We start from the raw sequence: 130,335 nt of genomic DNA, 5'->3' as shown, positions 1-130,335 counted from the left end.
GTAAGACACAAAGACAATGTCCTGTGCGTACAATCAAGCTTTAAGTGGAAACCGAGTATCACCTGGGTTCCTCCAGGATGCACAGGGACGATTTTACACAAATGACTGGAGTCCTACCTGTCCAGCAAAGAATCAGTAACCCTCAAAGGGCTCCACTGGGGTTACTATGTGCTTGTCCTCCCTGGATGTAACTTGGGGTACAGCTATTTTGTGCTGCCAGCTAAAGAGATATTTCAGGGCCTGGCATGGTAAGGTAATGATTAAGGAGCTCACCTTGAATGCCCCGGGATCCCATATGGGTTCCGGATCTAATCCTGGCAGCTCCACTTCCCATCCAGCTCCCTACTTGTGGCCTGGGAAAACAGTTGAGGACGGCCCGAATAGCCTGACCCAAAGCCTTGGGACCCAGCACTCTCGTGGGAGACCCAGAAAGAAGTTCCTGGCTCCTGGCTTTGGATCGGTGCAGCACCGGCTACTTGGGGAGTGAATATTTGGACGGAAGATCTTCCTCTCTGACTCTCCTCCTCTCTGTACATTTGCCTTTCCAATAAAATAAATAAATCTTTAAAAAAGAGAGAGAGAGAGAGAGAGAGAGAGAGAGAGAGACATTTCAGCCATATTGAAATAGCAAGATCCATGCCTAAATAGAAGCAACCCCACACAAGAGTAAGGGGAATGACCATTTTTGAATGCCACTTACTGCACACTCGCTCCATTTTAGGTTAGACTCCTTGCAGACATTTTTATGCTCAACATTCCTCATACCTAGTGGGAGCTAGGACTCTCACTGCCAAAAGGGGGAATTCCTGTGTCATTTCTGCTGCACGTTCACATCGTCCACTCTCTGCTGACTCTATTCCTCTGTTATTCAAACGATACTGTGGGAGGAATGTGACACCAGAAAGTCGGAGTAGAGTATCTGATTGGCTCAGTTTGAGTCCAGCATCTCCATAACTGGTCATACAAACAGAGTTGCCGAGGGCCTGGCATGCTATGCTGGGGAGGGAAGGCTAGCAAGGGAGGAGAGCATTTAGGAAGCCATTGGAATTAGGAAAACAGCTCACACGTTTCCAACCCAGACAGGCCTTACCATCACCTTTTATAGGCAAAGAAATTTAGCCGTAAAAGGTTGATAGCATGCCCCAAAGTCTCCCTAGTGAAGTGGCAGAATCACAATCCAGTTCCTACAACAAAACTTTGAATTATTAACTCAGGCCTGGGTGTCTAACCCGTGCCCATCACTAACTAGCTAGGTCTAGTTCTGAGAAAGTCGTTTTTGATGAGCTGGTGGGGTAGCCTAGGGTCTAAATCCTTACCTTGCATGCGCCAGGATCCCATATGGGCACTGGTTCATGTCCTGGCTCCTTTGCTTCCCATCCAGCTCCCTGCTTGTGGCCTGGGAGAGCAGTTGAGGACAGCCCAAAGCCTTGGGACCCTGCCCCGCATGGGAGACCCAGAAGAAGCTCCTGGCTCTGGATCGACTCAGCTCTGGTAGCTGTGACCACTTGGGGTGTGAACAAGCGGATGGACGATCTTTCTGTCTCTCCTTTTTTCCAATAAAAATAATTTTTAATTTTTAAAAAAGATTACAAGATAAAAAAGGAGGCATGTTTTGCTCTGTCCCTACTTTAGTCTGCTATTTATTATAAACTGACTGGTGAAGGAACTCCAATGGCTGTACTCTGATTAGCTCAGCACAGCAGCTCTCACATGGAGGTCAAGGGGCTTAGCATGTGACAGATTTTAGCTGAAACAATTGTTAGGGAGGGAAGCTCAATAAAGTTAGAGTCTTCTATAATTTCTCTGCAAGATGGCAAAGAGCACCTTGTGTGGGAGGGGTTGTCTCCACCCAGCAGCCCCTGCTCCCAGTGACAGCCTTTGCAGGGTAGGGGCATGTTGTCAGCGAGTCTCAGGCTGTTCCCTGGACTAGCCCCAATGCTCCCCACTCTGCCCATGCTCTAGAACTAGAACGTGAGACCAGGGCTGAGGTCAGCAGCAGGGAATGCAGGATAAGATCAGAACCCTGTGAGAATGACATACATGTGTTCTCTCACCTACACCTCTTCATCCTTTGCCAGATCTGTACTGGCTGCGTGGCAGGTTAAAAATCTGAGCATGGGAACTGTGCCACAGGAGCTCTGATCTTGACTTCAACTTAGCAGCTGTATGGCTGAGGATGAGTGATTTAGTCCTGGCATCATGTTGCTGAGTGAAGTCTCCTTTGATGCCAATGCAGGGGCAGAAATGGACTGAGACTTAATACCCTTGTTCCTGCTAAGCTGTGGGCATCCTAAGTCAGGCACAGATATGTGGGGCTGGTGCTGAGGCATAGTGCGTACAGCTGCCTGCTAATGTGCCTGGGTAAGCAGTAGAAGATGGCCCAACTGCGTGGGCCTTTGCCCCCATGTGGGAGACGTGGCTCACCTGGGTGAAGCTCCTGGATCCTGGCTGTAGACCAACACAGCTCTGGTTGGTGTAGCCATTTGGGGAGTGAACCAGAAGATACAATCTCTCTCTCTCTCTTTTTTCTTTTTCTCCTAACTCTGCCTTTCAAATAATTAATAAAATCTTTTTTAAAAAGACAGTTATTGGAAGCTAAAACCTCGCTATACAGCTGGCCTTTCTGAATTACACTGACTCATGCTTGGCACTGAGGAATGAAGTATTTTCAAACAAGAGCTTCTAATAATGGAAAATAGCTTCTAATAATGAAGTTAACTGAAGAATGGTGGTCACTCGGAATGGGGTAGGGAGGGAGGAGACTGACATATTCTAAATATGTACAAGACTTTACCAACACACACACATACACACATACCCATCACAACTACCATCACCATCATCATCAGTGTCATCATCTCTGTATCTTTTAAAAATCAAGGGCATTTTCAGGGGATATCTCTATTTTACTCATAATACATACTTAGATCTATACAGCTTTTCAATTACCCAAATCGTGGGCTGGGTGTTTCACACAGTGTTTAGGATGCCTACATCCTGTGTTGGAGTCTCTGGGTTCAAGTCCATGGTATTCTCCAGATTCTAGCTTTCTGTTTGTATGCACGCTGGGAGGCAGCAGGTGACGGCTCAGTGGTTGGGTTCCTGCTGACCCCGAGGCACACACAGGCTGGGTTTCTAGCTCTTCATTTCAACCTCACCCAGTTCTGGTGGTTGCTGGAACCTGGAGAGGGGAGGAGTAAACTAACAGGACACTTCTCTTTTCATCTATCTATCTACTTTCTTCAAAAGTAGAAAACCATCCTAAAGCCTTCTAGTTCCGGATACTAAGCCCTTTCCTTTGTAGGACTCTGTCTTACCTTCTCCTTACACACTCATATTCATCAGATCTCAGACCTGAAGGTTCACACTTCAGGGCTCAGGGCTTGGCTTAGCAGTGGGCTGGGTGCCCACTTCTCTCCCACCTTTCTGAAGAACTGGTCAGACCACCTGAAATGCTCAGCCACTTCTGAGCAAACAAGCCCCTGCCCATGTCCCAGCGGAGACCCCACTGACTCTAACTTTTTAATTCCTCTTTTCAGTGTGAACAGGGCACTTAATCCTTGTCTTCTTATGGTTGTCAGAGATGTTGATCCAGTCTTTGTGCACAAATTTCCTTTTCCTTTTGCCAAAGCTGGACAGAGGAACACGCCTTTTACAAGAAAGGCTCTGTGGTTGCTTCATAGCTGAGTTCCATAAACAGCCAGTCACTCTCCACCCCATTGGCCACTGTCCGTGGCGTTTGAAAGCACCTCCCGGCTTGCTGTGCGGTTAGCTGTGGCTGCGCACCTGAGCAGACGCGAGGTACCCCACCGCCAGGTGAGGCCACTATCTCCCCTCCTTCCCTGCCTAGTCCTCCATTTTCTTTTCCTGATTGTAAGCTGCAAGTTCGTGAGCAAGTGATAGCGGGTGTTGCTGAAGCCGGTAAAGGCCCTAACACTGTGGGAGTCTGGCCTCTGAATTGGAGAGAAGCTGCAAGTTTGGGGTTTCTCCCACAGAGGAACAAACTTCTGAGTTAAGCGAGGGTTTATTTCCTAGTACAGGCAATCAGTGCAATGTGAATTCTTCTTAAAATTTAAAAAATCTATTTACTTTTTTATGTACTTGGAAGAGAGAGAATGAGATAAATCTTTCGTCCCCTGGATCAACCCATAGCATGGTTGAGCAGGCTGAAGCCAAAGGACCAAGAGGGAACCAGCTAATGGAGCCATCATCACTACTTCCTCTTAGGGTGAACATTAGTAGGAAGCTGGAGTCAGAAGCAGAGCTGATACCTAATCCCTCTCTGAATAAGAGCATAGGAGTGTAAGCTTCCAAAGCAGAGGTACTCACCCCTATGAATTCTAATTGGTCACATTGTTTTCGGCAAATCAGTCTGACCTTCTTTTGTCCACCCCTTTTGTATTGCACTGCCAACCACAGGTCTGGGATGAATTCTGACTTAGCCACTCATTGGCTTTGAAGTCAGGAGCAATTTACGGGTAATTCATAGGTCACTTAGATGTAAGGAGCCTCAACTTCTTCATTTGGGAATGATAAGAAGACACTCCATGTTCATCTGAAGAATGATCATTGAGTCAGTGATTAGGTTAGGAAAGTCTTGTCCAGAACACCCACACAAAAGTGACTGATTAACTGACTCAACATGGCACATCCCATATGACAGAATATGTTAAATAAACATTGACAGCAAAAGCGTTGGTGACAAAACTTAAGTTACAAAAAAGTGTTTACAAGATGGCTTTCTTGATTAAAACTTAGGTAACTCTCTCAAAAGGTTAATATGTTCTGGGCAGCTAAAACTTGTGTTTGTATATGACTGTACATTTTGTGTTCGTTTATGGCTTCTGATTCCTGTACACTGAGATGGGAGGACAAGGAAAGGTGCATGGAGGGTCTTTATTCAAGAAATGCTGGACACATGGCCCTTGACCCATTTTCCTTCCAGGAGGGCAGGAATTGGGGGAGAGCCCCCAGGAATGATGAGGATTTGTGTCCTGTTCCTGACCTGGGGCACAGCTCTGGACTAATTCCCCTAGTCATGGCTGGGGAAGTCAGGCAGGGCTGCTGATCTTACGTGTGTCAGATGTGGCACAGCAGACATGGCCACCACATCCTCTTGAGCTGTTTAGATACAGCTGATAGAGAAGATTCAAATTCTTAAGTTGTAGGTAGAGGACCCAGGAAGGAGGTAAGACAGAATGAATGGGGGCCTTCCTAAGGGGTCAAACCTGCATTTTGCTACTGCGATGAATTCTGTGCTTATAAAATGCCTACCATAGACCCTCAAAAGTTCATGGCTACAACTGTACAATGTGCTTGTGGTGTACATGACACAGTGGAACTGATGGTGTTTTAGGATGTTATTCCTGACTCCCCTGGGTGTCTAGCTGCGCCCTGGCTCCTGTCCATGGAAGCTACAGCAGCCCTGGTTCTGGGAATAGGGCCCAGGACTGCCTGAGTCAAAGGACCCAGGCTCAGCACTGACTTTCAGCTTGGACTGAGTTGAATTTGACAACAGGCTTTGTGGACAGAGAAAGCCCTTCCCAGATTGCCAAATGACCAAGTAGATCTGAGTCATGGTGCAGATGGGATGCAGGATGTGATGGGAATTTTCATCCAGTGCAAAGCGGACAGTCTGTCTGGGGACTTAGGAAGAGAGAATTTACTGGAACCATCATGCTCACTTGCTTACCATCGCTCTATAGCTTCTCTCCCTGTGCCAGCAGAATAGTCTCAGCAACAGAATCCTGTGACCTCAGAGATGTCCATCAGTAGCCATTAGGGAAATGCAAATCAGAGCCAGAGTGAGCCGTCATCTCACACCAGCTGGAATAGCTATTATCGGAAAGACAGAAACTAGCAAATGTCCTGGAGAAAATGATTAGACTCGGTTGGAAGAAATGCAAATTAGGTTAGCCGCTATAGGAGAACAGTGTGGGGGTTCCTCAAAACTAAAAATAGATCTAACATTTGAGGCCGCTCGCCCTCTTCTGAGTATCTGAAGGAAGTGAAATCAGCCTGTGGAAGAGCTGGTGGTGCTCCCACGTTCACTACGGCACTATTCACGTGGCTAAGACACGGAATCAACCCAGATGTCTATGACAGGTGAACGAATAATGGAAATGTAGTGAATATTATTCAATGCTTTAAAAAGAATGAAATCCTGATATTTGCAGCAAAATGAGTGAAACTCAGGATCACTGTATTAAGTGAAATGAACCACCATGGGCCTCAAGTTTAATGTCTTTTAAAAGAGATGATAGGATCAGTCAACTTTCTATGGGCATAATGGAAAAAGCTCTTAGCGTATAACTTTTGTAAGAATATGTTTAAGGTTGATACTCCCTGAAAAGAAATGCTCATTTGTGAGGAGTGGGTAATTGTAGAAGCAAAGCTCCAAAGGGATCAGGGCTATTATATAACACAACCCTTAAAATGCAGGTTTGGGGGAGCCAGACTGGCTGGATGTGAAAACAGCCCTGCCCCTTCGCACACGAATAGCCTTGGGCAAGTGACTTCTCAATGTGCTCATCTGTAGAATGGGGCTAACAAGGCTGTGTCTCTCGGGGTCACAGTAACAGTGGAGAAAAGATGAATTCTGTAAAGCACCTAGATTGGTGCCTGATATGCCAAAGTGCTGAAAATAAATTCCACAAAATTGCTTCCTCACGGCATCACAGCAACTGAAAACCATCAACGATCTAAACATTTGTCTGGTTAAATTTATGAAAATGAAAGATCATATGCTTAACCTTATAATCCCATGTCTTAGGAATCTGTTTTATAGAAAACGTGTTCATTGGCAGACAAAATATTAAAGTCATGTTCACAATAGCAGTCTATACAATAACAACAAAAAAAGCCAAGCAAATAAAATGGTGGCCAAAAGGTATTGATGACCTGAATTGCTGCAAATCTACTTGTTAGTAATTGCACAATCCAAAAAGGATGAGATACATTTAAGTGGACACAGAAAGGTAGCCACCACTAATGTTTGGTGGTAAAATCCAGAAAGGGGTGAGATGTGGGGGCCTCCAGGCCTTGTGGCTGCTGTCCAGGGTAGCTGTCTTCAGGGATAGGGCTTCCTTCCACCACACAGGAAGATGGGGCCACGTGGTTTCCATGTGAGTGGTGGCCCTCTGTGGCCTTCCTGCTTTGTCATAGGAGCCTCAGGCAGAAGACACTGCCAATCCCAGCTTCCAGCAGGTATAGGCCTGCCAGCATGAGCCAGAGGCATAGAAGGGAAAGGTGGACGTAGGGTCTGATTTCCAAAAGAAATTGCTACCTGTGAGTCTCTGTGGAAGTAGCAGCCATGATCACCCCTGAATCAGGACAATGACAATACCCCCAGGAAAAGCTGCCCCATCAGAGGTCCTCAGGAGCGCCCATCTCAGCTGCTCAGGGCCGGGCCCTGGGGCATGGCAGGGGAGGGGGAATCCCCACAGCTTCCCAGGGAGCAGGGGAAATCCCACAGAAAAGAACTTATTTGCTCCAGGGGAACTCTGTGGGAGAGCAGGAAACTTGAGGGCAAAAGGAAGTGGCCCTGCTTGTGCAGCTTGGCCATAAGCTCCAGGCTGTGTGGTCACTGCTGTCACACATGCACACCTGCTAGGCTGCATGTTCTTGAAGTTTTTGCAATTTGAGAAACTCAGTGGAGACAGATGCTGAAGCAGGCATCTGTCATTTTCTTTTTCTTTTTTTTTTTTAAAGATTTATTTTATTGTTATTACAAAGTCAGATACATAGAGAGGAGGAGAGATAGAGAGGAAGTGGAGCAGCCAGGATTAGAACCGGCGACCATATGGGATCCTGGCACGTTCAAGGTGAGGATCCTTAGCCACTAGGCCACGCCACCAGGCCCAGGCATCTGTCATTTTCAATGCCATTTTCTAAAGGGAGGCCGTGTGATGTGGCAGAAGAGTGCTGATTTTTAATGAAAGACTGGCTTCATGTTTTATGAATAGATTATATTAACTTACTGAGTCCCAATTTCCACTGTGGAATGAGAACACAATGATTCTGTGAAGCTGTGATGGGAAATGAAAGCACAGGTGCAAGACTTAGCCGTCGTGTCGCCTCTGACCAGGGGCCAGGTCTGGTTTCATAGGTCAACTACTGCACGAGTATGTTGGGGGATAGCACGAGGGGGGCAGCAATTCACCTGCAGCTTCATTCCTGCAGGCTGCTTTACAGCCTCCACCCAGGGAGGAACACTTCATCTGAATAGGATAATGGTGCTTCCTGTGCCAAGCTGAGCTCTTGTGGAGCTGTGCCCATTGATAGGCAATTTTTGTCTAATTCTCTAATTTAAACTACTAGCGGTCTCCTGCCAGCCTTCCACGACTTTCTGCATTTAGTGCAGGCTGCTTGGTCAGACATTCCCCACCCTTGCTGGATGTGAAGCTGGCTTCAAATCCCGCTGCTCCTGAGGACCAACTAGGGGACAACGGTTGCCATGGAGAGATATTGGGGCTCTGTTTACTCTGGGACTCATCCTTTAAGGTAAGGGGCCTTGAGCAGCCAGGGGTCTTCACAAGCTGTTTAATGAGATATCTTTCTCCTTAAAAATCTCAGTTGGCACTTGAATCAAATGAGATTCATTCTTCAGGGTTTGGATGATTCTGAGGATAAAGCCTTAATCCACCAGGAAGGCAGCACAGCCTTCTGCAGCTTCTGCTGATTCTGACTCACAAGCCAGTGACTCTCTGTTTGATGTCTGCCAACTGTCTTAGCTTCCCTGAGCCACAGTTTAAAATGGAGGGATAACAGTTCCTTCCTCCAGCTCTGGAATAAGTGCCTGCCCTAGAGCAAGCAGTGTGCAGGTATTTTTTCTAAGTTAATGAGCTAAAAATATGGTGTGGGTAGGTACCCACAGATGATGGATGGAAACTTTGGCTCTGTCTTACCAGGTGACTAAGGGGCAGCATCCAGCACCCCTTCCCCAACCTCTGGCAGGCAGCAGAGCCAGTCTCCAGCCACAAGGGAGGAGGGGAGGAAGGTCAGTACAGGACTTTGTCATGGAGCTGGGTGCCACACCTGCTCTGGTGGGGTCCAGCGCTGCAGCCCTGGGGAGTAGGGATAAGCCTGGGTGAGGCGCCCTCTAGTGCTGAAACAATGACGATTCGCCAATAGCTCACTGGCAGCAGAGACTAGGGGCTCCAGCAGTCCAGTGCTAAACAGAGTGTCTGCAAGCTCAGGCACTAAGTACTCATTTGGAATTCATGGAAGGAAGGCCATAGCCAGATTGTAAGAACAGGAAACAATTCCTCGTCTTTCAGTGTGGAGATGGTGTCATAAGTCACCAAGCCTCAAAGACTTTCAGGGAACCTTGAGCTCACAGGTAAACTCACAGCTCAACTTTTATGACCTCAAATTATCAGAGAAAGGGGTGAGGGTGAAGGAGGAGAGCCCAGTGTGATGGTTCAGTTGGCTATTCCTCCACCTTGCAAGTGCCGGGATCCCATATGGGCACCGGTTTGTGTCCTGGAAGCTACACTTCTCTTCTAGCTCCCTGCTTGTGGCCTGAGAAAGCAGTCGAGGCCGGCCCAAGGTCTTGGGACCTTGTACTCATGTGGGAGACCTGGAAGAGGCTCCTGGCTCCTGGCTTTGTAGCAGCTCAACTCCAGCTTTTGTGGCCACTTGGGGAGTAAACCAGCAGAGGGAAGATATTTCTCTATTTGTCTCTCCTTTTCTGTGTAAGTCTGATCTGCCTTTCCAATAAAAATAAAATAAGTCTTTTTTAAAAATGGAATTTCTTCAAATTAAAATCCCCTGTACAGAAAACAAAACAATCAACAGTGTGAAAAGATAACCAAGAGAGTAGGAGAAAATATTTGCCAACTACACATCTGGTAATGGGTTTATAACCAGAATATATGGGGAATTCAGCTCAGTAACATAGGAACACGTATTTCAAGGATAAAACGGGAAATAGATCTGAATAGATTTCTTTTTTTAAGAACCCTAACATGTGGGTAACAGATTTTGAAGTGAATACACATCAGCAACCATTAGAGAAATACAAACCAAAGTCACAAGAGGTACTACCTGACTCAGATAGAATGGCTCTTTTCGAAACCACAAGCTACCAAGAGCTGGTGGGATGTGGAAAGAATGAACCCTGGCACCCAACTGGGGGCAGGGTAGATTGGCACACTGTAGATGCACAGAGGTTCTTCAACCATTAAACAGAGAACTGCAACATGACTCACCGTTTTTGGTAGCAGGCATATAGATAAAGGAAATGCAACTAGCATTTCAAAGAAAAACCTGGCTCAAGTAAAGTGTTGGCAGCTGGCAGTCTGCCTGTGGCCAGAGCCCAGAAGCCCCTGGGTCTTGCCGAGATTGCTCCTTGGCCAACCTTGGATCAGGGATCCTGAGTGAGACCACAGTGTCAGCCTATTTGGCTCCGAGATGCCAAGTCCACCAGATGTCCATCGGGATAGTCAACAAGACACACAGTGACCTTAGTGCTGAAGTGCTGGGTCAACCAGTTGTCTTGATACAGAGGCTCACCTACAACCACTTTTATGTTTTCTAGAAGCTTAATTTAACGGGAGAGTCCAAAGGCCCCAAAGAGCCTGTGGATAACCAAAGGTGAAAATCACTTGCTGAGAAGCTTGAGTGGATGGTCCTGGGCTTTCACAAATAATGGCAATAATTGCTAGTATGATTCTTTAGATCATAAATATAAATTAGTATAATTATCAATATGTAAAAACAAATAATATAAATTTTAGAACCCTAAACCTAAGTTACTGACTGCTATAAATAAATTTATATAAGCAGTAAAATTACAAATAATTATAATCTTTTCTTTAAAGATTTACTTATTGGAAAGTCAGATATACAGAGGAGAGACAGAGAAGATCTTGTGTCCAGTGATTGACTCCCTAAGTAGCTACAACAGCCAGAGCTGTGCTGATCTGAAGCCAGGAGCCTGGAGCTTCTTCTGGGTCTCCCACACGGGTGCAGGGTCCCAAGGCTTTGGGCCGTCCTCGACTGCTCTCCCAGGCCACAAGCAGGGAGCTGGATGGGAAGTGGGCCACTGGGATTAGAACCAGTGCCCATATGGAATTCTGGCATATATGAGGCCAGGACTTTAGCTGCTAGGCTACTATGTTGGGCCCAAGAAATAATTATAATCTTATTATTATTCATGAAGGTTATTATTGCTATTTGTAGTTATTGTATTAAAAACAGCCAAAAGGAGCAAGCTGTTGGTGCTGTGGTTAAGAGCCCCTTGAGACACCTACATCTCATATTGAGAGCCTGGCCTTGAGTCTTGGCTTGGCTTCCCTCTGTAGCTTCCTGCGAATGTGCACCCAAGGAGAAAGCAGCTCAAGTACTCCTGTCCCTGCCACCCACAAGGAGAGCAAGATGGAGTTGCAGGCTCCTGGCTGCTGCCTGGCCCGATCCTAGCCGTGTAGGCATTCGGGGAGTGAGTCAGTGGATGAAAGATTTCTCTGCGTCTATTTTTCAAATAAGTCAATGAAAATGTAAAAACAAGACCGTGGAATCCAGAGGAAAGTAAGAAAGTGCTGGCTTTCCTGCCAACCCTTTAGCCCTCTGAGCTTCAGGCTGTATACTTCCCTGCAAAAGTTGCTTTCAATGAGATGCTGTACCTACGTGTGCCCAGTCCCACCTCTAGCCCTCACCTTCCACTCTGCCCCGCCATCCCTGCATGCCTGTCTGAACCTCTCCTCTGCACCCAGGCCCCACACACTGAGGTTCAGCTGGGTCATGACGTGGTGATGGAGGGCAGAGAACCTGTAAGCGAATCTCCTGCATAAACAGGGGAGAGCTGTGACACATAAAGGCCTCTTTGGTTTTGTTTGGTTCTTGGTCCTCTGGGCCCCTTTTCTCTCTTCTTGGACTCTTGGCAGTGAGCAGCCCTAGCTTCCTGAAGGATACAGCTCTGGCTTCTTCCACCCAGAAAAGAGGGCTTGAAAATTGCCTCTGAAAATCAAGGACCCATTTGGGATCAAGGAAACAAATGGAGGGAAATGTCGCTTTCCAGCTGACATCCTCCCACCACCACTGGTGTCAAGGCCTTCCAAGAGAGCCAAGAGGCCAGGGGAACCACCCACGTGAGCCAGAAGGTTCCATCTCCCTGCGTGCTCTGCACAGGATCCAGAGAGCAGTGACTCCCGCTTGCGGGAGCTCAGGAGCTTGCCATTGCAAAGAAACAAGTCGAATAACCAGAGGATAAGGAACATTATGCTGGCTGATTTTCTTTTCAAAAAGGTGCATGGGCTGAAGTGAAAGAAACTCATGGCCACCTGGCCAGGCCAGAGGGGGTCAGGGGAGCCCTGGAACTTCAGGATGTTCCATAGATGGTGCGTTCCTGTGTTCAGCTGCCTGCCATGTGGAAGGAGGGAAGAGGTCTACAGGATTTCCCCATTATACAAACTAGGGGAAGAGGCCAGGAGGGAGAGGAGAGAGGCCACGATGTTATACTCATTGTTCCTTCACACACAAAGGACTGTTGTCCTATCACGTGTTCCCTCAGCCTGGAAACCTAGGACCCAGCACAAGTGTGGCCATTCCTCCTGAGAGGGGAGGCCAGCTATGTACAAAGCAATCCTGTTTGCTTCCTCATGAGCTAATGCACACCACCCTTGGGTGTCCCCTGGAGCCCTGAGCAGTGGGTGTGAAGATGGTGAGAAATCGTGGGGAGAAGTCCCCATGTGTCTGTGTAGGAGGGAGGCGGCACTGCAGCCTGGAGCAGCAGAGCAGCAGCTGCATACGGAGCTGGACTAGAGGAAGGCCTTTTGGTCACACTGAGGCTTCCCTTCACACTGTCCCAGGAACATGGCAGCGGTGCTAGTTCTGCAGGAGCGTGACGAATAACGTCACTATGAGCTGTCACAGGCTGGCTGATCTGCTGCCCTTGGAGATTTTTCTGCCCACTCCCCAACCCCAAACTATAACTGATTTGAAGCGTGGAGACGTGGCCGAGACAGAGATATTGTGATCATCAGTTTTGTGTGTCAACCTGGCTAGGCTATAGTCCCGGATTATTCAAATGCTAGTCTAAATGTTACCAAGCAGGTGTTTTGGCTGAAGTCCACAGTCAGTGACTCTAAGAAGGACAGTCATCCCAGACAGTCTGGGTGGGATGGAATCAATCCATGGAGAAGGTTCCAGAGCAGAGCTGAGGCGTTCCTGATGGAGAAGAAAACCCAAAGGAGAACTCTGACCTACTCCTCCTGACAGCTCGCCATGTCGCCTTGGGCTAGTTCCTGTCTCCTTTAATATGAACTCTCATCCTCTGGTTCTGTTTATTGGGGTGAAGCCTTGCTGATCTGACTCAGAGGGGTTCTAGGGAGACAGTTATGTGCTGGAGGGCAGGGGCTCTTAGACTGGGAGTAGACATACTCAGATTACAACACCACTCTATTCCAGGCCGTGTCTCAACCTACATCCAAACCACCATGAAGGACACAGGTGTTAGCCCTTTCCCTAAACTGTTATCATGAGTCACCAAAGCTGACATCTCCAGGGAAACAGGGGTACAAGTTCAATGGTACCTTCAAGACTTGAGCGATTGAATGGGCCTATCGTGGAACATCAGACCACGAGAGGTGCGGCATGAGAAGCAATAGTGATGTTGTGCTAGAGACAAGCAGATAACTGAAGCTCAGCGGGTTATGTGGCAGAATCAGGTGGAAAGGTGGCAATGTGAGCAGAGGTCTTGAAGATCAAGTACTTCCCAATTGGAATTCCCTGACCTTTTGCCCGATGGCCTCCATAATAACCAGCAATTCTAAGGATTTCACACAATCCACCCTGGACATACTTGGACCCCAGCCAGTTGATAAGGTCACGGGAGAGATGGTGGTGCTTCCCAGACAACAGTGCTTAACCGGAACAGGGCTGCAGGTGCTGGTGTATACCCTCACCACTCAGCAGCCCAAGGAAGGAGCTGGTACTTTCCAGTTGGTGCCTTAATGAGGTAAACAAGTGGGGTGGGGCTTAACCTGCGTGTAACCCTCTGGGATTTTCATGGCTCCTCCACACATGGAGTTGAATTCCCCTACAGTCATTAGAAAGGTGCACCCTAGGAATGTGAGTGTTTCAGGCAAAGAGGTAACTTTACATTGCAGGAGTGGCAAGAATTCCAGCTCACCTAGACCTGATTCCCTGCCTATTCACATCAGGTCATCTTTGTTGGTGAAGGGAAGGAGCAAGGTAGAAATCTTGGTTAATAAAGATCATGTGACCCTAGGGTCAGGGTCATTTGTTTGACTGAAGCCCCCAAGGGTTGTATTTGGACAGAGTTCTCTCTGTTCTAGCGGAGGGATTGGACAATATGGCCAGGTGTCCTTCTGACACTTGTTTCCAGATCCTTCTCCTGAAACCTAAGCTAATCCTTCACCTCTTAATGCCTTTTATGAAGATCTGACTGGACTCCAACAACTCTGCCTCTGTTAGCAGTTCTGCTGTCCTCCATTTGATAACTTACAAGTCAACTCCTTGCCAAAGATGAACTCTTAAATTAAGGACTTGCACTGCCTTACAAAGGATACTTAAAGATGTTCTCTTGACAGAGAACAGGAATAGCATCCACCAAAAACAAAGGCAAATGTGAAGAACATCCCAATAAAATAACAACAGAAGACTAAACCAATGAACAACCTATTACTAAAATAACAGGACCAAACTACCACCCATTCATATTAACCCTGAATGTAAATGGCTTAAGCTCATCAATCTAACATCATAGATTAGTAGCATGGATTAAAAAAAAATCTATTTGTTGCCTACAGGAGACATATCTCACCAACAAAGATCAGTGGAAACTATGTGTCATGGATTGTGATTTTTTTTGTTAGTTTCATCTCTTCAAAACACTTCTGATTAAATTGTTCGATGACTCATAGATCATTCATACAGTAGCATCATTTTCTTCAACATGTTCTTGATTTTCTTTTTCATTGCTTCAGTTACACATTAGTCATTCAGTAGCATGTTACTTAATTTCACAGCATTTTTAATTTCTTCTTTTCTTCCTGCTGTTGATTCTGTTTTGTAGCTTTTCCTTTAACAGGATGTACAGTAACTGTGTAATGGAGATTATCATATCCAGTAGCATGTTATTTAACCTCACAGCATTGTAAATTTGTATTTTTCTCCCTGTTGTTGATTTTGTATTGATTTAAGGGGATGTATAGTAACTGTGTTATGGAGACTATTATACCCAGATGTGAGGATACAATGCAGCATGCGTCTCTACTTCCAGATCAAAGATGGACTCCCAATGAAACTGTTAACTATATCTTGACAATAGGAATGTTGGACTCTCTGTCATTGTCCGTGTCCACAATGATGGACATATGACTGTGTATGAAGATCTATACTATAACAATAATATCGGGGAAATCAGTGGGAGGGGGAGGGATATTAGGGAGGGGAAAGGGGAATCCCAGGTCCTATGGAGATGTATCATAAAATGATGATGATAATACTACTACTACTAATAATAATAAAAGTGGGAAAAAAAAAGATTCACTATCTTAATCCCTCAGGAGTCTGAGAATGGAGCTCTAGCAGCCTAACTCCTTGCTGTGCACAACCACTACCTTGGGGTCAGCTATTTACTTGCTGCAGGTGGGGCAAGTGGACCCTCTTCTGGAGAAGCACAATAACAAAGTTATCCAGATGTCTGCATGCCATGCCCACAGTAGCATCAGTCGTGCCCAGCAAAGCCCCCTAGGCACTTGTCGACCAAACAGGAGACTTGCATATTTGCAAACATGGTCACAGCTGTCACAGTGGCATTTCATTCTCTTACGACACAAATCATCTCCTGAACCCTGTTCATGACCAATCCCACAGCTTCCCCCCAGTACTCAGAGCAGGCTCCATGTCTTTTTTTTTTTTTTTTTTTGGTCATTGTTATTTGTTAAACCTGGAATAGTCACTGGGAGACAGGTAACACCTCTAACTGGAGATATCCCAATCTATCAGATCCCAGCTCCTTCAGACCCAACCCAATCTGATCAGAAGGTCAGGAAAGGCAGGGGGCCCAAGAAAGCAGGGACAGTTCACCAGCTCTGTTTCAGCACAGACCAGCCCCAGCTTTGAGCTGGTCTTCATGCTGCTGTCTGCTGTGTTGCACCCATGGAGCCGTCAGTATTCTCAGGGCCACCAGCAGGTAGAGCTAGAAGTCTACCCACAAGGAGTGTCCCCAGGGGATCAGGGCTTGTATGCTGTCCCACAGTTGCTTTCTCTCTAAACCAGCACTTCATTGCAGAATCAAATGTCAAAACTGAGACATCTGAGCCCTTTACATTTAAACCATCCTTGTTGCTTTGTTTCTATTTTAGAATCCAACTTCATAAAACAGGATGATGCTCTGAATGAAGGAAGTCAGCCTTATAGATAGAGAAGGGCTTGCAAAATGGATGAAACAAAATCAGGAAGTGGACTGATCATTCTGAAGTCACTTTCCTTGTAAGACGGGGACAGAGACAGAACAACAGGACAACTATTGTTGCTTCACAACTCAACCCTGGCTTTCCTGTTGCCCTGAGTAATGGTGACCTAAGGAAGAACTGTCCCTGTGCAATTTTGAATCCCAGAGTGAGAGCCAAAGTGGAGAAGCCAAGTGTAGGCTGCCAGGACCCATCTGGGGTATCCAGGGAGTCCATTTAGGAAAGTATCAAAGCGCTTCTGGGACAGAGGGGAGCGTGTCTCTGGAGCCACTTACCAGCCCTAGGGCTGAGGTCACTGGCATGCTGGGCATCCCTTGGCCATAGTAGGTAGGGAAGATCCAATGTTCAAAGATTGAAAGCTGGCTAAGGCCCTGGCAGTGAAGAGGGTAGGCTCTATCCTGGCAGCTGGTGGCCTCTGACCAACCCTGCTCAGCTCTGAGTGGTTCCTGGAGAGAACACTGCATGGATGAGCAGAGCAGCAAGCCACGTGGCAGGAAAATCCTGAAGGCCCTGTAGGGCCCGAGTGGGAGGCTGGTCTCGTCCTTACTCCAGTGACAACAGTTTTACAGAAAGAGACACAGTGACGGGGAGAGATGGGAATGAAGAGGAAGCCTGCTTTGTACTTGTCAGGCAGAAGAGGGGCAAGCAGACCTCCTGACCACCCCTGGGGGACTCAGGAGGAGAGAGGTTTAGAATGCAGAACAGTGGCAAAGAGTGAGGGACAGTCCCCAGGGGCTGGGACAGGTGAGCAGAATGCAGCCTGGGACTACACCGCAGCCACTGGTGAGAGCCACCAGAACAACTGTGGCTTTGTTGTTATCCTCAGCTTCCTCAGTTTGATTCCTTGCCCCCTTTCTCAGCTTGCTCGGCTCCTGGCATCCTAGGAGAAAATGCCTGTGTCTATGGGAGCATTATAGAAGGTTCTTGACTTGGAGGACAGGCAGGAGAACTGGAAGTTTGTACCCACCAGTGCAGGAGGAAAAGACTCCCTCTTAACTTGGGGCAGGGAAGTGGGGAACAGACAATGCCGGAGAGGAGGGAGCACCACCCTGGCTTCCAGAAATTGATCCCTAAAATCATGGTTCCCTTTTCTTATTCTGCTTCACCTCTTTTAGTTCCAGTCTTCATCCTGAAATCTGGAGAGCCCCAGCTGCAAAAAAATTGAGAAAGCAGAGGCCAACTTTGTGGGCCCAGGGTAGCGGGAGGAAGTCGTGTGACAAGAGAAAACAGTTTCAGTTGTGCAAAGGTGAAACCCCGCATTGCATCACCATAAGGACTCTACATGGGCTTTGGTATTCCCCAAGTGCAGCACTGGTTCATAAATGTGTCCAGGCCTTCGGCAGCTTTCCCCACAAGTGGGAGGTACCCACTTGGCCTCTCAGCTCTTGCAGTTTGGGATGCAGTGGGGCTCCATTGTGAGATTCTAGCCCTGCACCCTGTCCTGTTACCGATAGTGAAACCATAGGCAGGTCAGGGCTCTGCTGTCGGCTTTGGCTGAGAAATGAGAGAGAGGGACCACTTCCTGAGGGTCTCATCTCTGGCAAATCCCCAGCCCTCGCACTGAGCTGCTGACGGGGCACCTCCCCTGGCGACACCTGCCCCTGTGATTCCAGCTCCTTGCAGTGGGGCCACCTGTCCCTGCGCTTCTGCTTCAGGCAAGTTTGGCTCTAGAATGTTCCACTCCTTCTTGCATGATGTCTGAGTTAGTGATCTGTGAGTTTCGGTGGCTGTTGTGATGGATTACCACAAACTTGTCCTGAACACCCACAGTGGTGCCCTTACAGCTCTGGCGCACAGAGGTCTGACAACAGTCTCATGCATTTCCAGTTCCCACACCTGCATCCTTGCCTTCTTTGGCTTGTGGACTCCTAGCCTGGCCTCTGGCTTCGGTGGTCACATGGCTGCCTGCTCTTCTGTGACCTCATCTCTTTCTTCGCTCATCCACATGGCTGCATCCAGAGCACAGTGCTAGCCCAGGGTCACTGCCTTGTCTCAGGCCCCTGACATGATTATATCTACAAGGTCCTCTGCCCACTGCAGGCAGCACTCATGGGTGCCAAGAATTAGGATATAGACAATTTCTTTTTCATTGTAATCCATTTATTTCTTTTGTTTGAAGACACAGAGACAGAGGGAGGTCTTTCAACTGCTGGTTTCCTCTCACGTCTGCAGCAGCCAGGCTGACACCAAGTGTCCAGAATCCTAAGGAATCTCCTATGTGGGCAACAGAGCCCAAACCACTAGAGCCACCAGGGCTGCCTCCCAGGGTCCAGATCAGCAGGAACCGGGAAACAGGGGCAGAGTCATGATGCAGGTACTCTATAGGACATGTAAACTGCACCCTGACCACGCTCCAAATACCTGCCCAAGATGCGGACATCTTGGGGGCTGCTGTCCAGAGGCACAGTGTTCTTTAGTCTTTTCCCTGGCTTGGCAATAATCTCTTTCCTGTCCTCTCATCTCCTTTCTCCTCCCCTCCCAAGAGGATGGTTGTCCTTCTGCAAACCAACAACTCAACCTTCACTTTATCTTTTCTTCATGCTGTAGACTTCACTTCCTCTTCCTTTACTTTCTTTAGGTCCTGAAAATATTCTAGAACAGTGCCATGCCATAAAAAGCTTGCTGTGATGATGGACAATTCTGTCTGCGCTATCCCCTGGGGTAGCCACAAGCATGCCACATGTGGTTATTGAACACTGAAAATGTGACCAGTGAACCTGCTGAACTACATTTTGAATTTTACCTAACTATAAGTAGCCTCTGTGACTAGGGACTAGCACCTTAGATAGCTTAGCTTTCAGTAGATGAAGCCAGAAGCTCAGACCAGGTTGGTGCTTTGCTGCTGGCTCCTCCTCACACCTATTTTTCATATATATGTTGGAAAGGCACAGAGACAGAGTGAGAGCTGAGAGATCTTTCATCTGCTGGTTCTCTCCCTAAATGCCTACAGAAACTGTGTCTGGGCCAGGCTGGAGACAGGAGGGGGGACCCTATCCCAGGTTTCTCATGTGGGTGGCAGAGACTCAAGAACTTGAGCCACCAGCGCTGCCTCCCAGGGAATTAGTAGGAAGCTGGGCCAGAAGTAGAGCTGACAGTCTAACACAAGCAGTCGGCTACAAGTTGCAGGTGTTTCAAGTAGCATCTTAACCATTGTAGCTCATGCTACTTTTAAGAACTTATTTGAAAGTCAGAGACAGACACAGAGATCTTCCATCTACTAGGTCCAAACACCCACAACAGCAGGGACTGGGCCAGGCTGAAGCCAGAGTCAGGATCTCCATCCACCTGCCCCACCTCCTTCTCTCTGTTCCTGCAGAGTCTAAAAATGGCTCCCACAAGGGTCCTGGGGATGACGAAGGTGACTGAGGGCAGATCAAGGAAGGGAACTGGGTCTGTTGGGCGTAGAGAAGAGAGTCTCAACACCACCCTCGCCCAGAACTAAGAACATTTTCAGGATTTTCAAAGCGGTCTTCTCTATCCTGCTTACTCCATGGCCACCTCCAGGAGAGCACAGGGGCACTCCCAGGCAGTGGTTCTGGGCGGCTTCCTGCTGTGCCACATGTTAGCAAGCAGTCAGCTACCTTCTCATGTCTGGCCCTCCATTTCCCTAACCTGAAAGCATTGCACCAGGGGGCAGAAGGGTCCCTAGCTTTAGCAGGCTGTGCTTCGCCTGGGCATGTTTCACTATATGCCCGCCAAGCTCTCTCTGGCACACATAGAGCAAGTCCTGAGTGTCAGGCAGTTCAAGGCATGGCTGGGGGTTACTCTTGTAACCCTCCAGGACTAAGTGAGAGTGCATTCTCAGTCCTTATGGTCATCCTTCACACTGGCTTTAGGCTGCTGAGGGCTGAGTTACTCTAACCTGATCCTCATGACAACCCTGTGAAGATACAAGCGCAGCCCTTTGGACATTAAAACCTTTGTTGAAGTGTTAAGGGAGGTCACGTATGGAGAGCATTTAGCCTGAAGTACAAATTAAGGATGCAGTCACGGGGGCTGTCATTGTGACACAGTGGGTTAAGTTGCTGTTTATAACAGTGGCATCCTGTTAGCGGCAATTGGAGTCCTGGCTGCTTCACTTCTTATTCAGCTCCCTGCCAATGAACCCAGCAAAACAATGGAAGATGTTCCAAGTGCTTGGGTCCCTGTGGGAGGTTCTACCGAAGCTCCTGGCTTCTGGCTTTGGCCTGGTCCAGCCCTGGCCATTGTGGACACTGGATAGCTGATGTCTTTCCCTTTCTCTTTGCAGTTTTAATTAAAAAAAAAAAACTTAATCACTGCCCCTTTGCAAAAGTGTATTTATTTATTGGAAGTCAGAGAGAGAGATATCTTTTGTTAGGTTAGAGAGAGAGAGATCTTTTGTTAGGTTTTGAACGCACTTAAAGTTCTTATGTTGTTACGCGCAGCTAATTCCCATAGCCAAGTCCTCTATTCATGATGTTTACCCCAAGCCAAAATCCCAGACACAGCAAGGTGCTTAGTAGGTCCTTTATTTCAGCAGGGTAGGAATGGGAGCAGAGGTTGAAGGGGAGAAAACTGGAAGGGACACATCTCCTGCCATGGTGGCAGGATGGGAGCTGCCAGGGCAGGGGAAGGGATAAGATGGAGGGGGACAGGGAAGAGCTAGGTAGGAAGGGAAGGGAAGAGAGAGGGGGAACGAGAAGGGAGGAGCTGTGTGCTGGCGGCCCCCCTCTCAACTTGTGACTGAGATGATCTGAGCCACAGGTAGGTGAGTGAAGACCAGGAGGGGCCAGAGATTGGGGCGTGGGATTCTCAGGTAAGGCGCCAGGTTACATCTGATTGGTGGATAACTGGAATGGAATGGTGTGAATTTCCTGAGAAGGAAGGGAAGGGGAAGCAGGAAATGGCGTCGGGTCCAAGATGGCATGTTCGAATCACTCCTCACATCTTTCATCCACTAGTTCACTCCCCGGATAACTGCAATAGCCAGGGCTAAACCAAGCTGAAAACTAGGAGCCAAGAGTTTCATGCAGGTCTCCCACACACACATAGCAGGCACACAAGCACTTGGGCCACCTTCTGCTGCTTTTTTCAGGCCATTAGCAGGAAGCTGGATTGGAAACAGAACAGCCAATACTTGAACTTGCACCTATATAGGCAGCTTTATCTACTATACCGCAACACCCCCACCATTGCTCCTTCTTAATGTTTTGAGATATGCTTCTATGAATCAAACCAGACAATTCCCCTCTTCCCAGACCAAATTAAAATCACAAAGAAGCCAACTATATTGTTTGAGGTTTTATTGTGAGAATACACAGAATCTACTTATCCACAGATCCGCAACAGCAGAGAAAGTTTAGTGGTGGACCATCCCCATAGGGGACATATGTCCTTGGACAAAACAGGCATAAATAATAGATATAATAGTACAATGCATAATGCAGCTTAAATTAAGAAGAGGGTTGGGGATTCTTGAGAGACGTCATGCCTGTGGAGCAGGTGCGTTTCACAGAGAAGCATCCAGGCTCAGGCAAGCTTCCCTGAAGACTTCCTGTCCAGGGTGGCTAAGTTTAACTCATCTCCAACTGATCCACATATTCCTGGACCCAGGACTCACTGGGGTTGGCACAGACTTGCTTTCCCCTTTTTGTCTGGAATCTGCAGAAAAAAAGATTCTCACATGAGAGTCTGATGGGGTGCTAGAGGATACCTGCTTCTAGCCCTCGTCTAGTGATGGACATCTCCCTCTGCCTGGCCATGGTTCCTGTTGGGAGCGCCAAGGCATGACATGCCTCCTGGGTGGCTGCTAGGACCCAACTCCATAGAACATCCACCTGACCCCAGAGTTCACTTTTAACTGATGGGGTTGAATTATTATGGATGTATCTCCCCATTTTCTACTGTCCCCAGCAATGGCTCTCCCATATGTGGTTTAAGAAATTGGCCCATGGTATGTGACCAGCTGGACTCACTGGTTTTCTGAGTTCTGGATCACTTCTTTCCCAAGAAGCCCCTTCATCTCTTTCAGCTCCCACTCAGCCACACTCATGACTTGCAGGCTAACCTCATGGCCCACATCCTCTCTGCTGCCTGTGAGGACTTCAGCCTTGCCCTAAGCAGGCTCCCACTTCACAATCCTGTTCCCCCTGCCCTCGTCTTGTAGGCTAAACCAGGGGTTCATACTTACACTACAGCTGGCTGGGAGCACAGGCTGCTTGTCTCGAAGTAATCCATCACATATTGACGAGGGATCTGCTTCAGGGTGTAGGAGAAGCAGCAGGCAGTCGGGGGGTCTGAGCCCACTGTAGGGAAAGGCTGGAGTGAGATCCATGTTCTAGGATGGAGCTTCTAGTTCTAAGTCCTCCTGGAGCCACTAGAACCCCAACTATGACCCCCACATCCATTCCCACCCACCCTGAGTGGGAGTCTCATTCTGAATAAAGAACAAGAGTTCTAGATGACTGAACTGTGCTGAGACTCCAACACATCTCACTCTCTTCACATTTTAGGGGCAGCAGGCACAGAGAAGGTCATGGACTCTCTGAAATAAGTAGTAAGGATGGTCATGGCAAGAAACCACTTCCAGCCCATGCTGCTCCTCTTCTGGCTGCTCATTTTTAAGGAAGCAGGAACCTGAACATTGCCGAATGCCCATCAGATGCTACTACTCCCAATAGCAGTCTTCTGGGGACCCTCCCCAGCTCCACTGTTGGGCCAGCCCCTACAATCAAAGTGGACTCTGCCTACACTTGAACCCTGGAGAAGCAGCTGAAGGAGCAGACTTACTTGGTGCCGACAGAGCTGGAGGGCAGATGGCAGCCACCAGCAAGAGAAGAGAGAGGGTGATCATGCTGAACTTCATGGTCTGGCTGCAGGTGAGGCTTTCTCAAGGATGCCGGGTGCAGAAGCTGCAGAAGCTAGCTGTGTTCCGTGCTGCCCCTGGTCTGGGAGTCCCTCTTTATAGGTCTGGGACAGAGGTGTTAGCGGAGGAGGCGGAGCGGAATTTCCATGGTAGCGATGATGTCATGGTGCCAGTGAGGAAACTGGAACTAGCTGAGTGAAACACTTCTTCACCAGCAAGATGTCATCATGGAGGAAGAGGAGGGAGGTGGTGGGGAGACGCGGGCTGTACTTCAGGGGGAAGTGGTACACCAAAGGTAGCAGCCAGATTGCCAATAGGAGTGTATGCAGCCAGAGACGGAGGGTGACACGCTCACACCTTCTACAAGGATTTGTAGACAAGAAGTGGGTTGCTAAGTGGTTGGTCCTTCCATGTACTGCATGCTTAATGTCATTCTTTCCAGTTTGGCCTCAAGTCTGGCCCCTAGAAGGAGGGGGAACCAGGTCTGCCATGCCTTCTTCTAGGTTGAGTGGCAATAAGGCCTCGCAGTTCCTTTGTCCATTACCAGTCTAGCCTTGGACATACAGGGGGCCCTGCAGTGTGCCTCAGGTACATTTGAACTTCCTGTTGAACATTTATCATATTCCTGGTGTTGAACAAGCTGTCGTATACACTCGGTCTAATGCTTCCCTAACCCTGAGTGGGAGTATGGTGAGTCCTATCATAGAGATAAGACAGTGAGGGGTCCCAGAGCAGGTCTCTGGGGCTGCCAAGTTGCAGTGCCAACATCTGAACTGAGACCCAGCAGCTGCTGAAATCCATGCCCTTGCCCTGGTATGGTTTCCACAATCAACAGAGAGACCAAGAGAGCACAACGCAGAACACTGACCACAGAGATGCATTGCATTAGGACTCCCTTCAGGAGACGGATTGGGTTACTGTGTTCTAGAACAAGGCTGGAATGGAAAAGAATGAAAGATTTCAGGATCTTCACTTGGACCAGAAGAGAATAAGAGAAACAAATCAGTAGGAATGGGGAACACTGTGGTACAGTGGATTAAGCCACTACTTGGGACATCCACATCCCATACCAGAGTGCCTGGTTTAAGTCCCAGCAGCTCCACCTCCAAGCTAGCTTCCTGTTAACACACCTGGGAAGCAGCAGTGATGGTTCAAGTACTTGGATTCCTGCCACCCACATGGGAGACTTGGACTGAAGCTCCTGACTTCAAACTAGTCCAGCACCAGCTGCCAAGGGGATCTGGGGAGAAAACCAGTGGATGGAAGATTTTGCCCTCAGGGAAACATGATGCCTCTGTGTTCCCTGGAACCACACAAATGTCCTTTGATGCAGTGTGTTCCTTCAACCCAGTCTGCTAGTTATTGGTTGCCCAAGGGGATGGAAAAAGTCATCCCCAGCTGTGGGCAAACAGTTCCAAATCAAGTCTCAGCCCCTGTGTGCTGAGGCAGTGCTCTGACTCCACAGGCCGTGTGGGCTCTTTGATCAGTGGTGAGGTTATAAAGGGACGTGTTCTGGGGCATCAGGGAAATGATGGCAAATGGGAATGGGGGATTAGCCTGTAATGCAGGAGTCTTAATCTCAAAAGTCCTCAGAGAACAAGAAAGAATGCTAGAAAAACAGAACTGGATCTAGTCTCAGAATGCATCTCACATCTTTTGCACTACTTGTGGGGAAACTTAAGCACAGAGAAGAAGGGAGGCTCATTTACATTGGCAGTTAGAAACAGCCAATAGTCTGCCCTGCAACGGAAGCTTTGCTTTTGCCAGTGGTTAACTCTTAGTTTTGGAGGCCTAGTAGGCATGAAGGGGATATCTGATGTGAACTGTCTCTAAACTCCCAAAGACATAGAGACAGTCCATTTGAGCATTCTGACTGCTCCTGGGAGTGCTCAGATTCATGAGTGTCAGGGCTACCATTGAGTCTTGGGACCAACAGCTCCTTCCCCTTGGATGAGAAGGCCTGGATCAAGAAAAGTACTCCAGGATAAATATTAAAACTAGAAAGCCAGGATGAGTCATTTTGCCAACACAGTCAACTAAGCAGTTGCAAAGCCTGTGGTTTTGTCAATACGGCTTCCCAATGACTTGGGGGAAATGGGGGAGTGACTGGATGGGGGATGAGAGACAGAGTCTGCTGCGTGGAACTGGCTGAGGTGGCTCCTCACTGCCTGCAATACTCCCAACCCTTAGCAAGGCAGCCCCATGCTGCTCAAGGCAGAAATGAGCCTTAGTCACTGGTCAGTGCCAACCCTTGGGATGTCAAGGGTAGACAGCAGTAAATTTAGGGAGTGTTGAATCCCAGAGCAAAGGTAAGCTCTCACCAGGATCTGGCAAGTTCAGAGCCTCTCAGTATTCCTTGTGAAGCATCTTCTTTCCACCTGAGCCTTTATTGCTGTCTCCAGTAGCCCACAGAGAGCCGCCCAGGATGAAGAGAAAAGCATTCGGCAGGGGTAGGGGTTGGCACAGTGGTTCAGTAGACACTTGGGATACCCACCCTGCACATCAGAGTGCCCAGGCTCAAACCCTGGCTCTGCTTTTGATCCAGCTTCCCAGGGGACAGCAGGTGACAGCTCAAGTCCTTGCGTCTCTGTCACCATCATGGAAGGCCTGTACTAAGTTCTAGTCTCCTAAATTTGACCTGGCCCAGCCCAACTGTTGCAGGTACCTGTGCTGTGAACTAGCAGATGGAGGCTCTAGGTCCCTTCCTTCCCTTCCCCCAACCCATTTCAAGTAAACAATTCAGAGAGAACCCAGTAAAGCCTCACTGAGACCCCCTGAGTGACAGGCACCATGTCCAATGCTGAGAGTACATGATAGTGGTAGTGAAGCATCCAGAAAATCTTGCATAAAATGTGAGGAGCTGAATTTAAAAAGAAATCTGTTAGTTTTTTTTCTTTATAGAAAACATACATGGTTCCAGAACTGAATTTTAAAAATACAGGAAATCATGACAAGAAAAAAAATTACCCACTCTTTTATATCTAATTTCATATTCTACTGTTGGTATTTAATATTATCTCTTGAACTAGTGTACTTACCATGTTAACTTTATTGGCATAAAGCCTCAAGTATTATTCAAATATACCATTAATAAATACATATTTTATCACATGGATATATCAAAATATGTATTTTACATTCAGCTATTTACTTCAGTCCATTTGGGTTTCCAGGTCAGCTGAAACTTCAAGGCTGATTAGTGAGGCAAACAAGCAAAGTGGAAGTGAAGGCACTTGGACCTACACTAAATTAAAGGGTGGCTGGCACTGTGGCAGCACTGGTGCCCCAGATTAAAGCAACAGCTTGAGTTCTACCTGTTCCATGTTGGATCCAGCTTCGTGCTAATGATCCTGGGAAAGCAACACAATATAGCCCTAAGTCCTTGGTCCCTATAACCCACATAGGAGACCTGGTGGAGTGGAGTTCCTGGCTGCTGGTTTTCTCCTAGCCTAGCCCTGAGACATTGCAGAATCTCAGGAGTAAATGAGCAGATGGAAATTTTCTCTTTTGCTGTTACTCAGACTTTCAAATAAATAAACTATATCTTTTTTAAAAAGGAATGACAAGGAAGGAAATGCATAGGCTTACCCTGACTTAAACATCATTCAATGTGTACACAGATTGAATCATTCAAGACTCTCCTGTGAATATACACAATTTTGTGTCTATTTTAAAAATAATTTAAGAAATAGAAAGACAAAGAAACTTTAAAGAAAATGGTAATACTGATAAATAGATGCTAGCCCCTAACATAACAGGAGCCAGGGATATTCTGAGCCCTTGGCAGATGTGAATGTATTTCATTCTTATCTCCTTTGACAAACAAGGAAACCGAAGCCCAGAGAGGGAGGGAACCTACTGAAGAACACACAGCTGCTACACACAGATTTGGAAAGGAAACCAAGGAAAAATGGCTGCAGTGGATATGAAAACAGAAAAGAGAAATGTGTCTTACTATAAACATATGTGACAGGCTTGACATGCAGGCTTCTGCCAGCATGCATTTTGTGTGTCCCTCAATGACAGAATCCACGGATTTCCTTTCTGTAATAAATGAAGGGAATGTGACAGTGGCTTTCTGTATCTGTTGTAAATACTAAACCTTGCAGCTGTCACCGGCTGTGACCACACTTGAGTATTTGCTCTGCCTTGAGGTTTACAAAACGGGAATTATGCTTTGCTCAGTCCACACTTTATTCATTCAAAGCAGGAAAGAGGCTTACATGTTTAAGGAACTACAAGAGGCTCTGAGGGGCTCAGTCTTGGTTTCCAGAAAGTCAAAATGCAGCAAACCCTGAGGCCTAAGAGGTCACCAGGATCAGGTCATGGCAAAGAGGCTTCTAGCTCATGCAACAAGGCAGTGGTTTGAAGAATGCTGAACCACAACTCTTGTGAGCTTCTGCAGAACTACACTGGCTGCTACACGGCAGGGTAGATGGAGAGAGGCCAGACAGAAGGAAAGCACAGCGGCCAGAGGTTCACAGAGGTCATGGTGAGCCGCACTGGGGGCCCAGCCTCGGGTAGCAGCAATGGGAATGATCAGAGCCTTGCTGCACTTGGCTTTTAATGTGCACTGGAGTTGCTGAATAAGGAGGTATAGATGAAGAATGGAGACAGTGGTGACATGCAGGCATCTGAATTGCAGCTCCATGGGAAGGGCCCTCTTCACTGGGCAGAGAACACACAAATAGAACAAGGTGTCAGAGAAAGGATCAACCCCAATACCAGATGTTCCTCTCAATCCACTGCATACAGACATGGCCAATGCAGACTCAGGAGAACCTGAGATAGAAAAGATGGGGCAGGCTGCAGACAGAAGGCCTGTACCCAAAAGATCTCATCCCTGCAGGAAATGTCAGCCTTTGGCTCCTGCCACCATGGAAAAGCCAGGGCCCTGCCTGCTGCCACCTGGCTCTCACCTGAGAAAAGGATGCTAAGCCTAGGTCAGATGTAGGTGCCACTTCACTGAGAACCCTTCCGTGGGACCTCTCTTGCCAAAGGACAGAGGTGAGGCTGACCCTAGGGAGCAGAGCCCAAGTGTTAGAAACTGGAAGGGAAACCAATGTCGTGGGGCCAGAGCCTGGGAGGTCAGAAGCATGAGAGTAGGTGGCAGCGGTAAGCAGAGCAGTCCAGGGCGGTGGTGGAGGGAAGATGACCCTTAGCCAGGCTTCCCTGCTCCCGTGGCCAGGATCCTGTGCTAAATTGAGGCAGGGCTTCTGAGAGGTCACAAAAAGCTAAAACACATATCTAGTCCTCCATGTTGCAGGAGCCAGGACACTGACTGCTGGTCAATTTCTGTTACTATTACTGTTGACACCTTGGGTGGTCACTTCAAAATCAGGACCTAGACACCAGAGCCTTTCTGGCTTCCCCTTCCCATTGGTATTCTAACTCCATGGTGAGACTTGAGGCACATGATACATAGTTAGTCATATCAGCAATGCATTCATTCACTAAGTGTAAGGTATTTTTTCAAGCCTCACCATCCATCAGGCATTGTAGTTCCTGCTGGAGCTATACTGTAAATAACACAGACTGTAAAATGCAAAACTGAGAAATTCCATTTGAGTGACCCCAGACAAGTGATTCCCCTGAGAACATGAATTTACCACCCAACGCATTTCCAAGACGCTTGCAACTCAACCATTCCAAGGCTCCCTTATGTTATCTGTTCAGTATGTCAAACTCAAGCAGCTCATTTTCCAATTCAAGTATAAACATGCGGCAGAGGACTGTTTCCTGGTTTGGAGACTGATACCAAAATTCTTACAAATATATAAACACAAAGATAGAGTTATATATTCCACAAGTTACCTCTATTAGAACAAACACGATTATAAGAACATAAAGACTATGTTAAGAGATTTCAACATGTGCTAGGACTTTGGTTTCATTCAACCCACAGGATGTGGTCTGAGTTTGGCTTGAAAATCAACAGGATATGGTCACATCTTTAAAGAGAAATTTGACACAGATAATTAAATTACATAGATAGCCAAACACACTGGGCAAGCCCTATTTTCATGTGGTCCATTGGCAGAACAGTGGCTGAATCAGCAGTTTCCATTTCCTTGTTTCATTCTCCCCTGCTCATAGAAACCAACTCTCAAAAATGGAATCACGAGTGTGAAGGGGGTTCCCCAAGAAGTAAGGACATCAAATTTGGTATCAATTGAGGGTGGGGAGACAGTAAAGTGGGAGGCAGTGAAAAGGAGGCATTGTCTACAACACAGAGTATTCAACAAAACAAAGAATAGAGATGCCCTTATTTGGAATCCCAGACCTGTCTTTGCTTGCCTCCTTCAGGGCCAGCATCAGCCATCATAAGGGTAACATGGAAGCCCACCCCATAGGGTTGAGAAGAATCAACTTCTCTTCAGGCTCCTTGGAGGGACAGAATTTCAATAGTGTCTTATTTAGTCACATTTCATGTCTTCCATGCTCTCTAGTAGCTAACACAACCAACTGCAGGTTTGGCTTTAATCTAGCATCACCATCCAAGTGGACACCCTCAAGGCTCCATGGCTCCACAGACTCCTCCCTCCTTACTTGAACTCCACAGTTTCCCTCTTGTGACTGCATCCACTAGACTGCCATCCTTCCCTGCACCAGCCATGTACGTTTAAGCTCTATGCAGTTTGCAAGACTCAGTCAAAGCCCTATTATTCCCTGAGGTCTTCCTCAAGCCTCTGGGGCAAGGTTTCCCTCCTTGGTGTTCTGAGCTTTATCATTTTTTCCATAGGAGTGTCCATGGAGTGCTGGGGTGACTTGTTCCACACTTGCTCTACCAACAAAGGGCATATGGGGCACTGAGGCTACTAAATCTGCTTCTCATTATACAATGTAGTGGATGCTTATTAATGATGAAATCACAAAATAACAAAAACAGAAAACACTTTAAAAAAAAAATCTGTCTGGAGACCAATGTTGTGGTATAGTCAGTAAAGCCAGTGCCTGGGGAGGGCAGGGATTGCATTCCATATGGGTATCTGTTCGAGTTCCGGTTGCTCCACTTCCTATCCAGCTCCCTGCTAATATGCCCAGGAAAGCAACAGAAGATGGCCAGGCTTCTGGTGTCACATGCCTGGCTGTACACTGGCCGGCTGCAACCTGCTCTGGGGACAGTGCCAGAGAGAAAGAAATACTCCATGATGGGAAGAAGGATTCAACATTGAGTGATGACCTGCCTGCTGGTCCCATCTGGAGTGCCACAATATGAGCTGTAGACAATTCCCTGCTTCCTAATAAAACTTGCTAGTGAATCCAAAACTAGACCTCAAGGTGGTCAGGAAAAGCAGCTGCTATGTGGGTCACATACCAAGAGGAGGGAGAGCCTTACTGGGAGCAAGTGGTGGATGAAGAGGGCATATCTTCCCTGCTGCAACCAAAAGGACCCACCTTGCCCCCAGTCATCCAGGCGTCCTCCCAATACTGCCCACATTCCTACCTCCTGAATGCCCCTACACCTTTCTGCTGCTGTTGCTGCTACTGCTGCTATTGTTATTGTGGGAGCCTGATCTTCCTGCTGCCAACTACTTCTCATCGCTCACAGTTAATAAACTGAGCAATTAAAAAGATGTCCAAGTTCTTGTTCCCCTGCATCCATGTGGGAGACCTGGAAGAAGCTCCTGGCTTCAGATTGGCCCAGTTCTAGCCATTGTAGCCATTTGAGAAGTGAACCAGCAAATTAAAGATCATTCTCTGTCTTTCTCTTTTTCTCCTTCTCTCTGAAACCCTGCCTTGCAAATAAATAAATTAAAAGCAAACAAACAAAAAAACTCTGTCTGACATCACTGAAAAGATATACTGCAATGAATATAAAAAGAAGAGCTCCAAGTCTGGCAATATTGCCTTCACTATTATATAGAATCGCTAGAATTATTCAGAGAAATTTGACACTTGGGTCAGCATTGTGACATAGATTATAAAGCTACCACTGTTGGGTGCTGATTCAGTTTCCAGCTGTTCCACTTCCAATCCAGCTTACTGCTAATGTGCCTACGAAAGAAGTGGAAAATGATGCAGAGGATGAAATTTCCCTGCCTTTTAAATAAATAAATAAATCTTTAATGGTCTAAGTAGAAAGAGAAAAAGCATGGGGAAGAATAAAACAAGGAAATTAAGCACCCATAAGCCTGTCCCACAAATATAAGCACCATGACGTCCTTAGGGCATTTATTCCCAATGCTTTTTTTTTTCTTTTTCATGCCTAGGGTTGGATTATAAAGCATATTTGGTATAAATAGAATCATTTACTGCACAACAGTTTCTGTCAATGATGAAATGGATGATGGTCCCACTGACTTCATCGTTTGGTGACACGGGAGTTCTTTCAGCTTGTGTCAGCACATGCCAGGATGTGAGCACAAATGACCAATTTGCCTAACAACACTTTTTTTTTAGAGCATGTTCCTGTCCTTCAGCAATGCATGAGCAGGTATAGTCATCTCATACAATCTGTATACTTGATCTTGTTGGTTACTGTCTAGTTATGAGTGTGTTCATGCCACTTCATTTATTTGAAGGATATTAATAAGCAACAAACCAGTGTATATAATCTAATTGGCTTCACAAGCCCTGAGAGAGGACAGTCTGGGTCCCCAAATCTCAGTTCTAAATGCAGCTGAGTCAGAAAGCTTTATGTTGGAAGACGCCTCCCTATTTGGGTTGTTTCTGCTGAATTTTTTCCTAGAAATGCTTTATCTAAGAATATCTGTAAGTTCTTGACAGATCAACGCCTACATCTAAAGTTTCTCTAAGTGTTTAACCTAGTGTCCTGGTCACTCTGTGACTGCTTGATGAATGGACAGATGACTGACTGTGACCTCAGCTTCCTCCCAGTCAGGACTTCTTCCCTCGGGTCCTCGCATCAGAACAGGAGAGTCTGTGGTTACAACGGCTGAGGAAACCCAGATTTCTGTTCTGGGGAAAGCAATGAGAATGCCAGAGTTAGTCCATTCATGGCTCAATTCTTCTGAGAAGCGGCCAGCTACGAATAGCCCTGAGTTGGCAAATAACCCTCTCCTGCTTGCAGGAAAACTGTTTCCCCCAAGAAGCCAGGGCAAGTCACGAGCTGAGAGCTGAGACTCACAGCTCAGAAATGCTATTCTTGGATATCCTGAACCTTTGTGGGCACCAGAGACCCTGAGTTGTGCAACTTTGTGGCATGACAACATCGCAATGCTCAAGAATTTCCCCGACACCCCCAGATTCCATTTCCCCATCTGCCAGGCCTGCCTATAAAGAGAAGAGGGAATGGCTTCAGATGCCAGAAGGACACGGGCAGCCACAAGCACCTCATCCCCTCCGCATTCTGCCGACCCCTGAGCACACCTTGTTGTACCTCATTGTCTGCCGAGCACCATGAAGATCCCCATGGCTGCCCTCGCTGTGATCCTGTGTGCCATGGCTCTCAGCACCCAGGTCTTCACTCTACCACGTGAGTCCGTTTACTGGTGGTGTCTCTGGCCACCAGCAGATCACATCTGTCTTTTGTGGTCTCCTAGAGAAAGAAAACTATTACAAGGGGCCACAAACTGTTGTGGTCTTTGTCTTCAAGACCTTTTCTTAGCTTGCCTTGTCCCCAGGTTTGCAGGTCTGGGTGGGATGAAATGGGTCACAGCCCTCAGCTCAGACAGAAAACGGAATGTGCAAGCAACAGAATCCTGATCTGGCTACATCCTGGTGGGGTTATTCATTCATCAGCCAGCCCTAGGCAGAGGGGTCCCAGCAGTTGTACCCTCTGGCTATCTTGAGTGAGAAGATTTAGGCTTGTATTCTTAAACCCAACTTCAGACAAGTAAATAGATTGCTATAAGGCTCAGAGGGAGAATACAGGCAAACATGAAGATAAAGACATAGGTAAAAATGCCTGCTGGTGGCCTAGGCTCCCAGCCCCCTCTCCCTTATATGGATCAGAGGTCAGCAGGCCTTTTCTTGTGACTCAGCCTCTCTGTCCCTTCCTCCACAGTGGGTGCCGACACCCCAAGCTCCTGCTGCTTCTCCTACGTCTCCCACCCGATCAACTACAAGTTCATAACTGACTACTTTGAAACGAACAGCCAGTGCTCCAAGCCAGGTGTCATGTAAGTGTCAATTCTGCCCAGCTCTAAGGAGGAGGGGAAGCTGGGCTGGGCAGAGAAGCACCACAGGGCAATCACGGAAAGGCCAAGCCTGGTGGTATGGCCTCACAGGGCATGAGGGTGCAAAATGAGGGTGAGGAAGTCACAATGAAGGGGCAGGACAGAGGAGGGAGCAGAAGACACCGTCTAGACTAGAAATAATAAAGGATTCCAGAGAAGCTGGGACAGAGGGTTGGGCGCCCAGCACCCCCTGCACCCCCTGCTAGATCCCTCAGTGTGACATCCTCGCTCTCTCTCCACAGCTTCCTAACCAAGAAAGGCCGGCAGGTGTGTGCTGACCCCAACGAGGCTTGGGTCCAGAAATACATGGCTGACCTGAAGCAGAAAGCCTGAGAGGCTAGAAGCTGCAGGGAGTCCTGTGACCCTGGAGTGGCCTAGGTCTCACAAATGGCCCTGCAACCTCCACAGCTACCTCTCTTACATGCTGGTGGTTACCAAACAGCCACACTCAGGGAACCCCTCCTAATTTAAATATTAATGTATTTATACTATTTAATGTTATAATTTATTTTTCTTGTCACACTGCTTGCGACTGCCAGCTCCATGTGATCCCAGGATCTTTGGGGTCTGTGCTTCCTCCCCTTTGCTCACACTGTGATTGGTGACAGTTGAACAGCCACCAGACTGGCCAGTAGGTGGTCAACCCTCTGGATCTCCACTGTGTTCAGCCCAGTAATGCAATAAAGTTGCTCTTTTGAAAAGTAAACTTGTGTCGAGTTTGTTCTTGTTTTGCTAGCAAATCAGAATTACTGATTAAGAAGAATAACAGGTGGGGTTGGTGCCATGGTGTAATAGGTTAATCCTCCAGTATGGACACTGGTTTGAGTCTTGCAGCTCCACTTCTGATCTAGCTCCCTGCTAATGTGCCTGAGAAAGTAATGAAAGATTGCTCAAGTCCTTGGGACCCTGAACCCCATGTGGGAGACCCAGAAGAAGCGCCAGGCTCCTGGGTTTGGATTGGCTCAGCCCTAGCTATTGCAGCCCATTTTGGAGTGAACCAGTAGAAGGAAGATCTTTCTGTCTCTCTTTTTCTGTAACTCTTCCTTTCAAATAAAAATAAATAAACTTCAAAATAAAGAGAGAATAGCAGGCAGAAAAAAAATAAATAAAAGGAAGACAGAGACAAATTGGGAGCGATGGGGGAAAGGGTGACCACAGAGTCACTCCACTTTACACTGGAGGCGTAGTTGCGGAACATGGAAACCATGAATATTTCATGAGTCAAATTGTCAGGCACCTGCTCTGGGGAAATTTACCACTTGAATGGATACCATTTGGCAGAGTGCTCTGTGGTGCTCATTTACAATAAATCAAGCATTCTTAATAACAAGTGCTAACATCTTTTAGGCTTATAGGCTGAGTACGTTTTTATGCATTGTCTAATTAATCCTGTATGCAATAGTGTAGAAATGTGAACTAGGACTCAGCAAGTAAAACAAAAGGATTCTACAGCATGAAAGCAAGACTAGACTTGTTTCAACTGTAGATGCTGCTTTTAACTACTACCAAGTTCTTTCCCCAAACTTCATTCATCTATAACCAAATCACATGCAATGGCAGATTAGGCTACTCATGTCAGGATCTCTAAAATGGATCTAGAAATTGATTTGGATGTTTGCTTCCTTGTTTGTTTAAAGGCCAGAGGGAGATATAGCATGTCTCTCTCTCTCTCTCTCTCTCTCTCTCTCTCTCTCTCTCTCTCTCTTTCACACACATACACACACACACACCTCTTCCATTCACTGGTTCACTCTCCAAATGCACACCACAGTCAGGGCTGGTCCAGGCCAAATTCAGAAGCCTGGAACCCAACACAGGTCTCCCAAGAGGGTGACAAAGAGCTGAACTTAGCAGGAGGCTGAACTTGGGAGCAGAGCTGGGCTAACTAGAACTCAGGCACTCTGATAGGGGATGCAGGCATCCTAACTATTAGGTTAATCACTACTCCTAAAGCCCACCCTGGTATTGATATTTTTACCACTATCAGATGTTTGACATGCATGTTCATGGCTGAAATTCACTAAATTAATCAATAGGATTCTCCACTGTTGTCTGTATGTGGTAGCAGGCATATTGCACATTATTTCTCTAGAATCCAGGCTCCACAAAATAAATGGTGATTATAAGAGAAGGAAAATAAAAACAGTCTTTATGTAGAGCAGGGACTCTGTCCATAGGCTTACTGGGAAAGACTCAGTTGGTTATACGTTGACAGCCCGAGGTTTAGATAGAATAAATGCACACAACACTAGGGTACTTTTGCAGAGGGGTAGATGACAAGGATATATTTCACATTTGCTCCTCCAATTCTCTTTCTCTGTCCTTAGAACAGCAGCCACACAACAGATAATGTGGGACTGACCTTGTCCCCACAACTGGATGAGTCTAAATTAAAATAAGCCAATTGGTATCTTAGGCTGTTATTTAAAAAAATATTTTATTATTATTTTTTTGATTTGGGAAAAACAGGGGGGTAGGACAGAGAGAGAATTTATCTCACTCGTCTACTGGTTACTCCCCAAGTGTCCACTGAAGCCAAGAATCTAGAACTCTATCTAAGTCTCTCACATGGGTGGCTGGTGCTCAAGTTTCTGCTGTTTTCCAGCACACACATTCACAGGAAGCTGAATTGAAAGCGGAGGTGTCAAGACTCCAACCATTCATCCTGGTATGGGATGCAGGTGTCTCAAGTGGCAATTTAACTACTGTGCCAAACACAGTTTGCACTACCGGATTTTTAAAAACTGATCATTATAGCATGAGCATTTCTCATCATTATATTGTTTATGAAGGCAGCCTAATAGCCAATCAAGTGAAAATAACATAACTGTCCTGATCATTTCCATATTGTAAATGACTTAATTTAGGCTTAATTTTATATTGCTGTAAAAACATGCTGGAGACTGAATATGCTTATGCATAAACCTTTCTTTGATTTTTGGATTTCTTTACTTGTAAAGCAGAATCCCAAACATGGAATTTCTCCATCAAGGGCTAACAACACTCCCCTATGCACATTGGCACCCATATCAAACACATCTTCACATCCTTTACTAAGTGTATAATGTGGCTTGTGTGTCCTCATCAACACAAAGGTTCTGTTGGGAGGTGTTATTAAGAAGACAGAGCTGTGGTAGTTGTGGGTAGGGTAGTTAGGATTAGATGTGATCTGGGTGTGGCCCTTATTGCCGAACACCAGTGACTTTGTAAGGACAGGGAGAGTGACCAGAACACACAGCTTCCCTTTCTTGGCCCTGAACTATCCCAGAGTCTGCCAGGAAGGAGACCGGCATCAGTTATGGCTTTTCAACTGCTGAACAAAAAAATCAGGAGCCAAAGTAACTTTCTTTCCTTTCTACTCAAATTGTAGCCTTGTGTCATTACCAACAGCAAAGGCACCAAGACAGCTGCATCCTGGGGCCCTTGAATGAGATGTTTCAAATCTCTTCTGGAGTCCAGGTCTCCTTCACACAGCTCTGTCCACCTGTGTGTGTTCTAAGGTGGGTTGCTCTGTTCAAGTCTTGCAGCATCACTGCATAGGCACATTTGTGTGGTGGAGACAACCGTGAATGGCATAGAAATTCCTGCTCTGTCAGGGGAAACTATGACTACAGAGTTCTAATAAGATGAACCCAGCTCAGTGTGGTTCTGGGATGACACCACTACCTCACCTCCTCTCACTGTGGAAACCACAGTGCACAGCCCCAAATCAAGAGAGCCCTTGAACTTACAAACATCCTGATGCCTGCGGTTACCCAAGAGACCCCTGTCCTGCAACAAATCAGCAAGATGCTACAGTGCTTAAGATTTTCCTCTTCCACCATCCCAAATGTCCACCTCTCTGTGGCACAAGAGTTATCTACTAAGGGAAAGGGAGCTAACTCCAACCCCAGAAGGAAGCAGGCAACAGCAAGTGCCCAAGCCTGGTCTCTTGTCATCCCAACTCTTGCACCCTCTCTGCTCTCTGTGAGGACCCCAAGTTCCTGGGCCTCCAGCTGCCTGCTGCCATGGTTCCCCCAACTCTCTTGCCTGTACTAGAGGTGATGGGAAGAGATGCCCAGGTGATACAGAAAATTCCCCAGGAGGTTTCCCAGATGCTCAAGGAAGACTTCTGGACCCCATGTTCACTGCAGCACTCTCACAGCAACCACGAATCAGAAACAATCTAAGCATTTATCACTCAATGATGGGCTTTTGCTTCTAAAAGAGTTTTTGGTTTCTAGTCTTTGTCCTATTTGAGAAAAGTGACAAGTGAATAAGTTTCCAATGATAGGCAGATTCCAGTCACAGCTGCTTCTGGGTGGTCAGCAGAGTAATAAACTAACCTTATTTCCACCTCCCAGGTGATTTACAGAGATGGTCTCTTGCTCAAGAATCTCTTCTGGGACTGTTTTAAGTTTACCCAATAACACTGGAACAGGAGGCAGACTGTTCAAGGAGTGCCAATTCCTGCAGAGGGAAATAGAGACCAAAGCTAAGATTAACACAGAAAATACAGAGCAGAAAATCTGGTGCTATGAGAACTCCCTATCTCCTTCCTGTTCCGACCCTCTATCTGACTCCCGGATGGTGCTACCTCTAATTACTGTTGGGCATGAGAGCTGGCTCACTTATCCCAGTGAAAAGTGACTTCTGCTCATGCTGCCCCCTCCCTCAGGGCTGTCCCCAGGCATCTGCTGCTTTTCCTATTGCCCCCAGCAGTGCATGGCAACATAATAGATCACTTTTATAAAACCATTAGCCAATTACAGGGAAGGGCTGGTGCTCCTGCCCACACTGGGGAGAAGTAAGCTGTGTAGGGACAGAGCTGGCAGGACTCAAAGCAGGCAGCAACCTGCAAGGGTACCAGCAGGTGGATAGGGAGCTCAGAGCCCGGAGATTGTATCTGGTGGCAGGACACATGAGTGACTTCCAGCCTGGGGGCTGCAGGCAGCCAGGGAGCAGCTGCCCCAGGCAGAGGACAGAGAGGAGGTCATAGGGTATACTCCCCTAGACCAGTCTATAGATCTGATCATCAGCACCGTAAGATGTAGAAGTGGGAGTAGTGTGAGACCAAGTATATGGCTGACTCCTTACTTTTTGTAAGTCTGTCTTTCCACTGCTTCTAAAGCCAGCAGGTCTGTGCCAATCCCTCCATGTTCTGGTGCCAAACACATCACTGAATCCCTGAATGACCCTAAAGCATCAAGAAATTGATTATATCTGTGGGTAGATTAAGGAGCAGAGCCCCCAGGAAGGTTCATGCTTCCCTGTGCCATGGTCTAGGTGCAAGAATCACATTCCAATACTCTTCTTAACATGAATTTGCATTGACTTAGAATGCTTGATTTTTGGAACACAGACTGTGTGTTCTTGACCACTTGCTGGAAGGGATCCCACCACAAGTTACACCCGCTGCCCTAAGCCTCTCCCATCACACAGTGGTTGACACCTACTCAGTGTGAATGGTTCTGCTAAGCCTTTGCTAGGTGATGTTGTTTCAAAACCGCCCAACCAGAAAATATTTATAGAATGTTATTTATCATTTCTGTGCTCAGCTGTATGAAACAGTGAGAAAGCTTTTTTTTCTAAAGTAAGCCAGTCTTAAAATTTTGGTGATTCTCTTGTCTTTATTTTGTAACAAGCTTAGAACTCTGGTTGGAAAAATGATGGGGTGGGGGGTTAGGGGAAGAATAGGAAAATCTGAAGAGGGCAAGTCAACAGGAAGGAGATGACAATAATGCCTGTGGCTACATACTCCTGAGAGCTGAAGGCGGTATTTCATACAACCGTGATGCCCTCAAAAACACTGGGCACCTAGTGTAAGCGTATCTGTACTAGCTAAACTCATTCTGTATACATATTTCCTCCTAAGGAATTAGTCCTTGCCTTAGAAACCATAATAATTCCAACAGGAGCTTAAGTACGACAAAGATCCCCATTTGATGGAGGAGGTCACGCCCCCAGCCATGCAACTAACTGTATGTAACTGAGATGCAACCCAGTGCCTGGGCTTCTTGAGCACCCCAAAACCACCTGCGCAGTTGTTTAAAATGCTCACAATAGAATTTACTAAATTTGGATCCAGGATTTAACATTTTTTTTTATAGATCTACCAGGTGATATACATGCACCTAAAGATTAAAAACTACTTTATCAATAAGGGTTTAATCACTTTTTAATTTAAAATATTTATTTACCTTATTAATGGGAAAGGCAGAGTGACACAGATGGGAGACAAACATCTTCTACGTGCTGGTTCACTGCAATAGCTAGGGATGGGTTAAGTGGAAGCAAAGTGCCAGGAGCTCCATCCAGGCTTTCCACTTGAGCAGCAGGTGCCCAAGAATGTTGGTATCACCTGCTGGTTCTCACTCACATTAGCAGGAAGCTGGATTGGAAGTGGAGTAGCTGTGCCTTGACTGACACTCTGATATGGAACATGAGCATGCCAAGTGGCAGTTTACAATCTGCTGTACCATAAAGCCAGCATAACCATTTCTTTAAAAGATTTATTTATATATTTTAAAGGTATAGAGAGAGGAGAGAGAGAGGGAGAGAGAGGAGCAAGAGACAGCTCTTCCATCTACTGGTACACTTCTTAAACGGCCACAGCAGCTGGGAGCTTGGCCAGGCTGAAGCCAGGAGCCTGAAGCTCCAATCAGGACTCCCAAATGCAGAGGATTGGGCCATCCTCTGCTTCCCAGGCACATTAACAAGGAACTGTACCAAAAGTGGAGCATCCTGGACTTTCACTCATATCTCCATGGGATACTGGCACTGCAGGTGGTAACTTAAACCACCGTACCACAGCAACAGCCCTATAACTGTTGTCTTTAAATGAGATGTTTATGATAATAGATATATTTATCTACATATTATCTCTACAGAATCCATGCTCCACTAAATTAATAGCAATTTGGGGAACAAAAAGACAATCAGGCAGTCTATGCAACAAAACTTCTGTTGTGGTGGCCAAATAACTTATCAGATTGATTACCCAAATCAGGAGTAGCAAGCTGTGTTCCTCAGAACTTAGCCAACACACTGCCTATTTTTGTCAATAAAGCTTAATTAAAAACACAATCCAGCCCTTTCATTGCCATGTTGTCCATGTCCTTGTCTTCCACTGTGTAGAAGTGAATGACGACAACAGAACTTATGTGCCTCACAAAGCCAAACATATTTGCTGTCTCATCCTTCACAGGAAAAGACTACTGATCCCTGACCCATGTTAAACTTTTAAGCGTAAAAAAGCTAGGCTGAGCCAGGATTCTGTTGTAGAATACAAGATGGAGAAATGAACATACTTGTAAGAAATAAATGTACTAATTCTTTGATAAGCTCTATTTGTTTTAAGCAATCTATATTTTTAGTATCAAAAAGTAGAATTTTGGTAGTTGGAGTTTTTGAAAGCAGAGCCATAGTTTCTAGCAAACTTGTATATTTACACATTCTTCAATCTACTTACAGGAAACTATTTTGAGAAAACAATATCTAAAGACTTACAAGTACAGGCACACGGCTACTCTTGGCAGCTCTGTTTACAAATAAATAAATAAATAAATAAAAATAAATTCTTTAAGAGAACATTTTAGGGCCCAGAACAATGGTTCAATCGGCTAAGTGCCAGGATCCCATATGGACACAGTTCGTGTCCTGGCTGCTCCACTTCCCATCCAGCTCCCTGCCTGTGGCCTGGGGAAGCAGCAGAGGACGGCCCAAAGCCTTGGGACCCTGCACCCGTGTGGGAGACCCAGAAGAGGCTTCTTCCTGATTCCTGGCTTTGGAATAGCTCCACTCTGGCTATTGCAGCCATTTAGAGAGTGAACCAGTGGTGGAAGATCATTCTTGCTATCTCTCCTTCTCACTGTAGATCCACCTTTCTGACAAAAATAAATGAATTCCAAAAAAAAAAAAAGATTTCGAACATCACAGTATAGCCATCTAATAAATATGAAATGACTGTAAAGAATCAAGCAGATGTAGATATACTGAGACAAAGGTTTGTAAGTTACTAATGTAAAGGTACCTAAAGTGTACGTTACATACATGTATCTTAGCCACTCAAATATCTGTAGGATCACATATTATGAAAGTGCATGTAATAATATTTTGCTTTGGTAAAAGAGGTATCTATTTATATAAACACAGGAATGCAATTTGATGTACCCCAACCTATTAAGCACACTTTCTTGTGGCAAACAGGAATTTTAAAAAAAGATTTATTTATTTGTATTGAAAACTCAGATTTACAGAGAACAGGAGAGACAGAAAGATCTGCCATTTGCTGGTTCACTCCAAGTGGCTGCAATAGCTCAAGCTGAGCAGATTCGTAGCAAGGACAGCTCCTCTGGGTCTCTCAGGCATGGGTGCAGGGTCCCAAAGCTTTGGGCCATCCTCCACTGCCCTCCCAGGCCACAAGCAGGGAGTTGGATGGGAAGTAAGGCAGCTGGGAAGCGAACAGGCGCCCACATAGGATCTCGGCACAAGCAAGGCAAGGACTGTAGCCACTAGGCTATTGCACCAGGCCCCGCAAATAGGAATTTTAAATCATGCAGGTCTCCGTTTTAGATGTTCTACTCTGTCCATTGACTTTCATGTGAGTATCTGGCATTTCAATTCAAAAGATATTAAGAGTTGAAGGCTTACTCCAAATCTGTCTCCATGTTGGTTTTGTTTGTTCTCTTATCCTCCCACAACCCACTTGCAATTACAAAATGTGCTCCTCCACATAGTTTGAAATTACTTATTCAAGACCTGGATCCCTTCATGAGTAGGATGGACCTCATTCAAGTGCTCTAGATTTCAGTCTGGCTCAGAGAACCTTAGGAATGTGTATGGCTGTCCTGTGACCCACTGTGTCAAGAGCTTAAGGCAGAAAGCCCCCAAGGGGCATGATTCTCTCCTTTGCACCATCCAGCCACCCCCACATACATCTGAACACAGAGCTGCCCCATGCACCATTGTATACACCTCCCCATTCTGAGGTATTCCCTCCCTTCCTAACACTGTGAGAAAACCCTTGTGACAAGACAGGCGAATCGTCAGATATCCCTAGCCCAACTAAGAGCCAGAATCTCATTCTTTTTCTTCCACGAACCCCCGACATCTGATGACTTACACACGATTGGCTAGCAATATTTAAAATGCTTCCAGTAGACCTAGGGTTTAGCTCTTGAGCAGTGCACGACTGCTAGATGTGTTAGATGAATACTAAACACTAAACTGACCTCAAACAGAAAGCAGGGGAAGGCCAAAGCAAAGGCATCTGAGTACAAGCCTGTCTGCCTGCCTGGGTTGGGTCTCTTTCATTGGTAAACCGTTGGTAAGTGGCAGAGATGGTGGTGCTCACTGAATAGTCTGTATGTTGCCTTATTTTGTGGTTTTGTTGGGTTCGTGCAACTAATTCTGGCTAACAGACTGTAAGCAAATGTGAAACAAACCGGAACAGTTGAAAGCATTATATCTTCTCTGTCTTCTTTCTTATTCCAGCGACTGTAGCTATGAGACGGGGAATAGTCTTAATTTCAATTCCCTCCCACCCCCACCCCAGGGACCAGTTCTCCTGGAAGTGTCACTAACAGTAGCAACATCAACATACTCTGAGAGCTCACTAACACAGCAGATGCCCGAGTCCCACCCAGAACCATAGACTCAACTCCTGGGTGGGGCTCAGAAAGCTTCACTTAAGCCCACAGAAGATTTTGATGTGATAAATGTGGCACCAGATTTTATGCAAGTGGAAAGAATTTGCTAATCCATTCAGGGTTTGTTATGTGGGTCTAATCCTCATTTATTCTGATCTTGATAAACAGAAAATGCTTAACTTTCCTCCTATCATTGGTTCCACTTTAAGGTCTTGGGTAGAGCCATCACTTTCTGATGGCATTCAGTTATTACAATCTTCAGTTCCAATCTCAGATTTGATAAGACTTATCCCCTACTTAGAATGAGTTCAGGAGAGATGGAGTGCACCAAGGTTTTAGTTTGGTTCTGAGACCTCTCCTTCTTTTTAAATTAACTGATCAGTTTAACTTATTTGAAAGTCAGGAAGAGGGAATGGGGTGGAAGAAGCAGAGCAGAGAAGGAGAGAGAGGGAGGGAGGGGAAGAGTGATGGAGAGAGAGAAGGCATGGGAGGAAGGGCGAGCTCTTGCAGGACCTGGCTCCATTGCACAGTGCCTGCTCTGAGCCCTGCCCCCACTCCTGATTCCAGTTTCCTGCTAATGAGCACCCTGGAAAGGCAGGGTGAATCAGAAAGTTGAGTCCCTGCCACCTGCACCGAGTTCCCCATTCCTGTTTTCACACTGGCTCAGCGCTGGATGTTACAGGCATGTAAGGAGTAAATCATCAAATAGAAGATCTCTGTTTATCTTCCAAATAAGATCCTAACAACCATAATCACTGCGGTTCAATCAGTGTACACTGCTTCCTCCCCAAAGAGGGACATGGAATCTTCCCAGCTTTGTGGAGTGACCCTGGGAAGAAGGCTCAGTCTCGGCTCCCTCCCCCAGCTTTCCAGGGGAAAGCTCAGCCGCACTCACTCTGTCTTTACTACCTCCCGTTTTCTCTTTTTCGCTTTGGCTCAGGTGAAACACATGCACCGTGCAAACAGCCATCTGACCAGAACGTAAGTAATCATGCTGGTGAGTACTCCAACTTTCATAGGTCACCATGGTGAGACTGCTTTATGGGACTTCAGAAGGAACTGAAAGGGATGACCTCTCCCCCACAAAGATGGACACCGTCAGACTGGCCACACTCCTTCCTATTTCTAGGTCTAGAATGTCCTAGAAGGATGATTCGGTCTTAGCTTTTGGAGACTTGGTTTAGAATATGCAGTCCTAATGGCAATTTAGCTTCACATTTGGGAAGTAGCCTTTGTATGCCAAGAAAGCATATCCCAATCCAAATCCTTTTATACCCAATAAAGTAATCTAGGAAAATATAGATGGAAAAAAAGCCTGTTTTCATCCTGTTAAGTGTAGTAGCATTTTGAAGAAGGAAAATCTCTAAGATACTTGCACTTACAAGTATCTTCTTATCACTCTACATTGAACCTGCAGTTCAGAGTAGAAATATGTAGTGTGATACAAGCCAGAGAAAAGCCATTAGGCTCTTCACACTTAAGGACAGAAAAAAGTTAGACACACTATTTGGCCTTCAGATTTTTCCTTTTGTCCTTAAGCAATCCTTTGAAGAAACGTCCCCTCTGACAGTTTGTGGTTTTGTTTATTTTTAAAGATTTATTTTTATTATTATTTTTTTATTGGAAAGGCAGATATACAGAGAGGAGAAACAGAGAGGAAGATCTTCCGTCCAATGATTCACTCCCCAAGTGAGCGCAACGGCCGATGCTATGCCTATCTGAAGCCAGAAGCCTCTTCCGGGTCTCCCATGCGGGTGCAGGGTCCCAAAGCTTTGGGCCGTCTCAACTGCTTTCCCAGGCCACAGGCAGGGAGCTGGAAGGGAAGCGGGGTTGCCGGGATAGAACCGGCGCCCATATGGGATCCCGGGGAGTGCAAGGCAAGGACCTTAACCACTGCGCCATCGCGCCGGGCCCCAGTTTGTGGTTTTGAAACCAGGCATTTCTTGTTGAAGACATTAATTCAAATCAATTAATGACTTCTTTTCCCTACTCTCAAAAGTGGGTTTAAGGCAGGGCTTGGCCAATTGCTCAGTAAAGATTCAAGTAGCACCTGTTGTAGGTTTGTGGGTGAGTCTGCCACAATTTATCCCTCGGCCACTGTGGGTAAAAAGAGCCATCAACTAACTAAATACAGCTTGCCTTTGTTCCAGTAAAACTTTTTTTTTAATGGATACTGAAGTTGGAATTTCATGCAGTTTTCTTCTTTTCAATCATTCCAACATGTATACACTTAGTAGTTTAAAGGCCTCACAAAAACAGGCAGGTCACTTTTGGTGCACAGGCTGTTTGCTGACTTCTGAGGTAAGGGTTTGGTTCCTAAGCTAAGCTGTTCCAGCAACAGTGAACCCCAGGCTCCTGGCTTATTCTCTTCTCAATCCAATATTTCTTTACAAGTTCTCGGCCTACAAATCCTATCATGAAACTTTCAAACTGCTGGTACTTTAGGTCCACTGGATCAAGTCTTGTCTGAAGCTGATGCTACTTCATGAAGTGTCAGTAACATGAGTTAACAAGTTCCTGTTATGGTTTAGACCAGACTGAGTCAGTTTTTCTGATCCTATGACTAAAATACTCCTAATACAAATTGTAGTGTTACAATTGACCCCAAAAGTAGAATTTGCAGGGGGCAGGAGCTGAGGCCATGAGACATCACTGGTTAGTAAAATGCTGGTTGCCATCATGATCTGTTAAATATTCTGAAGATTTCCTACCAAGGTTTCACAAAAAAAAAAAAAATGAAATCAGGATATTGCTGAGTTATCGTCAAGCGTCAGTCAGTAAGGCCCTTCAAGAAAGGCGAACTACTGCAGAAGTGACTCATCTGATAGCAAAAGAGGGAAACAAAGGTCCATGAGGGCCACTTCCTGCCTGCAAGTCACAGTCCAGTCACGTGGAGTGTGCAGGAGATGGAAGGCAGAGTCCTCCAGTTCACACTCACGGGAGTACAACCACAAATAAGGAAGTGACCAGGCAGGGCACTCAGGTGCTTCAAAAGCCTCCTGACCACTGTCCTCAGACCCCTTCTTTTCCATGTCTGGTTGCTAAAATTAAGGCTTTACTCAGGGGTCTCCAGAGAGAGAACCAATAGCCTCTTGCTCTCTCTAACTTGTGGGTTCTATCTCTCACACATGCACAGAGTTAGCAAGGGAATTCACTTACCCAATTATGGAGGCCAAGAAGCTACAGGATCTGCCATCTGCAAACTAAAGACCCAGTAAAGTTCAAAATCCTGTAAACCGGAGGGGCTGGTGGTGTCAGCCTTATTGTAAGTCCAGAATGGAAGTGAGGTGGAGAGTGGGTGGGGGACAGTCCAGGTCCCACATGAATCCCCAGGCTTGAGCACCGGAACACCGATGTTGCACGACAGGAGACGGCCGTCCCTGCTCACACTCAGAGCTTGCCCTTCCTCTGCCTGTTTGGCCAATCAAGTGCTCCATGAGTGCGACCATGTCCACCTGTGCCTCAAGGGCAGCTCTTGACTCAATCTTCTGACCCAAAGGGTAGCCTCTTCCAGAAACACTGCAAAGCCACACACAGGAATCATGTTTTGTTACTCTCCGTTCGTGCCTTCACCCGATCAAGTGATGCAGAAATTAACTACTGCACTTCAGCAACCATGTTCTGTATGAGAGGGCAGCTGGGACACATCAGGGGCAGTGAGCCTCACGGGGATATCCAGTGTATTAACATCATTTTCCAGCAGAGGGCAATGTGGAAGTGTGTGTGGTACAAGGGATTATTATTATTAGAGCTCCCCACACTGTGTTGTAGAGAAATCCAGAACTCAGTCGACAGAATGTGTGCTTCGGATTAACCAGTGAAGTTTACAAAAAACAACTAGGTGGGAAGCCTTTGAAGATCCTAACTCCCAAAGCTGGCCCCAAACACCTGCCAGTGGTTGGGATCAATGCTTGACACCACATTCGCATCACCTGGGGCTTTTTACAACTATTGGTGCCCACTAAGTTGTTTTACAACAACTTAGACCGCACCTAAGGCAAATTAAATTTTCAACTTGGTGGAGGGGGAAGTGGGAAGAGTGTGATGGTTCAGTGGTTAAATCCTCACTTTGCAAGCATTGTCAGAATCTCAGTATGGGCACTGTTGGTGTCCTGGCTGCTCCACTTCCCATCCAGCTCCCTGCTTGTGGCCTGGGAAGGTAGTAGAGGACGGCCCAAAGTCTTGGGACCCTGCACCACTGTGGGAGACCTGGAAGAAGCTCCTGGGTTCAGATCAGCTAAGCTCTGGTCTATATGGCCATTTGGGGAGGGAACCAACAAATGGAAGATCTTTCTCTCTGTCTCTCCTTCTCTCCATAAATCTGATATTCATTTCCAATAAAAATAAGTAAATCTTCGAAAAATTTTAAATTTGTAACTTGGGGGGAGGGGCAGCATTGTGGCATGTAAGCTTAGCTTCTACCTGTGGTGCTGGCATCCCATATAGGCACCAGTTCATGTCCTCGCTGCTCTACTTGCCATCCAACTCCTTACTTATGGCCTGGGAAATCAGTGGAGGCTGGCTCAATTCCTTAGGCCCTTTCCCCCACATGGGAAACCTGGAAGAAGCTCTTGGCTCCTGCCATGGGCATTGGTCCCAGTCTTGACTGTTCTGCTTCTGATCCAGCTCCCTGCTAATGGTCTGGGAAAGCAGCAGAAGATGGCCATAGTGCTTGTGGCCTTGCTTCAATGTAGGATCTTCTGGCTCCTGGCTTCAGGCCAGCTCAACCCCAGCAATTGTGGCCATCTGTGGAGTGAACCATGAGATGGAAGACCTCCCCCTTTATCTCTCCTTCTCTCTGTAACTCTTCTCTTTCAAATAGGCATACCTAGCCTAGTGGCTAAAGTCCTTGCCTTGCATGCACCAGGATTCCATATGGGCATTGGGTTCTGTACCAGCTGTCCCACCTCCCCTCCAGCTCCCTTCCTGTGGCCTGGGAAAGCAGTAGAGGATGGTCCAAAGTTGGACCCTGCAGTTGCATGGGAGATAGGGAAGAAGTTCCTGGCTCCTCAGCTCAGCTCTTGCCATTGTGGCCGCTTGGAGAGTGAACCAGCGGACAGAAGATCTTTCTCTCTGTATCTCCTTCTCTCTGTAATCTGACTTTACTAAATAAATAAATAAATAAATCTTCGAGGGAGAACCCTGGCACTGAAGTTATAAAACTTCCTCCACATGATTCTGATGTAAGTTTGATGTTGAAAAGCTCAGCTCACTGGATGCTCCATCCCTGACAGCAAATAAACACCTCCGTAAGAGACACTCGTGGTAAGCAAAGCTTCCAGATGCAACATGGGATACCCAAGGATATCAGGTTTCAGATAGCCAATGAGTAATTTGTTGTATAAGTATGTTCCAAATACTGCATGGGATATACTCACCCTACAAATTTACTCTGTGTTTATTCAGTAACTCAACTCCTAAGCCTCACCTTAAAGATGGCCATGGAGAACATTTTCCCTAAAACAGAGTGGAGAATGACAGAGGATCTACCTGAGTAAAGCTCTTAGCCACCTGCCACACAGGGAGTCCTTATTAGAAGGTGGATGGCGTCTGCTAGGGTGTCACTAGGTTGGCACAGCATAGCTGAAAACATAAGTTTAATTGGGTACCCTGAACGCATGTGATGTCCAACCTGGGAGTGTACATCCCTTATAAAAAGGGGCTTATCACCCATCGCAGACAGCCCTTGGAAAGCCCTCAACAGCCACAAGCCATCCATTCTGAGGAAGATTTCACTGAAGAACTCCCTCCAACTTGTGCACAAAAGTCGGCATCATCGTGGCATTCACTTAACCAGAACAATTTCCCAGACAGTACTGTGTGGTTTCTACCTCTGTTCAGATTTCCCTACCTTCCTTTTACTCTCCCTATCCATCTATGATTCTGATTACTAAGGAACACAAAATTAACAGACACATCACAAATGAAATGCTGGTTTGTCTTTTGTACACATACCTTTAATAATTAGACTTGGAGCTGGACAAAAGCATCCAGTAAGCATTTGTCTTTGATGTCCCTGGGACAGTTCCTGCGAAGAGTGAACATAGTGAAAGCAAGAAGAGTTGGAGGGAGGGAGAAGCCAGAGGATGTCATGGGACGCCACAGAACACTTGTCCTGCATACCACCATTCAGCAATGGCCAGGAGTGAAAACACTAAATACAGCACAGAAACTGAAACTTCAGGACAGCCCCAGGGTATGGTTGGGCCTGAGGGGACAGGATCCAGCCTGCTAGCAGCTCTGGCCATTCAGGCATTCATCTCCAGTTCTGTGATGTACTCCTGGACCCAGGTCTCACTGGGGTCAGCACAGACCTGGCGGCCTCTCTTGGTCTGGAAGCTGTGGAGGAGGATAGAAAGATCACACACAGAGGAAGCCAGCAGCGTAGACCCACAGCCCTGCTGTTCTTTTCCACTCCAGCTGGTTCAGGGCCAAGGGCTACATGCTCCTTGCATTTCTTCTTGATCTTGGGGCCCACAGACGTTCCCTGGGTGTCTGGGGGAGGAGTCCCTCAAAAAGCCCTGAGAGACTCTCTACAGGCTCCAAACCACGTCAGGAAGCACTACCAGCACCCCTTCCCTTCTGCCCCCAGAGACTTGTACCCTGGCAAACCTCAGAGAGCTGACTTCCCTGAAAGGGCCTCCTTTCACAATGTCCAGCCTCCTCCCCAGGGGTGACCAGGGAACTGGCCCTTACATGATGCCAGGCTTGGAGCACTGGCTGCTAGTCTCATAGTAGTCATTCACAAGCTTGCGTGGAATCTGCCGGGAGACGTACAGGAAGCAGCAGGCAGTCGGGGTGTTGGCACCACCTAGGAGAGGCAAGACAGAAAGGTTCCCGGTCACTGTCGGGAAGAGAAGCCAGTCCTGCAGTTCCGGCTACCCACTGTCGAGGGTCAGGAAGAACTAGAACAGCACAGGAGAGCTCGCAGTGGGGACAGGGCGGGGACGGTGACAAAAGGCCCGGGAGTAAGCTGGCCTCTTCTTTTCCTCACACCGCTCGCAGTGGGGACAGGGCGGGGACGGTGACAAAAGGCCCGGGAGTAAGCTGGCCTCTTCTTTTCCTCACACCTTGCTGTTTTTGTAAGTTATTCTTTTGTTTATTTGGGTTTGGGGGTCTCTAGGTCTCTCTTTTTTTAATTGTTATTAACATTGTATTATGTGATACAGTTTTATAGGCACTGGGGATTCCCCCCACCCCTCCCCCCATAGTGGATTCCTCCACCTTGCTGCATAACCACAGTTCAAGTTCAGTTGAGATTCCTTCATTGCAAGCATATACCCTCTAGGTCTCTCTATAGGGAATTCAGTTTTCTCAATAGACCACTTCTTACTCTCTCTCCCCTTGGAGACTTCATGAGAGACAAGGTCATACCACTGACAATTGTTTGGACCAAGATCCTACCTCTTGTCCAAATCCCAGCTGAGTCTCCATTTTCTCATCCCTAAAATGGGACTGAACTCCACTCTGCCCTTAGCCCCGTCTCCTAGAAGGCAAGAATAAAGTGGCCAGTGCCCCTCAGAACTTCTCATGGAGGAGTCCCTGAGAGCCTTCTGGAGCTCTCTCCTTGGAGGGTCTCAGGCACCTGGTTAAGGTACTCCTACCCAAGGCCAGAGAGTGGGGACGCATGAACGAGAAGCACTCACGATAGGCAGGGCAGGTCTGGGAGCAGAGGGTCCCCATGAGGAACAGGACAGCAAGGACAGCTGTGGAGATCTCCATGAAGCTGGATAGGTGGGTATGTGCTCTGGCTATGGCCGAGGGAGAGCTGCTGCCTCCTCCTGGGGTCTGCCCCGTCTCTTCTCTTTATAGACAGCCTTGGGCATCAGGGGTTGGGGGGAGGAAGGTGGGGGCAGGTTACCATCATGGTGTTGGTGTCCTGCCATACACTGTACACACAGCAGAGCTTTGGGTTGCCAGAAGGGTCCAGCCACTCGCCAGGACGGCTTAATATGTCACTTGGTTTCCCCAGCGAGAGAAGGTGAGATGGTGGTGTGAGCCAAAGCCTTCTAACGAGAATTGATCAGCAGATAGGTTTCTCACCCATGGACTGGTTATCTGGTACCCTGTCCAGCTGTCCCAGTGGCCTCACTGTGCCCTAGTGGCAATGCTAAAGTCTTGAGAAACATAGATTGTACCCTACTCTATGCCAGTCACTGGGTGAGCTGCTAATTGAGGAGCCGATATGAATGCCAAGCCTGAATTGGGTGTCACTCTTTGATCACTTTCTGACCTTTACAGACACCTCAAATAAGTAAGTAAACAAACAAGCAAACACATCTAAAAGCCAAGAAAATAAAGGCATTTAAAAAGGAAGTCCTAAGGTCAGTGCAGTATTGTTGCAGGTAAAGCCATCTCCTGTGGTAGCGGCATATCATGAGTTCTTTCCAGTCCTGGCTGTTCTACTTCCCATCCAGCTCCCTACTAGTGGTCTGGGAAAGGAGCAGAAAATGGTCCAAGTGTTTGGGCCCCTGCACCCACATGGGATACCTAGAAGACCCAGAAGAAGTTCCTGGTTCCTGGTTCATGGCTTTGGCCCAGCCTAGCCCCAGTTTAAAAAAAAAAGAAAGAAAAGAAAAAAAGGCTTCCAACAATAAAAAGAAATCCATCCTGGGACATTTCTTGCTTCCTTGTTGTAAAGGCGGGTATTTTCAGGTGTTTTATTGTTGTTGTTGTTGTTGTTTGGCAACTCAACAATGCCATCAAGGACACACCTTGGGGTCTGCATTTGGACAGGAGTTAAGACACCCCCTGGGGATGTCTGCATTCCATATCACTGTGCCTGAGTGACAGTTCTGGCTCTGTTTCCAATTCCGGCTTCCTGCTAATGTGCATCTTTGAAGTAACAGGTGATTGTCCAAGTACTGGCATGCTTGCCTCCCATGTAGAAGACTCAGATTGAATTCTAGGCTCCTAACTTTGGCCTGGCCCAACCTCGATGGTTGCAGGCATTTGGAAATGAACCAGTGGGTTCTCTGCCTTCCAAATAACAAGACTGTTAAAAGGACACAGAACTTCTCTTTCCCCATGGCTCTGTCGGGCCTCTTTGGGGCTTTATCACTCCACAGTCACATGTTGGTACTATCCAAGGGTCCCCATCTTTACCATCTTGTCCACAAGCAATGGAAGGATCTCATAGGAAGAGAAAAAAAAAAAACCCAACATTGCTAGTGATATAATTTGATTTCTTTTTATGCACTGTAAGAAGTGAACTAACAACTACCCTCAAAAGTTGTACATGATGATAGTAAAAATGTATTGCATGCAGAAAACAGTAGAACTGATTCAGTATCTGGCAGCTTGGTAGACAATGGAGACCCAGCTGGGACTGTGACAAGAGACAGAATCTGGGAGCAGCTGGCACCCAGAGGTAGGCAGCAGGGCAAATGAGGGAGACAGTTTTTCTGTAGCACTTACTCCTCTTTAGCAGTTTCATGACTCTTGAAGTATAACTGGAGCAAATGTTTTTGTTTAAAGGCAAAAACTCCATTAGCCAAACCTTTAACTATTGCCTTGCTTTCTTTTGAGGGCAGTCTTTTCCTGGGCTTGTTTCAGCGCTGCTTCCTACAATCTATAGTCTATAACCCAGTGTTGAACCTAGCAGTGATGCTGTATTGTAGGATCTGTGACTATTTGATAAGTCACAGATTCTTATCATTTCTGTGACCGTTGCTTCCTCTATTCCATTCTGTCCATTTGGGTTTGAATCAAACAGGCTAGTTAAGATTCTGGGCGTTTGGCATGGCACATAAGATGTTGGCTAAGATGCCATGTCTGATATCAGATCACATGCCTTGGGGGAGCTGACCACTCTAACTCCAGCTTCCTGCTAGTGTAGACCCTGGGAAGTACCACAGACAGCTCAAGAAATTGCGCTGTCAACCACATGATTTGAATTCCTGGCTTCTGGCTTCTATCTCAATTAGCGGTCACTGTGGGGCATGTGGAGAGTAAACCAGCAGAAGGAAACACTCTCTACCTCTCAAGTAAGTAAGTAAATGAAATTTTAAAAAGTTCAGAGGAATCATCATTTATGTTACATTTGTCCAGTCAAGACAACTGTGGAGAATATTATACATGTATATGCCTCATAGGTGAAAATGCAAATTACATCATCACTACTGGAACTGTTCTTGGTAGAAAGTACCAGCTGAGCTTGGTCACTTGGTAACCATTCCTGATATTTACGTCATTGGTTAACCATTTATTAGAAGCATGCTCATCTTTGTGATGTCATGGTTCTTTTCACCTAGGGTGTAATCTAAGTGTGACTTGTGCTGCCCACATTGCTGTGACATTACCATAAAGGTCACCCTATGTGGTCACAGCAATGGTGAGATCTGCTCCTTGGAGGGGAGAGGGGAATTGCTAATCTGTGGGTTTCTCAATCCACTTATGGCTCTAACACTAATTTCTCACCTCCACTTGCTGTCAAAAACATTTTCTACTAGCTCCATCAAGTGAGCAACTGTGTTGTTTTTGTATACCCAAAAACCCTGTGGGGCCGATGGTACCCAGAGTCAGGGTATGGTACCATGCACTTGACATCTTCCCTTTTGGGTCATAACCAGTTTCCAGCTCCTCAGATCTAGGTTTGCCTCGGCTTGGACCCCAGGAGCATGCAGGCAGCAGTGAGTCCTCACCTGCCTTGGCTTTGCCCACTCTTCTCTGCCGGTTTAATACCACACAGGTCTCTACAATTGTCCTCGCACCAGCTCCTATCCAAGGCCCTCAGCTCCCGAGTCTTGCTTGCTCACAAGACTCTCTCAACCCCGTCCTTTCTTCATAGCAGAAGTAGACTCATCCTTCCAGAAACTAGTAACTTGTATGCTACCAATAATGTAGACTCCAGATCACAGCTCTTCATCAAATTAGCAACTCAATCCTCAACTTCTCCAGTAACTACAGGCGAGCCTGAACTCTCTCACAGGACACTGCCAGACCTAAAATAACTTTCTTGGGCTTCTGTAATTTCTGTTTCCATGACTCAGAGCCAACTGTGAAAAAGGAAGGGAGATTTTTCAGATCCTAAAAAGAGGTCAGCAAGAGTGAGCTCCCTTTTGGGCCTGATGAGGTAGCCTAGCGGCTAAAGTCCTTGTCTTGCATGCACTAAGATCCTATTCTAATCCCGGCAGCCCCGCTTCCCATCCAGCTCCCTGCCTGTAGCCTGGGAAAACGGCCGAGAATGGCCCAAATCCTTGGGACCCTGCATCCACATGGGAGACCTGAAAGAGACTCTGGGTTCCTGGCTTTGGATTGGCTCAGCTCTGGCCACTGTGGCTGCTTGGGGAGTGAATCAGCGGACGGATTCCTCTCCGTCTCTCCTCCTCTCTGTATATCTGACTTTACAATAAAAATAAATAAATATATCTATATTTTAAAGAGTGAGCTCCTAGGACCAATCTCACCAGTACCCATTCTCCCCTGCCTTCCAGCTTGCCTTTGCCCTTTTTGTTCTCATCTGCACCATGATCATAGTCCTCTGCTTCTAAACAGAAAGTGAGTCTGTCATCCATTTTTTTTTTAATGATTGCTCCTTGGCCATAAGTCAGACTACATTTTCCTGAGATCTGTTCAGGGAACCCTCATGTAAAATTACAGACCTTCAGCTGCGGCTTCAGAATGACACATTTGTTTTCCTCAGTGGGGACCAAAAGAAGGCCATTGACCTAGCCTAAAGGACAGACACTGACAGAAGTTTTGACTTATTTTCATATGAGTTTATTGCAATCTAATTTACTAGATGATCAGCATAAGGCAGAGTCTAGGCCTGCTTAGTTCCATTGGTGCTGGTAGGTGGTGAAATTGCCTTGGTGGCCTCCAAGAGTTCAACCAACAGGTGACTTAGAAGGGTTGTCCATACTTCTCTTAACTCTCTTATGATTTAAGACATTAGGTAAACTTTCTCCAAAGAGAGTGAGGGGAAGAAAACAGATTATCGAGGGTACCTGATTCTTTTATAATTCCTCTTTGGAGAGATTAAAACCAGAGACTATGGAAATTAATGAGGAAGAGAATTGCAAACAATCAAATCAACTCCTAGTTACGCTGTTTCTCTTCATTGTTTCTGTGACTCAAATTTACCTGTTGTAAGAAATTTCAGATATGGTGCATTAACCCATGCACCTGCTGCTTACCCCACATGTACTGGAAGATACTCCATGAATCTGTGGTTGCCTACAGTAAGGCCAGCAACAAGTGATCCATGGACAGTGCCATGTAGCAGTCCTCCTGCCCTCCTAGGGGAGACATAGGTGAATGTGGGGACTGCCAGTAAGAGGCCTCACCAAGTACATCAGCTGGCAGATAAGGAGTCATCATGGGGCCTATCCTCTGTGTGAAGCACAAAGGGAGGTTGCTAGACTATTTCCTAACATGGGCTGGGGTCTGCAAGGAGCCAGGGAAATCCTGTGTAGAACTGGCAGGAAGTAAGATGAAAATGAGAAGCAGAAAAGAGGTGGCAATGGGAATTCCATAAATCATTCAGGGAAGCCCTGGGAACCTCTACGATTTAGGGTGTGATTCTTAAGTAAAATGAAGAGCCACTGGTCATCAAAAACATTCTTACGGGGTAGGTGTTGTGGCTTAGCAACTTAAACCTCCACTTGTGATGTCTGCATCCCATGTTGGAGTGTCTGGGATCAAGTCCTGCCTCCATTTCTAATCTAGACAGTAGATGATGACCCAAGTACTTGAGTCTCTTCCATCCATGTGGAGACCAAGATGAAATTCCTGGATTTTTGCAGCACCAGCATCCATATGGGTGCCAGTTCATGTCCTGGCTGTTCCATTTTCCATTCAGCTCCCTGCTTATTGGTCTGGGAATGCAGCAGAAGATGGCCCAAGTTCTAGGCCCCTGCACTCACGTGGGAGACCTGGAGGTAGCTGCTGTCTTCAGATCAGCTTAGTTCCAACCATTGTAGTCATTTAAGGAGTGAACCAGCAAATGGAAGGTCTCTGTTTCTCCTTCTCTCTGTAAATCTGTGTTTCCAATAAAAATAAATACATCTAAAAAAGTAGAAAAAATTGTATTGATATAGAGGTACCAGGCAGGGGCTAGACAGGAATGGGTAATCTGGAATTTCTGCCAGCCCTGCTTTATAATTCATTCCCCATTACCTATCAATACAATTGCCCAATTTTCCAGACACACCTGTATCTCCTTCATGTTAAAGAGGAGATGCCATGATGGCCATATGGGAGTTAAACTCCATGTGGAGGTGCCATGAAAATCCCAGGAAACCTCACAGAAGCTAAACTTCACCTAGGCTCCACCCCTATTTCATAAAAGAGGTTGGGGATGTGGGAGGGGCCGGAGCCTTCCCCTTGCTCTTAATCATAATTAAAGAACTCTTTCTGATCCCTTCATTTTCCCTGTCCTAGGCAGCTCTGTATCTCACTCATGACAGGGATCTCTTGGTGGGGTGGCCTATAACATTCACATGTCTCTAGCTAAAAAATCTTACCCTCATTTGGGTACTGTACTGAAATTTTATCTCTGTGGAAGCAGAAATCTAGAATAAAGATTAGGATACATAGATCCCCTACCAATATGAAGCCCTCTTATCCCTAACCTCCTTCCCAGTCAACCATACAGTGACTGAGTCATGTTCAAGCTGACAGTGAATGACCATGACCATGTTCCTTCCTCTAGTAGACAGACACTGACCAGATGTGGGCCCCCTACTCTGTTAAAAATGTCAGCATAGGAAAGATTTCTTTTGATGTTGTTAAGTAAGCCTTGAACTTCTGGCTACTGTTTTGCTTTAATCTTCCTGAAAAATCAACTTCTTGGGCTGGGAGGAAGAAGGAATAACAAAGGGAATCCAGGTGGGAGACAAAAGCAAGAGAGGAAGAAGAGGATGCCATTCCAGTGGCACAGGCTTTACGCCAGCAACAACAGGAAAAAAGTAAATTAACAAAAAAACACAGCCTGATAGGCACCACGGAAATCACCACCTCACCATACATCAAATTCGTCATTCTATTGTACATGTTCATATATTTTCAAAAAATTACAGTTCCTTAAGAACAAAGACTGACCAGTCTTTGGAACATGACTATGTGGCATATATTCTGGTTATCATCATTTCGCACATGTGGAAACAGTTTCAAAGGGTTAAAAAACTTGCCCCAGGTCAGACAGCTGGTTATGTTGGGATCAAAACTACAAGAGAGGATGGCCTAAAGCTTTGGAACCCTGTATCCACATGGGAAGTCAGGAAGAAGCTCGTGGCTCCTGGCTTTGGATTAGCTTAGCTTCAGCCATTACGACTATTTGGAGAGTAAGCCAGAGGATGCAAGATTTTTCATTCGTCTCTCCTTTTCTTTTCAAGCCTGCCTTTCCAATAAAAATAAATAAAATCAGAAAAGCAAAAGTTACTAGGTTGGGACATTGAGTTAACAAACCCCCCCCCCCAAAATGGCTTCAAACTCATTTTTAGAAATACTATATGCAGTATTTTCTTTTTAAAAATGATTTGTTTTACTTGAAAGACAGAATTGAATATACGGTCATTTCTCTTTTTCAGTGGTAATGATTGCATTTCACCTTATTTATAGCAACTAGGTCCAAGGCTCCAACATACATGATCATTGCCTTTCTCAAGAATGACTGTGGAAGTTGATAAATGCCTGTGGCCAGGTTGCACTTGTCAAAATTGCCTGCCAATATGGATGCACCTCTAATAAAATCTTCATTATCTGGGGTTCCAAATCCATGTGCAACATCATGTCTGCTTAATCTATGACCAGGTAGAAACTATTCATTTGTAAATCTTTTCATTTTCAGGAGTTACAAAATGATATCTATACATCTTATATTTAGGGATCTTGTCTCCACTTACCATATATACAAACACTTCTAAGATTGTTGTATGAATATTTAGAACATGAATCTTATGCCCGAAGAGTTAATTCTCTAATGGGTATAATTTTTACATGCCAGCTACATTCTTTTTCCCTCTACCAACTGGTTGACAGTCTAGATAAATAAACCTAGGCATGACAGTGTTTTCCTGGTTCCATTCCAGGCTATTCCTATCGCATATGCTCCTGTAGAACTATTGGCTGTGTCTGCTACTAAGTTGGTTGGTATTGGCTTTTTAAAAAGATCTACTTATACTTATTTTCAAAGTCAGAGTTACGGAGAGAGGGAGGGAGAAAAAGAAGAGGGGTGAGGAAGAGAGAGAAAGAAATTTTTCATTTGCCAATTCACTCCCCAGATGGCCACAATGACCAGTGCTGGTTCAGGTTGAAGTCAAGAGCCAGAAGTTTCGTTTGAGTCTCCCTCGTGAATGGCGGGGGCCCAAATACTTGGACTACTATCTTCTACTGCTATTCCTAAGCCATAGGAGGAAGATGAGTCAGCCAGGACACAAATCCTTGCCCATATGTGATGCCAGCATCACAAGCAGTGGCTTTACCTGCCACTAAATCACATCAGCTCCTTGTGTTAATTTTTTAAACTCAGACTTCTAAATATTTCACATGGTTTCAGGTAAGTTTGAAAAGTATCTTCAGGTAAACAGGTAAGATCAGGTATAGGATGTTCTCACTTTCTTTCAGGTCATCACATATCACATTAAAATTTGCTTCTTCCAGTTGTCTACTTCATCTAGACTCAATAAAAAGTTTTTCTTAACTGGAGGTAAATAAACTCTGTGACTTAGATTGTGAACTTGGTCACACTTCTGTCGTGGGAGAGAAGTTTCATGCCTTTACAATACTTATTAGGAAACTGTTCACTGGCATATTAGAAAGGAAGCGGTCCCTGCAAGTCAGTATGGGTGGAGCTAGGGTCATTCAAAGTTGGAACAATCCCACTTCCTTCTCTGGGTAGCAATGGATGTCTGGGGGAAGGGTGGGATGCAAAGAGCTGGAGTCAGAGGGCCTGAACTTCAGCATTAACAAAAGAAGTACAGGCTCAGCTCAGCCAGGGAAACAGCAACATAAGGAAGTGAAGACACAACCTACTGTGGGCAATACCATTGTGGTATGTGCCAATGTGAAGCAAACCCTTTGCCACAAAAAGGAAAACTTGATCCCTTATCTTCCCCAAGTCTCCTGCCACCTCACGTTTCTCTTTTGAATGGGGTAAATAAGGCCAGTCCAACAAGCCGGGTGCTCTGGGAGGACAATGCATGTTGCTCTGTGAAGTATGGCAGGGCATCTCTGCTGGATCACTCACCTGGCCCCTGATCCTGCCAGGGGATGACTTTTATAACTTGGGTGTCAACATCCAGGACCCATAGAAGAGCATCTGTTTTCATATGACTCATCACCTAAAATCAAGTGAAAAAACATCAAAAGAGGAAGTTATGAAGTTGTCTCCAAAGGCAATGATGAGAGGACTCTCTGTGTTAGTGCACCTGGTGAGCTCCTGCGAAGCCACTCCCAAGGGACACCCTGATCACAGCCCTTGGCTCTGTCCCCAGCCAATGCAGTCCAAGGCTCTAGGAGGTCAGACAGACCCAGGTTGGGGAGAATGGGAGACACTGTCTCTGTTAGCACTGCCCTTGTGCTTTCAGTTGTAGTTTGAAGATAAAATGGGAATATGATCAGAGTGACCCAGAACAAGCTACTTGCCATCAATATCCTAAAGATCCCACATGTATAAAAAATGTATCTATACATATACATTTTTTTAAGAAAGAAGAACAAAATTATCATGTTTCCTGATTTCACAACTTACTACAAAGCTACAGTAATCTAGACGTGTGGTAAGGGCATAGGCTAAGAACACTGCTTAATAAGGCAGACTTCAAAGTCTAGAAACAAATGGCTCATTGATTTTCAACAAGGGTGCCAATACAATTTAACAGGGAATAACAGAATAGCCATATGCAAAAGAATGAAGTTAAACCCATCTTTATACTACACAGAAGATTAACTTATTGAAGAATTGAAACAACACATTCAATGACTAATAGGATAGCTGAAGTAAATATATAGAGACAAATTTGATCAATATCCACAGGCAATAGTCAACCATATCCCACTAGAAAAGATTCACTTGCATCTCTAAAGCTAAGAATTATTTGCCCTAGCAAATAAGATGCCCACATCGCATATCAGAGCATCTGGGTCTGACACCCTGCTCTAGCTCGTGACTTCAGCTTCCCACTAAAGCAGACCCTGGGAGGCAGCGACGATGGATCAAATAAAAATAGGATTCCTGTCATCCTTGTGGGGGAATGGATTGAGTCTCTGGCTCTTGGCTTTGGCCTTGGCACAGAAGTAGGTTATTGGGGTTGAGGGAGGTGTTTGGGAAGTGAACTAGCTGACAGGAGTGCTCTGTCTCTATCCCCTCTTTCAAAACTATATATATATATAATATACACACACAATTATGTACTTATTCTTTGCATTGCAGTAAGCGTTCTACAATCCTCCTGGTCCTAAATTAATTCAAAGACAGTAAAAGGTATCAGCTCCTATAGCATCAGATAATCCAAAAACTATCCTAGGGAGGGTATCTCCACTGCTTCTATTTGGGAGGATTTATTTTAAAGTTTTTCACATTTTTTCTCAAATTTTTCTTGGAGGGCTTTTCCCCTTCCTTTATCCTCAGCTTATTTTCACTCTGCAGATTCTAGTTTCAATGAAAATTTCGCATTTCCTTCCTGGCTTTTCCTTTATCACATTTCCTTCTTCTTTTCCTCACATATCACAGTCTGTGACCTGAGATTTATGTGTGTGGTTGTTTCTTTTCCTTCTTTCTTCTTTTTTTTAAACAATTATTTATTCTTACTTTAAAAGGCAGAGAGAGAGACAGAGAGAGAGAGAGAAAGAGAGATCTTCCTTCTGCTGGTTCACTCCCCAAATGGCCATGATGGCCATAGCTGGGCTAGTTTGAAACTGGGAGCCAGGAGCTTCCTCTGGGTCTCCTACATGGGTGCAGAGTCCCAAGGATTTGGGCTCTCCTCTGCTGCTTTCCCAAGCCATAAATTGGGAGCTGGATCATGCCGGAGTTTGGAACTCGCGCAGTGTGCGTGGAGTAGGCGTAAGAGAAAATAAACGGACCACTACAATTTCAGCATCATGATGGACAAATGCAAGAAAGCTGTCCCCTTTATTTGTACAGAAACCCTCACAAGCTCTGGCACATGGTCAAGTGGATGTATCCAATAATAATTCTGCTGTTTGTTTCACCTGAAAACTCAATAGAAGTTCCTACTGCAATTCTTATTCTACAGCTCAATCTTGAATCAGTTAAGGGATGAAATGTATCACAAAGAAAAGGAGAACCTAAAGATCAAGGAAAGAATGAAACCCTAAACATAGGTCCCTTGATTAGCATTAGGTTGATGGGGACACCCAAGACAGCATGAGTAATAAAAGGCCCTTTTGCAAGATATTATTATTGACATTAACCTCCAAGCTCACATTGATAGTAAAAAGCCAACTCTTCAGCAGCAAACAATGCCTGAATGGATTGCAGAATTCTTCTGCAGGGTGGTCCGGTGTCCATGCAAAGGAAGGTGGAGCTGCATTCAGGTGGCTGTAGAGACATTCACTGGGCCCTGCCATGCAGCGGGAAATTCCTTGCAGTCCTGCCTGCAATGGAACAATACTCTTCACACCTTCAGGGACACTCAACAGCTACATAAAATGTAGTTACCTAGCACCAATTAATGATAAATTCATAGAGTGCTACCCCAGCACCTATTTATCAAGGTTATCTGTGGGTCATAGGTTTGAGGGGGGAAAAGAGGTTTTTAGTTTGGGCTTCACTGTACATTTTGTCTGATGTCTTTACTCAGAGAGTACTAGGAGGTTAAAATTGAAGAGAAATCGAATTATATTTGGAAAAGCATTGCAATTGGAATATGCATGCCACAGTAAATCATGGACACATTCAAAGAGGCTGAGTCAAGGCAATCGTGAGGAGAGTTGGGGTTGGCATGGGAGTGTAGCAGGCTAATTCTCCACCTGTGGAGCCAGCATCCATTATGAGCACTGGTTCAAATCCCAGCTGTTCCACTTCTTATCCAGCTCCCTGCTAATGGTCTGGGAAAGCATCAGAAGATGGCCAGGGATCTTGGGCTCCTGCATACATATGGGAGGCATGCAAGAGGCTCCTGACTCCCAGCTTCAGAATAATCAAGCTCTATACATTGTGACCATTTGGGTTGTAAACCAGCAGATGGAAGATCTCTCGACGTCTCCCCCCTGCTTTTTTTTTTTAATTATTTGCTTTTTTGGACAATCTTTACATAATTAGGGTAAAAAGGTTCAAGCGCTACAGGAAGATGGGCAAGACAATTAGTTCCGTATTGTTTCCTTAATATATCTGATATAAAAGGGGATTTTAAGGGAGACGGCCCACCCAGTCTCCCACCCACCCCAGATTCCTGATGTGGGGCATGCTCTGAGGGTCTTCCTCAAGTGGTTTTGATATTTCAACAGTTCTGAAATGCTGCCAGTCTTGGCACTCCAAGCACAATGAGGTCATTGAAGAATCCACTGATTGACATAGTCCATCATAGAGTCTCCATTTGCCCAGTTTTTCACTGTCAACATATAGCTGAGTGGTTGATCGACTACTTCTGTCCTCTGTCTTTTCATGGTTAGGGTTCTGAGTCTGAAAGCTCGACTGGGGGGATCCCCAAAGAAACTTTGTCTGAGGTGTTCCCAGACCAGATTCTTGCATGTACTAGCAAGCACAGAGCCCGGCACAGCCCATTGCCCCAATCAGCTGCTGGTTGCAATTGCTGGGTTGGTTCTGTTTCCATCCGTGTCTTCCACTGGAACCAACAGGTGCCACAGTCCAGCCTGGTTCTGCCCAGCACATACTTGGCCCTCCTTTCCCTGTCTTTCTAGCTCTGACTTTCAAGTAAAATACATAATGTTTTTTTAAAGGAGGTGGGAAGGGTTACCCAAGAGATCTTGCAAAATATTTGGTCACAATGATAAATAACAAGGTGACATCAGCCTGAATTGAACTGATAGTTGCTGGGCAAATGTTCTTATAGAAATGTTTTAACATAATATTATGTAGAGGCCTTTGCAATGTTGTGGTTCTGGCAGGGGTATTTTGCAGCAGTTACTGCAAGGTAATCATATATGTAAGACCCCTTCTTTCATAACATAATATCCTACATTAATTTTGCTAGGATTGAGATAAGTGATTCCATTTTCATTCTTTTTTTTTAAAGATTTATTTATTGGAAAGTCAGATATTCAGAGAGGAGGAGAGACAGAGAGGAAGATCTTCCGTCTGATGACACACTCCCCAAGTGAGCGCAACGGCCGATGCTATGCCGATCCGAAGCCAGGAGCCAGGAACTTCTTCCAGATCTCCCACACAGGTGCAGGGTCCCTTTGGGCCATCCTCGACTGCTTTCCCAGGCCACAAGCAGGGAGCTGAATGGGAAGTGGAGCTACTGGGATTAGAACGGGCGTCCATATGGGATCCCGGGGCATTCAAGGTGAGGACTTTAGCCGCTAGGCCATGCCGCTGGGCCCTTGATTTTCATTCTTACAACATTCACATATGAAAAATTTAATAGCTGATTCATAAGAGATTATATACTTTTCTGAAAGATTGGACTTGATGTGTTTATTGTTGATAGTTTAAGAAAGGGGAAATTCTATTTCCCTAATATTTTGATGGATTTTTTCTTTGTGGGAAATTATAGGCCAAATGATTTATTGTCAATTCCTGGAGCTAAAATTAGTTTTAAAAAGCAAAGAATGGGCCCGGTGCCGTGGCCTAGTGGCTAAGGTCTTTGCCTTGAACGCGCCGGGATCCCATATGGTCATCGTTCTAATCCCGGCCAACCTGCTTTCCATCCAGCTCCCTGCTTGTGGCCTGGGAAAGCAGTCAAGGACAGCCCAATGCTTTGGGACCCTGCACCCATATGGGAGACCCAGAAAGAATTTCCTGGATCCTGGCTTTGGATCGGCACAGCACTGGCCGTTGCGCTCACTTGGGGAGTGAATCATCAGATGGAAGATCTTCCTCTCTGTATATGTGACTTTATAATGAAAATAAAATAAGTCTTTAAAAAAAACTTGTTTAAAAAAAGCAAAGAAAATGGTGCACAAACAGAAGTTATATTTTGTTATAGTACGGAACTGAGAACATTCCAAATGTCCTTCAATACATGAAAGCTTCAGTGGACTTTGGTCCATCTATATCATAGCATGCCAGCTGGCCCTAACAGAGAACAAAGCATCAATACACATTACCTGCATGGGTCTCACGGGCTTTATGTGGAGTGAATAAAAGTCAATAGCAGAGGTTACATACCACGGGATTCCTTCCTTTAAATAGTCTTGCAGTCTTGGGAAAAGGTATGTATCCTAACTAAGGTAGCTAGTGAAAAAAATCGGTGCATGTGATAACCTATAGAATAATGTACCAGGAAATAATGGCATGCGTGTGACGACTGGTAAAGTCCCAACAAGGTCTATACAGATCATCACACTGTACAGGGGTCAGGTTCCTGGTGCGATGACTGCACTGAAGGTTTGTAAGGTGGTATCATTGCAAGAAGGTGGCACGGGAACTTTCTCTGCTCTGTTGGCAATTTCTACATGAAGTTAAAATGTTTTGAAATGAAAAGACAAAAACAGAAGTTCATATCCTGAAAAAAGTTACTAATCTCATCATTGCTGTAAATGAGACTTCATAATGACTTTCCAAACCAGTGAGTGGGGTCACCAAATTGCACTTCAGTATTGGACAATTCCAAAATGCTCCCTAAAGGGAGACACGAGGGTGCCAAAGACAGGACAGGGAAGCAAAATGATCTGAGAAAACAGCACCCCCCAAAACCATCAGGAGTAGGAGAGGCAAGCCCGAAGGCGGCTCCTCTTTGAGAACACAAGGCAAAAGGCACTCTAGGAAGGACAACTGGGAGCTTGGTGTGTGGAAATAAGACTCTTAAAGTGCAGTGGTATCGTTTAATTTCACATGTGATGTTGACCAGTTGGTTAATCATGCTACACCTTGGTTGCCAGAAATGAAGACAATATTGAGCACCTATCTCATAGGTTTGTTGTGTGAATCAATTTAGTACATATCTTTAAGCTTGGTCCAGAACAGCCAGTGTGGCCTGGAAGGTCAGAGGGGACGGTCAGTGCCAGATTCCTGAGAGCCTCATAGGTCAAAGCTTGTCAGTAGACAGGCCTAATCTGGGAGTTTAGAAAGGGCACCCTGGTTTCAGGATGGGGAGCTATTTGGAGAAAGCAAGGAGACTACAACAGTCCCGGCAGAAGAATGAGCTGAGGTGGTAGCCATGAAAGTGGAGAGCAGGCAGACCATGAATACATTCTTTAGAAAAAACCAACTTATCAATGGATGCAAGAGTGCTGAGGGATGGAAGGGCCACTCATTGGTCATCTGTCCCTCATGGCCTGGTATGGCAGAGACTCAGGCACACTTTGTGGATTTTTGTCCCTAGCTGAAGTCAGACTGGGGCAGAGGCTGTGCGGTCCCTAACTCCTGGCCACTTGGTGGTCACTGACTTCCTTCTAGCATACTTGAGGCATTCCTTTTCCATAAGAGTCCTCTTCCCCCATATCCTGCCTAGTAGCCAAAGGGAAAGTACAGATCATAGAAGTTGACCTGTCCCTCCCTTCTGGCCCCAGATCCCTAGGCTTGGCTTTAAGTCTATGGCTTTGGGGAAAGCAGAAGCACTAATTCAACCATGTACCTTCCTAGCAGGAGACGTTTATTACTCTCTACCCAGTTGTCACAGGACCAGAGATGACCAATTCCTGGGCAGGACAGGGTGGGCTCAGTGAGTCAAGGACTCCACTCTGTTCCTCTTTGGACCTACAGAGGTTCAAACACAGAAGGCATGTTGGCAAATACTAAGACAAAAGAAGGAGAAAGAAAAGGTCAGTTGGGGCTGATGCAGTGGCATAGGAAGCTAATCCTCCACTTGCTAGTGATGGGATCCCATAAAGGTGCCAGTTTGTGTGCTAGCTGCTCCACTTCCCAACCAACTCCTGCTGGTAGCCTGGGAAAGTAGTGGAGGACAGCTCAAAGCCTTAGGATCCTGGAAGAAGTTCCCAGCTCCTGGCTTCAGATTAATTCAGCTCTGGCCATTGTGGCCATTTGGGGAATGAACCAGTGGAAAGATCTCTCTCTTCCTCTCTCTGTTTCTCCTTCACACTCTGTAAAATCTGTCTTTCAAATAAAAATAAATAAATCTTTAAAAAAAAAGATCAGTTGGAAATCAAAAGGTCTTGAGGTTCACTGCTGTTATAGGTGATGCTAACACCTGCAGTGAAATGAGCCCAAAGAAGGGTCTCAGGGGCATTGAAAGGGGCTTCTCTGTCCCCTGCAGAACCAGGAACAAACCCTCAAGGAGGCCTCCATAGGGACCACCCCTGAGCTTCAGAAAAACATCCCACTCTACTCGGGGGAGTGGGGGGAAAGGCATGTGATGTACACAGATAAGAGCATTCTGTGTGCATGTCACTGATATGCTGAGCCAGCACAGCTCAGACAGCAAATCAGTATTAAGTCTGGGGCTCCTGCTTGATGTGTTTATAATTATGAGGGCTGATCTTCCTCTGCTCCTGCTATAACTTCAGTTGAGAGTGGAACTTACCAAATATTGTGATTCGCAGTTGTTCTCAGGCAATTCCAGCCAGTTCCTGCCATGTGTTAGGACTTCCTGCCTCACAACCTTGACACAAATCCTTTGCCCTCCTGGTATTTCCCTTTTTCTCATGTATCATCTTAGTGAACACTGCTTATTGCATGCTTACTTGAAAAACAGCTTTCTGCAAGAGGCATTGCCTTTTACAGTGTATAAATACATTTTTTTAAGTTACATGATTAACTCATGTTTGTCAACAAGAAGAAAAGGCACATAATCTTTTTGGCTCCCTGTGTGCTATTCTTGGTGCTGAGCAGAATGACTGGCACATGCTAGATACTTGGTCATTTGTATTAGACAGATGGGTGAGTAGATGGACAGACAGATGGATATTCTAACAGGAAGCTCCCTTTGATTTTTCCTTTTTTTTTTTCATTTATTTGACAAGCAGAGAGAGTGAGAAAGAGAGAGAGTGAGACATCTTTGTTCTGTGGCTTCACTCCCCAAACGCCTACAACAGGTGGGGCAGAGCCAGGTCAAAGTTTGGAGCCTGGAACTCAGTCTGGGTCTCCCATTTGGAAAGCAAGGACCCAAAGGTTTGAACCATCACCTACTGCCTTCCAGGATGTGCATCATCAAGGAGCTGGAGAAGCAGCAGGTAGCTACCAGTGGAACTGGATGACAGGCACAATGATACAGAATGTAGTATCCCAAGTGGCCTCTTTACTGCTGTACTAAACACCTCACCCCAGTGTTTCTTTTCACTTTGGGTCCCAATTTGGCTTGCCATGGCACTGCTGTAATTCTGAGTTTAGTTTATGTTTGCATTGTGGATTTCTGATAGTAATTTGGATTTTTTTTTCTTAAAATATTTCGTTGAAATAGTATTCATCTTGACTACTAAGTGTTTTGGTACTCCCTTAAATCATATTTTGTTCTGAAGGGCAGGATGGCAGAGGAAGAAAAGGCACAAAGAAAGATCTTCCCTATAGGTGGCCACAGCAGCCAGGACTGGGCCGGCCTAGAGCCAGGGACCAGGAACCCTATCCAGATCTCCCACATGGGTGGCAGGGGCTCAAGTATAAAGGGCCATCTTCTGCTGCCTTCCCAGGAATAACAGCAGGAAGCTAAATAACAACAGAACAGGGAATCAGCACTTTGATACAGAATGTGGGTGCTGTTTCAAGTGGCAGCTTAACCTGCTGCAAGCCCCATCCCCTTGGAGTTTTGTACCCAAGGGCAGTGTCTCACTTAATGCACCCTGGTCCCATCCTGCACACAGTAAGCAAGTAGTAAGTCCTAACTCTTACTAAGGTAGGTACTATCATATTGAGAACAAACCAGGAAAATGAGCAAAATACAGAGGACAATCAGAGGGTTAGTGTCAGGTGATCTCAGGTGGCCTCAGGTGTGGTCAGTAATGAGCAGGACCTGGACAGGAGCAGGAGGGCTGGGTACTTTCCATGGAAGAAGCATACTTCAGAACACCTGTCAGGTTTTCAAACTGGGAGGTTGGGTGCCTTTTGGACTAGGCTGAGGTTGCAGGGAGAAGAGGGGAAGTGGGTCCAAAGGGCAGAGAAGGTCAAGTCTAAGGAAGAAATTATGGTGGCTCCCTGAAAGACTTGGAGCCCACTCAGGCAGGACTTCCTGGGACCCTGGGGGAGACTTGCCCCAAGGCAGAAATTTCTAGAATTTCATCAGGAAGGCTGGAATCTGAATGAAGGTTCAACTCCCAATCCCCTGCCTTTTATCACTCAGCTTCAGGTCCAAAGGGCAGATAACCATGCCACCCTCACAGAGCCTGTGTTCATGACTGCACTTTGTCCCAGAATAGGACCTCATGGAAAATCCAAACTGGGAATCCTTGGTTTCAAAGCTACTAAGAATTTCAGCATGACGCCCACAGCAGAGCATGAAACCCAGAGTGGGACCCTGTGGGACTCCCCTGTGTGACTCATGCTTAGGCCACTAGCCCTGGCTGGAGCTCAGAGCACAGTAACCGTATTGCCCCTGGGGCATTCTAGCTTGGGGAGCAGCAATAGCAGAGAACAGGACAGTGCCACCACCCCCATCCAGGCCCTGCTCTGAATTAACCCAGCCCCTTTCTCTGAGATCTACTCCATAAGTGGAAAGCCATTTTCTTCCCAAGCCATGACCAGCTCTCAGCCTTCTGGATCTAGGCCCCTGGGTAGCTGTGGCATCAGCCTTGGTGGGAAGACAGGTGTTGCATGAAAGCTGTGCTGGACATGCCAGGAACCTGAGGGCCCTGGGGCCTCTGACCGTCGGCATCTTAGCACCACAGGAGTGGACAGCAGCCCAAGCAGGGAGCAAGGGAGAGTCCAGGAGTGAGGAAAATCCTTTGCTCCCAGTCTCTCAGAACAGAAATCTCTCACCAAATCAAAACCTATTCACTGGTTCATATGTCTCACAAGCCCGGCATAGGCTAGTTCAGAGGAAATGAGCCCCAGGGCAAGCAACTGACTCTGCTGTGAGTTTTATGTGTCCTGCAGCTGCTCTTTCCTTCCTTGTGATCTCCAAAATCCTGGGAAGGCCACAACTATCTGCCTAGGGTGTGAGTGCACCTGTGGCAAAGGAGCAGACACCTGCCTGGCAGTCGCCCCACCTGCATGAGTGGAACAGTTTCTCTAGAGGAGGGGGGTTTTGCAGGAGAAGGGGAAGTCGCCATGGGTTGTCTTTCAAACAAAAAATAAAATCTTTAAAAAATATATAACAGAACACCAGGTGGTTCAAGTCTCATTGTACCTATTATTTCTATTATTGCAGCTATATTTGACAAGGATGTCCCTCCTTCTTTCTTTGCATTTCAAATCAGTATAGAGTCTTCCTCCAATTTCTGAGGCCAAAATCAAATGCTATTCTCTGAATTTATCCTTGAACCCTAGCACAGCTGGCTTAACCCAACAGACCCAAGTGCTTAACACAATCCAAAAGGATTTATCTGTCCTCCTCTGAAAGCTGCATGATAACTGCATTCCTGAGTATTTATTCCAGAGAAATGAAGACTTCTTTACATATGAAAAACGGGACCAAAGATGCTGGCATTGTGGCATAGCAGGTTAAACTACCTCTGCAACACCAGCACCCTAAATGGGCCTCAGTTCTAGTCCCAACTGCTCTTTCAATTCAGCTCCATGCTGAGGTATCTGGGAAAACAGCAGAGGATGGCCAAAGTTCTTGGTCCCCTGTCACCCATGGCCTAGCCCAGCCCTGGTCTTGGTAGCCATTCGTGGAGTAAGCCAATGGATGAAAAGTCTCCCTGTAATTTTGCCTTTCAAATAAATTAATTTACTTTTTTAAAAAACCAGTCCTCTATTTCCACCCTAACTAGAATATAGCATACTAACATTTATGCTGTTCTTATGTAACAAGTACTCGTTGATTTTAAAGCAACAAGCCAGGGCAGATGCTTGGTGCACTAGTTACATCATCACCAGGGATGCCTACATCCCACATCAGAGTACCTGGTTCAAGTACTGACTCCCTCTCCTCTGATCCAGTTTGCTGCTAATGCAAACCCTTGGGAGGTAGTAAATGGTGGTTCATGCACATGGGTCCCTGTGATCCATGTAGGAGATCCAGATTCAGTTCTAACCTTCTGGCTTTGGCCTGGCCCAATTAAAAAATGTCTGAGCATTTGGGGCATAAACTATTGGACAGAACTCTCTCTCCCTTCTTCTTCCTTCCCTTCTCTTTTTCCCTTTCCTTTATCCTTTCTTTTTCTATTCCTCTTTCTCTGCCTTTCAAGTAAAAAAGGAAACTAGATTTCTGACTTAAAAAAAAAATCACCAAACCTCTTTTTACTTGGAGAAATACTACTTTGCTCTCAGGAAATTTGCATAGATGATGATTCCATCCTTGTGACCCAGAGCTGTCAGTTTACATTTGTTTGCATGACAAATCACCCCAAAGTGCAATGGCCCCACACAACAATCATCTATTATTCTTCAAAAACTGAGTAAGTCTAAGAGTGGAGAGAATGGTCTGTGTGACCTTCCAACTGAAATATCTGGAAACCCGTCTCTCTCTATGTAGTTTCTCTGCCTTCAGGAGACCTGAGAGGGGCATGCCTGGCAGTACCCACTTGGTACTCATTGGCAAGAGGGGGCCAGTCCTTTTGTACCAGTCTCAGGATGAAAAGGGACTTCCCAAGAGGATGCATGCTGGGTAGAACAAGCTACTGTGTTAGCTTTGTCAACAATATATATTCAATTAAGTATTTAAACCAAGGCCTAATTTCAAATAGGCAGGTTGAGTTAGGAGAAATGCATGAGTTCCTTCAGTCTGGACAAACATTCAATAAAAATCTGAAATCTTTCTTTGACTTGGAACTGCACAGGACACAGGTAGTGCAAGAATGATCAGAAGACATCTGAGGAACCTTATCCATATCAACCCCAGAGCAGCTTCCACTGCATGGCACAACATAGACTTCAGCTGGGGCCTTTTTAAAAAAAAAAAAATTATTGATTTGAAAGACAGAGTTACAAAGAGAGGGAGTGTCAGAGATTGTCCATCTGCTGGTTCACTCCCCCAAATGGCCACAGTGGCTAGAGTTAGACCAGGCCAAAGGCAGGAGGCTGGAATTCCATCTAGATCACCTATACTAGTGGCAGGGGCCCAAGCACTTGGGCTGTCTTTCGTTCCTTTCCTAGACACATCAACAGGTAACTGGATGGGATCAAAGGGAATAGAACAGGTGCTCATATGGGATATTAGAGTTGGAGCCTGCTGTGCTACAGTATTGGATCCAGCTATGCCTCTTTAAAGGGCTATTGCTTGGATTGGTTTTGTTTCTCTAAGGAAGGTCTGGCCCAGCCTATAGATATCAGTATAAGCAAGAAGATTCTGCTTTGTTATTCTCCCTCATTATTTCAAAAGAAAATTTTTCTCATGCAATAGTCAACCATCTAAGATCATGCATGAGAAAAAGACACAGAAAATTATTTTCAATTAGAGATATTTATGGCAGAAGCAAGCTGAAGATGATACAACTCAGGGACGCCCCACTCTCATTAGCCACACTGTCTCTAGTCACCCAGAAAGAGACCAAAAGGAGACCCATGTCAGGTATGCCAATATTTTAAACCTAGAAACAAAGCTTGAAAACACATTTAGAAGCACAATGAGATGTACAAATAGCAACCATGTATAACTAGTGCATATCTGAGTGCAAGTCTGTTTTGTGAGTTTCACTGCACAGATGGAACAGGAAAAGGAAATGAGAAAAGGAGCAGTGAATGGTAGAGCAGCCCTTTTTACTGCAAGAATGTGTTATGCTCACACTATCAGAGAGGAAAGATTTCAGCAAGTTAACTGACTTGCTTTGCCTAGATGCTGGACACTTCTGCTGCTCAGATGCTCCTTGGAGCCCAAAGGAGTGTGTGTGTCCCAGGGTGGTGGTGGCAACACCAGAGAGCTTCCCCAGGACGTGGACTCAGGTGTGTCTCATGTGAAGGAGATGAGGCCAGAGAGGTGGAGACACAACTTCCACAAGGCACACACAGTGTTCTTCCCAAGAGTGAATGACAGGGCTGTGAACCATGCAGGCCAGCTCTGGGTGCCAACTTCCAAGAGACACAGGCACCTGTGCGCTCCTGATAAATCCATCTCATGTATATCTGGGATGTGAAGAGTCCTCTAAAGCAATGCGCCCAAGGGCAGGATTCTCCAACTGCTTGATCTTAAAGTGGTATCAGTTGTGGTGCTTTGAAAACCAGAGAGCATCAAGTTCCGAGGCTTTATGACCAGTCAGGGACATGAACATACAGTTGAGGTAGAGGTCAGGCCACCCTAAACACTTGCAGTAAATGCCTCATGAGGAGTGGTGAGAAGGTGTTGACAAGTTCCTGGAATGTGCAAAGTGCTCTGCAAACACTAGCTGGTGTGGGGTAGGAGGGCAGCCCTGTGAAGGCACAAAGCCCTCCCTTGGTTATGCTGAGCTAAGTGACCTGATCACTAAGTGTCACCATGGAATCTTGTCAGTTCAGGGAAGGAAGAGTGCACAAAAAAGACTCAGGAAGTAGCCAATTGTTTCCTATTTGGGAGAGGTCAAGAAATGCCAGTATGTTGTGAAATCAGACATTCGCTTCTTCATGTTTCATTTTGCTTAACAGATATTATCCAATAAGTCAGTCAGACACCTCTGTACCCCACTTTCATGCTACTAGCATCCCCATCTCCTGCTGTGCTGCTGTGGCAACCAGATGTGCCCAGGCTCTGTCCAGCTTCACACAGGTACAACCTGCTTGAGTGGCAGCACATGCAACTGAGAAGTAGAGGAGAGCTCTTCATCAAATGAGCTTGGAAGCCAATGCAGGGTAGACACTGCAAGAGAGGGACATAAGCACATGGCAGGATGACTGTGGGTGGATACCAGCCACCTCAGCCCCCACAGCATTGTGTTCAGAGGGCAAAGAAGGACGCTCTGGGGTGGCTTCCAACCAGGGCCATTAAGTGTCCAGTCTTGGAACATGGAACCCACCAACTTCCCCAAGTAGAAAAGGCAGCCACAGGGAGACCAGTTGATGACCTGAGATTCCCAGCATTGGAAAAAATCCAACCTTAGCAGAAACACTACTACTCCACATGCATGCTGCCTTTGCCATCCCATCATCCAAGGACTTAGAGAATATGTCCTCAGATAATGTGCTATTTTCACATGTCTCCCAAGTCTCCAAGGGTTCAGTTATAGGGCAAACAAGGAGATCCACTGGTCCTATCATGCATTGTATCACTCAGAAGCAGTCAGACCAAAACAACACAGGAGTGCTAACGACTTAGCTGAGTGGTCAACAGATATATGCTGGGAATTGAGCTTCAAGAGGCAATCCCTGTTCTGAACCCAAAGCCAACCACAATGCCAGGTCTTTGGTAACTAGTACAGGTGTAACTGGGGAATGAATGCAGTAATAGCCCCACACTGCAGGATTCTCCATGATCTCTGTGTGGTACCCATCCCTGCAACAGGGTTACAGGTCTTGATTGCCAGGAAGGGGAGGAGCATTGCAGATGCATAGTACAGGTTTCACCAAGTCAGGAAGAACCAGAGCCACCATTTGGAAGGAGGGATTAAGCATGATAAATGAACACACATTGAAGAAGGAAAGTGAGGCAAGACTGTCATCATATGCCACATCTCTTCCTGTGGCCCCACCACTTACGTCAGCCAGTGTTTTAGCTGTTAGTCTTCTGAGGCTCATATGAAGGCTCAGGCAAGAGTCTTGCCTTAGGCCCATACTTCATGACCCTGTGTTGAGGATTCTCCAAGACACCTGTAAGAACACATTTACGGGCTGGTGCAGTGGCTCAGCATGATAATCCTCCACTCTGTGGCACTGGCATCCCTTTTGGGTACTAGTTTATGTTACAGCTGCTCCACTTCCCATCCAATCCCCCTGCTTATGGCCTGGGAAAGCAGAAGAAGATGGCTCAAGTGCTTGAGACCTTGCACCCACGAGGGAGACCTGGAAGAAGCTGCTGGCTCCTGGCTTTGGATTAGTTTAGTTGTCGCCATTTGGAGAGTGAATCAATGGATAGAAGATCTCTGTCTCTGTAAAATGTGCCTTTCAAATAAAAATACCCCCTCCCAAAGAACATTTTTAACACACACACATGAGCAATGCAGAAGCTTGTTGAGCAATAAGAGGTTGTTCCTGTTAGTCACTGCCCAAAGCTCAGGGACACCAAACCACATCTGTGTCACACTCACCAAAGCTATGGGTCAGCAGTTCCTGGGGGCAACACAGGGATAACCTGTATCTGCTCCAGCATGCCTGGACCCCAGCTAGGAAGACAGACAATATCACATGAGTCCGATGACTGGAAGCATCTAGACCAGTGCTGTCCAAGAGAAGTACAATGCAAGGCATATGGGTAGTTTTGAATCCACATTTGTTACGTTTAAAAAGTAAAAAGAGGAGCCGGTATTGTGATACAGTAGATAAAACCACTGCTCAGGCCTTGCACACCCACATGGGGGACCCGGATAAAAGTCCTGGCTCCTGGCTTCAGCCTGGCTTAGCCCGGGACTTGGTGGTCATCTGGGGAGTGAATCAGCAGATGAAAAATCTATCTCTTCCTGTCTTTCCCTGTCTCTCTGTGGCTCTGAATTTCAACTAAATAATTTTTTAAGGAAAAATACACAGGTTAAATTTTTTTAACATTTAATTCTATGTACTCAAACTATGATCATTTCAGTATGTGATCAACATAAATTAAAATATTTTACACTGGGAGGGCAGGTACTAGAGCTTTGAAATCTAGCATGTAGTTTCTACTTTCTGTACATCTGAATTCATTTTTTTAAATATTTATATTTCTAGAGCCGGTCCTGTGGCATGGTAGGTTAAGCTTCCACTTGTAGTACTAGCATCCCAACAGGCACCAATTTAAGTCCTGGCTGCTCTACCTCCATGCTGGTGTTTTGGGGAAAGCAGTGGAGGATTGCCCAAGTTCTTGGTCACCTTCACCATGTAGGAGACCCAGAAGAAGCTCATGGCTTTGGACCAGCCTAGCTCTGGCCATTGTGGCCATGTGGGGAAGGAGCTAGTGGATAGACAATGTCTCTCTATCTCTCCTTCTCTCTGTAAAATCCATCTTTTAAATAATAAATATATTTATCTATTTTAAATTTTATATATATATATATGTATGTATGTATTTGAAGACAGAATTACAGAAAGAGAAAGGGAGATAGAGATCTTCCATCTACTGGCTCCCTCCCCAAATTGCCACAACAGCCAGGTAAAACCTGAAGCATAAAATTCCTTCCAGATCTCACACTTGGGTAGCAGAAGCCCAAGCACTTGGATCATCATTTGCTGCTTTCCCAGGTATATTGATGAGAAGCTGGATGGAAAGTGGAGCACCTGGGACTAGAATTGGCACTCAGATATGAGATGGCAACATCATGCATGGTGGCTTAATTTGTTGCTCCGCAAATTGGCCCCAGCACATCTGAATTTAGACTAGCCTTTTGAAAGCACTCAGGAGCTACACATGGCCAATAGTTGTTGCCTTACTGGACAATGCCAAATCCAAGACAGAGAAAGCTATACTCACTTGGAACTGTCTACCAGAATACGTGCATGTGGTTTGGGCTTCCTCACAGCATGGCAGCCTCCAGGCAGCCAGCCTTCTTACATGCAAGGTCAGGTCCAGTGGTCAAAATTGAATCCACAGTTTCTCACAATCTGGCTGCAGAGATCTCATGGCCTATTCTGTCAGCTGGATCAAGCAGAAGTCACAGTTTCAAGGGAAGAACACTAATACTCTTTTGCCCAATGAGAAGCATGCCAAATAATTTGTGGCCATATTTTTAAAGTACCGCGGAGATGGTAGCCAGGAAAAAAAATGTTTCCTCTTTATCCTCCCAAGATGTATTTCAAAACATTCTTCCAGAAAAAAAAAAAAAAGCAGAATCAAACCTCAAGTTTCCTAACCGGTTTTGTCCTTCACTCTGGCTCACTAGGATCCGTGTCAAGCTAACTAGCAGCACCCAGTAGTTTTCATGTTCTGACTCAAATGGAACCTGAATGAAAATAAGATCCTTCTTGGGTCTGGTGTGATAGCATAGTGGTTAAAGTCCTCTCCTTGAATGCACCAAGATTCCATTGGGTGCCCGTTCTAATCCTGGCAGCCCCGCTTCCCATTCAACTTCCTGCCTGTGGCCTGGGAATGCAGTCAAGGACAGGCCAAAGCTTTGGGACTCTGCACCCACGTGGGAGACCTGAGAGAGGCTCTGGGCTCCTGGCTTCAGATTGACTCAGCTCCAGCCCTTGTGGCTGCTTAGGGAATGAACCATTGGATGGAAGCTCTTCCCCCCGTCTCTCCTCCTCTCTGCATATCTGCCTTTCCAATAAAATTTTTTAAAAAAAGAAAGAAAATAAGACCCTTCCAAATTCAAACCTCTAGAAAAACAATAGTGAACAGACACAGAAATCCCCATGCTCATGAAACTGATGTTCTGGTAGGAGAGGTATACAGCAAATGGCTAAGAGATAATATATGAAATGCAGCAAATAATGTTAAGCACATAGGACAAAAATAAAGACAAGATATTTGGGCAGGGAGAGTTGATAACTTTAGATAGAATGTCCAGGGAAAGGCTCACTGGGCACTTGAATCCAGGCCCAAGGAGGTAAGGAGGTAAGGCCTGTAGACACCTAGAAGAAGAAACTCAGGCTGAGGGCCCAGAAGGGCATAGACCAGAGTAAAGTGGGAGTCACAGGATGGAGAAGGAGTCCCTGGGATCCGGATTCCTTAGATCCCTGAAGCTGAGTCCAAGGGCTGGGCTTGGCTCCGAGCAGATGGGGCAGGCTAGAACACTGCTTGGATGCTCCCAGTATTAGTTCTTCCCCTTCCTGGCCCTTTACATCTCTTTCCCAGCTGTTCCTGGGTTGTGTCCATTATAATGACCAGTTAGGTAGCTAGTAAACTCTTTCCCATATTCTGTCAGCCATTCCAGCCAATGATCAAACCCAATGGGAGAGGGGTGTAGGATTGTGATACACAGCCAAGTCAACTTGAAGTCACAGTTAGTTGGAGACCCACCACCTATGATCGGCAGCTGCTGCAGACAGAGGCCAGCTGTTTTGTGGGACTGAGCATCTCCATGATGGGTTCTGCACCGACTTCAGGTAATATTGGTTATGAAGCTGTGAGAGTGGTAAGAGGTGAAGGAGTCTACAGAAACCTAGAAACTTGAAGGGAGTTCATTGCTGAAGAAAAGGACCCCTGAGATTCAGAAGAACAGTGAGTCTCCCAGAGGTGGCATCCTTCTTAACACACCCCTGCTGTGCTCAGCAGGGCAGTACAGGAAGCCCACAGGGATGGTCCAAAGCCGTGTTCAACCTCAACTTCCTGTTGCTTTCTCTACTTTCTTCCCTCTTTTAGAAATAGAGCGCTGACTACCACATGGCCCCAAAAGAACATTCTAACTTCTGCTCTGTGACTTCCTGATCCTCTTCTTATAAACGCAATGGCAGGGCTGGGGACCTGGGGAGTCAGGGATCAGGGTGACCAGCAGTCCTCAGACCAGCTCTCCCTGCCCATTGGAGGATGAAGCTCTCCATGACTGCCCTCTCCCTCCTAATCCTTGCGACTGCCCTTGGAGCACAGGCCCGGGTCATTCATGGTAAGTCCGTGAGGCTTCTATCCCATGAGGTTCCTGGCAGCACATAGAGGAGGAGACGCACAGGGACAGCAACCCAGCACCTGTGCTCCAACCTACCAGACCAGAAAACTTACTTAAAAGCAAGGTAAGGGTAGGTGCCTTTGTTTGAAGACTTTTGATCCTTGGGAAAATTGGATACAGATGATTGGTCCCCATTTGGGGACAACTAGTTCCCTGTTCATGGTCAAAAAATTTTACTTAGCAGGCACTAGCCTATTAATTGCCAGATCAAAATAAATATAGCAAAACTGTAATTGTGTAGAAAAAAGCTCATAGAACTGTGTGAGGTTAGAACTGTTACAATTTACTACAAAACTATCATTAGGGGGAGAAGTGAGATCACCTGGCAATGACTCAACAGAACTCATTTAAACATGCTGTTTGTTTTTCGAAGATTTATCTATTTCACTAAAATGTAGAGGAACAGAGAGATCTTCTATCCACTGGTTCACTCCCCAGATGGCAGCAATAGCCAGGGTGAGGCCAAGCCTAAGCCAGGTCTATGATGTGAGAGGCAGAAACGCATGCACTTGAGTGACTAACATCACAGGCAGAGGTTCAACTACATCGTGATGCTTGCCTGGTCATTCCATTCATTATCTAGCAAATGTGTATCTCCTACTATTTTAAGAGCCTTATAGATTATTTTAGATGCAATTTTGTAGGATATGAGTACTTTTATCTAGGTTTGTGCATATTATCAATTTCCTTTTACAAATGCAAAAAAAAAGCTGCATAGATACTTTAGATCACTTACTTAACATCACACAGCTAACATGTAGTAGAAGTAGGATGTGAGCCAGGTAGAAAGTTATTGATGAGGGGCTGTGTCACAGCACAGGGAGTCCTGATGGGTTTCCACTTCAGATCCAGATCCCTGTCAATGCACGTGGGAGGGCATGGGAAGATGGCCCAAGTGTGTTGGCCCTGCTGCACACATGGGACAGCAGGATAGAGTTCCAAGCTCCTGGTTTCAAACTGACACAGCACTGGCTACTATAGTCATTTGGGGAACTGAACCAGTGGATGGAAGTTCTCTTCCCCTCACTCTCTCTTGCTCTGTCTTTAAGAAATAAGCCTTTTTTAAGAATTAAAATGGCATTTTTAAAAAGAGAAAGTAGTTATACAAAGAGAGGGCCATTTCAGATATATGCATATATATTTGCAAATTCCACTTGTATAACATCAAGCACACCCTTATTAAAGGGTTGCCAGGAGGCTCATTAAGGGTAATTCACATGTAATTATGCAAGAAGTTACACATCAGAAATGAATCAGCAATAATGGAAATCAATGATGAGAGGAAGTTGGCATCTGAACTCTTCATTGCCACAATCCAACTTATGCTTCAATATAAAAATGTCAATTTAAAAGCTATCCCAATATGTAGTCAGTTGTGGAAATAGCTATTTTTAAAACGAAAGTGCAAGGGAAAGGGAAAGAGGGAGAGAAAAAAGGAGGGAAGGATTGAAGGAAGGAAACAGAGGGAGGGAGGAAAGAAAGGCAAGCAAACTGAAAGTTACACTTGCCTAATTAACAGTTAATCAATTCATATTAAGCATTAATATTAATTTGAAATTCTGTTATACCTTATGCAAAACCTCTGAGGCTAGTGTAGAATTTTTCAGGTTTTAAAAAGTTGATATGACATAATCCAGCAATTCACTGCTTAGTTATAGCTAAGAATTAAAATTGAACCACAGTGGCTCATTGGTGACATTTAGATGTTACTTAGGATAGGCGCATCACCTACCAAGTGCCTGGATTCAAGTCCTGGCTCCACTTCCAATTGCAGCATCCTCTTGATGTGTACTGTGACAGGCAGCAGGTGATAAATCAGCCCTTGGGTTCCTATGCATTTGGAGACCTGGATTAAGTTCAACACTCTTGCCTTTGGTCTAGCCATCCCAGCTGTTAGAGGCAATTTGGAAACAGATTAAATAAAACATATTGTTTCAAAAAAGAATTGAAAGTCAGTATATGAGAAGATTTTTGTGCAACCATGTTCACAGCAGCAAGATTCATGAAAGCCAAAAGGTGAAGCAACTCAAATGTTCCAACGGATGGACAGACAAGCATCACATGGGGCACACATTCAATAACTCATACTCAGCCTAAGAGGAAGGACATCCTGACACTTGCTACAATACAGATGAACACCAAAGATATTACGCTAAGTAGAATAAGCCAATCACAAATGGACAAAACTGTATGATCCCATTCAATTGACGGAATTGGAGTAGCCAATTCAAGGTCAGAGCTAACAAGGTGTTGAGACCAGCTGTGAGGAGGAGGACAGATAGTTAGTGTTTAATACATGCAGAGTTTCAATTCTGCAAGGTGAACAAAAGTTCCACAAATGTACATTAGTAATACTTGTACAAACTTATGAATGTATTGAATGATCCTGAACTGTCAATACGTAAGAGATTAAAAGAGAGAATTCTATGTTATATATTTTTTTCTATAACATGTAAACATAATGTTTCAACAAAGGTCATATGTACCTGGATGTTACTCATCCTTTTCAGGTCGTGGAAGCATATTTCAGTCCAACTCAGCAATATTCCTACAGCAAACATATGCAAAGTTTCACAGGACCTGAAATAAAGAAAGACAGAAACAGCCTCAGTTCTCTCTGGGTGACACTATCCTGATGACACTGTGTGGTCAAAAACCTTTATTTTCATACGTCTGTGAATAACAACATGTGTAGAGACACTGTAGATTGCATCACGTGCTGTAGATGGCCCAATGGCACATCAGTGTTAGATCTGCAGTCTGTTTTTGGAGAATTTCAGGGTCGACACATGCTTTCATCTCACAAACATTCCTAAAGTCCCTGAAGACTCTCAGATGCCTAGCAGGACAAAAAGGTATGAGTACAGACATTGAACCCAGAGGGGACTTAGGGTTCCTTTGCAGGGACTCTCGGCCTCAGGCTGGGGGTGAGTATAGACTGAGACACTGCTGTCTCCTAGCAAGTTCTCCCCAAACCCTGTCTCTTTCTTCCAGATGCAGAGACAAGAGAGCTCGCTATGGAAGTGCTTTGGCCTGACAGGAACAGAATCCTCAGTAAGTGATGGAAGTGGGTGGGTACAGATTTGCGCTCTGGTTCCATCCACCTTATGTATAGGAGAGGAACCATGAGATAGCAGACCACCTCTAGGGAAGAACTTGAGGGGCCATGGGCACATTTTCTCCAGGTGCCTACTAACTCACTGGGGCTGGCCCGAGAGCTTCCCCAAGTTTGTCTCTGCAGCCTACACGCTTCTGTGATGCCTTTCCCATTCCAGAAAATACCCTAGTTCTTGAGCTTGGAAGAAAATAAAAACAGGAAATAACAGAAAGTGCAGGCCCAGGAGGAAATATTCCTCCTCCTAAAATCTAACCCAAGAAATGGACAGGCCTCTTGAGAAACAGACTTGGCCACCGAGTGACACTTTATCCACCCATAGGCTTTCACCGTCCGACTGAATGTTGCTTCTCCTACATCACACGAAGCATCCGGTGCTCCAACATGATTGATTACTTTGAAACCAGCAGTCAGTGCTCCTGGTCAGCTGTCATGTAAGTGCCACATTCTCCCGCCATGGCTGGGCAACTGGGAGCCTGCAGGGAGCACCTGGTGGGTTAGTGTCAACACAAGTCTCACCATAAGCACCCCGACAGGTGCTCCTTTTGGCTGCACTCATTCCAGTCTGTAATCTTTCCCTCCTTTCCACAGCTTTCGCACCAAGAGGGGACAACAAGTCTGTGCTGATCCCAGAAACAAGAAAGTTCAGGAATGCATGATAAACCTGAAACCGGACTGGGTGAACAAGAACTTGGAAACTATTGCACTTGCTAGAGCCTAGGCTCCAACACTCTCATGCCCTCAGGGTTCCAGAATAAACTCTTTAAAAATATATTCTTCTGTTAAGTCTTAAAATAACACATCTAATAAAGAGAATCATTTACTTGAATTCCAAGAGGAAAAAGAAACTACAGGGATTACTGAACACTGGATGCATGTTGTTTTCAAACAAGACTTCATAGCAATATCTTTTTTTAAAAAAAAAAAACCATTTATTTATTTTTATTGTAACAGATATACAGAGAGAGCAGGAGAGAAAGAGAGGAAGATCTTCCATCCAGTGATTCACTCTCCCAGTGAGTACAACAGCCGTTGCTATGCGGATCTGAAGCCAGGGGCCAAAAACTTCCTCTGGGTCACCAATGCGGGTGCAGGAACCCAAGGCTTTGGACCGTCCTCAACTGCTTTCCTAGGCCACAAGCAGGGAGCTGGATGGGAAGCGGGGCCACCAGGATTAGAACCAACGTTCATATGGGATCCCAGAGCATTCAAGGTGAGGACATAAGCCACTAGGCCACGGCGCTGGACCCCACAGCAATATCTTAAAAGCTAAAGTCATGACTCATTCAGATCAGGGGGGAAATACATCAAATATGTATTGAACCTATCAGGGATGAGGCTACTCAGATAATCATTGGGAGAATGGAGGCTGATGGAATTCACTGGGGAAGACACTCAGTAATGAGTTGGCCAAAGCAGAAGGCAGATACATAACCTGTGTACAGGGAAAGATGAAACTTGGAACCTTTAAATCAGTTAGCTAATGGTTAGAAATCACTTACCTCAGTGCTAGACAAAAGTTTGCAAGTTCACTTGTAGTTTCTGAAACCTGAGGTCTGAACCCTACCCGCTAGCACTTTGATCAGAAGGCAACTTGGAACCCCGCAACGACATTCCTGTGTGCCATTGGAAGTGTGCTGTCAGCCTTTCACCTATTTCCAAGGTCTAGGTGTTTTTCTTCCTAGATGTAAATGCTGAAGAGATTTCTCCTCTAAAATACATCAAGTAAACCAATTCAAAATGGGGTTAATATCAAATTTGCACACATCTTCATTAAAGCTGACACATATATATTTGCCATTAGTACATCTTGGTCAAACAACAACCCAGATTTCTAAACTACAGGATACTTTTGATTTAGAAATGAAGTTTAAAACCTATGCTTACTTTGGTGTGATCTGCCTAAGAAACAAAGAGAACTTGACAACCAAAGAAACTTTCTAACAACAAATTATACTCAGGAAACAAACAAAAAGAACTCTTGAGATAATTTTTTAAAAATCCACAGTTATAACATCCCCAAAGAGATTAAGCACAAATCCACACTGTCACATTCATTAAAATAGCTAATTTGGGGAGTTTTGAAAGAAGCTTAGAAAATACAGTGCTTTTTTCTTTTAAGGTTTAATTATTTACTTGAATGGCAGAGCCAGAGAATCAGAGAGAGAGACAAAGAGGGAGGAAGGAAAGGAGGAAAGAGAGAAAGTGGGCTCTTCCATCTAATAGGTCACTTCCCAAATGGCCACGCTAGCTGGGGCCGGGGCTGTGGGCTGTGCCCTAAGCTACCTCCAGGTCTCCTATGTGGTTGCAGGGCAGAACACTGGGACCTTCTGCACAGCTTTCCCAAATTATTAGCAGGAAACTGGATTGGAAGTGGAACAACTGGGCTTCTATCACGTTCCCACATGAGTTGTCAGCATTGCAGGTAGTACCAACCCTAAAAACAGTGTTTTTAACCACCATTTGCTCCAAGAACATATGTCATTTTGGTCTACTGAATATTTGACTAACAATAACCTCACTCAGAATCTTCTTTCCAAATTTTGGATTATTGCAAAAGTTAAAAAATTTTCTCGGCAGTATTCATTTCAGTGTTATCACTCTGCATCTGCACTTGCACATTCACACCACCTATAGTGTCGTATCCACCGCATCTTTAGACATTCTTCGAACATGATTGAAAGTTTACTAAGAGGGTGGATGTCATGGTAGGTGCTTTTTTAAACACACACACATCAAAACCTTGTCATGATTTAGTGATGGTGGTTGGTCCAGGGAGACATCAGGTAAACAACCATTGAAAACAGAATATGCTAGAGGTCCGTTAAGATGCCCACATCCCTCCTTGAATTCAGTCTCTGTTGTAGCTTGCAATTCTAGTTTCCTCCTATCACATACCTCAGGAGAGGCAGTGATGGCTCAAAAAGTTGAATCCCTGCCACTCCACATTGAAGATCTCTGGATTGAGATTCTGGCTGCCAGCTTCAGCCTGGCCCTGCCCCAGTTATTCCTGGGATTTGGAGACTGAACCGGTGGACAGCAGACCTTTGTCACCTTTGTCTCTGATATGATTAAAATGCAATTGCTAGAGAAAGAGAATCTGATGGATGCTATAGTAAATTGAAGGGATCTACCCACTAAGAATTAGTATTGCAGTCCTGAAAAACATATTCACTCTAAGAAATAAAAAGTCTAATAAGTGCTTTTTGAACTGTTGAATTAATAAGTAATAAATTATCATCACAATGGAAATTGGAGGATCCATGACTGCAAGAAGAACCCCACTCTGAAGGGCCTTCTAGAAACACAGACTTTGCAGCTAACCCTAACCGAGGAGACACCACTGGGAGATTCAGTGTGAGGGATCTCACAGCCAAGTTTACATGTTAGAGTCTCCCCTCTGGGGGACACCCCTGATTCTAGATTTGAGGTACATCAGGGCCCAGAACGGAATGTGTAGGTACTGATATGACCACTGATTGGAAAGATAGCCCATGTTCACCAGCGATGTGTCCTCATGGTGGGCTAGACTGATTGTTACCGGCTCATTCCCATCAGTTGAGATTCATAACATAAAGATGCAAATGGTCAAGTACCGTGTCCACTACAGCCCAGTGCTGAGCCACAGCCCCCATCCCAAGGTCTGAATCAGGGGTTCAGTGCATCTCTAGAGGGAAGACTCTTCTCATCTATGAGACATGCTTTCTCTGCCCATTTCTTTTTTTTTTTCAATGATTTCATTTCGTTTTGTGACAGTTTCATAGGCTCCGGGATTCCCCTAACCCTTCCCCTAGTCCCTCCCCCCATGGTGGATTCCTCCACCTTGTTGCAATATTACAGCTCAAATCCAGTCAAGATTCTTTCATTGCAGGCATGTGCCAAGCATAGAGTCCAGCCTCTTATTGTCCAGACACATTCAACAGTTTCTTGGGGAGACCATCTCTGATCTGAAGGCAAAGCTGGCAGGATATTATCCCAACCATTTAAAGCCCCAACACAACATCAACAACAATTTACAACATTATGGAGTTAACTGACATGATACTGAGTAACCAATATGTTAAAAAATACAGATTCTTAACCACACCCTGTGACTACTTGATTGTACTTGATTGACATTTCAGTTTTAGTTTATATATAATTGACTTCTATCCACCTTAAAATGGATATAGGGTACTACTATTCAGCTGCCTCATGTATATTTTCATTTTAGTATTTAGCAGTTTACAGTGTTGAAGCATAATTTTTACTGAACTTGGCAGATTTTAGGATAGTCCAAACTGGCTTATAACTCTAACAAGGCATATGTCAACAGCTGAGGTGCAGAAGAGTTTTAGGAAGGGTATGCAGAGAAATCTTCAATGTCTCTGCTCATTTCCACTCAAACCCTAGGAAATCCCACGTAATCTCTACTCCCTAATTCCTGCTGCGTTCTCTTCTTCTTCCCCTTTTTTTTTCTTTTAGAGAAACAACATTAATTATTAGATGACTATTAGATAGCAAAGAACAGCATATGTGACCTTTGTGCTGTGACTTCCTGCTTGCTCTCTTCTTATAAATACCTGGGGATTCAGGTAGCAGCAGTGAGGCCCGCAGCCCTTCTGCCCACTGGGAGGATGACACTCTCCATGACTGCCCTCTCCTTCCTCATTCTGGCTGCTAACCTTGGAGTCCAGGCCAGCAGCCCATTTGGTAAGTCCTGCCAGAATTCTTACTGGTGGCCAAGCGGGTGGTGACGTGGGATCAGGGGAGGATATGTTACTCTCTAGGGACAGTACCTCAAGATGGTTATGGAACTTATTCTAGATCAGCAGTGGAGTGTGGACTGCCTCTGTCTTTGCTCCTTGGGAAAAATGCAACACAAATTATGGTTCAGCTGCAGGTTCAGCTGCAGCTGGTGGTGAAGCCAGCATTCCGTATATGTGCCAGTTGGAGCCCTAGCTGCTCCAATGCCTATACAGTTCCCTGATAATGCACCTTGGAAAACAACAAGGATGGTTCAAATATTACGACCCCTGTCACCCACTACGGACACAGGATGGAATTCCAGACTAGTATCTTCAGCCTGGCCCAGACCCCTCTATTGTGGCCATTTGGGGAACAAACCAGTAGACCAGGGTTTTTCCATTCTCTCTTTATAACTCTGCCTTTGAAAAAAGTAAGCAAATATTTTTAAAAATTCCCAAGTGTCTTACTAGATGTTATTCAAGGAATGATCTAAAAATGCTGTTCCCTATTAAAGAGCTTAATGTAGTCCCCTTACTAAACCTATGAGGTTATAAAAGCTTTATAATTCAAAACTGTCTTGCTTTAAAAAATAGTAATAGTTAGACATAGCCTCACATCTCTGACAGAGCTTGCAAAGCATATAAAAATCCACTTAAGCAATATTTCTAGAGCAAATATACAAATATTTAAAGAAATTGAATAAATGTTAAAAATGGCTTCACTTCTCTCAGGGTGACACTGTGCTGATGACACTGTGTTGACAACACCGCGATTCCAGGGTCCTGTGAATCCCCACACTGTCATTTGCTCTAGACATCCCAGTAACATGTCCATATGAGATCTGAGATCCATGGCTAAAATTCAGAGCCAACACAATACATCCATCTCACAAACAGCTTCCAAAGGATTCTGAAAGCCCTCAGATAACTAGCAGGATGAAAGGGCATGAGAGCAGGTGTGGGACCCAGATGGAACTCAGGCCTCAGGCTTGGGGTGAGCACAAACTGGGACATTGCTGACTCCCACCAAGGTCTCTTCCCACTCTGTCCTTCTTTCAGGATCAGAGAATAAACCAAGTATCCAGACAGCTTCACTTCAGTCTGCTAAATATTGCTGCTACACCTACACCCCACGAACCATCCGCTGCGCCAACATGATAGATGGCTTTGAAACCAGCAGTCAGTGCTCCTTAGCAGCTGTCATGTAAGTGCTAAGCTCACCCACCCCATGCTGGGGATAGGCAGCCTGCAGGGTCTTGGGAGAGCACATGACAAGTGGTTGGGGTGTCCAGACAAGGCCCACCCCTGATACCCTGCGCCTGCTATTCTTAAAGGCAACAGCAGAACATCCAGAATGAGAAGCTCACAACAGAGAGAGGGGTCAGAAAAACGAGGGGGGGGCGGGGAATCAGGCAGAAGACAGTCCACAGAACCTCAGTGAGTCACCAGCGAGTCTCAGGGCTGAGGGAGGGTCTCAGAGAGGGAAAGCAGAGCAGGTTGGGTTGTGCTGGGTGGGGACTCAGAGGGGCAGGGAGGATGGGGCTCCTCTTCACATGAGATGCACACACCCCAGTCTCCAATCTTCTCCTGCTTTTCTCAGCTTCCACACTAAGGGGGGACAGGTGGTCTGCACCAACCCTGCACACAGTGAAGTTCAAGAATGTATGGCAGAGCTGAAGAGCCGAAACAACAACGTGTCCTATCTGGATAAACTGCCATCTTCAGGGCTGGCACTCAGAGGGGAAATGCTTCCAGATCCACCTGACAAAGTGCCTGGAAAAGCAGCAGATGATATCCCAAGTCCTTGGGCCTCTAAATCTCAGAGGCAGATTCAGAAGAATCCTCTGGTGTCTGGCTTCAGACTGGCCCAGCCCTGACAGTTGCAGCCACTTGGGGAGTGAACAAGTGGGTAGAAGATCTCTTTTCCTTCTTCCTGCTCTCTGGAACTTTGACTTTCAATAAGTAAATCATTTTTAAAATAAGTAAATACATAATGTTAAAAGGTCACCTGTGGCACAAGACACTATCCAAGGACTTTAAACAGAGATATTTCCTTAAGCTGAGATGGGAGTTCCCATCACCCCAGCTCCAACTCTCTCGCTCTAAACCTTCTCCTATCAGTTTCATGGCCTGAATTTAGTTTTTTCAGCAGTGTATTGTGGGGGTCAAGGTGGTACAGGCTAATGCTCTGCTGATAGCACCTGCATGCTCTATGGGCAAAACTTGAGTGCTAGATTACCAACCACATCTAATCCAATTCCCTTCCTAGAGCCTTGGAAGGCAGCCATGGAAGGCCCAAGTCCTAGGGCCTCTGCACCCACATGGGAGACCTTGAAGATACGCCTGGCTTTGGATCACTTCAGCTCTGGTATTGCAGTCCTTTGTGGAGTTACTGGTGGATGAAGATCTTCCTCTTTATATCTCTACAAATCTCTCTCTTCCTCTCCTCTTCTCTCTAAATCTGCTTCTCAGATAAAAGTAAATACATTTGTTTAAAATAATGAATTGCTCTGTTTTGGGTATAACATTAATGCATCTAATAAAGAATATCCAGCCTCATTTTACTTCAATGTTAAGTGGAATAGACTGAAAAAAAAAAAACCTGAGTGTATAGCTGAAATGATAAGACACAAGTTCATCTTATGTCTGTCTTTTTTACTCAAAAACTTAAACATGAAGCCTCAGCTACTGTTTCCCATCCAAGTACTAACCAGGATTCTCCCTGCTTAGCCGCTGAGATCAGGCACGTTCAGGGTGGTATTGCCATAGACAGCCTCAGCTACTGTTTCAAAAACAGTTTCTTTTCATCTGTCATTTACTCAAGTCACACCATGTTTTAGTTTACCTACTATGGGAACTGTTGTGCCAGACTTTTATATCCCCAGAAAATCATCAAGTCTGAAGTCGGTGCTAAGGCATAAAAGTGGTTTATTCAGGTTAGCCTAGTTCTCCCAGCCACCTTTCCCTGCCCAGTAGGGCTGGGCAGGGGAAGGGCAGCTGCGGCCGAGGCTGCTGCAGGAACCCCAGGGAAAAAAGGAGAGAGTGAGCCCTAAAGCCCCCCGGTTGAACAGCCAAGTGTTTTCATATATTTCAGGCTATTAATTATACAGTCATGATTTAGCAGGTTTCTATTGGTGGGTTTGAAGCAAGCAACTTCCAAAAATCACAAATTGATGAGCTATAGGGCAGTGGATCTTATCAAATACCAGGTACCACCTTCCTGAGGAGTAATCGGTCTACGTGACCTACCAGGTGTCCTGCCGATCTCAGGGCTAGAGTTCACAGCCCCTATCCAAGCCATTAAGGCAGGAATTACAAAAGGCAGAAAACATCTTGGTTCTTCAGAACCATCAAGATATCATGCAGATTTGGGGTTTCCAATAATTTTTCCTGTTCGATTCTCCTTCTATTTACCAAACAAGAAAACCAATGCTCACTTCCTGTCCTCCTGTGTTTGCACTTGCAAATTCATGTCAGTTGTCTCACAGCAACTCCATCTTAGACATACTCTTCAAGGACATGCTGAGTTCCTATTTCAGGTTACAGGAATATTTTCAGAACAGCCAGCAGCACTCACGTTAGGATTTCTACCTATCACATGGCTAGTTCACCAAACTTGCTTCCTTGTCCTTGAACTCATTCTTCACTATGCTCACTACAATCTGAACCACTTTCTACTGTACCAGATGACTGAGACGCTCCCCTGAAACCCTCGAACCAGGCAGGCACAATCGTTCTCAGGTTTAGCCAATCTGGTTCCTCCTTGCTGACTTTTGAGCCTGGTGCATTTGTTGAAAAAAAAGCAGAAGTGGAGGGTACTCCACCCAGATGACACTGGGTGAGAGGCAGTGGCAGGGCCCATTTCCTGTGACCACAGTTCACAATTAGCACTTGTTTGAGCAGCAGAATTGGCAGCATCCATGCTGCTGGCTCCAGGGCAGGATATTGGCTGTGGCAAAAGTGCTGCTTTCTCTTAAGTTTCTACATACATCATTGCAATGAATTATTTTATCTTTTTAAAATTCATCAGAGTCAATTTACTGAGTCTAGCCCATGGACACAAATAATGAGCTTTCTGAGACTCTAAAGAAAGAAAAACTTCCATCTTTAAAGTTGAAAAACAAATAGTTCAGCTAAATGTAAATGGCCAGGGCCCGGCGTGATGGCACAGTGGTTAAGGTCCTCGCCTTGCACGCCTGGGATCCCATATGGGCGCCGGTTCTATCCCGGCAGCCCCGCTTCCCTTCCAGCTCCCTGCCTGTGGCCCGGGAAAGCAGTTGAGGACAGCCCAAGGCTTTGGGACCCTGCATCCACGTGGGAGACCCGGAAGAGGCTCCTGGCTTCGGATCGGCATAGCATCAGCCGTTGCGCTCACTTAGGGAGTGAATCATCGGATGGAAGATCTTCCTCTCTGTCTCTCCTCTCTGTATTTCTGCCTTTCCAATTAAAAAAAATAATAAAAATAAATCTTTTTAAAAAATGTAAATGGCCACATTCATAATCCTTCCAGCACTCCATGCAATACAGTATTTCAAAGCCAATTTACTTCTTATTTCTTTGAGAGAAAGTTAGCAAACAATCTTGCAATAGACTTTCTGGCACTTGTTTTGATTTTCTTGGCATCTTTTTAATTGAGATATTCTATCAGAACCTGCCTAAAGGTGTCTTTTTCATTACCTTGTTAGGTTCTGAATTTGTCATTCTTGGGGAGATAGAACTTGCCTATCTGCTGATTCACACCTCTCATGTCAGCTACTTCTGGAGCTGCCTGGGTCTAGCATCAGGGCCAGGAACTCAATCCATGGTCTCACAAATGGGTGGCAAGGACCTAATCTTTTGGTCCTCACCTGATGCTTCTCAGAGTCCACCAAAACAGAAAGCTGGAATCAGAAAGTAGACCTGAGACTCAAACATAGACACTCCAACATGGGACACAGGCATCTGAACCAGTGGGTCCAATGCCCAGCCCTCACAAGGAGGGTGAACCCCTCCTTAGAGCAATGTAAACATGCATTCCAGGCCATTCATGTGCAGGTGGGCCTAGGCCCTTGCTGAGCCATGATATTTAAGGGTCTGCTGGTTTACCAACAGGCAGGCCAGCTGCTAAATCCTGATAGAGGAAGAGTGTCTTTCTGTGTTTCTGTCTTTCAGAGATGATGTTCTTTTTCCCTTAGGACCTTGGCACAACTCAGAGTAAGATGTCCTCAGTGGTAAGATGGGGGGAGTGTTTAGTCTGGCAGGTAAGATTCAGTCAAGATGTCATCCCCTGGGCCCTGCGTGACAGCCTAGTGGCTAATGTCTTTGCATTGCACGCACTGGGATCCCATATATGGGTGCTAGTTCATGTCCTGGAGGCCCTGCTTCTCACCCAACCCCCTGCTTTGACCTGCAAAAGTAGTCAAGGACAGCACAAAGCCTTGGGACCCTGCATCTGCATGTGAGACCCGGAAGAAACTACTGGCTTCTGGTTCCTGGTTACTGGCTTCCTTCTGAAGCTTGGTTACTGACTTCAGATTAGCTCAGCCTTGGCCATTGAGGCCACTTGTGGAGTCAACCCATGGGTGGGAGAGCTTCCTCTCTGTCTCTCCTCCTCTCTGTATATCTGACTTTCCAATAAAAATAAATAAAATCTTAAAACAAAAAGATGTCACTTCATATCAGAAAGTCTGGGTTCCAGACGTGGCCTTGCCTCCTGAATTCATAGCTTTCTGCCACTGCACTCTGAGAGTAGTTGAATCCTTGCCACCCATGTGAGAGATCCAAACTCAGCTTCCCATGGCTGGCATTGTCCAGCCCAGCTCCTTTCCCAATCATTTCCTCCCATACAAGTGTTGCCTGCCTTAGAGTAAAAGTAATAGATAAAACCTCATTAAAATAAATATGGCATTTTGAACAGAGAAAAAGTTAAAGAAAGACAAGACCATTTCTGGTATTTAGAATAAAACAGTCATTTTGGTAAGGAAGTGTGGCACCTGTCAAATGACTCTACCTAACTCATCTAAACTTTTAATTTTTTACCTAACATATATCAACTTATTTATTTGAAATGCAGAGTGTCAGTGAGACAGAGCTTTTGTATTCACTGGTTTACTTCCTGATTTTTGCAATAGTCAGGGTTGGTGCAGGCCTAAGCAATGTGTCCCATGTGGGTGTTATTGGTGTCCTTTTCTGCTGCCTTCCCAGGAGCATCAGCAGAGAACTGGATTAGAAGTACAGCAGCTGGACTAACCTGGAACTCCATGTGGGTTACTAACATCGCAGACAGCAGCTCAATCCACTGAACCGTGATGCTCACTCAATCATTCTATTTCTTTTTCTTAAGATTCATTTATTTTTAATGGAAAGGCAGATTTACACAGAGGAGGAGAGGCAGAGAGAAATATCTTCCATCCACTGTTTCACTCCCCTAATGGCAACAATTCCCAGATATGAGTCAATCCTAAACCAGGAGCCAGTTGTTTCTTCCCGGTCTCCCACATGGATGCAGGGTCCCAAGGCTTTGGGTCATTCTCCACTGCTTTCCAAGGCCACAAGTAAGGAGCTAATTGGGAAGTGGAGAAGCCGGGACACAAACCAGAGCCTGTATAGCATCCTGGCTCTTACAAGGAGAGGGTTAGCCAATAGAGCCATCATACCAGGCCCTCCATCATTCTCTTAAGCTAAAAAGTGCAGATCTTATACTATTAAGTGCCTTAAAGATGATTTCTTGTAACAAACCTACAGAACTAAGTGTTAGATCCATTTTTGGCATAACATCAGGAATTATACAGAGGTCTATGTACAATTATTAACTTAATTTTCAAAATGAAAAAACTAATCATAGATACTTTAGATAACTTTCTTAACATCTCACAGTATGTGGTAGAGGTAGATGTGAGTCAGGTAGGAAATCATTGAGGGGCACCAGTGTCACGGTCCAAGAAATCCTGATGTTTTCACTTCAGATCCATATCCCTGTTAATGGACGTGGGAGGGGATGGGAGGTTGGCCCAAGTGTGTGGTCCCAGCTGCCTATATGGGACACCAGGATTGAATTTCTAGCTCCTCGTTTCAAATTGACACAGCACTGGCTATTGTAGTCATTTAGTGAAATTAATCAGCAGAGAGAAATTGTCTCTCTGTATCTCTTTCTCTCCTATTTTCTCCCTCTCTTCCTCTTTCCCTGTTGCTCTGTCATTAAGTAAAACGAACAAATAAACCTTTTGAAAAGCTACAATGGTGGGCCGGGTGCAGTAAACTAGGAGCTAAAATTCTCGCCTTGCATGCACCGGGATCCCATACGGGTGCCGATTCTAATCTCAGTGTCCCTGCTTCTCATCCAGCTCCCTGTTTGTGGCCTAGGAAAGAAGTCAAGGATGACCCAAAGCCTTGGGACCCTGCACCGATGTGGGAGACCCAGAAGAAGCTCTTGACTTTGGATCAGTTTCACCCTAGTGTTGCAGCCACTTGGGGAGTAAATCAGCAGATGGAAGATCTTCCTCTCTGTCTCACCTCCTCTCTGCATAACTGACTTTCCAATAAAAATAAATAAGTGTGCAAAAAAAAAAAAGCTAAAATCACAACTCATTCTAATGTGGGTAGAAAATCTATTAAACCTGTGTTGACTGCATCAGTGAGGGAACCATTTTTAGCTCATTAGGGGAACTGAGACTGATGGAGTTCACTGGGATGACACCCAGAAATGAGCTGGCGAGATGTGCATGGGGGACATACGTATTGAGGCCTAGAGAAACCATCTAGTACCATGGATGACAGAACAAATTAGACGACTCTTCCAGCGTTGACAGCAATTATCTGGGCAAGTAGAGACTCTGATATAGACTATGTCAGACAATGTAGCTTGGAACGATTTCTTCAACCTTGGAACAACAAAATCAACAGCATCTCAGAATTATTGAAACCACTTGATCAGTGCCCTCCGAACATGCTCCACACTGGGAACTCTGGATGACACTGAGTAGCCATCCCACATCCCCGGGGAACTGAGGCTCTTGGGTTGCTGGGTGCAGCCCTTTCTCATTCTCTCCTACCTTGCTCAATGCACAGGTAGAAAAAAAAAGTTGGAAACATTTATCTCATCTGTATTCCCTGATCAACTCTCACCATCCAAATCAGTGATCCACATTGGCATCCATCCTTTTCAACTACGTAAAAATCACCAAAAATAAAATAAATTTTCAAAAATGAGTTGACCAAAGTAGAAAGCAGATAAATAACCTGTGTATAGGGCAAGACAAAACCTGGAACCTTTAGATGATTTAGCTACTGGTTAGAAATCGCTTGCCTTGGGCCCAGCGTGGTAGTCTAATGACTAAAATCCTCACCTTGCATGTACCGAGATCCCATATGGGCACTGGTTCATGTCCTGACAGTTCCACTTCCCATTCAGCTCCCTGCTTATGGTCTGGGAAAGCAGTAGAGGACAGTCAAAGCCTTAGGACCCTGTACCCAGGTGGTAGACCTGGAAGAAGCTTCTGGCTCCTAGCTTTGGATTGGCTGATCTCCAGCTATTGGGGCCACTTGAGGAGTGAAGCATCAGACAGAAGATCTTCCTCTCTCTCTCTTCCTCTCTATGTATCTAACCTTCCAATATAAATAAATAAATCTTTTTTTAAAAGATTTATTTTTTATTACTATTTTTTTTTATTGGAAAGGCGGATATACAGAGAGGACAGATAGAGAGGAAGATCTTCTGTCCGATGATTCACTCCCCAAGTGAGCGCAACGGCTGATGCTATGCTGATCCAAAGCCAGGATCCAGGAAATTCTTCTGGGTCTCCCATGCGGGTGCAGGGTCCCAAAGCTTTGGGCTGTCCTCGGCTGCTTTCCTGGGCCACAAGCAGGGAGCTGGGTGGGAAGCGGGGCTGCCGGGACCAGAACCGGCGCCCATATGGGATCCCAGGCGTGCAAGGCGAGGACCTTAACCACTGTGCCACCATGCCAGGCCCAATAAATAAATCTTAATTTAAAAAAAGAAGAAGAAGAAATCACTTGCTTTGGTGCTAGACTGATGTGTCTTCAAGTTTATATATAACTTCTGAAACCTGGGGTCTGATTCCTACCCACTACGACATTGATTAAAAGGTTACTCCCCTACAACTCAAGGAGCCCTGACCAGGGACAGTTGGATGACATTCCTGTGTGCCATTGAAAGTGTGTTATCAGCCTTTCACCTACTTCCAAGGTTTAGGTGTATTTCTTCCTAGAGGTAAATGCTGAAGAAATTTCTCCTCTAAAATACAACATCAAGTAAATAAATTCAAAAAGGGTTTGATATCAAATTTGCATACATCTCCATTAAAGCTGATACATACGTATTTGCCATTAGTACATCTTGGTCAAACCATAGCCCAGAATTCTAAACAAGATAGTTTTTAATTCAGAAATAAAGTTTAAAACCTATGCTTAGTTTGGGGTGATATGTCTAAGAAAGCAACAGAAGAAAAACTTTTAATAACTAACCAAAAACTTTCTAACAATGAATTGCTCTTAAGAAACAAACAAAAAAACTCCTGAGGTAATAATGAAATTTACCACATTAATTAAAATGGCTAATATTTATGTTTTGACAGCAGTTTAGAAAACAGTGTTTTTTTAAAGGTTAATTTATTAATATGAAGGTCAGAGCCCCCCACCTACTCACATACAGAAAAGAGAGAGAAACAGAGACACAGAGATTATTTTCCATCTATTGCTTTACTTAAATGGCATAGCAGCTGGAGCTGCAACAATAGCTTCTTTTAGGTCACCCACGTGAATGCAGAGCCCAAGTATTTGGGGCAATCCTCTACTGCCTTTCCAGATCATCAGAAGGGAGCTGGATTGAAGAACAGCAGTTGGGACTCAAACTGACTCCCAGCTTGGATGCCCACATTGCAGGTAGTGCCAGTATTTGCTCAAAGGAAATACATCATTTTTGTCTACTTAATATTTGATCTCTGATAACCTCAGATTCTTATTTTCCTAAATTTTGGATTATTAAAAACTTAAAATTTCACTTGTAAACTGGAAGACTATTTGTCTTCATTTTGGTGGCATCATCCAGCATCTGTACTTGCACATTCACACCACCCGTAGTGTGGTATCCACCCCATCAATAGAGGCATTTTTAAACCTAGCAACCACACATCTAAAAGGTTATCGAGAGAGTGTGTCCCACCATTTGTGTTCACTTACACACACCTTGTCTTGATTCAGAGGTGGTGGTTGGCTTCAGGGAAACCTCAAGTGACCATATCCGTCATTACACTTGAATACCTTTTCTAGCTCCCAATTCCAGCTTCCTCCTAAACACATACCCCAGGAGAGGCAGGATGGCCTAAAAAGGTGGGTCCCTGCCACCCCACCACATTGTGCCAGGAAGACTCCTTGCATAATTTGATAAATAGGAATGAGTGTAACACAAAACCTGTGACTTATCCACCAGGAATTACTACTGGAGTCAGGGAAAATGTATTGATACAGTCTAAGAGAAATAAAGAACAAAGTTTAACTTAATAAATGCTTCCTGACTATTAAATTAGTAAGTAATAAATTATCATCACAATGGAAAATGGAGAAGCCATGAATGCAAGAACAACCCTAATCTGATGGGTCTTCACTGGAAGATTCTGTGTGAGGGATCTCACAGCCAAGTTTACATGTTAGAGTCTCCCCTCTGGGGGACACCCCTGATTCTAGATTTGAGGTACATCAGGGTCCAGAACGGAATGTGTAGGTACTGATATGACCACTGATTGGAAAGATAGCGATGTGTCCTCATGGTGGGCTAGACTGATTGTTACCGGCTCATTCCCATCAGTTGAGATTCATAACATAAAGATGCAAATGGTCAAGTACCGTGTCCACTACAGCCCAGTGCTGAGCCACAGCCCCCATCCCAAGGTCTGAATCAGGGGTTCAATGCATCTCTAGAGGGAAGACTCTTCTCATCTATGAAACATGCTTTCTCTGCCCATTTCTACTGGAACCCTAGGAAAATCCCAAGTTATCCATATTCCCTACTTCCTGTTTCATTCTCTGCCTTGTTCCCCTTTTTCAGAGAAAAGAGCATTGACTACTACAAGGCAATGAACAACACTGTGATTGATCCCTTCACTGAGACTTCCTGATCTTCCTCTTTTTATAAATACCTAGGGAGTCAGGGAGTAGTGAGATCTGGAGCCCGCAGCCCAGCTCTGCCTGCCTGCTGTGAGGATGACACTCTCCATGACTGCCCTCTCCTTCCTCATTCTGGCTGCTAACCTTGGAGTCCAGGCCAGCAACCCATTTGGTAAGTCCTGCCAGAATTCTTACTGGTGGCCAAGTGTGTGGTGACCTAAGATCAGGGGAAGACATTTTTTTGCGCTTCAGGAAATAAACTCTGGCACAAATAAGAACTTATTCGAGACAGCAGTGGGATGTTGACCTGCCTCTGCCTTTGGTCCTGGGAAAAAACTCGCACAGATGCAGATTTATTTTCCACTTACTCTTAGCTCATAATTTAGCTAGATCATAGGATGACTGATTACAAAATTGTGAAAAGAAGGTTGCAATTCCATGTTGAAATGCTTCAGTATACCCAACATAAACAACCACTTTGAGAAGTAATGGTACCATCCAGGTAAGTCACCCTCTGAAGATACTGTCCCATGTGTATTTTATTTATGTTGGTAACTGGGTAGTATCATAGAAAGGTCAATGTCACTGCAAACAGGTCACCCAGCTCACATTTCCCAAGGAAGGCAGAACACCCTGCCACAGGTCACGTGGCAGCACTAGGGTTTGGTCAGGAGCAGGACAGGAGGGAGGAGGTCCCTGCACCAGAGCCTTCACTGGAGTCTGAGCAGGCAGGACAAAGGACCAAAGGTAGTTAAGATGGACTGATATGACTCTAGTGGACTTGGGGATCATGAGATGGAATCTAACTACCTGGTTGATTTGGGCCAGGGAAATAGAAGCTTGGTGCTGAGATGGACAGGAAGGTGGTGGCAGGGCACAAGGGCTCAGCATTTGTTGGTTTTAATCTTGTACTCTGTGGGAGAACTGGAAAATCCAGCATGGTTGGGACCTCTTAGGTTGTTAAAGTTTTTAAGGTGTCAAATATTGTAAGAGACAGAGAATAAACCCCAGGATTAAAACAATCACGTGCTCACTGTATTGTTGGATTACACAAATGCTTGTCCAGGACTTCTCATGTACTAAGTGGCCACTTTTTGAAGTGCCTTATGGTCATCAGCAGCTTGATCCCTTCTAACCTGTGGCTAAGTATTAGGTAGAAGAAATGTAAAATTGCCCTTCTCCTTGGATAGAAAACCAAAAAGCAGTTGCATATCAGCAGTTATCTCTAATTGTGCACATCCTTTTTTTTTTTTAATTTCACAAATAAAAACACAAAGGCATAGGAATCTTAGATAAATTGCTCATAATAAGTGGTAGGTACAGAATATAGCTCATATGCCAGTTACAAATAAAAAGACAGGCCAATTGAGATCTTCACTTTTTAGTGAAGTATTTTAAAAAGCACTCAATTTGGGCTTGTGTGCTGTGACACAGCATGTTCAGCTGAAGCCTGCTGCGATACCTGCATTACATATGAATGCCAGTTGAAGTAGGCTCCTCCCTTCTCTACTCCTTTCTCCTCCCCTCCTTACTTCTCCCTTCCATTCCCTCCCCTTCCCTCTCTTCATTTCCTTTCCCTTTCCATCTGTTCCTTTGACTTTCTTTCCTTCCCTTCCCCCCTCTCCTTCACTTCCCTTGCCACACATTTGGGAGACAGGATGGATTTCCAGGCTCCTGCTTCAGCCTGACCTAGAATCCACTGCTGTGGCCATCAGTGAATGAACCAGTAGATGCAATTTCCATCATTCCCGCTCTCTCTGTTACTATGCATATGAAATAAATAAGTAAATACTTTTAGAAGTACCCAACTGTCTTATTAGATGAGCTATTTTCGGGAAAAGTTTAAAAATGCACTTGCCTTCCTAATAAGCATAATTTAGCCCCTTGCTAGACCCATGAAGTTAGAAAAGCTTTGGAATTCAAAACTGTCTTTTTTTTTCTTGAAACGTTACTTAAGAAGACATTGTCTCACATCTATAATGGGGCTTAGAAAGTATATGCTAATCAACTTCAGCTGTATTTTCATAGTAAATGTAAAAGTATTTTAAAAAATTGAATAAAGATTGAATATAGCCTCTTTTTTTCACTGAGTAGTACTGTACCTATGACACTGTGCTGATGAAAAACCATTTTCTTTCTAGAATCCAAGAGATCCCGATACCCATAGAGACACAGTAGACTGCATCAGGTGATTGTAGACGCCCAAGCGTATCTGTGTTAGATTTACAGTCCACATCTAGCATTTCAGAGTCAACAGAATGCTTTCATCTGACAAACAAGTTCCAAAAATCACTTATATCTTACAGACCTACCAGAACAAAAAAGCAGACAGGGAGGTGTGGGACCCAACGCGACTTGGGATTCCATTACAGAGCCTCTTTGCTTTGGGCTGAGGGTGAGTACAGACTGGGACATTGCTGCCTCCCACCGAGGTCTCTTCCCACTCTGTCCTTCTTTCAGATAGAACACATATGAATGGTGTCTATGAGGCATCACTTCAGTCGGCTAATTACTGCTGCTACACCTACACTGACAAAATCATCCGCTGCGCCAACATGATAGATGGCTTTGAAACCAGCAGTCAGTGCTCCTTAGCAGCTGTCATGTAAGTGCTAAGCCCACCCACCCCATGCTGGGGATAGGCAGCCTGCAGGGTCTTGGGAGAGCACATGACAAGTGGTTGGGGTGTCCAGACAAGGCCCACCCCTGATACCCTGCACCTGCTATTCTTAAAGGCAACAGCAGAACATCCAGAATGAGAAGCTCACAACAGAGAGAGGGGTCAGAAAAACTGGGGCGGTAGGAGGGGGAAATCAGGCAGAAGACAGTCCACAGAACCTCAGTGAGTCACCAGCGAGTCTCAGGGCTGAGGGAGGGTCTCAGAGAGGGAAAGCAGAGCAGGTTGGGTTGTGCTGGGTGGGGACTCAGAGGGGCAGGGAGGATGGGGCTCCTCTTCACATGAGATGCACACACCCCAGTCTCCAATCTTCTCCTCCTTTTCTCAGCTTCCGCACTAAGGGGGGACAGGTGGTCTGCACCAACCCTGCACACAGTGAAGTTCAAGAATGTATGGCAGAGCTGAAGAGCCGAAACAACAACGTGTCCTATCTGGATAAACTGCCATCTTCAGGGCTGGCACTCAGAGGGGAAATGCTTCCAGATCCACCTGACAAAGTGCCTGGAAAAGCAGCAGAGGATATCCCAAGTCCTTGGGCCTCTAAATCTCAGAGGCAGATCCAGAAGAATCCTCTGGTGTCTGGCTTCAGACTGGTCCAGCCCCGACAGTTGCAGCCACTTGGGGAGTGAACAAGTGGGTAGAAGATCTCTTTTCCTTCTTCCTGCTCTCTGGAACTTTGACTTTCAATAAGTAAATCATTTTTTAAATAAGTAAATACATAATGTTAAAAGGTCACCTGTGGCACAAGACACTATCCAAGGACTTTAAACAGAGATATTTCCTTAAGCCGAGATGGGAGTTCCCATCACCCCAGCTCCAACTCTCTTGCTCTAAACCTTCTCCTATCAGTTTCATGGCCTGAATTTAGTTTTTTCAGCAGTGTATTGTGGGGGTCAAGGTGGTACAGGCTAATGCTCTGCTGATAGCACCTGCATGCTATATGGGCAAAACTTGAGTGCTAGATAACCACATCTAATCCAATTCCCTTCCTAGAGCCTTGGAAGGCAGCCATGGAAGGCCCAAGTCCTGGGGCCTCTGCACCCACGTCGGAGACCTTGAAGATACGCCTGGCTTTGGGTCAGTTCAGCTCTGGTTATTGCAATCCTTTGTGGAGTTACTGGTGGATGAAGATCTTCCTCATTATCTCTCTGTTTCATATATATATATGTGTGTGTGTGTATTTCTCTCCCCTTCTCTTTGTAAATCTGCTTCTCACATAAAAATAAATGTATCTTTTACAAACTGTACTGATTTGTTTTGGTTATGACATCAACACATCTGATAAAGAATATTCACCTTCAATTTACTCCAGTGTTAAGTGCAATAAACTGAAAAAACTGAAAGGATTGTCAAAATTCAAAGAGATCAGACACAAGTTCATCTTCTGCTCCTCTGTTCTACTGAAGCAGTGAAGATTGAAGCCTTAACTACTGTTTCAGAAAACAGTTGCTTTTCCTTTATGATTAGCTCAAGTCACACCATGTTTTGGTTCACCTACTGGGTGACACATGATGACATCATGCAGATTTTGGGTTTCTAATAATTTTATTATGTTCAATTCTCCTATATGCCAAACAATAAAACCAATGCTCACTTTCTATCCTCCTGTGTTTGCACTTGCAGACTGGTGCCAGCAGTCTCATAGCAAGACACACTTTTCTAGAACATGCTCAGTTCCTGTGGTGGGTTAGAGGAATAGTTTTGGCTCAGCCAGCAGCAATTACGTTAGGGTTTCCACCCATCACATGCCTGATTCACGGAATTTGCTTCCTTGTCCTTGAACTCACTCTTCACTTTGCTCTCTACACCCTGAGAAGCTTCCTACTATACTAGATGATAGAAGTGCTTTCTGAGCCTTTTCCATCATTAATGTTTTCTTCTCTATTTTCCAATGTTCTGTAATTTTCCTCATAGAGGCCTTCCACTTTTTTTATTAGGTTTATTCCAATATACATAAGATTCTTTCCTGCTTTTTTAAAGGGATTGTTCTGGCTAGTTGTTTTCCAGCACTGCAGTTTTTTTGTGAACACTAGAGCCATTGACTTATATTCATTGATGTTGTATCCTGCCACCTTCCCAAACTCTTACAGGTTCTAATAGTCTCGTTACTGAGTCATAAGGTTCTCCTATGTATAGAATCATGTAATCTACAAACATAGATCATTTTACTTTCTCTTTTCCAATTTGAATTACTTATTCTTGCATAACAGCTCTAATGAGGAATTCAAGCCCAATGTCAAATAGCAGTGGTAATAACAGACTCCTTGTCTTGTTCCAGATATTAATGAGAAATCTTCCACTCTTTCCCTGATCCGTATGACTCTGGCATTAGGTTTTCATTCATTCAGTTGTTTGATTGTGTGATAGAATATTCCTTTTATACCTATCCTGTTTCAGGTTTTTAGGGTTTAAAACATGCAGAGATTCAACATTGCAAGGTGAGGAGAATTCCATGAATGGGCAATAGTAATAGTTATACAGATATTTGATTGTATCAAATCTTTGGGAACTATAAAGGTATATATGATTAAAAGAGAAAATTCTGTATTATACATTATTCTATAACATGTAAACATAATGCTTCAACAAAGGTCATTCATATATATCTGGATATTACTCACCCTTGATGGTGACATGGAACCAGACTTTAGTCCTACTCAGCAATATTCCTACAGCAAACTCATGCAAAGCCTCACGGGACCTGGAATAAAGACACATAGAAAACAGCCTCAGTTCGCTCTCTGGGTGACACTGTGCTGATGTCACCATGTTGTCAAAAACTTTATTTCCACAGTTCTGCGAATTACAACAAGTGCAGAGACACCACAGACTGCATCACGTGCTGTAGATGGCCCAATGGCACATCAGTGTTAGATTTGCAGGTTGTGTCTATCATTTTGGGCTCAACACAAGGCTTTCATCTCACAAACATGATTCTAAAGTAAGTCCCTGAAGACTCTCAGATGCCTAGCAGGACAAAAGAGCATGGAGACAGCTATTGGCCCAGCGGCATGGCCTAGCAGCTAAAGTCCTCACCTTGAACCTGCCGGGATCACATATGGGCACTGGTTCTAATCCCAGCAGCTCCACTTCCCATCCAGCTCCCTGCTTGTGGCCTGGGAAAGCAGTCGAGGACCGCCCAAAGCTTTGGGACCATGCACCCGTGTGGGAGACCTAGAAGAAGTTCCTGGCTCCTGTCTTCGGATCAGCCTAGCATTGGCCATTGTGCTCACTTGAATCATCGGACGGAAGATCTTCCTCTCTGTCTCTCCTCTTCTCTGTATATCTGACTTTCCAATAAATAAATAAATAAATCTTTAAAAAAACAAAGAGTAAGTGACGACAGCATGTAGGTGAAGTCTGCACTCCGGTTGCATCCACCCCACGCACAGGACAGGAACAATGGGCTGGCCCAGAGGGAACAGACTACCTCCAGGGAGGATCAGGAGATGCTATGTACACCTCTTCTCCAGGTGCCCACTCTATCCCTGCAGGTTTCCCACGAGCTTCACCATAGCAAGGACAATCTCTCTGTGGCATGCACATGTCTATGATGCCTTTCCTGCAAGAGCAATGCCCCCAGTCTTGGGCTGGGGGCAGGTGTCTGCAGCAAGGAGAGCCCAGCAAGAGCAGGACAAAATATCCCTCCTGAATGCTGAGCCCATCTGCTTCCACAGTCTCGTGAGAACCAGACATGGCCTCTGTGTGGCACTTCATCCACCTCTAGGATTTCACCATCCTATGGAAGAAAGCTTCTCCTACTTTACATGAAGCATCCAGTGCACTAACATCATAGGATACTTAGAAACCAGCAGTCAGTGCTCCAGCCAGCTGCCATGTGAGTGCCATGTTCTCCCACCATGGCTGAGGAACTGGGAGCCTGCTGGGAGAACCTGATGGGAGGGTTTCAACACAAGTCCCACCCTGACAGATACTCATTTGAGCTGTGCTCATTCCAGTCTGTAACAAATCTATACTTTCCCCAGCTTCATCACTAAGAAGAGACAATGAGTCTGTACCAACCCCAGTGATGAGATTTCTGGAATGCATGACAAACTGAAATCATGCTGGGTGAACAAGAACCAGGCAACAATGGCACTTGCTTGAGGGGCAGTGGGAACACAGGCTGTAACTCTCTCACACCCTGGGAGGTGTCTGATTTAAACTCTTTAAAAAATACATTCTCCTCTATTCTGGCCTTAAAGCAACACATCTAATAAAGAGTATCACTTACAAGAACTCCAATAAGAAAAGGAAACTGAAGGAATTACTAAACTTTGCATGAGTGTTGTCCTCCAAATTAAGAGACTTCATAACAGCATTTTTAAAAAGCTAAAATCACAGTTATCAAATACGTCTTTTTAAGACATTAGGGAGAACAATGTTCTGCAGCTCCCTAGGGGAACCGAGATTGTTGGAGTTATTAGGGTGACACTCAGAAATGAGGTGACCAAAGTAGAAGGCACATGCATAACCTGTGTATAGGGCAGGACACAATCGGGAACTTCTGGGATCATCTAGCTAATGCTAGAAATGGCCCATTTGTGTGAAGGGCAAGATTTCAAGTGCACGAATCAGTTCACAGAGGCTGGTACTTGATCCTGCCCACTAGGACATCAATCAAAAGGCCTCTTCCCTTATAAACTCAAAGAGGCCTGGTTTTGGGCCATTTTCTACTGCTTTCCCAGGCCAGAAGCAGGGAGGTGGATGGAAAGTGGGGCAGCCAGGACATGATTCAGAGCCCATATAGGATCCCAGTTCATGTAAGTTGAGCACTAAGCCACTAGGCTATCATAATGTACCCTGTTGGTATGTATTATGTGTTTGCGTGTAATGAGAAATATATATATATATATATACATATATATATAAAAAATGAGAAATATATATATGTATGTATGTATGTATATCACAGTATACCTTAAATTTGAAAATAACATTTAGGGCCTGACACGATGACCTAGTTCTCGCCTTGCATGTGCTGGGATCCAATATGTGCCATGGCTCTAATCATGGTGGCTCCACTCTCCATCCAGCTCCCTGCTTGCGGCCTGTGAAAGCAGTAGAAGATGGCCCGAACTCTTGGGTTTCCGCACCTATGTGGGAGACCCAGATGAAAGTCCAGGCACCTGACTTTGGATTGGCTCAGCTTCAGCCATTGCGACCACTTGAGAAGTGAATCAATGAATATGCTCTGAAAATCTTCCTCCTGTCTGTCTCTCCTCTGTTTATCTGACTTTCAAATCAAAAAAAAGTAAAAGAAAAAAAAAAGAAGTTTCAAACCTATGTCTAGTTTTGAGCTGATGTACTTAAGAAACCAACAGAAGAAAACCTTATGACAAAAAAAAAAGTTTATTTGGTTAAGATTTATTTATTGGAAAGTCAAGACATACAGAGAGGAGAGACAGAGAGGAAGATCTTCCGTCCGATGATTTACTACCCAAGTGAGCACAACAGCCAATGCTAGGCCGATCCAAAGCCAGGAGCCAGGAACCTCTTCTGGGTATCCCACACGGGTGCAGGGTCCCAAAGCTTTGGGCCATCCTCGACTGCTTTCCCAGGCCACAAGCAGGGAGCTGGATGGGAAGTGGAGCTGCCGGGATTAGAACCGGTGCCCACATGGGATCCCGGCAGGTTCAAGGCAAGGACTTTAGCCATTAGACCATGCTGCCGGGCCCCTAATAAACTTTTGAGCAACGAATCACTTTTAAGAAACAAAAATATTCCTGATACTGATGAAATTTGAGAATTATAACATCTCCAAAAATTGAGCACAAATTCACACTATCTCAATTCCACTAAGCTAGTTAATATTTTAAGTTTTGTCAGAAGTTTAGAAAACAGTACATTTTTGTTTGTTTTTGTTTTTTTAGTTTTATTTATATAACTAAATGGCAGAGGCAAGGGAGAAAAAAACAGAGAGTGAGAGAGAGAATCACCCATCTGATTATTCACTTCCCAAATGCCTCAACAGCCAGGCTTGTGCCAAGAGCTTCTCCTGGATCTTCTGCGTGGCTAACAATAGGGGGAAAAATGTAAATCTAAATTTGATCAAGATGGCCAACGCCTATGACCAGCAAAATCCTGGGAGGGCCAGAACCAGGCCCAAACAATCAGATGTTTACAGAACAACAATATCCTATTTAATTTGTATCTGCAGAAGAGTAACAGACTTAAGATTTGCTCTTGTCTCAATGCCCCATCTGCTTTCCTCACCTTACAGTATAAATCCTAGAGGACAAAATTCTAAACAATTGTGGAAAATTGATGTTATTACCATATCACTTTTCCTAGAAGCCTTTTTTAATCAATGTGCTAATTCTTATGTGCAGGTGTATATTAATGTCATCTTTGTTTTCACTTTGTTTCACTAGGTTCTCATTAAGAGGAGTTACACACTTGCTTTATAAGTATTAAAAAGATGGATTTTATTTTATTAAAAAGTTTGGAGAAGAGGCAGAGGATGATCTTCCGTACACTAATTCACTTCCCAAGTGGCCACAATGGCCAGAGCTGCACTAATCTGAAGCCAGGAGTCAGGAACTTATTCCAGGTCTTCCATGTGGGTGTAGGTGCCAAGTCTTTGGGCAGTCCTCGACTGCTTTCCCAGGACACAAGCAGCGAGCCTGAAGGGAAGTGGGGCTGCCAAGATTAGAACCAATGTCCATAGGGGATCCCCATGGGTGCAATGCGAGGAACCCAACCTCTAGGCTACCACATTGGACCCAATGTTTACAATTTTTAAATGCATCTAAAGATCTTAAATTATTGCTGAAACTGATCCATTGTTCTGTCCTGGATTGAGATAGCTAAACCAATACATATGTCTTTGTTTCATACAATTTAGATTTCTAATGGAGTGTTTTTGAAATATTTTAAGTCACTGATGCAGTTGTTCTCAAGTTTAATTCTCATTGCTTTCTCTAACATAAAATTTAGTATTAATTGCTAACCTGCACCCTTTTCTCGAACTTGTAACAGGTGTTAGACTTTTGGGTAAATGTCTTCTAATAGTGTTACTTGAAGTTTTCACTTGATATTGTTCCTAAGAGAATGCAACCTGGTGGCTCAGACTTGTTCAATCTGCATGACACAACCCTAGTTAGCCAACTGTTAAAAAATAAAGGGCGGGTGTTAGTCACTCAGAGACACATTATCTCTAGACATTTTTTTAACACTGAACTTTAAAATTTGCCTCAAGGAGACTTTAATACTCCTGCTGACAAACATTTGGCTATATCTACACTCTCCAATAAGGCCTTACAAATCTCAGTTCGTGTGAAACAAATGAATAATTCCTATGCTGCAACACTAGCAACCTGTGGCAAAGGTTATGCTCTTGTCTCTAGAATTTCCTGATGGATCCTCTGAAAAGCGAAAGGTTTCTCCTATGGCTCATCTGGCCTCGGAAGTACAGCAGTTGCCTTGAATACAACCCCACCCCTGGAGAAAATGGAATCCCCAGTGGAACTTACTCAAAGAATGGAAGAACGTGACTTACACATAGCAATACTCATAAATGAGGATTGTTCAACTAACATTCGTTTTGTTCCACCACAGTTCAGGGGCACAGAGAAATCCCCCACTTTCTGAGAATGTTTGAGGAAGACTATAATCCATTAAGATTGTAACAGGTGATGTATAGGTAACAGATTCTTAACCTCTGAGAGAACTAGGAAATGCTATAGGGACCTGAGAGCACCCTGACACTTTTTAATGGTGGTCACATAGTCTTTCATCACAGAGTAGGAGGGGATCCCATAGCAGAACAAGAGGATAAGAGCTCTATTGCTCCTCCCCATTTTCTGCCCTTCCAAGAGCATGTTCTCCCTAGCTACATCCCTCAGACCTAGTTTACCAAAACAGAGAAGGGGATCTGTAGGAGGATAATTGATTACATATATAGGAAGATAATTGAGTGACAGAACATTGAGAAGCCTTGCTGGTGCCGAGCCATGGCTAGCTGTAATCCTGGTTTGATATAAAGTGCACAGGTCACAGAACTCCCCAGTCCTCAGCTTCAGATAAAAGATAAAAAGAGGTGCTGACCACCACCCCCACCTCTTGCAAGCAGGGGAACAGAAACTAAAAGAATAAGGAAAGGAGACTCCTCTTGCTATTGAAATATAAATCCTCAAACCCTCTTCCCAGATGTCTACATGACCACCACATGTTTTTTTTTTAAGATTTATCTTCTTTTTATTGGAAAGTCAGATATGCAGTGAGGAGGAGAGACAGAGAAGAAGATCTTCCATCCAATGATCACTCCCTAAGTGACCGCAACGGTCGATGCTGCACTGATCCAAAGCCAGGAGACCAGACTCTCTTCCAAGTCTCTCTCCCAGGTGCAGGAACTCAAGGCTTTGGGCCATTCTCAACTGCTTTCCCAGGCCACAAGCAGAGAGCTGGATGGGAAGTGGAACTGCCGGGATTAGAACCAGTGTCCATATGGGATTCCAGCACGTTCAAGGTGAGGACTTTAGCTACTAGGCCACTGCGCAGAGCCCAGAGCATCACATCTTTAAAAAGATCTTTGCTACTAATAAACTTCCACTATTGAACCATTATTGGCTCCATGTACCAAGTACTATTACTGCAAGACGGCGAATAGATCAACTGGAATTCAAACAGGTACCAACATCACAAAAACAAGGATGGTCAAGTCACAGGTAGGGCCAATCACCAAACAGTGTTTTAGCACTATTTGTTCAAAGGTTATAAACCATTTTGACTACTGAATATGTGACCTCAGAGAATCTCAGTCAGATTCTTCTTCTCCAAAACATATAGGTTATTGTAAAACACTAAACTTTTTTTGTTAGCTGAAATGATGATATGTCTTCATTTTGGTGGTAACATTCAATTTTGTATTTGTACACACACAACCTAGAGCATGGTATTCACCTCCATTCCTCAAACCTGGTAACTGCACATTTGAAAGTTTACTAACAGGGTAGATCTCATTATGTGTGTTTATTTAACCAAGCACACACACACAAACTTTACCCTGATTCAGGAATGGGTGTAGGCTCAAGGGATAGCATCAGGTAACAAATATCGAAAACAAGTATATTACAGATCAATTAATTACCTGTATTCTTGCTCTTCTAGTTTCCAAATAGAGCTTCCTATGCATGTAGCCCAGGAGACAGCAGTGGTGGCTCTGGAAGTTGGGCCCTTGCCACCCAACAAAGATCTCAATCCAGACACTTGCACCTGACTTCAGTATAGCCTGGCTTCAGCCATTGCATCATTGCAGACTTTGAGGGGAATGAAACAGGGAGAGGAAGCCTGTTGTATTTCTCTCTCTCTAACCCTCTCTCTCTGTCAAGAGGAACTTGCTCTCTCACTCTTCCTGTATATCTGTGTCTCTGTCTCTCTCTTGATAAGATTTTACTGTAGTGCCAGATTTTTGATATCCCTAGAAAATCATCAAGTCTGAAGTCGGTGCTAAGGCATAAAGGTGGTTTATACAGGTTAACCTAGGTCTCCCAGCCACATCCCCATTCAAGTAGGGCTGGCAAAGGGAGGGGCAGGTGCAGCCGCAGCTGAGGCTCCTGCAGGATACAAAGGGAGGACAAAAGAGAGGGAGAGAGAGAGTGAGTCCCCACTTGAACAGCACAGGGGTTCTTACACATTTTAGGCTATTAATTACACAGTCATGATTTAGCAGGCTTCTATTGGTGGGTTTGAAGAAAGCAACTTTTAAAAGTACAAATTGATGAGCTATAGAGCGGTGGATCTTATCAAACACCAGGTACCTAGTTCCTGAGGAGTGGTCTGCCTATGGGGCCTGCCAGGTGTCCTGCCGGGTGTCACATAGACAATCAGGCCTGGAGTTCACACATCCCCCAGCCAAGCCATTAAGGCAGGAATAACAAAAGGCAAAAACATCTAGGTTCTTCAGTACTTTCAAAAATATTAAACAAATAAAAAGGAGTCTGACCAGTGCCACAATAAATAGAAGGGATTAGACGTTAAAGAAGCATTAAGGAGGGGCATAGACTTTGCAGCTGACCTAAAGCCCAGAACAAGACACTGGAAGATTCTGTGTGAGGGATCTCACGGCCAAGTTCACACATGAGAACAGCACCTCTGGGTGTCATCCCTCACTCTAGACTTTGCATACCTGAGGTCCAGGATGGAATACATACCCTTTGAAATAACCAGTGCTGGACAAATGGCCCATGCTCAATTGGAAAACACCAGCTTCATTTCCTGAGATCAGCTAGAATGACTCTCACTGGTTCACTGGCATCCCATTGTAATTCAAGGCTTACACATGAAAAGGAGCAAGGACAGTGTTCACCACACCCCAATGCTGAGCCACAACCCACATCCCAGGGTCAGATTTAGATAATTCAGTCTTTCTTCTGACTCTCCTCACCTAGGAAACAAGCATTCTATGCCCATTTCTACCGGAACCTAGGAAAATCCCATGTTGTCCATACTCCCTACTTCCTGTGCTGCGTTCTCTGCCTTGTTCCCTTTAAAAAAAAAAAAAGAATATTAACTAGTACAAGGCAATGAACAGCACTGTGACCCCTACACTGTGACTTCCTGATCCTCCTCTTTTTATAAATACCCAGGGGAGTCCAGCAGGTCCTGAGCCTGCAGCCCAGCTCTGCCTGTCCACTGGGAGGATGACACTCTTCATGGCTGCACTCTCCTTCCTCATCCTGGCTGCTAGTCTTGGAGTCCTGGATGCTGCCTCACATGGTGAGTCCCACCAGCCTTCTTACTGGTGGCCAACCGCATGGTGACTGGGTCTGGAGAGTTGTGTGGTTTTCAGGGGCCACACTCTTCTCCAGGGTGATTATAGAGCTTACTCAAGACCAAGCAGTGGAGTGTGATGCTGGGGAAAAACTGGACACACATGACTGGACTCATCTTAGCTCATTGTGTGACCATGGCCAGAATTATTTGCTGTTTTCTCTTAACTAACATTTTAGCTGGATCATAAGATGCTTAAATATAAACTTTTGGAAAAAAGTATAGAAATTGTATGATGTGAAAACTCTTCTACATATCCAATGCAACCACCATTTTCAGAGGGAACGGACCAGCCACATGAGTCACACATCTGAAGACATTGTCCTATGGGTTTCTGGGGATTTTAGCTTATGTTGGTGACAGGGTCTTAACACCCACATCACGCGTACCCCAGGCCGTGAACCCCAAGCCAAGCAGAGGGACTCGGGTTACAACACACAGTGGGTTATTCTTGTAAAGAGAATGTCATTCATTCAAAGTTGGTCCCCATTTTTATAATCTACTTAGCTCCTCTCAGTGCTTTCCCTATGCTCAAGCAACTCCTAAGCTTGCCCCTGCCCCTGAGGGCATCTTCAAAAGGGGAATCAGGGAAGAGGGAACTTGCAGTCAAGCCAGGGGCTAGATGTATCAGGCCAAGATTGCCCAATCCTGTTACACCTTGAGAAACAAGCTAAGCTGTGGAGTTAACCCTTGGCAAACCGGGGCCTATATGTTGGTGACAGGGTCTTAACACAGAGAGAATACCACTACAAAAAAGGATGCCCAGCTCATGTTTTCCAAGGAAGCTGACTCACAACGCCACAAGCCATGAGACAGCACTGGGGGTTGGTTAAGAAGCAGGCAGGAGGGAGGAACCCCTGCACCAGAGGCTTCATTGGAGTCTCTGACCAGACAAGAAAAAGGACCAGAAGTAGTTAGGATGAACTGATGTAAATCCAATGTGCTTGGGTATCATGGGATGGAATCTAGCTACATGGTTGGTTTGAGCAGAGGAATTAGAAGTTTGGAGCTTAGGGGGACTTGAAGATGGCAGCAGGACATAGAGGCTCAAGATTGGTTGGTATTAAACCAATACTGTTCAGAATTGGCAAGTCAGGCAAGGACAAGCTTCAGATGTTAATTTTCTGTAAATATTTATTTATTGTTATTGCAAATGCACTCCCCAGATACATGAAAAAAATGTGGCAATAATCTACCCACTTTCCTGTAGCCCTTCAACTTTTTGTACTAATTAACTATGTAAAGATTGTAAAAAAAAAAAAGAAAAAAAAAAGAAAAAAGAAAAAAAGAGATTTCAAAAATGAAATTGCATGCCTAATGAGCACAATGTAGGTCCCTTACTAGAAATACGAAGTTAGAAACGCTCTGCAATTCAAAATTGTCTTGCTTTGAAACTACTAATACTTAACTGGACATCATCTCACATCTCTCATGGGGTTTGGAAAGCCTATGCTAATCAACCTCAGTAGTATTCTACAGCACGCTGTGCACATTTACAGGAAATTGAATAAAGACTGAAACAGCCTCACTTCTCTCAGGGTGACACCGTGCTGATGACACTGTGCTGACAACACCTTGATTCCAGGGTCCTCCGAATCCCTACATGTGCACAGACATCACATGCTCTAGATGTCCCAGTAGATTATCTGTGATGGATTGGCAGTGCACAGCTTACATTTCAGGCTCAACAGAAGGCTTCCATCTCACAAACATGATCCAAAGCTTCCTAATACCCCCAGATGCCTAACAGGACAAAAGGCATGGAAGCAAGTGTAGGACCCACAGGGGCTGAGGGGCTGTGGCCTAGAGCCTCTTGGCCTCGGGCTGAGGATGAATGCAGACTGAGACACTGCTGCCTCCCATCAACTTCTCTCCTTCTTCTAGACACACAGGCTAAGAATAGTATCCACAAAACTTTTCAACCAAACACCTTCTGCTGCTTCTCCTACACATCACAAATCATCCAGTGCAACAACATGGAAGATTATTTTGAAACCAGCAGTGAGTGCTCCCTGCCAGCTGTCATGTAAGTGCCAAATTCACCTGCCATCAGCAGGTGGCTGTGGGGAGCCTGCAGCGTCTCAGAGAGCACCTGATGGGTGGCTGAGGCATCCACACAAGTCCACACAAGTCCCACCCTCAACATGCTGTCAGGTGAGGGGCACCTGCTCTCCTTCCCAGGAATAACCAGAACATCCTGGAACAGATGACCCCAACAGAGAGCAGGGGCCAAGGGAGCGGGGCTATGGGCAGAAGGGGCAGGCAGAAGATGGTCCATGGGGCCTTGATGGGTCACCAGGGAGTCTCAGGCTGAAGGAGGATCTCAGAAAGGAGAAAAGTGCAGGCTTGGCTAGGTAGGGACTCTGAGGGGCAGGGAGGATGGGGCTTCCCCTCCACATTTGCTGCACACAACCCAGGCTCCAATCTTCTCCTTTTCCTCAGCTTCCACACTAAAAACAGAGAGTGGCTCTGCACCAACTCCACAGACAGTCAAGTTCAAGACTGTGTGATAAAACTGAAGAAACAGGCCAACAATGTGCTATCTCAAGACAAACTGTCAACATTAAGGCTGCCACTCAGAGTTCCCACACTTCAAGATCCGCATCCAGGTAAACTGCCACCTGCATGCTGGAACACACATGTCTATCACTCCAATATCTAACAGATAACATGCCTGGGAAGCAGCAGAGGACAGTCCTTGGGCCATGCATCCTCAAAGAGGACCCAAAATAAGTCCCAAAAGCCTCTAGCACTACCTTCACCCTGGTCCAGCTCCAAGGGCTGTAATCAATGGCAAGTGAACCAACAGATGCAAGAGTTCTCTTCTATTCTCTCCCTCTCTCTATCACATTGCCTTTCAACAAAATGCAACTTAAAAAAAAAAAAAACCAATACCCAAGCTCCCAAAACAGAGACATTTCCTTGAGAAGATGGGTGTTCACAACAGCCCTGGTGCAATGCTCTTGCCCCAAACCTCCTATGAGTTTCATGCTTTGAAATGTTTTTGTTGTAGTCTCATGTTTTGCTAGGGCCATCCTGCTGGCTTAGCAAGCTAATCCTCTGCCCCTGGCAAGGGATCCAATCTGGGCAATGGGTTGTATATTGGATGCTCCATTTAAAATTCAGATGTCTGCTAATGGTCTGGAAAGGAAACAGAGCATGGCCCAAGTCCTTGGTCTTCCATATCCACATGGAAGTTGTGGGAAGAGGCTCCTGGCTTCAGATCAGCTCAACTCTGGCCACTACAATCATTTGGGGAACGAACCAACAGACAGAATATATCTCTCTGTCTGACTCTATCTTTGTCTCTGTAAATTTCTTCTCAGAAATGTGTATTCCATGTTTCCTCGGTTCTGCTGAAGCAGTTAAGATTGAAACCTCTATTGAAACCTGCTATTTAAGAAAACAGTTTCTTCTCCTGTCTCTTATTTGCTCAAGTCACACTATGCTTTAGTTCACCTACTATGGGAACCATCATGATATGATGCATATTCTAGCTTTTTTATAACGTGTCCTGTTCGAATCTCCTTCTATTTACCAAACAAGAAAACCAATGCTTACTTCCTATCCTCTTGTGTTTTGCACTTGCAGACTCAAGCCAGATGTCTCACGGACACTCCATCTTAGACACACTCTTCAAGGACATGCTGAGTTCCTGTTTCAGGTTACAAAAAGATTTTCAGAACAACGAGCAGCACTCACATTAGGTTTTCTTCCCATCACATGCCTGGTTCACTGAATTGTTTCCTTGTATTTGGACTCATTCTTTTCTTTGCTCTAGACTCTATGAACTGCTTTCTACTGCAGTGCATGACTGAGACACTTCCCTGAACCTGGAACAAATGCAGACACATCAAACCCAGGCTTGGCTAATCTGATTCCTCCTTGCAGACCTACGTCTGGGTCATTTGTTGAATAAAAGTAAAATTAGGGACCCAGTACAGAAGCCTAGTGGCTAAAGCCATAACCTTGCCTGCAGTGATCTCCTATAGCTATTGAGTCATGTCCCTGAGACTCGCTTCCACTTCAGCTGCCTGCTTGCAGCCTAGGAAAGCAGTGGAGGACAGCCCAAGGCCTTGGGACCCTGTACCTGCATGGGAGACTCAAAGAAAGCTCCTGGCCCCTAGCTTTGGATAGATTCATCTCCAGTCATTTTGGTCATTTGGGCAATAAATCAGTAGATGGAAGAACTTTTATTCTATTTACCTGCACTCTCTATACCTGACTCTCCAATAAAATAAATGAAAAATTTTAAAAAGTAAAACAAGAGACGATTCCACACAGGTGACCCTGGCTATGATGGAGTGGCGACACTCACCTCCTTGACCAAGATTCCCTGCCAGCACTGCTAGTTGCAGTGACCAGCAGAGGCGTTAGCATCAACACTGTCTGGCTCTGGTAGCAGGATATGGTGGCACTAGCCAAAATCATCGAAAAGAACTCTTTTGCTTTTTATTTCTTTGGTATAATTTTGTTTACTAAAATTCATACAAGTCAGTGTCTAGTGCTTTCTGATAAACGATAGTAGTTCATAAAAATATGAGTATTCTGGGAATCCAATGAAATAAAAGTTTTTTCTTCAACCATGAAAGGCAAAACCTCAGTTGAAACTGAATGCCCACATTCACATCCTTTGCTCATCACATCATGGAGCATTCTCTCTACTCTGCCCACATTTCATACAATGCTGTATTGTAGAAGCTGTTCATTTCTTATCTTCCTTGAGTAAAGAAGCAAACATTCCTGCAACAGACCTTCTGGCAGTTGTGAGAATTTTGCTGGTGGCCTTTGAATTCAGATGTTCTGTCAAAGCATGGCTATGGTGTCTTTTTCATTACCCTGCTGGCTCTCAATCTGTCATTTTGTAGAAGAGAGAAAACATGCTCAAATGCTGGTTCACACCTCTCATGTCAGCAGCTACTGGAGCTGCCTGGGTCTAGACTCAGGACCAGGAACTCAATCCATGTCTCACAAATGGGTGGCAAGGACCTAATCTTTTGGTCCTCACCTGCTACCTCCCAGAGTCCACCAAAACAGAAAGCTGGAATCAGAAAGTAGACCTGAGACTCAAACATTGACACTCCAACATGGGACACAGGCATCTGAACCAGTGGGTCCAATGCCCAGCCCTCACAAGGAGGGTGAAGCCCTCCTTGGAGCAATGTAAACATGCATTCCAGGCCATTCATGCGCAGGTGGGCCTAGACCCTTGCTGAGCCATGTTACTGTAGGGTCTGCTGGTTTACCAACAGGCAGGCCAGCTGGGAAGCTCTGATAGAGGAAGAGTGTCTTTCTGTATTTCTGTCTTTCAGAGATGATGTTCTTTTCCCCTTAGGACTTTGGAAATACTTTCCCAGAAGGATACAACGTCCAGCAGAGGTGGTTACCCTACCAGGTAAGAGACACACAAGATGTCACCACATATCAAAGATATGTGAGCACCTACCACTGCAGGCTCTGGGAGGCAGTAGGTGACAGCTTCAGTAGTCAATCACTGTGCCAATATGAAAGTCTGACTCAGTTCCCTGTTTATGGCATTGGCCCAGCACAGCACACCCTTACCCATATCTCTCCATGCCCACTTTCAATGTTCTGACCTTACAGTAAAATCAGTAAGTAAAACTCTTGCTATAGCAAAATGGCATTTATATCAGAGAAAGTAGTTATAAAATGACAAAGCCAACTCTGGTATGTAAATGAAACTATCATTTTGGGGAAGAAGTTAGTGTAGTATCCAACATAACAACACCCAAACCAACTAAACATCCACAAGTGGTTTTCCAATGATTGATTTATTTGTTTACATGAAATGCAGAGTGGCAGTGACATCTTCTGCTCACTGGTTCACTCCTCAGATCATTGCCCCAGTCTGGGTCACACATGGCCTAAGCAAGTTCTCCCATGTGGTGGCAGGGTCTCTAGCACCTGGGCCCTCTTCTGCTGCCTTCCCACCAGCATTAGCAGAGAGCCCAATCAGAAGCACAGCAGCTGGACTCAACCTGGTGCTGCATGGGGGTGGCTCACACCACAGGCAGAGGATAAACCCACTGCACCATGATGTGCACTCAATCATTCTGTTTTTTATCTAAAATTGTGAGCCTTATATTGGTTCATGTGCCTTACAGATGATTTCTTCCTAGAAGCATGCAGGATGTGTTTTAGATGCTATTTATTAAAAGATATCTGTAATGTAAGTATTATTAATTTCATTTTACAAGTGAAAAAGCTAATCATAGACACTTCTGATACCAATTTTAACATTTAACAGTTAGTACATGGTAGAAGTAGGATGTGAGCCTGGTAGAAAGTCATTGAGAGGAAACAGTGCTGTGGCACAGATATTCCTGATGGCTCCACTTCAGATTCAGCTCTTTGTTAAGGCTCCTGGAAGGGCACAGAGGGAAGGGCCAAGTATGGGAGACTAGGACAGAACTGATAGCTGCCCATCTGGGAGGCTAGGAAAGAGCTCATAGCTCCTGATGTCAAACCGACCCAGCACTGGCTACTATAACCATTAGGGAACTGACATAGCGGATTCAAGTTCTTTATTTCTCCTTCCTTCTCTCATACTCACCTTTTCTCTCCCTCTCTCTCTCTCTCTGTTGCTTTACCTTTAAAGTAAAATTAACAAATAAAACATTTTAAGAAATCAATATGGTGTTTTAAAACTAGGCCAAGATTATGAAAAGAGAAGGCATTTCTGATTTCTTTGTACAAACATTCTTGGATTAAATTGATCACACTCCTATCAAAACATAGACAGGAGCCTCATCATGTGAAATTCACATGTAATTATGTAAGATGTTACACATTACAAATGAGCAAGCCATCAATGGCACATTGGTGAGAGTAAATTGCCACATGAAATATTAATGTCACAGTCCAATTTATGTTTCAATATGGAATTATGTATTTCAAGCTCACTTTATGCGACAATGTAGTGAATTTTGGAAAGAGCTTACTCTGAAAGAAGATTGCAAAGCAAGAAAGCTGAAGGAAAGCAGGAAGGTAGGAAGACAAGCTAAATGTTTAGTGTACTTAAGTAATTAACAATATTAATTGTTGTTAATATGAATATTTGGTCTGCTGTATCTTACCCAAAACATTAAATGAATTTTCAGTCCTGATGAACACTGAGATGCAGAAGTATTTAGCTTTCAAAAGTTAGCATGATATAATCCCACAATCCCATGTCTCACTTATCATTAAGAACATTGAAACTGGATCACTGTGGGCTCTTGGTGGATGTTCAGATGCCACTTGGGACACGTCCATCACTGACCGAGTGTCTCAGATCAAGTCCTGGCTCCACTTACAGTTATACCACCCCTGCTAGTGCACACCATGAGAGGCAGCAGGTGAGGGTCAGGAACCTGGGTGCTTACCCATGTGGAGAGCTGGATTTAGTTCAAGGTTCCTCCCTTCAGCCTAGCTCCATTCCACCTGTTGTAGGCATCTGGGGAAGAAACCAGCACACAGGTAATCACTCTCTGACTCTGACTCTGTAACACTCTGTGCCTTTCAAATAAAAAGAAGCAATACATTATGAAACAAATTGTTTCAAAACAAAAATAAAACTGAAAGTACAAATGTGTGAAGATTTTGCTATGCATCCATGTTCACAGTAGCATGACTTGTGAAAGACTAAAGCAACCCAAAGGTCCCAATGGATGCACAGACAAGCAACATGTGAGGCACACATGCAGTGGGCTCACACTCAGCCTAAGAGCAAGGACAGCCAGTACAAGACACAAGACAGATGAACACTGAGCACATCACACTAAGTGAGAGAAGCCACTCATAGATGAACACAACTGAATGATCCCACTCACCTGAGTGACACAGAGTAGCCAGTTCAGAGACAGAGGTAACAAGGTGCTGAGGCCAGCTGGGAGGAGAACAGGCAGTTAGCATTTAATACAGGTAGAGTTTCAAACTTGTAAGGCAAAAAAACAATTTGTGAATGCACAGTAGTAGTAGTTGTACAGACATTTGAAGGTATTGAATGCTCCTGAGTACACTGTGTTGACAAAAAAATCTTGCTTCCAGAGACCTGTGGATTCCAGATATCTATATTAACATCTGTGCACAGCATCACATGCTCTAGACGACCCAATAGCATATCCATGTAAGAGTCGCAGTCTGTGTCTAACATTTCAGAGACAGCAGAAGACTTTCATCTTGCAAACAGGCTCCTCCAAAGGTCCCTGAAAACTCTCAGGCCTCTTGTGGGACAAAAGGGCATGGAGGCAGTTACAGGACCAAGACAGGACTTAGGGTTCTGGTCCACATCCTCGTAGCTCAGAGGGGGTGAGAACAGACTGAGATATGGCTGCCTCCCAGCAAGTTCTTTCCCTACCATGTATGTCTCTTTCTTCCAGATGTAGAGATCACAAAAGTTTCTATCCTTCCTTGTACTTCACCATCTCTCTGTGACTGCTGTTACTCCTACACCACACGACGCATCCAGTGCAGCAACATGAAAGATTATTTTGAAACCAGCGGTCAATGTCCCATGCCAGCTGTCATGTAAGTACTAATCTCACTCACCCCATGCTGGAGACAAGAGCCTATAGAGTCTCTGGAGAGCACTTGATGTGTGGCTGTCCTGATGGTTCCCACCTCAACATCCGGTTAGTTGAAAGGCACCTGCTGTTCTGACCAAAGGCCAGAAAGAGTCACTCTCACAGAGAGCAGGGGCCAGGAGGAGGGAGGTGCTGCACAGCAGGCAGAAAGCTGCCCATTGAACTTCCACAAATCACAAGGCACTTATCAAAGAGTCAGAGAGGGAAAGAAGAGCAGTACTGAGTGGGGACTCCGAAATTCCAAGAGAATGGGGCTCCCACTGCATTTGTGCACACAACCCAGTCTCCAATTTTATTTCCTTTCTCAGATTCCACACGAAAGGGGGACAGCGGGTCTGCACCAATCCTTCAAATAGTGAAGTTCAAGATTGTGTGATGAAACTGAAGAACCAGGGGAACACTGTGGTATCTGGATAAACCGGCAACTGCAAGGCTGGAACACAGATATGCATCACTTTAATACCAACTGCTAACATGGCTGAGAAACCAACAGAGGATGCTCACCATTCCTGGACCCTTACATCCCCATGGGGATCCCAGAATAAGCCCCATAAGCCCCTGGAACCCAACTTCACCCTGGTCCAGCAGCGCCAAAGCCTGCAGTGGTTACGGGAATATCTCACCCTGGACCCGGTGCCATTCCTTCTTCCTCACAACTCACGAAATTCGTGTCAGTCCAGCCATCCACCAATCAGATGTAACCTGGCATTCCACCTAAGAATCCCACCCCCAATCTTCCAGCCACTTCAGCAAACCTGCCAACTCACCAATCTTCCCTAGGCATTCACCTGCAGTTGCCAATCCCCTGGGGCCTGCCCTTAATCACTCCCAAACCTACCCCCAACACCTGGCAGACAAAAAGGCCCCCCCAGGTGCAGCTCTCTCTTCTTTTGCTCTTTCTCTTCTCTCTCCTCCTTCCAGCCTGACTTTCCCACCTCCCGATCCCTTTCCCCTTTTTCTGATCTCCACCACCCCAACACTGTTCCTGCCATTCTGGAATAAACCTCTTAAGATACCTAGTAGCCTCTGGTGTTTTCAGCTCACGGTAAAGAAATAGGTTGCAGCAATTAGCTACGCATAAAATATAATATCATATGAACTAAAACTAGAACTCTAACTCTTTTTAAATAACTAACATTTTCATCTCACAAACATGATCCTAAAGTAAGTCCCTGAAGACTCTCAGATGCCTGGCAGGACAAAAAAGCATGGAGACAGGTATTGGCTCCAGAGAGGGCTCACAGGCTCCAGTCCAGAGCCTCTTGTCCTCAGGCTGAGGGACAGGCATGTAGTGAGAAGAGACTGAGACACTGCTGCCTCCCACCAAGTTCTCCCCCAACACTGACCTTTACTTGTAGATGAAGAGATAAGAGAGCTCACCACTGGACATCATGTGTCTGATGGGATCAGAGTCCAAGCGTAAGTGATGACAGCATATGGGTGAAGTTTGCACTCTGCTTGCATCCACCCCACATATAGGACAGGGACAATGGGCTGGCCCACAGGGAACAAACGACCTCCAGGGAGGACCATGAGATACCATGGATGAAACCATCAAGGCCTGCTGAGTTCTTGGACACACCTTCATTTGGGTGGCACAATTATTGCCCACCCATTTCCTAATTGGTTAAGAGACCACCAATGGGGAACCTTATACCTGTAGGTTCCTACCCAACAAGGAGGGGTCAGGGAACACTTAAAATCCCAAGAACCTTCCTCAAACTTTTGGTGTCTCTCCCTCCAGCCGTAGAGAGGCACTCCACCTCCTGGCTTTCTCTCAGAAAGTGATTTCTCCTTCCCTCTCCCATTCCTACTCACCTGATCCTTTCACAAGTAAACTTTTCTGTATGCAACAGATTCCCGGCTTTTATTTTTGCAATAAGCTGAGGAAAAAACCCACTGGGCATTCCTGGTAACAACGTGAGAGAGGAGTTAGACTGGGTAGTAGGCAGTTAGGGTATTCTGGGTCCCTAAGTCATCATTTTTTCCCTCAAATATAAAAGGGTATTTTCCCCACCATGTCTTGGATTCACCAGAGCACTGTTAGAGTGTGGGTCAAATGTTAGAATGCTTCAATGCAATGCTATTGTTGGGCAGTGTGAGGTTCCTTTGTGCTGAGAAACTGCTACACTACTAGGACAGGAGGCACCTGAACTCAGGGAAGAATCCACTCTAGCAATAAAGCTGTTCCTTGCTGCCCTGCAACCTTGTGTTCTATCAACTAACCCAGGCACAGGAGGGCAGAGGTGCAATTCTTCTCTGGTCCCAGCAACAGGAGGAAGATAAGGGTGTGAGAATGGGATGAGCCATAAAGATAATGAGTATGAGAACTGAGCAGACTGCTTGCACCTGAAGGCCATAAAAATTAACACGTCTAAGGTTGTTACTTTGGATGTATGTCTCAGCCAAAAAGGGTGTATTTAATCTCCTGTCTTTTCCTAGTTCGAGGTCCGACCTCCACTTGGCTGGCCTGTGTGCCCCAAGTACAGTCTGGCCCCAGCATGCTGGCACAATAAACTCTGTTTGATTTTTGCATTACCAGTGAGACTCTTGGTCATTTTCTAGGGGTTGACTAGCTCGCACCCTATCGCACAGGGGGCTCGAGCCAGGACCCTAACATTTGGAGGCCCTGGACAGTGGTGCTAAGTGGCTCGTGGATGCGGTGCCATTACTCGCAGTGGAGTGCTGAAGGCAGCAGCAGCAACGGCATGGCACAGAGCACACATGGCAACTTAGCAGCAGCAGCAGCAGAGGCACCCCTGCCGTCACAGCCCCTGTGCAGCTGCAGTCACCCTCACTCCCTCAGATAGTCCTCCCTTTGCTCGCACCATGACTGATCAACTGACCCAAGAGCAAACTGCCGAGTTCAAGGAAGCTTTCTCTCTATTCAACAAAGATGGTGATGGCACCATCACCACAAGGGAACTTCACACTGCCCAACAATAACATTCCATTCTAGCATTCTAACCCTTTACCCACACTCTAATAGCACATTTAACTCCAGTGACAAGATTTCTGGAATGCATGACAAACTGAAATCGTGTTGGGTGAACAAGAACCAGGCAACAATGGCACTTGCTTGAGGGGCAGTGGGAACACAGGCTGTAACTCTCTCACACCCTGGGAGGTGTCTGATTTAAACTCTTTAAAAAATACATACTCCTCTATTCTGGCCTTAAAGCAACACATCTAGTAAAGAGTATCACTTACAAGAACTCCAATAAGAAAAGGAAACTGAAGGAATTACTAAACTTTGCATGAGTGTTGTCCTCCAAATTAAGAGACTTCATAACAGCATTTTTTTTTCTTATTAATAAATTTTATTTTGACATTCTTTACATAGTTAATTAGGGTAAGAAGGTTCAAGGGCTACAGGAAAGTGGATAATACTAGTATGTTTTCCATATTGTTAGCTTCATATTCAAAGGGGGGTATTTAAGGGAGAAGCCCACCCAATTTCCCACCCTCCCCAGGTCCCGGATATAGGACATGCTCTGAGGTTCTTGCTCAAGTGGTCTTGATATTGCCACAGCATAACAGCATTTTTAAAAAGCTAAAATCACAGTTATCAAATACGTCTTTTTAAGACATTAGGGAGAACAATGTTCTGCAGCTCCCTAGGGGAACCGAGGTTGTTGGAGTTATTAGGGTGACACTCAGAAATGAGGTGACCAAAGTAGAAGGCACATGCATAACCTGTGTATAGGGCAGAACACAATCGGGAACTTCTGGGATCATCTAGCTAATGCTAGAAATGGCCCATTTTTGTGAAGGGCAAGATTTCAAGTGCACGTATCAGTTCACAGAGGCTGGTACTTGATCCTACCCACTAGGACATCAATCAAAAGGCCTCTTCCCTTATAAACTCAAAGAGGCCTGGTTTTGGGCCATTTTCTACTGCTTTCCCAGGCCAGAAGCAGGGAGGTGGATGGAAAGTGGGGCAGCCAGGACATGATTCAGAGCCCATATAGGATCCCAGAGCATGCAAGTTGAAGACTAAGTCACCAGGCTGTCTATCATACTGTGCCCTGTTTTTGTGTATGTGAGTGTATAATGTGAAATATAGATATATTTCACCCTAAAAAAATCAAACCTTGGTGAACCAGAGCCATGAATTCTAAACAACAGAATATTTTTAATTTGGAAATGACATTTTAAAACTATGGCTAGTTTAGGGGTGATGTGCTTAACAAGTCAACAGAAGACCTTATGATAACAAAACAAATTTTTAAATGAGGAATCATATTTGGAAAACAAAAATACTCCTGATCTGATGAAATCTGAGAATTGTAATATCATCAAAAATGGAGCACAAAAAATTCATACTATTTCAAATTCACTAAGGGAGTTAATATTTTTAAGTTTTGTCAGAAGTTTAGAAACAGTAGGGTTGTTTCTATACATATATATACATATATATATATATATATATATATATATATATATTAAGGCTTATTTATATAACTGAATGGCAGAGCAAGAAGAGAAAGAAACAGAGAGAAAGAATCACCCATCTGATTATTCACTTCCCAAATGCCACAATAGCCAGGCTTGTGCCAAGAGCTTCCCCTGGATCTCTAGACATTTTTAGCACTGAACTTTAAAATTTGCCTCAAGGAGACTTTAATACTCCTGCTGACACACATTTGGCTATATCTACACTCTCCAATAAGGCCTTACAAATCTCAGTTCGTGTGAAACAAATGAATAATTCCTATTCTGCAACACTAGCAACCTGTGGCAAAGGTTATGCTCTTGTCTCTTTAGAATTTCCTGATGGATCCTCTGAAAAGCTAAAGGTTTCTCCTATGGCTCATCTGGCCTCGGAAGTACAGCAGTTGCCTTGAATACAACCCCACCCCTGGAGAAAATGGAATCCCCAGTGGAACTTACTCAAAGAATGGAAGAACTTGACTTACACATAGCAATACTCATAAATGAGGATTGTTCAACTAACATTCCTTTTGTTCCACCACAGTTCAGGGGCACAGAGAAATCCCCCACTTTCTGAGAATGTTTGAGGAAGACTATAACCATAATCCATTAAGATTGTAACAGGTGGGCCCCGGCGCGGTGGCGCAAGTGGTTAAAGGTCCTCGCCTTGCACGCCCGGGATCCCATATGGGCGCCGGTTCTAATCCCAGCAGCCCCGCTTCCCTTCCAGCTCCCGCTTCCCTTCCAGCTCCCTGCCTGTGGCCTGGGAAAGCAGTCGAGGACGGTCCAAAGCTTTGGGAACCTGCGCCCGCGTGGGAGACCCAGAAGAGGCTCCTGGCTTTGGATCGGCATAGTATCAGCCCGTTGTGCTCACTTGGGGAGTGAATCATTGGACGGAAGATCTTCCTCTCTGTCTCTCCTCTCTGTATATCCGCCTTTCCAATGAAAAAATAATAAAAATAAATCTTAAAAAAAAAAAAGATTGTAACAGGTGATGTATAGGTAACAGATTCTTAACCACTGAGAGAATTAGGAAAAGCTATAGACTTACAATGGAACCTGAGAGCACCCTGACACTTTTTAATGGTGGTCATGTAGTCTTTTATCACAGAGCAGGAAGGGATCCCATAGCAGAGCAGGAGGACACAACCACTGTATCCCTGGTCCCTGCGAGACCCTGGTGGCTTCCCAAGTGCTTTTACCACAGAAGCAATGGACACTTCACCAAGGACTGTCAGAAAGGACACCGAGGACCATGCCCCAACATCCAAGAAGAGCATTGAAAGTTTGACTGCTCTCGTCGAAGGCCAAGAACTCCAGGGCCAGTCATTTCTTATTGGATTTTCCACATGAGACTGAAGCAGCCCAGGACCTTCCTCACAGGGTGTGCTGACACATCAAATCAGCCCATGGTGGTTCTCAGAGTTAAAAGAAATTCTAGAAATTTCCATATGAACACAGGAGAGCCACTTTTTCTGTCCTTAGTGTTATAGGACTTTTTGACACAAGAAGTGGCAGCAATTTCATTTCTCGTCTCACAGGAAAGAAGAAATTTCTTATGAACACATTCTAGTTTGCAAAGTATAATTTTTTAAAAACATTTATTTATTTTTATTGCAAACTCAGATATATAGATATATAGATATATATAGATATATATATATAGAGAGAGAGAGAGTGGAGGAGAGACATATAGGAAGATCTTTTGTTTGATGATTCACTCCCTACGTGACCGCAACAGCCAGAGCTGAGCCAATCTGAAACCAGGAGTCAGGAGCCACTTCCAGGTCAGTGCAGGGTCCCAAGGCCTTGGGTCGTCCTCAACTGCTTTCCCAGGCCACAAGCAGGGAGCTGGATAGGAAGTAGAGCTCTCAGGATTAGAACCGGTGCCCATATGAGATCCTGGTGCATGCAAGGCAAGGACTCTAACCACTATGCCATCGTGCTGGAGTCCCTTTTTAGTGATAAAGAGGCCAGTCTGAAACTACCCCCTTGGCAATAGCCCAAGGTGCAATTAGGCTGAGGCTTTAGGTGGGGAATTGGTATGTTAAGGTCGCCCTTGTCTCTTGGGGAAGCATGTTCTTGATATGTTAAAATATGCACTTATCTTGGGAGAAACATGCTCTGGTGAATCCATGACATGCTGGGGAAAAAAAATTCTTTTATATTTGAGAAAAAAATGGTAAGTCGGGCACCCAGAATACCCAAACTGCCTACTACCAAGTCTAACTCCTCTCTCATTATGGGTGCTAGTCTAATCCCGACGCAGCCCTGCTTCCCATCCAGCTCCCTGCTTGTGGCCTGGGAAAGCAGTCAAGGACAGCCCAAGGTCTTAGGACCCTGCACCTGTGTGAAAGACCTGGAGGAGGCTCCTGACTCCTAGTTTCTGATTGACTCAGATGAGGCCAGTCAGTTGGGGAGTATATCAGTAGATGAAAGATCTTACTCTCCGTTTCTCTTCCTTTCTGTATATCTGACCTTCCAATAAACAAATTTTTTAAATAGTGTTAGACTTTTCATAGTTTAAGCAAGTTCATATTATCATGGGTTAAGGTCCTATATATTCTCTGCCAAGTAACTTTTCTTAATTCAGAACTGTCAATGATAATTAAGATGTAATTCCATAGAAACTTTGAAGTTAAATCTGTATTTAACTGTCCAATATGATGGACTTACAGCCTGATGTTAATGTTAGTCTTCATTGTTTCTGTGCCATTCTAACTGATCTAAGTTACATTTTTGTGCAACTTAGGGAATCTTCATGTATTCTTGTTATGGGGTACACAGCCAGTGATAGCCAGCACTCCTTGACAGTGGGCAAATGGAATGTGACTGTGTTCCCCACCCTAAGCCCTCAGCCACTCCTCTCCACCACTTAGGTGTTCCCTTCTGCCCACCTGTGACTCTCACCTATCATCTGAGAGCGGCTGGTATTACATTGTTGTGTAACCACTCCCCTGATTATTACTGGCCCTGATAATGGCCCTTGATAGGGAGGGGCTAGCTCTCTTTTGGTAGTGTGATCCCATTGCGCTGCACTCTGACTCCCAGGACAGGTATCCCCTGAGCATGGTCCCTGTGTGTCTGTATTCCTCACCCTCTGCTGCTTGGGGAGAACGATGAAGATAGCAACACTAAGAAGCTTTGTATTGCTCATTTGTGTGCTGTCAGGAGTCTCAGGAGAGGTGAGGCCTAGCATGGTGGAGTGTGAGAAGGGGGGTTGGGGGGCCGGGAAAAGTGAATATCTAAGTGGGTCCAGGTTATTCGTTGCATGTCTCTTAGGATGATTTTTATTGTTGGGGAAGCTGGGACCTGGGTCTTCAGCTTGGCGGATGGGCTTCAGGGTAATGACCATTTGTTCCTCTTGTGGTTATGATTGATTGGATTGCTATATGGACTTGTGATTTGCTTTTCCTAGTGAGCCCTGTTATCACAAAGCTTGGTTAATAAAGACTCCTTAATAATAAACCTTAGACATGTCTGGCATGATCTCATACCCTGTAACATTCTGTTGCCTTTGTTCTTCATAAATTCTAACCCTAATTGTACTGTAACAAACTTCACCTGCTCTGGTGAATTTAAGACATGGTGGAGAAAATACCATCTTATATTTCAGAAAAATGACTCGGGGACCCATAACACCCTAACTGCTTACTATTCAGTCTGACTCCTCACACAAAACCTGCCAACTGCACATTTTAAAGGTTACTAAGAGGGTAGATCTCATTATATATGTTTATTTAACCAAACACGCACACACACCTCATCCTGATTCAGAAATGGGGGTTGAGTCCAGGGAAGGCATTGGGCAAACAAATATTGAAAACAAGTCTGTTAGAGGTCAGTTAGGATATCTGTATGCTTGCTCTTGTGTCCCTCTTCTGGTTCCCAATCACAGTTTCCTATGAAAATAATCTGATATGTGGCTTTGACGGCTCTGGACATTTGGCCCATGACACCTAATGGAGAAGATCGGAATCAAGAATCTATTTTTCCTTTAAAGGTTTATTTTTATTTCTATTGCAGTGTCAGATATACAGAGATGAGGAGAAACAGAAAGGAAGATCTTCCCTACCGTGATTCACTCCTCAAATAACTGCAAGAGCTGGTTATGCACCAATCTGAAGACAGGGGCCTGGGATTTCCTCTGGGTCTCCCATGCAGGTGCAGGAACCCAAGACTTTGGGCTATTCTCGACTGCCTTCCCAGGCCACAAGCAGGGAGCTGGAAGGGAAATGGAGCTGCCGGAATTAAAACCAGTGCTCATATGGGATCCCAACACGTTCAAGCCAAGGACTTTAGCCACTAGGCCACCATGCCAGGCCCAGAATCAAAATTCTTGTTCCTGGCTTCAGTAAAGCCTGGTTCCAGTAAGTGCATCATTGCAGACTCTGTGAGGAATGAACATTCAGGAAAAGGAGCTCTGTATTTCTCTCTCTCTCTCTCTCCATTTCTCTCTCTCTCTCTCTTTCTCTCTCTTTCTCTGTCATTCTCTCAATAAAATTGTACTTCCAAAAAAATTAAACAAATATAAAGGAATCTGACCAGTGCTACAATAAATAGAAGGGCTAGTGCTGGAAAAGCACTTAGGTGGGGCACAGACTTTGCAGCTGACCTAAAGCCCAGAACAAGACACTGGAAGATTCTGTGTGACAGATCTCACGGCCAAATTCACACGTGAGAATAGTTCCTCATTATATTGTGGGTATTTGAGGTCCAGGATGAAATACATACCCTTTGAAATAACCAGTGCTGGACAAATGGCCCATGCTCAATTGGAAAACACCAGCTTCATTTCCTGAGATCAGCTAGAATGACTCTCACTGGTTCACTGGCATCCCATTGTAATTCAAGGCTTACACATGAAAAGGAGTAAGGACAGTGTTCACCACACCCCAATGCTGAGCCACAACCCACATCCCAGGGTCAGATTTAGATAATTCAGTCTTCCTTCTGACTCTCCTCACGTAGGAAACAAGCATTCTATGCCCATTTCTACCAGAACCTAGGAAAATCCCATGTTGTCCATACTCCCTACTTCCTGTGCTGCGTTCTCTGCCTTGTTCCCTTTTTTAAAAAAAAAGAAAAAAAAGAATATTAACTAGTACAAGGCAATGAACAGCACTGTGACCCCTACACTGTGACTTCCTGATCCTCCTCTTTTTATAAATACCCAGGGGAGTCCAGCAGGTCCTGAGCCTGCAGCCCAGCTCTGCCTGTCCACTGGGATGATGACACTCTTCATGGCTGCACTCTCCTTCCTCATCCTGGCTGCTAGTCTTGGAGTCCTGGATGCTGCCTCACATGGTGAGTCCCACCAGCCTTCTTACTGGTGGCCAACCGCATGGTGACTGGGTCTGGAGAGTTGTGTGGTTTTCAGGGGCCACACTCTTCTCCAGGGTGATTATAGAGCTTACTCAAGACCAAGCAGTGGAGTGTGATGCTGGGGAAAAACTGGACACACATGATGGGACTCATCAGAGCTCACTGTGACCATGGCCAGAATTATTTGTTGCTTTCTCCTAGCTAACCTTTTGGCTGGATTATAAGATGCTTAAACATAAACTTTTGGAAAAAAATATAAAAATTGTATGATGTGAAAACTCTTCTACATATCCAATGCAATCACCATTTTCAGAGGGAACAGGACAAGCCACATGAGTCACACATCTGAAGACACTGTCCTATGGGTTTCTGGGGATTTTAGCTTATGTTGGTGACAGGGTCTTAATACAGAGAGAATTCCACTACAAAAAAGGATGCCCAGCTCCTTCCAAGGAAGCTGACACACAATGCCACAAGCCATGGGACAGCACTGGGGGTTGGTTAAGAAGCAGGCAGGAGAGTGGAACCCCTGCACCAGAGGCTTCATTGGAGTCTCTGAACAGAAAGACAAAGGACCAGAAGTAGTTAGGATGGAATGATGCAAGTCCAGTGTGCTGGGGGATCATGGGATCATGGTTGGTATGAGCAGAGGAATTACAAGTGTGGAGCTGAAGGGCACTTGAAGATGGCAGCAGGACATAGGGGCTCAAGGTTGATGGGTATAAATCCTATACTCTGTAAGAGAATTGGCAATCATGGCAGGGATGAGCTTACTTAGCTTGTCAATATATTTTAAGACTTATTTATTGTTCGCAGACAGTCAAATACACAGAGAGGAGGAAAAAAAAAGTGAAAACTCTTTTCTCTGATGATCCACTCCCTAAGTGACTACAAGGGTCAGAGTCACACTTATCTGAAGCCAGCAGCAAGCAGCTTCTTTTGGGTCTCTCATCAGGTGCAGGGTCGAAACACTTTTTGGGCCTTCCTCAACTGCTTTCCCAGGATACAAATAGGGAGCTGGATGAGAAGCAGGGCTACCAGCTTTAGCACTGTCATCCATTAGAATCCCAGTGAGTGTAAGATGAGAATTTTAGCTATAAGGCTACCGTGCCAGACCTAAAACATCATTAGATGCAGAGAAAAATTCAGGATTACAACAAGCACAAGACCACTGTATTGTTGGATTACACAAATACACATTCAGGTTCTCTCATGTACCAGGAAGCAACCATGCCAAGTGACATAATGAACACCAGCACCTTGATCCCTCCTAACACTGTAGGCAGTTACTATGTAGAAAAATATAAATGTGCCATTCTACTTGGATAAAAAATAAAGAGAAATAGAAAGAGTGATAAAGAAAGAAAGAAACAAAGAGAAAGGAATAAAAGAAAGAATGAGAGAAAAAAGAAAAAGGAAGGAAGCAAGCAAAAGCAGTTAGGAAGGGAGGAATGGAAAGAGGGAGGGAAACAGGGAGAAAGGAAAGAGGGGCAAAGATTGAAGGAAGGGAAGACAGACAGGTAATAGTTACACATCAGCAATTGTCTCTAGTTTGATATATTCTTCTTTGCATTTCATTACAAATGGAAAGACAGGTCATTTCAGATCTCTTCTTTTTCAACTTTGCAAGCAAACTCCCATCTTAGCAATCTGTGCAAAAGTACTCAAATGGGGTCACCAGTTTAGCACGGTGGGGCCAGCAAGGTGGCATATCCAGTTCAGCTGCTACCTTCAATGACACCAGCACTCCATCTGAGTCCCAGCTGCTTCCATTCCCTTCCACTTCC

The 130,335-nt window shown here is 45.2% G+C and overlaps 4 protein-coding genes and 4 long non-coding RNA genes across 9 annotated transcripts; 4 read left to right on the top strand and 4 right to left on the bottom strand.

Annotated features, from left to right (window-relative positions):
• Positions 1 to 21,688: 21,688 nt before the first annotated feature.
• LOC121170258 (C-C motif chemokine 4-like) lies at positions 21,689 to 24,291 on the bottom strand. 2 transcript variants are annotated; one of them, XM_041001309.1, is made up of 3 exons: positions 23,190 to 24,291; positions 22,591 to 22,705; positions 21,689 to 22,046 (listed from the first exon to the last, which is right to left on the bottom strand). In XM_041001309.1, exons 1-3 carry the CDS (start codon positions 23,263 to 23,265, stop codon positions 21,974 to 21,976), a joined length of 264 nt encoding a protein of 87 aa, XP_040857243.1. In that variant the 5' UTR covers positions 23,266 to 24,291; the 3' UTR covers positions 21,689 to 21,973. The 2 variants fall into 2 exon arrangements, with proteins under 2 accessions (XP_040857243.1, XP_040857242.1); XM_041001308.1 differs by having other exon boundaries at positions 21,689 to 22,061; positions 23,190 to 24,059.
• A 7,182-nt stretch (positions 24,292 to 31,473) lies between these two features.
• LOC121169763 lies at positions 31,474 to 46,435 on the bottom strand. Its single transcript, XR_005885914.1, has 3 exons — positions 46,196 to 46,435; positions 37,733 to 37,856; positions 31,474 to 32,767 (listed from the first exon to the last, which is right to left on the bottom strand). It is a non-coding gene; the product is annotated as an uncharacterized LOC121169763 (long non-coding RNA).
• On the top strand, positions 32,621 to 34,108 carry LOC121169762 (C-C motif chemokine 3-like). The gene is made up of 3 exons (XM_041000441.1): positions 32,621 to 32,704; positions 33,236 to 33,350; positions 33,650 to 34,108. Exons 1-3 carry the CDS (start codon positions 32,629 to 32,631, stop codon positions 33,738 to 33,740), a joined length of 282 nt encoding a protein of 93 aa, XP_040856375.1. The 5' UTR covers positions 32,621 to 32,628; the 3' UTR covers positions 33,741 to 34,108.
• A 1,716-nt stretch (positions 46,436 to 48,151) lies between the features above and the next one.
• On the bottom strand, positions 48,152 to 118,545 carry LOC121170435. The gene is made up of 7 exons (XR_005885957.1): positions 118,037 to 118,545; positions 117,590 to 117,660; positions 102,053 to 102,132; positions 80,299 to 80,392; positions 79,545 to 79,702; positions 59,226 to 59,319; positions 48,152 to 48,163 (listed from the first exon to the last, which is right to left on the bottom strand). It is a non-coding gene; the product is annotated as an uncharacterized LOC121170435 (long non-coding RNA).
• On the bottom strand, positions 49,048 to 51,189 carry LOC121170434 (C-C motif chemokine 3-like). The gene is made up of 3 exons (XM_041001626.1): positions 50,683 to 51,189; positions 49,733 to 49,847; positions 49,048 to 49,375 (listed from the first exon to the last, which is right to left on the bottom strand). Exons 1-3 carry the CDS (start codon positions 50,756 to 50,758, stop codon positions 49,285 to 49,287), a joined length of 282 nt encoding a protein of 93 aa, XP_040857560.1. The 5' UTR covers positions 50,759 to 51,189; the 3' UTR covers positions 49,048 to 49,284.
• On the top strand, positions 77,554 to 81,756 carry CCL15 (C-C motif chemokine ligand 15). The gene is made up of 4 exons (XM_041001624.1): positions 77,554 to 77,752; positions 80,807 to 80,866; positions 81,250 to 81,361; positions 81,519 to 81,756. Exons 1-4 carry the CDS (start codon positions 77,677 to 77,679, stop codon positions 81,646 to 81,648), a joined length of 378 nt encoding a protein of 125 aa, XP_040857558.1. The 5' UTR covers positions 77,554 to 77,676; the 3' UTR covers positions 81,649 to 81,756.
• Positions 85,271 to 99,831, top strand: LOC121170436. Its single transcript, XR_005885958.1, has 4 exons — positions 85,271 to 85,619; positions 86,714 to 86,753; positions 99,256 to 99,359; positions 99,760 to 99,831. It is a non-coding gene; the product is annotated as an uncharacterized LOC121170436 (long non-coding RNA).
• Positions 87,268 to 88,218, top strand: LOC121170438. Its single transcript, XR_005885960.1, has 2 exons — positions 87,268 to 87,559; positions 87,924 to 88,218. It is a non-coding gene; the product is annotated as an uncharacterized LOC121170438 (long non-coding RNA).
• Positions 118,546 to 130,335: the final 11,790 nt, after the last annotated feature.

The sequence above is a fragment of the Ochotona curzoniae genome, unplaced genomic scaffold (assembly GCF_017591425.1).
Source record: "Ochotona curzoniae isolate NIBS_2020 unplaced genomic scaffold, NIBS_Ocur_1.0 scaffold_2453, whole genome shotgun sequence".
NCBI lineage: Eukaryota > Metazoa > Chordata > Mammalia > Lagomorpha > Ochotonidae > Ochotona > Ochotona curzoniae.
This window is presented reverse-complemented; position numbering and strand designations above follow the sequence as displayed.

What these genes read in the sequence shown, in the direction of transcription:
- CCL15 (XM_041001624.1), top strand. Translation starts at nt 77,677, where the DNA reads ATGAAGCTCTCCATGACTGCCCTCTCCCTCCTAATCCTTGCGACTGCC. An exon ending in ACAGGCCCGGGTCATTCATG is followed by an intron (nt 77,753 to 80,806) that starts GTAAGTCCGTGA and finishes TCTTTCTTCCAG; the next exon opens with ATGCAGAGACAAGAGAGCTC. An exon ending in TGCTCCTGGTCAGCTGTCAT is followed by an intron (nt 81,362 to 81,518) that starts GTAAGTGCCACA and finishes TCCTTTCCACAG; the next exon opens with CTTTCGCACCAAGAGGGGAC.
- LOC121170434 (XM_041001626.1), bottom strand. Translation starts at nt 50,758, where the DNA reads ATGGAGATCTCCACAGCTGTCCTTGCTGTCCTGTTCCTCATGGGGACC. An exon ending in CCAGACCTGCCCTGCCTATC is followed by an intron (nt 49,848 to 50,682) that starts GTGAGTGCTTCT and finishes TGCCTCTCCTAG; the next exon opens with GTGGTGCCAACACCCCGACT. An exon ending in TGCTCCAAGCCTGGCATCAT is followed by an intron (nt 49,376 to 49,732) that starts GTAAGGGCCAGT and finishes CCTCCTCCACAG; the next exon opens with CTTCCAGACCAAGAGAGGCC.
- LOC121170258 (XM_041001308.1), bottom strand. Translation starts at nt 23,265, where the DNA reads ATGAAGTTCAGCATGATCACCCTCTCTCTTCTCTTGCTGGTGGCTGCC. An exon ending in TCCAGCTCTGTCGGCACCAA is followed by an intron (nt 22,706 to 23,189) that starts GTAAGTCTGCTC and finishes CTTTCCCTACAG; the next exon opens with TGGGCTCAGACCCCCCGACT. An exon ending in TGCTCCCAGCCAGCTGTAGT is followed by an intron (nt 22,062 to 22,590) that starts GTAAGTATGAAC and finishes TTTTTTCTGCAG; the next exon opens with ATTCCAGACAAAAAGGGGAA.
- LOC121169762 (XM_041000441.1), top strand. Translation starts at nt 32,629, where the DNA reads ATGAAGATCCCCATGGCTGCCCTCGCTGTGATCCTGTGTGCCATGGCT. An exon ending in CCAGGTCTTCACTCTACCAC is followed by an intron (nt 32,705 to 33,235) that starts GTGAGTCCGTTT and finishes CTTCCTCCACAG; the next exon opens with TGGGTGCCGACACCCCAAGC. An exon ending in TGCTCCAAGCCAGGTGTCAT is followed by an intron (nt 33,351 to 33,649) that starts GTAAGTGTCAAT and finishes CTCTCTCCACAG; the next exon opens with CTTCCTAACCAAGAAAGGCC.